Source organism: Magnolia sinica, chromosome 19 (genome assembly GCF_029962835.1).
Source record: "Magnolia sinica isolate HGM2019 chromosome 19, MsV1, whole genome shotgun sequence".
In the NCBI taxonomy this organism is placed as follows: domain Eukaryota; kingdom Viridiplantae; phylum Streptophyta; class Magnoliopsida; order Magnoliales; family Magnoliaceae; genus Magnolia; species Magnolia sinica.
The window spans coordinates 498,133-620,028 of NC_080591.1; the positions used below are offsets into that span (position 1 = coordinate 498,133).

Here is a 121,896-nt window from a genome sequence, read left to right on the forward strand (position 1 = left end):
GACATGATCTCAAAATTGAATCATATTCAAAGCTCAAGTGGATCATACCACAGTAAATTGTGTGTATACAATTTATGAGCCGAGTCAAACTGAGCTAAATCAAGCCAATCTTTAAGCCGAGCTGAGCCGATACTACCTGATTTGAGCTAGATTTGATTTTTTAAACGGTCTTCACTTTAAGCCTTGATTTGGTTTGAACTTCTATTTGAACCAATTTAAGCCAAGCTTTTTCAAACTAATCTGAACTGAGCTTTTGAGTTAGCTTGATTTGTATCGAATTCTAATTTTACTATCTATGCCTGAGTCGCATGATTCAATGCTTTCTTTTTTTTATCCGACAATACATTTTTCTCATAGGATATCCTATTGAGTAACAGTACTACCGTGATACGTGTTTTATCTACGCTGATTCATCCATTTTATGCTATCATTTTAGGAAATGAGCCAAAAATTAAAGCATATCCAAATCTCAAGTGGACGGCACCATAGGAACTGTGTGAATTGAAAGTCTACTGCTGAAAACTTCATCAGAGCCGCGGAAGTTTAGGAAATGCTTATATTTTTGATTTCCCTTCGTCCATGTCTGTAGACAAAACCTTTTATCCAGCGGTTTTTATGAAGGAATACAAACTTAAATTACCAACTTAGACTAGCACGTGCGGACAGTGAATTTGAGGACGAAACTACCCCCCCTTTTACTGCTGCGTCGTTTCCTCTCCCTCCCTTACCTGGCTCCATTTTCAAAAAAAAAAAAAAAAAAGACGAATACTCCACCACTACATCTGTTGCTTGGATCGCACCACGCTCTAGCTGGATCCCACCCTCTCTATTCATCAGCATTATCTCGTTTTTCTGAAAATGGTCCCTCCACGGAAGAAAATACGCACTACAGGTATAATGTACATTTACCTAAACGGTGTAAATTTTTTGTGGGCCATTGAACTGCTGGATGAAGCTCGCATCTTGGTTTTTGGTGGAACCAAGATGATGGATTACAAGTAAAACATCATTGTGGGGGGCATAACAGGATTTCTACGGTGGAACCACTGTTTCCTGTGGTGTGATCCACTTGATATTTCGATATGGCACCATTTTGGGCTGAAACCCTTACTTTAGATGGAAAAACGGATGAACGTCGTGGATAGTCCACATACATTCAAGGTGGGCCCAACTTAGTATTTTTTATTTTTTTATTTTTTTTATTTTACTATTAAATTTTTTATTTTTTTATTTTGGTTAAGCTTGTTAGTACACACCCATGTCAGTACACACACTCCATGTTAGCCACCCCCGCTAGGGATCGATACCAAGACCTCAAGTGTTGACACGGGGTATCTTCAATCAGTCTGCCAATTGAGCTATGGATCTAGGTGTGCCCAACTCAGTTAACTCAGCACTATAGGTGCGTACTAGGCAAACTATAAATCCAAATTGCGAGAGGTTTTGGTCCATTTGACTTACTTTTCGGTTCATGATTGGTGAAATTCCCCGAGCAGTTCATAAATTTGACGGAGATATCATAAAAATATGATGGGGAACTTCCACGGATTCATGCAAAGTAACGGAAAATTTTATGAACCGCTCGGTCAATTTCATTAATTGCTCGGTCAAATTCACCGAAGAGAATTTCATGTAAATCTCGGTCAATTTCATTAACTACTCCGTCAAATTCACCAAAGAGCTAATTGTTAGGCTAGGTCAATTGTATTTAAAGTTCATTCCAATTCATGTTAGCCTCACCCAATTTCAAACTTGCCTCGCTCAAATTCATGTTTCCCTTGCTCAATTTCTCAGTTGCCTCGTTGAATGCTCAACTCCTAGGTTCCCTCGCTCAATTTCTAGCTTCCTTCGCTCAATTTGGAAGACTTTTTTTTACTGCATAAATGTTATCTTCCAGAACCCCAGCCAAGGAATGAGGATAATTTCATTTGGCAGCTCAATCCTCGCGGTCATAACTATGCTAATTCTGCCTACAAATCTCTTCAAGTGATCAAGAGGGCCCCCTTTTCCAGTAGATGAGATTAGGATGAAAGGTATTATCTCAATGCATCTTTTTTCTGTCTTGCTCTTAAAAATCGTTGAATAATCCTAAGCCCTCGGAGAAGAGATATCTCTCTTGATAAAAAATGAGAGGGATCTCTCTTCTATATTATATCTATGAGAAAAGATATAGAGATCTTCTCTGTTCTATCCATTCCTCTATCTATGAGAGGATAGATAGTCTCTCAAAAAAGTCGTTTCATCTTTATTGATGATTTAACTAGTGCTCAATCCGTTGGTTGCCTCGCTGAATTTGTACGTTGCCTCACTGAATTTTTAGGTTCTCTTGCTCAATTTCTAGCTTCTCTCACTCAATTCGTAGGTTATCTCGCTGAATTTCCACGTTCCCTCGCCCCATTCCTAGGTTGCCTCGTTCAATTTATAGGTTGTCTCGCTAAATTCCTAAGTTCCCTCTCTCAATTTCAAGCCTCCCTCGCTTAATTTCTAGCTTCATCTAGCTTCCCTAGCTCAATTCCTAGGTTTCCTCGCTAAATTTCCACATTGCCTCGCTCAATTCCTAGGTTGCTTTGCTCAATTCATAGGTTGCCTCGCTGAATTTCTAGATTCCCTTGCTCAATTTCTAAGTTCCCTCGTTCAATTCCTAGGTTGCCTCGCTCCAATTTCTACATTGCCTCGCTTAATTTCTAACTTCCCTCGCTCAAATCCTTAATTGCCTCACTCAATTTCTATCTTCCCTCACTCAATTCTTAGAATTTCTAGCTGAATTTCTACGTTGCCTTGCTCAATTCTTAGCTTCCCTCGCTCAATCCCTACATTGCCTTACTAAATTTCTAGGTTGCCTCCCTAAAATCCTAAGTTCCCTCGCTCAATTTCTAGCTTCCCTCGCTCAATTCCTAGGATTCCTCGCTGAATTTCTATGTTGCCTTGCTCAATTCCTAGGTTCCCTCGCTCAATTCCTAGGTTCCCTCACTCAATTCCTACATTACCTCGCTCAATTTCTAGCTTCCCTCGCTCAATTTCTACCTTCCCTCACTCAATTCCTATGTTACCTCGCTCAATTTCTAGCTTCCCTCGCTCAATTCCTACGTTGCCTCGCTCAATTCCTAGGTTCCCTTGCTCAATTCCTAGGTTCCCTTGCTCAATTCCTAGGTTGTATCACTCAATTGATAGGTTGCCTCGCTCAAATTGTAGGTTCCCTCACTCAATTTCTTGCTTTCCTCACTCAATTCCTAGGTTGCCTCGCTAAATTTTTAAGTTCCCTCGCTAATTGTCTCGGTTCCGTCGCTGAATTTCTTAGTTGCCTCGCTTAATTTCTAGGTTCGCTCAATTTCACCTTGCCTCGCTCAATTTTTTAGGATGTCTCGCTCAGTTTCATCTTGCCTCGCTGAATTTTATATTTCCCTCACTCATTTTCTAATTTGTCTCGCTCAATTTTTAGTTTGCTTCGCTCGATTTCAACTATGTTTAATTTTTTTTGTTATGATTCTCTAAGTAGTGAAATTTGATTTTAATATATTTTTCATTACATGTTTGTAGGTGAAGATTCTTGTTCTCAATTCCCAAACTCATCCTCTAAGTGTTCATTGAGATGGTGGTTCGACACGGTGAAGGGTGGATTAGAGAAGCATGATACTCGGCTAAGTTTATTCAAGCAATCCCCATTTTCCTTCTTGTTGCACCTCTCATCCTTTCGATTTATAAGGGCTCTATTTCACCTTCTTCTTATAAGATATAAAGGTGATCTTATATTTGAGATACAGGGGACACGGTTGCAATTCACGAAGATGGACTTAGCCCTCATAACAGGGCTTAAGACCGAGGAGCTTACAATACCAAAAAAGTGTCCTATCAGTAGTACATTAATGGACAAATACTTCAAAAAATATTCAGTTTTTAAGAAGCATTTATTAGATGTGTTTAATAAATTAGTTGACACCAATAAGCACGAGGATGTCGTGAAGGTTGCTTTACTTATGTGCGTAAAGTGTTTTGTTAGGGGAACCGAATCGAAAACTATGTATAACATGAATTATATGTACTTGGTAGACTCCATAGAGGATTTCTATAGCTATCCTTGAGGTAATTTGGCCTACAATGCAATGTCACAAGAGGTCGCAACTGCTGTGATGGCATCAGGTGCGGTTCGCTACAATGTATATGGTTGTGTCTTTCCTTTGCAGATAAAAACTCTTTCTTTGTTCTACATGATTAGATTCAATTATTGATTTTTATCCCATGCAATTTCTTTAAAACAGATATGGGCTGTAGAGAGATTATCGGCCCTACGAGAGTGTGTTATTTCATTTGTTCCCTCGCAAATTCCACTCTTCATTCAATATCGAGGCTGGAAGGGTTGGAGGTACAACAAAATATATGCAATTTTTGAGAGTGAAGCTGTAAGTATATGTATTTCTCTGCCATTCACTTTGCTTGATTTGACACTTAAACTCTATATATTAACATCAGTCTGGGTTCTTTTGCAGACTATCTTAATAAAGAACTTGGAACCCACCCTACGAGAATGGGAAACAGACGTCGTTCGCTTGCTCCGTGATAGTTTTCAGTTGAGATATCATGAGTGTTTAATTAAAATGAAATGTTATTTAATTCACTGTTAAAAGTTTTCCGACTCTTATATGTGCATTGATACATTTTGTAGGTCATCGAAACCTAGGAATTGAGCGATGAGGGTAACGAGAATGATGACAAGGGTGAGGAGGGATCAGCGAAAAGTGATGAAAAAGGCATACAGGGAGAGGGATCGGGGGGAATATCGTGAAACCATCTCTTTTGATAGCGTCAAGAAGCGGGGTAAATCACACGTCAAGGAGATTTGGTATAGTGAACGGGTAATGCATTCATCACATAACATCAAAATAGGTAGTAATGTGTTCTTTGATAATGTTTTTTAACTGATAGCCTACTTCTTAAACATGGACAGGTTTATGTACCCGTCAACCATGATAACTATCATTGGTTCTTGATGGTCCTATATCCAAGACAACGAGAGATCATTATTATCGATAGCTTAGTATCAAATGCTCTCCAAAAGTATAAGCAGATAATAAATTTGACGACGGAGGCGCTCCTGATTCTCTTTCATGCCACCGGAGACGTCACCGCGCTTGAAGGGAAGACTTGGACCGCCAAATCTATAAAATTTATGCCGAAGCAATGCAATGGTTTTGACTGTGGCATATTTGTAATGAAATTCATCAATATACTGTGCAGCGGTCGCACCTTGGAGGGAACAGACATGCAAAAATTCACTATACATTGGAGGAAGTCGATAACGTATGATTGTTTGTTTGTAACCTGTAAATGATACTTGTCGTAGGCATGAGATGAAAAGAATAATTTTGTGGAATGTTGTATTATATATAGTGTTGTATATACCTCATACAATTTGTACTTCAGGAAATTTTATAATGAATTAAATTTCATAACGTGTAAATGTTTCTGTGGCTCAATTTTCATGCTTGTTTTGTTCAACTTTTAGTTTGCCCCGCTTAATTTCAAGTTTTCCTATCTCACCTTATACTTACCCTCGCTCAATCCCTATGTTGTCTTGCTCAATTTCTACGTTGTCTCGCTCAATTTGTAGGTTGCCTCGCTCAATTGCTAGGTTCCCTCACTCAATTTATATGTTACCTTGCTCAATTTCTTGCTTCCCTCGCTCAATTCCTAGGTTGCCTCACTCAATTCATTGGTTGCCTCGCTGAATTTCTACGTTGCCTCGCTCAATTGCTAGGTTGCCTCACTCAATTCCTAGGTTCCTTCGCTCAATTTTTAACTGCCCTCGCTCAATTCCTAGGTTGCCTCGCTCAATTTCTAGCTTCCCTTGCTCAATTCCTAAGTTCCCTTACTCAATTCCTAGGTTCTCTCGCTCAATTTTTAGGTTGCCTCGCTGAATTTCTAGCTTCCCTCGCTCAATTCCTAGGCTGTCTCGCTCAATTCATAGGTTCCCTCACTGAATTTCTAGCTTCTCTCGCTCAATTTCTAACTTCACTCGCTGAATTTCTAGCTTCTCGAGCTGAATTTCTACGTTGCCTCGCTCAATTCCTAGGTTCCTTTGCTTAATTTATATACTACCTCGCTGAATTTCTAGCTTCCCTCACTCAATTCCTAAGTTCGCTCGCTCAATTCCTAAGTTTTCTCGCTCAATTTTTAGGTTCCCTCACTGAATTTCTAGCTTCCCTCGCTCAATTTGTAGGTTGTCTTACTCAATTCATAAGTTCCCTCGCTGAATTTCTACGTTGCCTCGCTCAATTGCTAGATTGCCTCGCCCAATTCCTAAGTTCTTTTGCGCAATTTATATATTGCATCGCTGAATTTCTAGCTTCGCTCGCTCAATTCCTAGGTTGCCTCGCTCAATTTCTAGCTTCCCTCACTCAATTCCTAGCTTCCCTCACTCAAATTGTGGGTTCTCTTGCTCAATTTCTAGCTTCCCTCGCTCAATTCATAGGTTGCCTCGCTTAATTTGTAGGTTCCCTCGCTCATTTTAGAGCTTCCCTCGCTAAATTCGTAGGTTGCCTCGCTCAATCTGTAAGTTCCCTCGCTCAATTTCTAGCTTCCCTCACTCGATTCGTAGGTTGCCTCGCTTAATTTGTAGGTTCCCTCACTCAATTCCTAGCTTCCCTCACTCAATCCGTAGGTTCCCTCGCTCAATTTCTAACTTCCCTCGCTCAATTCCTAGGTTGCCTCACTTAATTTGTAAGTTCTCTCGCTCAATTCCTAGCTTCCCTTGCTCAATTCCTAGGTTGCTTCGCTCAATCTGTAGGTTCCCTCGCTCAATTTCTAACTTTTCTCGCTCAATTCGTAGGTTGCCTCACTCAATTCCTAGGTTGCCTCGCTCATTTCCTAGGAGTGTGTGGTCCCAATTTTAGATAAGATTTTAAATGCACCTTTGGCTAGGGTATGACACTTTTAGATTGTTCTAAGCTTTAAGATAAAAGTCAATGAGCCACATGGCATAGTCCAATTCGTAGCATGCTTGGAATACAATTATTTCAGTAATATTTAAAGGCTACTACAAACTAATCGAATGGGTTAAGTTGTTGTGCAAGAGAACCTATGAACGGTGACCATTAATCGCAAATCGGACTCTTGCGATAAATCCCCACATCTGTTTGACATTAAACATTTGACAGTCCCTTATCTGACCATGGGATACCCATTGGACAGTCCCTTATCTGACATTAAACATTGGACAGCTATAGCGCTCAATATTATCCAAAGTTACAATGTTGTATTCTTTTACTCCAGTAACAGGTCCCAGGATATTATCTACAATATGTCAATAATATCGATGATTGCATCTTTTGTTTAGTGTATTATATGTGATCGATTCAGTCTCCAAATTACTTGTCTTCCTTAAGACGTTCCAACAAGCACATTGCACTGAGAGGTATGTTTTCTACTTAAGACTTATTAGATGTGTTGTTGAAAGTGAGTTTAAATGCACATGCAACTGCCATAAATTTCTATCATCGTATATTTCTTAAAATTTTAGAACTTCAGTAGAAATTTGATGTAGTTTTTCCATATTGCTTCAACATGTTGAAATCTGATATTTGTCAAGGGCATGGGAGCAATTTTGTTGAAATGTTGTACTATATACATTGTTGAATATACATTGTACATTGTTGTCCCACTCATGTACATTGTATACATTGTGTTATACACATTGTTGAATATACATTGTACATTTGCTATTTTTCTATCTTCGGTAGGGTGACGTGAAATGTCACATACGGGTTGGCATCTGCAATCCCTGAAAAGGCTCAAAATTTTCTCTCCCTCATAGATTCAGTTTGCCTTGGTGAATATCATGCTTGCCCCGCTCAATTTCTAGTTTGCCCCGCTCAAATTTGCTTCACTTCACGGTCATTTCCATGCATTTCATGGTCATTCCCGGCGATTCCGTGTTGATTCACGGTCATTTCCACGCATTTCACGGTCAATTCCCTTCACTTCACGATCATTTCCATGCATTTCATGGTCATTCCCGGCGATTCCATGTTGATTCACCACATATGATTTTGCGGTAGGAGAAGCTACTTTAGCCAACCAACCTAGTTATTGTCCACTGTTTTCCATCAAGTCGATGGTCAAAAATCCATTTCATTCACTTCACGGTCAATTTCAATCAGTTCGCGATCAACTCAATTCATTTCATGGTCAATTCCCTTCACTTCACGATGAATTCCATGCATTTCACGATCAATTCCCTTCACTTCATGGTTAATTTCATGCATTTCACGATCAATTCCCTTCACTTCACGGTCAATTTCATGCATTTCATGGTCAATTCCGATGATTCTCTTTCACTTCATGGTCAATTCCATGCATTTCATAGCCAATTACAGCGATTCCCCTTCACTTCACGGTCATTTTCATGCACTTCACTGTCAATTCCCTTCACTTCACGGTCAATTCCCTGCATTTCATATAAATATATGTTAGAGAAAAATGTAGGTAGAATAAAATTCTTTGTATGCTTATATATACATATTTATATAAATATGTGTTAGTGAAAAATGTAGGTAGAATAAAAGTCTCCACGTAAAATAATAATAATAATAATAATAATAAATAAATAAATAAATAAAAAGTGCATAGGGATACGATTATAATTCGTACCCATAGATCGGGGGGTGGAATGGTGGAATCCACGATTGATCGCCGATCGGAACAGCAACTTGCGGTGGAATCGCGCGATTGATCGCCGAAGTTGCGGTTATCTATGGCTATGGATTATAACCGTAGTTATATCCGTAGCCAAACCGCACTCGGCATTCTTTTTTTCTCTGTGTTGCTTTTGTGGGTCCCATCATGAGGTCTGTGTTATATCCAAACCGTCCATCTATTTGGCGAGCTCATATTAAGGCTTGCAATGAAAAATAAGATAGATCTAGCTATCAAGTGGACCACACTGTAAAAGGCAGTGGGGAATTGAACGTCTACCATTGAAACCCTTTTAGGGGTTACAGAAGTTTTGGATCATTATGAAATTTGTTTTTCCTCTTCATCCAGGCCTTTGTGACCCTATGAATGAACTTAGACGGGGAGGATTTCTCACAAACATCACAGTGGGCCCCCTAAAGGTTTCTAATGGTTGACGCTCATTCAACACTGTTTCCTGTAATGTGGTACAATTGAGATTTGGATATACCTCATTTTTCATCTCATATCATAAAATGATGTGGAAAAATATATGGACGGCATGGATGAAAAGCATACATCATGGTGGGGCCCACAGACCACCCACGATCAGCCATTGGCTGGTGGCAGGGGGAGTACCCGATCCGTTTCCGTGAAAGGAGGGGTAGTTTCGTCCTCAAATTCACTGTCCGCACGTGCTAGTCTAAGTTGGTAACTTAAGTTTGTATTCCTTCATAAAAACCGCTGGATAAAAGGTTTTGTCTACAGTGGTCATTTTCTCCCCACTTAACAGGTTGGATTGCAAATAAACAACACTAGGCCCTAGGAAGGTTTCAACAGTGGACATCATTATCCCCTGTTTCCTCTGATGTGGTCCACTTGAGCTTTGGATATACTTTAATTTTGGGCTCAATGAGTTGATGAAACGGATGGACGAGCAAGGATCATAATAACACATACATCAATGTGGACCCTACCGAGTTTACTCAGTACGCAGTCCGCTTCCTTTCTCATAAGCATGTGCTGAAGATTTTTGGGACTGGGTATTACCAGGCCCAACTGATGAGTGGTTCAGATCTGTCATTGGTAGGCCATGAATCGCCTTGATAAAGTCTCATTCCTCGGGAGAATGAAGTTTAGCAAGTAGCATCTCTCTTGCTATAATCACAAAAAGATAAAGACAGGATGATAATATAGAAAATACGAGAGAGAGAGAGAGAGAGAGAGAGAGAGAGATGCATTTTGGTAAATTCGCGGGTCATCTCCCCTCTATAAAAGGTAGCGCTGAGAAGAGTCTGTCGATTGCAACTGAGAAATCACATCATCCCACATCTATAAAGGAAAGAGCTAGCTGAGAAGAGTTTGTTTGTGATTGCAATTGAGAAATCAAAACCAATGGCTGAGAAAAGCAAGATCTTGATCATCGGTGGGACAGGCTACATCGGCAAGTACGTCGTGGAAGCAAGCGCCAAAGCAGGAAATCCAACATTCCTCCTTGCCAGAGAGAGCACTGTCTCCGATCCCTCCAAAGCCCAACTCCTCGACACCTTCAAAAGCTTGGGCGTTTCTCTCATCTATGCACGCATTGCGGCCTCTCTTTCTTTTCTATTCCCTTTCATTACCTTCTGTTTTCTAATAATACTTTTTTTCTCTTTTTTTTTTTTGGCTATTTGAAAACAGGGAGACATGTACAATCATGAGAGCCTTGTGAAGGCCATCAAGCAGGTGGACGTCGTCATCTCTACGGTGGGCCACGAACCTACCGCCGATCAGACTAAGATCATCGACGCCATCAGAGAAGCTGGTAATATTAAGGTATTCGACTCACCCTCTCTCTCAACCACAGGCTTCTGCTCTTTAACCAATGTACTGCTTGCTCATTCGTAGAGATCCCATATATGTTTCAATGATCCAAGCCGTTAATCTGTTGGCCCTGTCTTGGATGGGGATACCCAAAAACTCTTCCACTCCACGGAAGCGGACTTGGGGTGACCCCAACATCAATGATATCCCTGGTTACCGGACTCTGTGGGGTCCACCTTGATGTATGTATTTTATCCACGCTGTCCATCCTCTTTACCAGATCATTTTAGGCAATGAGCCTAAAATTGAAACATATCCAAAACTCAAGTGGACCACACCAAGGAAACAGTAGGTATAATGATGTCCACCGTTGAAACCTTCCTAGGGCAAACAGTGATGTTTATTTGTCATCAACCCGTTCATAAGGTCAAATAGACACAAATGAAGGGAAAATATAAATATCAGTTTGATCAAGAACTTTTGTGGATGGTCCCAAAGAAGTTTTGAACGGTGGAGGTTCAATACCCATTGTTTCCTGCAGCGTGGTTCACTTGAGATTGGGATATTCTTCAATTTTGAGCTCGCAGCCAAATAGAGCTAGAAAAACAGATGAAACGGCATGGATAAAACATACACGTAAGAAGGTGTTGCAGGTGAGCATTCCTCTCTCTCTCTCCCTCCCTATGTATATATACACGCGCGCGAGAGGAAGACTCAATCCCACGCAGGAGATAACTTCCAACCTATTAAGTGCACGTGACATTCAAATTTGAGCCATTGATAAATAGCAAAATACAAGTATCATCCATTCAATAAGCTTCTATTGCTGATTTTTCAAAAAGGTAATCCTCACGATAGATCAGCCTATTGGATGGTTTGGATGTTGTACATCCATGAAAGGTTGAAAATTATCCACTGATTGGACCGTAACTTGTAATCCAACTGGTTGGACTTGAGGCCTCTCTATATGCATAGAGGTGGGCCCACCCTGATGTCCTTTCAGGCCCCACAGAGCTCGACCTCATGAGAAGCTCCCATGAGGTTGACCCCTTAGTACCATATACAAAGGCCTCAAGTCCAACCGGTTGGATTATAAGTTATGGTCCACCAAGGAAATAACTTCCAACCTTTCATGTGTGTGAAATCTAACCCGTCCAATACGTTGGCTTTATAGAGGTTCACCTTGTGAAAAAAATAAAAATATAAAAATATCTACTCATCAAGTGCACCACACTTCCTTTTTTTCTATTTATTAATGGATAGAAATTGTTTTATATAATGTGGCCCATTTGAAAAGTAAATAGGGATGATTTTTGTACTAGATCCTCATGGTAGGACCAACCTATCGGAAGGGTTGGATGTCACATGCGCTTAATACGCTTAATAGGTTGGATGTTATCCACTGGTTGGCCTGTATTTTGTGGTCCAACCGGTTGGACTTGAGACCTCTCTCTCTCCCTCTATATATATATATATATATATATATATATATAGAGAGAGAGAGAGAGAGAGAGAGAGAGAGAGAGAGAGAGAGAGTAAAGTTGGTTGATGGCATGATAATAGGCTGTTTGGGCGCCACTCAAAAATGAGTACATCTCATTTTAGTTAATATCGGTTACATATTAGAGATGATAGTTAAATAAATTTGGTTATATTTTCAATCCCTACCAAAAAATGGATGTCTGATACATCATCAAGTGGCACCCAAACAGGCCTTAAGTTTTTTTTGTTTTTAGTTTTAATAGCTAGTTTTTTGGTAAAAGTTTCAGATAGAGGTGCTTTGAATTGTACTGTTGACATGTTTGACATGTTCAAAATGCAATAACGCAGAGATTCTTACCATCGGAGTTCGGAAATGATGTGGATCGTGTCCATGCTGTTGAGCCAGCCAAGTCTCTCTATGAGATGAAAACTCAGATCAGGAGAGCCGTCCAAGCCTCGGGAATTCCCTACACCTTCATTTCCTCCAATTTCTTTGCTGGGTATTTCCTCCCCTCGTTAGCACAGCCAGGAGCCACTGCTCCTCCCAGAGATAAAGCTGTGATATTTGGAGATGGAAACCCCAAAGGTAACAGACAACTATCCTATATTTTATCAGGAAATCTTTGTATACATTCATACAAGCAAGCATCAAATAAATTCAACAAGGACATTCTAGTTCTAAATACAGCCCTTACCAATGCAAGGTCCTGCAAAAAAAAAAAAAAAACACTATATTGGATAAAGCCACAACACGACTTGTTTGATCATCGGTATTAAGATTTCTGGGAATCCCACTTTGCACTTGGGCTTGAATCACAATGCCCAAAAAAACTAGGATTTCATATGTTCATTAGCAATTACCCCTTCTTGAGAAGATGGACAGTACTGTCTAAGTCTAAGGTGAAAAACACAAGATGGGTAGAATCATGCAACCAAAGTGATTTATAACATTCCATAGCAATGTGTTTTAAAAATGCATACATGCGTACATGAATTAACTAATTGCATGCATAGAAGTAATCAGAGCTTTTGTATCCTTCAAGTCAATATATCCCCCTCACAGCATTCTTTTTTAATTAGTTATATGCTTGTAATATTTTGGAGTTGGGAGGATTTCATGCGCAGAGAGAGGCTATTATCCTAATCAATCAACATCTTGTCTTATCTCATGTTCAGCTATATTTGTCAAGGAAGAAGATATCGGCACATTCACGATCAAAGCCGTGGATGACCCAAGAACCCTGAACAAGATCCTTTATCTGAGGCCTGCTGGCAACATTTACTCCTTCAATGAGCTGGTCTCCCTTTGGGAGAGAAAGATCGGAAAGACCCTCGAAAGGATTTACGTTCCTGAAGAGCAAGTTCTCAAGAACATTGAAGGTCAGTAGTAAGCTTGCAAGTATTTGGAATTCCATGCAGTATGCCAAATCTCAACTCAGAGAATTAATCTTTTGGATCACAGGGTTTGACTTAACTGAAACGAATGCCCTCTTCTGATTGAGTGTTGTTGTCTCTTTTCTTATTGCAGAATCTCCATATCCGATTAATCGTCTCTTGTCTATCATGCACTGCGTGTTTGTGAAGGGGGATCACACCAACTTCAACATTGATCCATTATGTGGGGTCGAGGCAACCGAGCTCTATCCTGATGTAAAATACACCACTGTCGATGAATATCTTGATCGGTTTGTCTGAGGATCCAAAACCTGTCTTGAGTTTTGTTTTGTTCTGTTCTTGTTGCATTAGGTGAATAAGTGGTTTCCCATATGATTCTCCTGCGAGAGATATGAGTTCAGTTACTTTCATTTCCTTGAGTTTTGTTGCATTAGGTGAATAAGTCGGTTTCCAATATGATTCTCCTGTGAGAGATTTGAGTTCAGTTACTTTCGTTTCCTTCGGTTAGAAACTTGTTGAGGAAATACAACTGTAATCTGATCATTTTAGACATCTTTGGTAAGAGTTATGGTGTGAGAATTTCATGTAATTGCTACAAATTGCAGAGTGGATGATTTGAATTATTATGTTTCTTGATGTAGCCTTTCTTCTACGAGTGACTAGTTTAGGAGAAAGCCCCAGGCTTATGCATGCAAAATCCCACAATATAGCATGGTGAGGAGTTCATTACACACAAGATGAGAAGTTGCCACCAGCAAAGATATGCCCTGAAAATCGATCAAGGGTTTAGGCCCTGTTTGGTAGATGCCTAACTCATTTTTAGTTAACAGCTCTAATACATAATTACTATTGGCTATAATGAGATGAACTCACCTTGGTCTCTAATACATGATAACTGTTAACTAAAATGAGATGAACTCATTTTTGAAAGCGTCTACCTAACAGGGCCTTCTAGTTTGAGAGATAAGAAGATCAACAGTTTAGAATTGCATACAGATGTGGAGCATGACAATGATGATGTCGGACTAGAGAAGTAAAATTAGGGAAAAAGAAACGAAAGCGGATCAGGTGCGGACCATGGGACTCGCCTTGATGCATATATTTTATATCCACGTGTCCATTCGTTTTCCAGATCATTGTAGAGCATGAGCCCAAAAAAGATCCAATTCTCAGATGGACGATATCATAGGAGGAAACAATGGTGATTCACCATTAATGGGCCACAAGTTTTGGATCAAGATGATATTTGTTCTTCCCCTTCATCCAGGTTTATGTGACCTTATCAACATGTTGGATGGCAAATAAAAATTATGGAAACATTAGTTTTGGATCAAGATGGTAGTTTTTTCCCCATTCATCCAGGTTTATGTGACCTCATCAACAGGTTGGATGGCAAATAAACATTACGAAAACATTAGAGTGATCAGTGGACCCTAGTAAGTTTCTAATAGTAAGACATTCAATCACTACTGTTCCCTACTGTATGGTCCACCTGAGAATAGGATCTGTTTCATTTTTGGGCTCATGCTCTGCAATGATCTGGAAAAACGGATGGACAGAATGGATATAGAATATATACATCAAGATGGGACCCACAGTGAGGACCACACCGTCTTGGGTGAGGCCAGGGCCACACCTAATCCACTCCCAAAAGAAACAGGGACATGGAGGATTTATTTCTTGTGAAGAGGAAAAGGGGAAATGAAATGAATTTTACTGGAAAGTTATCCAAAGTATTCAACAACTGTCAAAGTACAACAAACACCAACATATTCCTGAGACACCATAAATTCTATAGTATCATAAAATCCACAGAGAAGGGCATTAACGTGAGCATCCAGGTCTGGAGGAGGCAATTCACTGTAAATTTTGTCTTCACTTCGGATTTCTTTCAATTTAGTTCCAGTAGAGGCCAACTCAGCAGATTGCTTGGCCAAGGAGTGGGGCGAGAGACCCTGTATGTCTGGTACTTTTTCATTGCCACAGTGGGTGGAATCTATTCAAAATTGGCATTTATCAAAGAAAATCTGGAAAGATTTTTAACCTGATATAGAACTCGTCAAACAGCAACCTTGTCTAAGTTTAAATAATCAACAAGCAAGGCAAAAGAAATGAATAATTGAAAAACCTGCTTGTTGTGGCTACTTTGTACTTCAGTGGGGAGAGATGACAAGTAGCATAACTGAGATGCAGGTCAGTCACCTATGTTCATCTTGTTTTTCTTTCCTTTCTTCGCTGATGCTTTTGCAGCCCCTTTGCCTCCTTTTTGGCCCTTGGCCAATTTCCCTTTCGCATTCTTTCCCTTCTTCAAGCCACCTTTCCCTGGCTTGCCCATTTCACAGGACCTTGCATCTTTCTTCATCTGCCTGTCAACCACCACCTTCCCTTTTCCACCCTTCACTTGGACCCCCTTCTTGGCAACCACATACTCCCTTTGAGGCTTCTTCGGAACCGCCTTCTTATAAAGCCGATCAATCATCTTCCCCTTTGACAGATCAGATATATCAGTCTGATCTGAAATGGAATTCGCCTTCTGACGAACCTTCTCAAGCTTTCTCATTGCTATCAACAGACCAAAAGGGCTAAGAGGAGATGAAATGGAATTCAAACCATTAACAATCATGGAACACTACAATTCCATTTTCTGATTAAATATTACACTTCATGTATACTGACACATCTTAAATTGTAGAATTTGAAGCACAAATAACAGGATTTGAACATTGGTAATAAGCATTGCAATCTAGAAACTATCAGCCCCTTGTTGATAAATGTTTAGCACAAAACATGAGATCTCCAGTTCAGGATTCAGCTTCATCCAGTGTAGCTGAAAGGCAGAAGCCACAAGTGCCCTTAGATCGCTCCATAGGCCTGGATGCACCTAGATGCAACTGTCTTTTTCTTGTAAGTGGGAATTTTACTTGAAAAAACGGAGAAACAACAACAAAACAGGGCTAAAAGATCACAGGTAACCAAGCTACAGCAAAAAAAAGGGGGGGGAGCGGGCGGGGGGGCGTGGGGGCTGGGAATAGAAATAAAGCAGCAAGGCAATGCAATTTTTGCCTTATCTTCTATCAAAAATAAGAAGAATACTCCTGCTTGACCTGTTCCTAGGAAGATTGTCCACGGCAGAGTTAGCCTCTATAGTAATCGCAGAGAAGGAAATAGTGTCCCCCACACAAACATCCCTTCATTCTTCAATCATGTCCACCACTCTCCAAGGGTATGAAGCTCATTTATTCCAAGAAATGATGTTTACTTGAGTCCACTCTAGGATAATCAGCCTTTCAAATAGTCCACGGCAATCTTTCAAGCTTGAGGAAGACCCACTACTTCCACATAATTAGTCTTTCTATCCAATCCGCCGTGAGAACTGCACAATTGATGTGCTAGTATTGCCACACTAAATTAAATATTTAAAGATTTTATTTTTAAATAAAAAATAAAAACAAGTCAATAGTTGAGTTGGTAGTGAAATTCTTAATTGAGAGAGAGGTTTAGGGATCGATTCTTGAAGTAGTAATAATAAAGATAAGGGAGGATGTGCTTATCCTATCTTATAATAATTTTTTTTTTAAAAGGGATACGAAAAGTTTAGGAAGCCCTAAAGTAAAAGGAAGAGGAAATTCTAAGAAAGCTCGATCAGGTAAGTTTTAATCGTTAGATCTTTTTAACTTTTTATTATGTTGTTAATTTCTTCTTTATCTATATAATGGATGGCGTGGATCATCCACACCATCATTGTATCGGTGTGTATGGGCAATTTTAATAAAGTGATGTTTTTATAATTTCGGTCTAATTAGTAATATTTTAGGAATAAATTAAATGGATGGAATCTGATTGTGCTAAGATAGATCTGTACGGATCATATGATCCTTAAGGCCAAAATATACAAGGGCCATAATTTTTAGATCAATCTAACAATCAGATAGGCCACATTAGTCAGATCTAAAAGTGTTTAATAAAAGAATCTTAGATTTTTGCGCAAGTGTTGGTATCACTTGGCGTAGAAGGTCGAGATGGGCCATCGGTGTATGTGTGGTTAGATCCACACCATCCATCTAATGTGTAGAGGCAAAACATGATAATACCTCAAGAATCTGAATGATCTGACCATCCGATGGACCACCCCGATCAAGTAATTATCATTCAATTTTATAATCTTAAAAAGGAGAAAAAAATAGAATAGAAATTTTAATTATTTGATTATTTTGGATCTGGCCACCTGGGAATAAACATTACGAAAACATTAGAGTGATCAGTGGACCCTAGTAAGTTTCTAATAGTAAGACATTCAATCACTACTGTTCCCTACTGTATGGTCCACCTGAGAATAGGATCTGTTTCATTTTTGGGCTCATGCTCTGCAATGATCTGGAAAAACGGATGGACAGAATGGATATAGAATATATACATCAAGATGGGACCCACAGTGAGGACCACACCGTCTTGGGTGAGGCCAGGGCCACACCTAATCCACTCCCAAAAGAAACAGGGACATGGAGGATTTATTTCTTGTGAAGAGGAAAAGGGGAAATGAAATGAATTTTACTGGAAAGTTATCCAAAGTATTCAACAACTGTCAAAGTACAACAAACACCAACATATTCCTGAGACACCATAAATTCTATAGTATCATAAAATCCACAGAGAAGGGCATTAACGTGAGCATCCAGGTCTGGAGGAGGCAATTCACTGTAAATTTTGTCTTCACTTCGGATTTCTTTCAATTTAGTTCCAGTAGAGGCCAACTCAGCAGATTGCTTGGCCAAGGAGTGGGGCGAGAGACCCTGTATGTCTGGTACTTTTTCATTGCCACAGTGGGTGGAATCTATTCAAAATTGGCATTTATCAAAGAAAATCTGGAAAGATTTTTAACCTGATATAGAACTCGTCAAACAGCAACCTTGTCTAAGTTTAAATAATCAACAAGCAAGGCAAAAGAAATGAATAATTGAAAAACCTGCTTGTTGTGGCTACTTTGTACTTCAGTGGGGAGAGATGACAAGTAGCATAACTGAGATGCAGGTCAGTCACCTATGTTCATCTTGTTTTTCTTTCCTTTCTTCGCTGATGCTTTTGCAGCCCCTTTGCCTCCTTTTTGGCCCTTGGCCAATTTCCCTTTCGCATTCTTTCCCTTCTTCAAGCCACCTTTCCCTGGCTTGCCCATTTCACAGGACCTTGCATCTTTCTTCATCTGCCTGTCAACCACCACCTTCCCTTTTCCACCCTTCACTTGGACCCCCTTCTTGGCAACCACATACTCCCTTTGAGGCTTCTTCGGAACCGCCTTCTTATAAAGCCGATCAATCATCTTCCCCTTTGACAGATCAGATATATCAGTCTGATCTGAAATGGAATTCGCCTTCTGACGAACCTTCTCAAGCTTTCTCATTGCTATCAACAGACCAAAAGGGCTAAGAGGAGATGAAATGGAATTCAAACCATTAACAATCATGGAACACTACAATTCCATTTTCTGATTAAATATTACACTTCATGTATACTGACACATCTTAAATTGTAGAATTTGAAGCACAAATAACAGGATTTGAACATTGGTAATAAGCATTGCAATCTAGAAACTATCAGCCCCTTGTTGATAAATGTTTAGCACAAAACATGAGATCTCCAGTTCAGGATTCAGCTTCATCCAGTGTAGCTGAAAGGCAGAAGCCACAAGTGCCCTTAGATCGCTCCATAGGCCTGGATGCACCTAGATGCAACTGTCTTTTTCTTGTAAGTGGGAATTTTACTTGAAAAAACGGAGAAACAACAACAAAACAGGGCTAAAAGATCACAGGTAACCAAGCTACAGCAAAAAAAAGGGGGGGGAGCGGGCGGGGGGGCGTGGGGGCTGGGAATAGAAATAAAGCAGCAAGGCAATGCAATTTTTGCCTTATCTTCTATCAAAAATAAGAAGAATACTCCTGCTTGACCTGTTCCTAGGAAGATTGTCCACGGCAGAGTTAGCCTCTATAGTAATCGCAGAGAAGGAAATAGTGTCCCCCACACAAACATCCCTTCATTCTTCAATCATGTCCACCACTCTCCAAGGCTATGAAGCTCATTTATTCCAAGAAATGATGTTTACTTGAGTCCACTCTAGGACAATCAGCCTTTCAAATAGTCCACGGCAATCTTTCAAGCTTGAGGAAGACCCACTACTTCCACATAATTAGTCTTTCTATCCAATCCGCCGTGAGAACTGCACAATTGATGTGCTAGTATTGCCACAAGGAATGACCCCAATACCCCTAGAGGACATCTCTCAAGCCGTGCATTCACATTGGTATGAGTAGCATGCACTTTGGGTTACCATGGATAAGGATGTGTCAGTGGTAGGTCCATTGATTCCTTTTGGTTTTCCTTATTTTCTTCCATGATTCTCGTTTATCATTTGGCCTTTCAACCAAGTATAAAGTCAGTAAAATGCCACCTGGCACCAGAAAAGAGGCCCGCTTTTTATTATCGAAATGGTTAACCCCATCAATAAACCTTTTACATCAAAATTCAAACTATTCTGTGTATTGGTACGAATTTGTGACAAATGCAATTTATTCAGTCATTATAGCCTCTGAGTTATGTTATCATGTACCTGTTTAATCACTCAAAGATGGAAAATCCCTCTCAAGAACAGTGAAGCCATTCCCAGCCAGACTAGCTTAAGAGCATCAGGTGATCTTGTCACGTCAGAGAGGTGGAGCAATCCAAGAGGCCTGATACTTCAGTCCTTTCCAGTGACTGAAGATACCATGCCAGCACCCAATAAATATTCACGAAGACAGCCCTTTAAATCAGGGAACAGGCCAGCCTGGGCTCATAATATAAGAGTTCTAAAAATCTTGGACAAGCTGCAGCACATAAAGAGCCTTACCATTGAAAATCCTTTTTTTCTTTTTTTCTTTTTCGTTCTTTCTTTTTTTCTTTTTTGAGAGAGAGAGGTCACTGTTGAAAATCTTATTGTTACTTTCTACCCACAACCCACAAAACAGCCAATGCCCCCATTTTCCACAGAAGCGTACCAATAGGGCCCCACGCAGTCATTGACTATCTTTCGAACAGCTACCGGACCGAGTCAGGCATAGTTCACATAATACCAAACTTGGAGAAATTGAAGCCCATATCTCCTTCATGAAATAGCAATACAAAAGGAGATTGTTAAAATCATCTTCATTCCCACAACAAAGCATCTATTTGCCAAACATGTCCCTCCATTCTTGAGGTGATCAATTGTGAGAATTTTGTTGATACAGGTTGTCCACACAAAGGGCCTCACTTTTAGTGGGACCAGAACAGACACAAATAAAAGACAATACCAATTATCTGGTCACTGTGGTCTCCACCAGGGATTGCTCGAGAGATCTGAGGTGAAAATCCCACTAGATTCCAATGATCCTTCTGTCAGTAAGAACTTGCAGGAAAAAAATTCCTTGAAGAAGCTCAAGCATCCTCCCCAGACTGACAATCTCTTCCCCTTGACGCAGGAAGGAATTAATTGAGTCACCTCTACAACTGGCAATGAACTAAACATCTTCAAATAACTCCAAAGGAAGGCTTCAAGCACAATACATCTTCCCAGAAACAAGGTATTCCAAAACAGTTACATAACAGTAACGATGGTAACCGTTGTGTTACAGGGTCATGACAGCCATTATGGGGAAAATGGCCCATAACGACCACCTAACGGTCCCGTGATGGCCGTAACAGCTAGGTAATGATCCATTACCACAAAGGGACTCCTGCCCACTCCCCAGCCTCCAAACCCGTTTACCTGGCATAGCCAGGTTAACTGTTCCGGTGCTTCTTAATCCAAGGTCATCACAGTTAATTTCCAAGCGCACATTATCCCACAACACCGAACAGAACTTATAAGATCCAACCCAGTCATTCTACAAGAACTGCTTGATAATAGATTCAATCGAAGTCACAAGGCACCAGGGAAATGACAGAAGATATAACGGCAGCAAGGAAAGGAACACCTTTATTGGAGACCCAAATGCCTAGTTAATTCAGCTGAAGGGCAGCCAGCCTGCAACCAATCACCCTTGCAATAGAAGATACCCCCAGTATTGAGATTGGCACTGATGATGCTGCTTTTCAAGATATTCATCCTAAGTCCATAAACCACTTCGACTCTGAGATTCTAAAATGACACCACCAACCACCTTCTTGAAACACAACCCTAAAACTCTAGCAGTGAGTTTGTAAATAAAAGGTCTAAAATCGATAACATGTTCAGCACCATCCTTCTTCAGGATGAGGCCAAAGAAAGAGGCACCCAAGGATTTGTAGAACTCTTCAAAAACTATCATGACACGCACTTTATTCACACTCCCACATTCTGGTTGAATAGTAGAGGAAATCTATCAAGACCCAAGGCCCAATAACGGCATGAGTCAGAAAGACTGACCTCAAAATCCTTGAGAAAGAAGGCATATCTGAGCTTCAGGACTTGGGAAGGATATATCATATCAAAATTAACACCTCTGAGCAGCAGCTAACAGCAAAGTCTTCAGAAAAAAAAAAAAAAGTAGCAGAGAAGAATCTGATGAAACAGTAGGAGACTACTTCCTTCTCCAAGAGAACTTGATCGTTACAGCAGAAAAATGATTTGTTCTTCTTGAGCATTTGCTAACTTGTGAAAGAAAGCTGTATTGTTGCCTCGTTGATCCATCCATCCCAAGATTTCTACCTCCAGTTAACACTTCTTCCCTCCTTAAAACATCATTCAGAGCTTCCGCCAGCATCAGCTTCTTTGTGGCAGCAAAGCAAGCAGATATCTGAACTCTTCTTCAATACATTCCAAATCATCAAGCTCTTTCATAGATATTTGCTTTGGTTGCTTTCAGGTCCACAGGAACTTCTAAATTCCATACTTTCAACTTCTCCCTCAGCATACAAAGCTTCATAGATAACCGACGAGCGTCACGAGCTGCATATCCCAAAGTATCAAAGAAGGCCCACGAGCCTTCAACTGGCGATACAAAAAAAGGAAGATTAAGCCATATACACTCGATTCTGAACGATTTGAGACCCTTGACTCTAGCTTGGAAGAAAGACACAGAGGCTTATTTGGCCACGTGAATTTGGCTCCCTAGAGAGGGAGATTGACCAGCCCCCACTTTAAATGAATTCATTGAATCATATCATACTTGATGCAATTCTTGAGACTTGACCCTCCCAGTTTTCTGTGGCTGTATCTAATGACGTTCAAGTCCCCACTCAAAAACCATGGGGCACCCAACAAGTAAGAAAACCACCGAGCTCCTTCAAAAATCCTATCTCAATCCTGGGTCATTTGGACCGCATTGGTAAGTTTAATGCTATTACATATCTTAGACCGTATGATAGACACCACTTCCAACAACCATGTGACGAGGACGTCACATCAAGTACGCCTTTGCGCACATATAAGAGGAGGGGGTGGGCCCTAGTCTCTCCATGGCTAGGTGAGTATTGAAGACCCCATAGTGCATGTACGAGCATCTAGAAAACCCCACACTAGGAAAATGCACACGGATTACTTTATAGATTGATTTGGACCGTTGGATTTGATGGACACAACGATCGGACCGTTGGATAGCATGGATTACATGATCGGGTCATTGATCGTGGACCATTTTTCATTATAGTACAAATATTTGTTTTAGGATTTAGTTTTATGTTTGATTTATGCTTTTGGACAATTTAGAAGTGGTTTTATATGCTTTTTCTTATACTATGATTATTTTGGTTAAAAGACATACAGCAGGGACTATTTTGTAATTTTCTAAAAGCTCTTCAGACTATATAGAGGGAGCATATGGAGGTATCCCTAATGGTGGATTTCTATTTTTTTTTTAAAAAAAAAAAAAAACCTTCTTTGTTACCTCTTCTTCATGCAATTTGGAATGAAAATTGATGTGATGCCAATCTTCAATCATGGGAGTGTGAGACTTCCAGTTATCCACCTTCGAATCTTCCTTCTATGTTCAAGGTATTTTGTTAAAATCTCTTTTGTTCTTCACCTAAACCATCTAAAACCTTTCCAAATATCTTCCTTCTTCATTAGTCCCTCCATCAAAACCCCATAATTACAGACCAAACCCAAGCCGACCGGACCCCACACATGTGACCATACGGTCACACGTGTGAGCCCCATGACTGGTCCAAACAGCCCAATTTTCTTTCCCCTTTGCATCTTTGTTCCTTCCTTCCAAAACCCTAACCCTACCTGATGTAAAGCAGGTCACAGACACTTTCATGTCCAAGATGGATGAGAGAAGGCCCAATCAAAGGCAAAAGTCATCAAGACCGTCAGAACCCTAAAACAAGCATATCTCATAAACCGAAATGAGTTACTCCACGTACCATATCTGATTTTGGGGTAGGACGACCTACTTTAGCCAACCAACTTGGCAATGTTGGTTTGCCTACACCGAATTTATGAGATTCCATCATATTGACGGCCGAATTCCATGTTTAATTCCGTTTTTACTATAAATAATAAGTTTTAGTTTGATTATAAGTCTTCGTCCATTCAGACTTAGGAGTTGTGCCCAACATGAAAAGTGTTTAGAAAAATTAGGAGAATAACATGGTTAAGTAACATAGAACACTTCTTATAAATAAAAAATTTACTATTTATAGTAAGTTACGAATTTTAGGAAGTTTTAGTTATAATTTAATTCATAAACTTATTCAAGTCTTAGTATCTCTATTTAAATGGGTGTAGACTCATCTATTTCATCTATCAATCAATCAACAAGTTTCTTTCATATATTTTAAAAATATTTCTATTTCCTTTCCTCATGGATTCAAGAAGTCTCTGTGAGGAGTCCAGAGAAGCTCCATGGATTTAGAGTAGTTATCCTTAAGGAAGACGGTGATCGACCTCATCACGTTCATCCCTGCATCACTACCCCAAAATCCCTAATCTCTCAATTTTCCCTAAATTCACAAACCTTAGATCTCCAAATCCTTCAAGTAACCTAAAATCCCTATTTTTCATACATCCAAAACCCTAATTCACATCTCATAATACATAAACCCTTTAATCACTCCATCCAATTCCCCAATTTAGCCCTAATCCTAATTTCACCCTTTTTTCTGAAGCTTCCCTAACCCTAGCTTGACCCACACACAAATCTAGTAAACCTTAGGTAGTATTAGACCTTCCCCTTTATAGTAGACCTAACCCTATGCTATTTGCATTAGATCCTAATTTTTCATATTTATTGATCTTGTATGACGGTGCTTGACAACTTAATCTTAAATTGTGCATGATTTCCTCTTAAAATCTTGATATTTGTGATGATGTTAGCAAAATTTGTGGTTTTGCTAACATTAGTCTACAGTGGCCCTTGGTAACAAGTGCAATCAACTGAAGAACATGAGAATAGTGTAACCACTTGGAGGAACCCATCAATGATAGAACACTATTGCATACAAACCTTAAGAACCTGATCACACATCCATGGTGCAACTCTATAGTAACTAAAACCTTCTACACTATGAAAGTGTCTTGACCCACATCCTTTTAAAAAGCATTAACTTATTGATGTGCCCGCATCCCTCCAGATAAAAATACAAAACTTTCACACCTGAAAGCATTCTCCATTAGTAATCACCAACCCAATTGTTGAGAAATAAATATAAATTTTGTAAAATTATAATAGTGTGGTAAACTAATAGTGTAAGAGTAGAAGCTTTAAGAGAGCCACATAGAAGCTTCATAGTTCAAATTCAAATGGAAAATGACATGGGTATTTGGAGTAGGAAGAATCTCGTTAAATGTAAATAAATGTGTAGAAAAGACCTCAAAAGCCTATATATACATGTAGGGGTCTTCATTGTAACACAAGAAGTAAAGAATATTCAATACAAGTGAATTTTTTTCATCCCACTTCTAGCTTGCATAAAAATCTAAGAGTGTTAGAGGCCTCTTCACATACAACACCAACGACCTTTGCTTTCTTTAAGTTAGGCAAGACTTCTCTAATATAAAAGGCTGGAGATGTGGATTTTTTGGGCCTAAAAGTAGGGAACCTTTTCCTTTTCCTTGCCTCTTTTAAATTTTTAGGCAAGCTCTTCACAACAACAACCTTATTTGTAAGTGCTGCTATGAACCGGTCCTCGTCAAAAAGATGAGAAAAGCTCTCGAATTTGGGGCCGCAGAACATGCCAAAGGATAAGTAAAAAAACAAAACATCGGACAAGGCCGATTGCTTTCTTGGATCTCTGGAATGACAAGAGTAGCATTTAGAAGACTGGATATGGTGACAAGATCACAGATCTAGAAAATGAACAAACCTGTTACAAACTCTCAACAAAAACAGCAACAAAGCAAATCTCTCCAGCCGAAAGAAACCCACAAAAGATCGTCTTCTCAAACCCACCAAATTTTTTTGGCATAGATGAAACCATCTCTGCTCGCTTGGAGATGCAGCAACCACAGCAAATAAGCTGATAAGTTACAAATTGAAATTTTAAATGAAATTTCTTAGAAAATTAAACCTAGGGAAGAGCTCAAGTGCTAAAAAATCTTAGACAATGAAAATTTAAATGAAACAAATAAAAGAATATAAACCAAAAACCAAACTGTGACAGGGTAAGAATAAAGATATACCCTTTTTTTTTTCTTTTTTTCTTTATTAATAAAGATGCACCCTTGCCACAAGAAGCAAAGGTGATTTCGAGGCATGCATTTGTGATTCTTAAGTCTTCGCCTTATAGAATTTAAGCTTGCAATTCATGTTGAAATGTACAGCATAACAGTTTCATTTATATTCTTAACAAGATCGTCATCCATCCCTATTTATAGAACTATTTCAACCCAAAAACATATACTACTTTATGCTGCAAGATTAGAAAGTGTAAAGGGGTGAAACATACTAGTTCCTTGTTAAACCTAGTTACCTACATTCCGGTCTTCCTTCTAGGTTCCTAACTCATTCCAATTTGCTCTATTGTAATTATCCTCTTAATTTGATAAATGTTTGGTCATTATCAAATCTTTACTCCTAATTAAGAACATGAACTACAATATGCACCTTTATATCTGTTTTATATCTAAATGGATATAAATTTTCGTAACCTGGAATTTACCAAAAACAGTCAAGGATCCAAAACTAAGCATTACACCTGATACTTTCCACAAGTAATATGCTAACTTACAGACTGTACTATTCCTCCAACTGTGGAGGGTAAATCAACCAACTTTGCAGAGTGACAGTCTTATCAATAGCTTGGAATTCAACAACAAATAAAGAAGGCATGGAAGAAGCCTTTAGCCACTGAATGACACTAAACGGGTCTTTTTCCATCCAAGAGGAGTGATCAACCTCCACCAGAGTTTTAAGACAGTACGCAGGGCAGCTACCCCAAACTTAACAGTGTTAGCATTTCCAATCAGACCTGCATAAGCAGAAAGTATTTCACCCATATCATTGGCAAAGGCACCATTAAGAGTGGCTCGACCAGGTTAAAGCAGTGTTATGACCAAGTCTCCTACCTCCACAAACAGTTCAAACCTAGGCAAAATTGTAATATTGCCAACAAACAAAACACAATCTGCTCAAAGAATTTTTCACAGAAATAGAAAAGTAGAAATAAAGTGAGTAGATCTAGATCTAAAAAGCAAAAGATCGGCACCAAGAGAACAAAATTCAGCAGACGTGAAGATTCGTAGATGGGAATTACAAAAGTTGAAAATAGTTTCTAATACTTGAAGAAAAAAAAAAAAAAAATCTCCATTTAGCCCTCATCTATCTCTGCCTACAACCTGCAAAATAAAATAACAAAAAGAAATTAATTAGTATTCACAATATCCTACAAGAAGTTCTACTGTATATGTAAAAATAATAATAATAAATAAATAAATCTTACCCTACATAAACTGGCAGGCCAAGCAATACTAGTTTCAACTACATCCCCAATTGTCTTATATCGTCCATAGGGTCTTATCAAAGCCTCCTGACATATCATTGCCACCTGAACGTATACTTCCCAGTAATCAGTTCCGAGTTCTTGCCCTCCTACTTTTATGAGTGGATCCTTACTCAAAACAGCTCCCTTAGCCACAGTAACCCCGGGCCTCGCGACACTGGTAAGAAGAACTTCGATCACATCCTACAAATAAAATTCACTATTTAACAAAATGCATTGTATCGAATAAACGCTCCTCTATAGCCAAATTCCAGTTTACAAACATATACCACATATAATTAAGAACACGATAATCTCAGAACATAATTATTATATATAAAAAAAAAAAAAAAATCTATCCAATTTGTATGAGGATTTACCTCAGCACTACTGCGAGTCGTGGTCTTCCCCTTCTTCGCCGAGGATCTCTGCAACTGATAAATCAATATCAATCAACATATACCAACTGAAGTATAAAGAATTCTAGGATATAGTACATATATAAATATATACATATATAATATAATTACCTGTGAGGTTGATGATGAGAACGGCTGGTTTTGGTTGGGATTAGCAGATACACCTAATACTGTGGCTAGGTTAATGTTTGGATTTGTCAGGGCGGACATCAATGTTGCCAAAGTTTCTCTCAAGGATGACATTTCAGCCACAGTTTCTTTTAGGGATGATATTTCAGCCTGCAATCCCTTATATCGTTCGTCTCTCTTCTGAGCAACGGAGGCCAACATTGGTGTTGTGCCCCGCAAATCAGAAGGAGAGGGACCTAACCCATAAGTGCGAACACGGCCATGTCGATCTTCTCCCATGACTTGGGAGAATACGTCATTCCATGTAGTGCTGCTCTGTGAGGCCTCGGAGTGCTGATTTATTCGTTCATTAAGTTGTGACTGCAATAAAAATAACACTGGTTTAGATTGTACAATGATAAAGTAATAGGCTAATCAGAGCTAGTTATATATGAGAGAAATTCAAAAAAAAACAAAAAACAAAAACAAAAACAAAACAAAACAAAAAAAAAAAAAGTAGATTCATGGGCATACCATTGCTACTGATGAAGCCTCATCCACGGGCCTCCCATCCTTGCATGTATGGGTCAATATGAACATCTCTGCCCTGGTCAAATCCTCTCCATCAGCCCTCTTCGCCCTCTATCATTATGTAAACAAGAACAATTTAATGCATCGTAATATGTGATGATCAAGTTATATATCACAGACATGGTTGATCGAGTGATTAATAAAATTTACCTCTTCCTCACGTATCCGAGCAAAGCTCTTCGAGCCTGCAGCGTGGCTGATCTTCTGTTTTCCCCGATTCTTTGTATTTGTCTTATTGCGGGCCTATAATGTGGCATACCGAAAGAGTAAATTATGTAATATCAACAAAAAATGGTTGTGTAATTCTAGAACGTGAAGCATTTAATAGCTACTTATCACATACCTTCCCCTCTTCAGAGTTCCAAAACTCAATGAGGACCTTCCACTGATCCGATTGGACCCGCTCATCAAGGTCTGCGAGCCGCTTCTCATCAGTCTCATGAGGTAAATAGTGGAGTTTCTTTAACTCGCACTTCCACTCCCTCCATTTTTTACCAATAGACATCAGCACCCAAGACTTAATGTTTGTGTCAATGTCAAACTTAGACTACATCACACGTTAAAACCAAACAATCACATAATAATAATAATAACAAAAAACAAAACAAAACAAAACATTGTCACCATTACCGTGACAAGCCCCCACATATCATCCTTACTCTCATCTGGCACCGCCCTCCAATCAGAAAATGTAAGGGGTGCAAATTCCCCATTACGTGCTATGGTCCCTAGGAAGTTTGTAAGCTTGCTAACATTATCACCAACAGGCTGCCCTAGAGTGTTGGTGGTAATAGGAATGCGTTGCCCTTCACGCATATTCCAAACTTCTAAGCATCGTGTGGGGCCTCGAGTCTTTTTTTTCGTGGATGACAAATCTGTTGAAAAAAAAAAAACCAAACAACAATAATATGCAAACCCGTATAGTTCATTAGAATAAAAAGACATGAAATTTGCAAGGATATCATAAGGGATGCTTAGCATACCACTAGGAGCCTCTATGGATCCAATTGACTGGGGCGGATCCTGAGGCTGAGGTTGGGAGGGACCCATCTTAGCCTGGGACAGTTGAGGCTGGACAGGTCCCACATCAGTCTGGGGCAACTGAGGGTGGCTCTTGCTACCAGTCATAGTGCATACCGGTCGCCTAGCCGTGCGTCGTCCAGTGCACCTCATGTCTAACACCTGTATATGTCCAGCAATATGACAGTATGATAATCAATAATTCCTCATTTTTAGTTCATAATATATCTAAACAGATATCCATAAAATGAACAGTCTAATTTGATCAAATTGGAGCCCCATATGCAATTTGCAAATAACTTCAAAGCACATGTGTATCATCTGTCACACTCTGCCAAAGTATCAAAGTTTTTTTAAGTACATGAGCTATTTAATACTCTTACAGAGTATGAAGCTAGTTACTCAGACACTTAAAAATTGTACTGGTGGCATACAATAACACAATGATATATGCAGGTCATACAAATTGTGGATTCCATTATCAATGAAACATCTCCAAAATCGTCATATCAAGCAATTCTAACCATCCATATATTGCCTATCAAATGGATGGTTAAAACAAAATAATGAGTGATCCAAATTTGTAAGGTCAAAGATCAGGCTTACCATATGAAAGGCCACACATGCAATGAAAAAATGAAATATACATGTGTATCTGAATTTTTTTTGTTGAACTTTTCAAATCAAAGTGCATTGTGTCATATCTATGTCTCCAACCTTTTGCTGATTTGGCTATTTATGGCTTGAATGAGACTGACCCAGAATATGATTAATGACTTGCACATCCATCATAAGAGTTCATGTATAATGCTACATCAGTACAATATGGTGAACTTCTCAAATCAAAGTGCAATGGTCAAAAGCTTACAACGGCTAGTCTTTCACATATTGAGTAAAATCTTTCTTTTTCATACATCGGGACAATATGGTACATAAGAAATCAATTATTGGGACCCATGACCCTATCTTTCAACTTCTCCCGTAGTAGAGAAGGCCCACCAGCCTTCAACTGGTGATACAAAACCACGATGATTAAGCTACATACATTCGATTCCGAATGATTTGGGACCCATGACCCTATCTTGGAAGAAAGACACAGAGGCTTATTTGGCCAAGTGAATTTTTGGCTCCCTAGAGAGGGAGATTGATCAGCCCCCAATTTTCAATGAAGTCATTGAATCCTATCATATTTGATGCAATTCTTGAATCTTGACCCTCCCAGTTTTCTGTGGCTGCATCTAATGATGTTCAAGTTCCCACCCAAAAAGCATGGGGCACCCGACAATTAAGAAAACCTCCAAGCTCCTCCCAGAAATCCTATCTCAATCCTAGGTCATTTGGACCACATTAGTTTTTTCAGTAGTTTTAGATCTAAAAATTAATTTAATGCAATCAAAATAGAAGTAATTTTAATGCTATTACATATCTTAGACAGTAGGATAGACACTACTTCCAAAGACCCACCCAATTAAACATTCCAATGAATCCACGAACCATCCCAATTAAACCAATCAAAATTCAGCAACATCATTCCAAAGAAAACCAACATTAAAACCTAAAGCAATTAAGAAAAAAACAAATATCTCAGTCAAGCATCTATTTATCAACCTAATAATCAGTAATCAAACATCCATCAACCAGTAATCATTAATCAAAAGCTAAAGTGCTAGGCCTCATGGATGTCGAAATAGATAATACCCTTTCTTTAAGGAATTTTTCTTAAATCAAAGCTTTGATCTTGTGAGAAGAGGTATTTTGGGTGTCAAAATGCTCAAAATTTCTTAGATTCCACTTCAAATCTAAGAATTTTGGGAGAAAAGCATTTTCCATAAATCAAAGCTTGGATCTAAAGGGTATCTCACATCATTGATGTGCCCATAATCATAAGGGTAACTCACATCCTTCTGCAGGTAGCACTCAAGGATAGCACCTTGCCTAAGACACAAGGCAAGCACCTTGCCAAAGGCCCAAGCACAGCGCCGGCAGCCCAAGCACCTCAGACCTATGCCTCAACCACGAACCTATGTCACCTTTAACTTCATTGGTTTCATCATACCTTCAATAAATCTCCACCATCCTTATTGCGGGCATTCTTTGCACGTTTCCGCTGCTTAGCACTTCCTTCTTTTCTACTCACGAGTTGTTCATAAGCTTGATCAAGGAGTTCCTCCGGTTGGTCATCATTCCTGACTAAGAGTATCAAATGCATCATTGCATATCCACAGCAAGCAGATCAACCATCATTTATTTGTACAGGAAAGACACTGCTATCATCTGCAACCATATCAACCACGTCAAAGGATTAGAGAATTACCGTCTCTGTTCGTCATCAGAGTCAATATCACTCGGTGAATCTTCCTTGTAAGAAGCTGCAGGGGTTTCTTCACCCTCACTGTCATTTAAGTCGTCATTCTCATCAATAAACTGTGTGGAATCAGCAGCCTGCAGTTCTTTCTTTCCCTGAAGTGAACATGGAAATGGCATGGAGATATCAGAGCTGCATGTCTCAAAGAAACAGGAGTGCCAAAAGGTGAACCAGAAAGGTCAAGCTGTGCAGTCTTTTTTCTTCTTTTGTCACACAAAATCCAAAGCCGAACATACCTTCCTTGAAGTAGTAACTCCATCCTCATACCTGTGGAAAAACGTAAGAAATTGCACGTGAAAGGCATTTGCAAAACAACTTCAAGACACCCAACACAAAGAGACAGTCCATACGAAAGTCGGAGATCGAGGAAGCATCACATGTACCTCTACATGCAGCCATGTGTGCAAGCACACATGTAGGAACAAGTAAGCCAAACATGTAAAACACAACAAGAGATGACCCAAAGAATTTGAAAGTTTCTACAGACCGTCAGTTGTTTTCATACATGTGTCAGTGTGACCTAGGCATATGATATGCACAGTGGGTTCCACCTGATACACAGAACAGATGTCCTACACAAATGCCCAGTATAATGCATCCTATGAATGGCTGGCACGTGCGACTGCATCAAAAGGTGCATGTTCTTTTTTTGATAAGAAGAGGTGCATGTTGAATGGTGCATGTGAGACGAGAAGCTCATATAGAATATCATCACCATCATCTAAGCCTTACACCAACTAATTGAGGTTGGTAAAATCTCATATTGAATATTTTTTAAGGGTGTGTTTGGTTGCACAAAATATCATGATACTTATTGATTAATCAGTCTAAATTGGTGCACAATATCAACGAGGTTTGGGCGAATGGTCTTCACCATAGGTTTGCTCCCTATAGGTAAGGGTTCGATTCCCCTCCTTGGCTTTACCCGATACACGTGGTTGTGGGTGATTGCATGTATCCGCAAGGATTAGTCTCACTTCAAAAAAGAGGTGGGGATACCCTGTGTCTTCAAAAAAATATATCATAAAATTTCTTGAAATTTGATTCAACCGAACACACCCTAACAGAAAAACTCACATACAATATACATAGGGTTAAATAGAAAATTTATCGAAGATAACGAAAATATAAACAGACATCACAGATCCATGTCTGCCATGGAACGTCCGTGTCCATGCCAGTACACGTTGACAGCTAAAAAAAACTAAGTGGCATATTTACCGCATCCCCTAACACGTATATGCGAAAAACCTACTAGATTCAGAAAGTGGTCTATCTAGCACATCACTAATCAAATTTATTTAAACATAAGGCCAGAAACTGAAAACAGACATCATGCTTTTGCCCACTTTGCTAACAAAACCCACCAAAAATGAGAACGCTTACCCTTCCCGGTGTCTCTTTTGTTTTCTTCCTCGAAGAACATCCAACACCTGCATCAGATGTCCAGGTAGTATGAGAACAAAACAATCTTAATTGCAGTGCGAAATAAGTGACAGACAGGTGAGATGAAAAGCATGCATCAATATCTTTGACTCAGAAAAATTATTAAAATTACCCTAGGGGGCTCTATAGCTCCCTGAAATAGATGCTTAACATCGAGAAGACGAGGATCAATCTTTGCAGGGGCCTTATATCTAAGACCCACCACATAAATTTCCGCAGATGTTGAACGACTAGCACCAGGTTTAGTCACCTCTACTTTGTTGAATAGCTGCCAGGCAAATTCCATCATCCATATGAACCACCTATAGAGATGAACAAACCAGTCCTGAGCAAAGGGAAACCTCACCTGCTTGAGACAGTAGAGAATGGCACTATAGTCCTGCGACCTGAAAACCTGTCACAAATATTAGAAAGCATTAACAAACAAAGGGGACTGGTAATATACTTGCAAATCCAGCAAAATTTGAAAACAAAAAAAAATTCAAGTATCTAACGAACAGTGCAAGGGCAATAGAAGAAAGATCTCAGAAAGGACTTCACATAAAATATAAAACTCTTTCTCTCTCTCTAGTAATAATATGAAGAAACAGACCTCTCTCTCTCTCTCTCTCTCTCTCTCTCTCTCTCTCTCTCTCTCTAGTAATAATATGAAGAAACAGACCTCTCTCTCACCTCTCTATCAAGTAATAATATGAAGAAACGAACCTCTCTCTCTCTATCTAGTAATAATATGAAGAAACAGACCTCTCTCTCACCTCTCTATCAAGTAATAATATGAAGAAACAGACCTCTCTCTCACCTCTCTATCAAGTAATAATATGAAGAAACAGGATAGAGTAATAATATGAAGAAACAGACCCCAGACCCCGCCCCCCCCCCCCCCCCCCTCTCTCTCTCTCTCTCTCCAGCAGAATGCTTTGTGTCCTAACCCCCTTCTTCTTTTCCCCCCATTCTGGGTCTAGGTCCATCCGACGTAGATTGCCTACTGATGCTACAGTAACCAATCGTTACTGACAGTGCTCTATGGGCCCCCACCATGATGTATGCATTTTATCAACGTTGTCTATCCATTTTGCAAGATCATTTTATGGCATGAGCCCAAAAATCAAGCAAATCCATATCTCAGGTGGACCACAACACAGGAAACAGTGATAATTGAACGCCCGCCATTAAAAACTTCTTGGGGCCCACAAAAGTTTTGGATCAAGCTGATATTTATGATTTCGCTTCGTAATGGTGGGGTTCAATCACCACTGTTTTCCTATGGTGTGGTCCACCTGAGATTTGGATCTTCCTCTTTTTTGGGCTTATGCATTAAAATGATCTCGAAAGATGGATTGACGATATATATAAAAACCTAGACATCATGGTCGGGTCCATAGAGCACCTACCAATAGCTACCTTGCTATGTGGGCCCCACCATGATGTATGTTTAATCCATGCCGTCCATCCATTTTGGATCCAAATTTCAGAAAATTTGGGCTAAGAAGAGCTACAATCAAGAAGTTTTTCCCCTCCAAAATACAATTCCCAACAACAACTCCTATTCTTTTCCTTTTTCTGTATGGATGTCAATTTCGATTAATGGATTCCAGAATTCCATTTGTTGATGTTGAATTTGGTTGTTGGAATCATCTTATGTTCTTTAATCATTGAGCTTAAAGGGAATCATATATTCAGGAATCTCAAGATTTGCAACAAATGTTTCATTACAATTCGAGTCAATACACATTTTGTTATGGGCTGGATTCAAGTGCATTGGCAGATTGCATTTTCATTATTGCATTTGTTGATGTTGAATTTGGTGGTTGGAATCATCTTATGTTCTTTAATCATTGAGCTTAACGGGAATCATATATTCAGGAATTTCAAGATTTGCAACAAATGTTTCATTACAATTCAAGTCAATACACAGTTTGTTATGGGCTGGATTCAAGTGCATTGGCGGATTGCATTTTTATTATTGCGTTTGTTGATGTTGAATTTGGTGGTTGGAATCATCTTATGTTCTTTAATCATTGAGCTTAGAGGGAATCATATATTCAGGAATTTCAAGATTTGCAGCAAATGTTTCATTACAATTCAAGTAAATACACATTTTGTTGTGGGCTGGATTCAAGTGCATTGGCTGATTGCTTTGTTATTATTGGACCAGATTTTTATCATTACAATTACATTACTCTTGAGTTGCAGTTGAAATGAAGGCAGTGGAAGCTTGTGTACTCATTACAAACAGTAGGAAACATCACTACAGTCCAGTTATATCTGTTTTATTGATTTTTGTAATTCAATTCAGTTGCTCATCCAAACACACACTGGACCACTCAAATGCAGATGGTGTTTGCTACAGCTTCTGTAGGATGGGTGCTAATGGCCTAGTCCTCTTCTTAACTATTTTCACACCTCCGTTTCCACATTACGGGTATATTGAATACGTGGGCCCACTTGTATGGCTCACCTGAAGATTAGTTTAGCCTAAGAATCGGCTCAACTATTCATTTAGATGGACTCAACAAAAAGACATACTTCTATCCAAGCTTGCTTATATGTCAATCTAATTTTTGAATAATTCCCTACTCCAAGCTCTAGTTGGTGTAAAGATACAGATTCTTACCTGTAACTAACTTGCAAGTTATCCAAACACCGAAACCAACTTACTTGTAAGTAATTTACAGCTTACATCCAAACAGGATTACCTGTAACTTACCTTCACCTGTAAGCAAGTTACATGGAAACTTCCTGTGGCAAGGAAATAGTGATACCTCGAAATTTTACCTTCTAAGTTGGAAGGAGGTCTGCACTTCCTTTGATGAGGGAGGGGAAAATATTAGAAATCTTGATCTGGTTAATAAAGCTCTGCTTGGGAAATGGATTTGGAGGTTTAATACTGAATCAGATAGTTTATGGAGACAGGTTGTGGCTGCTAAGTATGGTACTACCCCCCAAGGACGGAGAACCAAAGACTCCTCTTACAGAGCCTCTTATGTTTGGAAGAGTATTGCCAAGATGGGGCATGTGGTTTCTTTTGTCTTAGGGAATGGTTGCAAAATCAAATTTTGGTTGGACAACTGGTGTGGTTCCCCTATTCTAGCGGATAGCTTTCCCTCCCTGTTTTCATCTCTATTGACCTCAATTCCTCTATAGAGAATTGTTTTTCTTTCAACAATAATGGAGAGATGTGGCTGCCCCATTTTAGAAGAAACCTCTTGGGTAACGAGATAGAGGATTTTATTGGTCTTTTGTTTGTTTGCAAGAGCTGTCTCCCAATCCCCTAGTCGAAGATTCACTTTTTTGGACCTTATCAACCACTGGACAGTTCTCGGTTAAATCTCACTATCGCTCTCTAGCGCCCTAAAAAGTCCCCAAGGCACTTCTGCCATGTTGGTCTGATCTGGAAATATGGGGTGCCGCCAAAATTCGCGACTTTCAGCTGGTTGCTTGGGAGAGACCGAATTCTTATGGTTTATAACCTAAAGAAGAGAGGAATGCTTATTCCCAACGTTTGCCTGCTTTTTCTTAAGAATGAGGAGTCTGTGAATCATCTTTTCATCTGCTGCCACTACACCTGTGATGTTTGGTGGGGTGTTCTAAGATTGGTCAATGTCTCGTGGGTCATGCCATCTTCAGTCGACAACTTCTTCAGCATGTGGCATGAAGAATCAGGAGGATCTGTGGGAAAAAGGAAATGGAAGACTCTTCTTCTGGCAGTTTCTTGGGCAATTTGGGCGGAAAGAAACAATAGATGTCTCTAGAAAAAAAAAAAAAGCGTGGCTTCTGCGGGGGGGTTTTCTCTAGGGTTTTAGCTCTCTTCAGGGACTGGACTCTATAATGTATTTCTTGATGGCTGTTTCTATCCAGGAATGAGCTTATTTTTGTGTTCTCTTCCCTTTAGTCTCTTTTCTTTTTCTTTTTTGCTTTTTTGCTGCTTTTGTTTTTTCCCCCTCTTCCTTGTTGTCTTTCTCCTTGTCTTTGAGAGGACCTCCCTCTCAGCCTTGTGTTTTTTTTTTAATAATAATATTTCTTATCTTTCATAAAAAAACTTACAGGCATACAAACGTGCCTTTACTTTATAAGCTTATATGAGTAGTTTCATTCTCCATGGGAAAATCCAAAATCCGAAAGGTCCCATTTCAACCACAAAAGGAGGACAGCTGTTAACAACAGGGAAGGAGATCATGGCAATGCTTCCTAAGATAATGGAATATTTTGCAGTGTCAGGTGTAAATCACATACTCAAGTGAGCTATTTTTATTATTTTCTTACATGAAGACCATAACTGAGGAATTTAGAGACAGGCTGAGTCTAACACTGAATGCCGATTGCACTGCCTTCTTGGGGGGGAAACGGAATGGTCAACAAAAATACGGGATGTAGAAGGTATCAAGGGCTTGGATTATCTACTTTCGGATCCAATACAAGATTGAAATTTCAGTATCACTAGTATAAATAAAGGCAGTAAGGGGTCGTTTGGATGGTGGTAAATGGTTTACATTGTAAATGATTTACTAGTAAATCACTGAAAGGCTGTAAGTGATTTACAGCCCATCTGTTTGGCTTTAAGTTGTAAATGATTTACAGTGTTTGGATAGCCTGTAAATGGTAAATGAAATCTGCTTTATAGGCTTTCATTCAAAAAAATGGAGCTGGTGCCAATTGCCATCTCCTCATTTACTAGTAAATGAAATCTCAGCTTTTTGCTAGTAAATGAGAAGGGGGCTTTGCTAGTAAATCATTGAGAGCATCCAAACACAAGTACTAAATCATTTACTACTTCCCCCATTTACCACCATCCAAACGACCCCTAAGGACACTCCCAAGGATGACGAAAGAAGTGGCAATTCAAGAGGGGAGCAACAAAAAAAAAAAAAACATTTGGTAACCCTAGTATAGACCAATTTCACCCTGCTTCAAAAGAAAATGGGTGGCATTTGATATTGGCAAATGAGGAAAATGAATGCCCCCAAAAACCATAACATATACACTAATTAAAAATTATAATTTAAAAAAAAAAAAAGAGAGAGAGAGAGAGAGAGAGACAGAAGAAAACCAATAAAAAGCAGACCTTTGTGACAAAAGTCCCCTTGGGTGCCAAGAACTCAGTGGCGACCTTGACGGCATCGATGACTAAAGCAGCCTGGCTGGTGGCCTCCTGAGCCAAAGCGCCATCGACATTGGGGGAACCGTCGTGCAAGACAACATCGAAAGCACGGCAGCCGTTTTCATCCATGAGCTTCTTGATGGAGGAGCAGCAGCGTTGAGTGGTGATGTCCTCCTCGATGGAAAGAGCGCCGCGGATAGGAAGTATGGGGAAGAGGTCGACGCCGAGGACGAAGCTGCCGACGGGGACATGTCGGACGGCGACCTGCAACCAACCGCCGGGGGCGGCGCAAAGATCGAGGACGGAGCGGGATGAACGGAGGAAACGGAACTTGGCATCGAGCTGTAGGAGCTTGTAGGCAGCTCTGGAACGGTAACCTTGCTCCTCCGCTAGGTGGTGGTACTTATCCAATCGATGCTTGCCCTTGGCCTTTCCCATCTCACTTCACCACTCACCTACCCCTCTCTCTCTCTCTCTCTCTCTCTCTCTCTCGGGTTTAGGGTTTCTATAGCTCGAACAGGTCTACGGAGTATTACAGGCTCTGCAGTCCGTAGTACCGGTACAGTTGGGCACGGAGACTGGACTCGTTCACACCCAACTCGACCAATCCGAACTTAAATCTAGCCACTGGGCATCTAAACTTTGCTTGAGAGGCAGGCCAGGCTTAAAAAATCTAGCCACTGGATGAACTAAGGCCTTTAATGAATTACCAGACCTGGTCCAGTCATTATGGTGACTTGTTTAAAGACACTCACTAGCAATTCTCATTCACCTTGCAGTTACATTGAATTCCGGTCATGCTTCAAATATCCATGCCTCATTTATGATTCGACTAACAGCCAACAAGTTTCATTACTGAACTTATTTCAACCATCGATCATTGTATCCTTTGTCTTAGAGCCAGGGCTGGCCAGGACAAGGTTCAGGGCTCAAGGCACTAGCCAGGCCAGGACCAATCCTGCCTTGGCCCATTGCCTTGCCTTCCTTAGCCCACCAGTAGAAAGGAGATGCATCAATAGGGTGGCAACAATATGGGTGGCATTGGGCTGAGGTCCAACCCAATCCTTGCATTGCCCCAACAAAACAGGCCCAATGGCCCAGTTAAAAGTCTGGCCCAAGCTTACCCAGCCCAGCAGGAAAACAGATAAAATCACTCTACAACTTGAACATTCGTGATCTATTTGTTAGTAAATGAGCCACACATGTACAAAGAAATAGATGCTGAGAGTCTGCATTTAAGATAAGATATATGGTTTGCCTAAGGGAGATACTTTGATAGAAAAGTAGTACAAAAGAAGTCGGCCTGAATCAGGCCAGGCTAAAATATCTTGAGCCCAAGTCCCCCCAAAAACTAATTGGTCGGCCCAATTCAAGGCCTCAAGGTTGAAGAGGAGCACCTTCCATTGAGTTGAGCCATAGGTTTGATGATTCAAATGGTTTGGATTAACGCATTTGAATCCCACTTGTAAAAAAAGAGTTTGCTTGTATTTGATATGTAAATACTACACCATCACGTACTACACGGTTACTAAATCCGACCCATCAATTGGTGGGCCTACCATCGATAGCCAACAGGAGTAAAAGCTAATTAATAAGGCAAGGATCGTCCAAACGGTTGTCCATGGTAAGACCCACCAGGCGGACGTTCCAAAGTCCCCAATCACCCTAACAAAAACAACTGCAAACAAAAAATATATGAATGACAGTTTGTATTGAAATTCATCTATGGTGGAAACCATACAAATCATACATTCCGCAGCTATGGCCATGTAATTATGTCTTCTATCAAATCACATTGTAGATGTATATCAATCATTCTCTTTAATGTTGAGATTCATCAATCTCTTGTAATTCCCAAAGTTGTTCAAATATAAAATTTACATGTCCTCTTTTTTCACCCACTAAAATTATAGCATAAACATCTTTAATTCATCCCTTTACAATCATTCTTCTATGCCAAATATCTACTAGCTTAGCTTCCCCTCTCAGCTGCTGGCGCCGGCGCTGGTGCGGGTGCGGGTGCGGTTGCTGCACTTCGTTTACGTCCTCTCTCTAAATAGTCCATCATTCTCCTCGCCTTAAAATCACCGTTTCTTTCCACTACATAAGGAAAAAAAAAATTTATATCATGTATCAGTTAGTACTTAAAAATGTGTGGGTGGCTTAAATACAAAGATAATGGACTTGTCTTTTTTGTTACCTGTGGAATCCAAAAGGGGCTTTGCTGATGCAGACCAGAAAATAAGGGTTGGGGTGATGATGGCGAGTAGGGCCCACAAGAAAAAGATCAAAACAAAGGCTCTTCCAGGCATTTTATCTCATAAATGGAGGTGAGAGCTGAAATGGTTCTTCTCAATGCGATATATGGAAGAAGAGAGGAAGAACACCATAATGCTTAGCTGGACATGATTTGTCAATAACAATTTTTTTTTTAAAAGCAGCTCATTTCTCTACTCTCTCCCTTATGCAGATTGCAATATCATATTTTAAATATTCGTTTTTTTTTTCGGTTTTGTTAATCAGTAGTTGAAGGGTTGTTGTTCGACTACGATAGTGGTGGACGCGGATTTCGTCCCACTCCTCCCAGGTTGGACTCGGTCCAGCCAAGGGCTCTGTGGGGTCCACCGTGATGTATGTCTTTTATGCACGCCTTCCATTCATTTTAACAGATCATTTTAAGCATGGTCCTTTAAAGGAGTCAGATCAAAGGTTCAAGTGAGCGACACCATAGGAAACAGTGGGGATCGAATGCCTACCGTTGAAAACTTTTCAAGGACCACAGAAGTTTTGGTCAATATGATATTTTTGTTTCCCTTCATCCAGGTCTATACGACCTTATGAACAGGTTGGATGGCAAATAAACATAATAGTGGGCCTAGGAAAGTTTCCATGGTGGTGTCATTACCACTGTTTTTTCCTGTGGTGTGGCCCACTTGAACCTTGGATCTGATTTTTTTTTTCAGGCTTTTGTATTAAAATTATTTTTTTGAAATGGATGAACGGCATGGATAGAATACTTACGTCACAGTGGGCCCTACAGAGCCCCCGCCAGGACCGAATCGGACCTTGCAGGGGTAGGACTCCATCCGCGTCAGATAGTCTGACTTTTTTATTTTTCATTTCCTGGGTAGATTAACAATCTCTGATGCTTTGCCAGAGTGTCATGATCCATCCGCACGTGACACGTATTCAACCGCTAAATCATGGGCCTAACACATGGACTGTAAATATCATGACGAACTTGGAAGCGGGTTCTGCTGTGACCTCACACCACCAATATCTTTGGTGACCACACTTCATGAGCCCACTGTAATTAGGGGTGTACATTGAGTTGAACCGCGTTGGACTGGCCTCGGCTCGGCCACTAGCTGACATCAGCTTTAACCGAGCTTGCCTTGGTCCTCAAGCTTGACTGGCTAGCTCAGCTCTTTTCAGTCAGCAGCTCGGGCCAGTTCGAGCTAAGATCGAGCCAAGTTCGCTTGTGCAACATTTTCACAAACACTTGGGCTGCACCTTCAAAACTTCACTACATGTAAAACAGTTGCAATGGTTTTTACAAGTACTTTGTCAAACGCATTCTAAGCAACATAAAAATCAAGTAAAAAATGGTATTTGTTTCATATACATACTTTCCTTGTCACCAGCCACACTTCGTTGAGTTATTTCATCAAACACTTGGTGAGCAACATCAATATCAAAGTAACTGAGTCATCGAACTAATTTGTTCTGAGTTAGATTCGATCTGGGTTCGATCCGAGTCGAGTTGAGCTAGGGCCAGCTCAAACTCATTTTCAAACTAAAAAAATCAGCTTGACTCGGCTCGAACTCAACTTCAAGTAACCGAGTCATCGAACTAATTTGATCCGAGTTAGATTTGATCTGGGTTCGATCCGAGTCGAGTTAAGCTGGGACCAGCTCGAACTCATTTTCGATCGAAAAAAATCAGCTTGACTCGGCTCGAACTCAACTTCGAACCAAGTTGAATAGAGTTTTTTCGAGTCAAGTTGAGTGAGCTAACTAAGCTAGCTTGGTTCGTGTACACCCCCAATTGTAATATATGTGTTTTATCTAAGCTCTAGTAGTCTTGCTAGCTCATTTTAAGAGATAGGACTAAAATTGAACAATATCCAAAACTCAAATGTGCCACACAAATGGACATCATGGTATATGAATGCCTATAATTGAAAACTTGTTGAGAATCAAAGAAGATTTGGATTAAGCTGGCAATTGTGATTTACCGTCATTCATATCTGCATGACTTTGTCAACAGGTTGGTATGGTCCACTCGAGCTTTGGATATGCTTCAATTTTGGTTCATGCACTAAAGTGAGCTGAAAAAATGAATGTACTGCAACTCATATATTATGGTGGACCCTGCAAAGTCCTAATACTAGGTTCATATGTTGGGTCAAGTCACCACGCAAACCTTTCACCAAACTCCCAATCATAGTGGGTCTATTTTAAAATAGGCCATGAAAGAGAATAATTGAAGATTATATATATATATATATATATATATATATATATATATATCCGATTAGTGTCCATTAAAAACAAATGGCCAAGATGAAAAAAATGACATTCCAAAATTTCAGACAGGAAACATCCATCGAGTAGATGTTAGGATGTTCCAGCTAATTTGATATCCAGGCACATCCTAGCTGGGGCGACTGTTTGGATCGATTGACTTTATCATCTTGTATGGTGGCCATATGCATGCGTACTAACAGGTATGTTCTGCGACGGATCATTATTTCTTCTCCACAATAATTATATTGAACGCCAGACACTCGCACAAGCAGAGATTGAAGAGGCGACTCGCAGCATAACATCCCAAGTGGCACACGTGTGTGATATCTGAGCCAATCATTAGGTGTATACTACAGCAAACCTGCAAAGGCCCTTTAATCAGATCAACCAGTTAATTGGGTGGGCACTATGCCCATATATATATATATATATATATATATATATATATATATATATATATATATATATGAATTATATCAAAAGATGAACTGGACCGCACTCCAAAAATGACATTCCAAAATTTCAGACAGGAAACATCCATCGAGTAGATGTAAGGATTTTCCAGCTAATTTGATATCCAGGCACATCCTAGCTGGGGCGACTGTTTGGATCGATTGACTTTATCATCTTGTATGGTGGCCACATGCATGCGTACTAACAGGTATGTTCTGCGACGGATCATTATTTCTTCTCCACAATAATTATATTGAACGCCAGACACTCGCACAAGCAGAGATTGAAGAGGCGACTCGCAGCATAACATCCCAAGTGGCACACGTGTGTGATATCTGAGCCAATCATTAGGTGTATACTACAGCAAACCTGCAAAGGCCCTTTAATCAGATCAACCAGTTAATTGGGTGGGCCATCCCCATACGAGAAAAAACTGGACTGATTCAAATCTACACGCGTAGCAGAACCAGCTTGACTTTTGGGATGTTCCCCTTGAACCGAGAACCCAAAGCTCTGCAGTGCCCACTGAAATATCTGTTTGAAATCTACTCCGTCCATCAGTTCCTCCTGCTCATGTTATAAATGCGAGCAAAAGAACGATGCAGATAGAAGCGCATACAATGGAGATGGAAACACCCATCATTCAAGCTTCCCTCAGGCGTGCAGTAACGTTTATACGCTATCGAATTGGAAAAGGAATGGAGAACACAAATATATATTAGCCGGATCCAAGAAGGCTTCAACAGTGGGCATTCAATTCTCCATGTTCTTGTGGTGTGGCCCACTTGAGGCTTGTGATTTCACATGGACGTCACGGTGCGCCCCATAGATCTATGGTCACAGGAACTCATGGAAACAGCCAATTGCTGCGTGTATGAGATTTTATATAGTTTGTTTTACTTAGTTAATAAAACAGATAGAATAATAAATAAAATCAAAACCATATAGCGTTGGATGCGCAGCATCTTTCACATTTCTTTCAAGAAAAAGACGAAAATACATAAAATGCAAGTTATAGATTTATTTTCAGTAGGAGTCTGTCGTACAAGCAAGGGAACAAACTGAGGACGTTTCTTCTTTAGAAGGAATGCATTTCATCATCATATTGGGCGGTTTCCATGACATATTCGACGGTATTTTAGTCATTTTTTTTAATCAATCCGGTCACAATCAAAGGTAGTTACATGCGATGGGTGGTCATGATCGATGGGTAGACCTGCTCTATTTAATACTTGTAGATCGTTCATATTGCAAACCATTAATCAAATGGTTAAGAATGCCATACTACAATGATTTTCTGAAAGACGTGACTAATTCAACCCAGGGACCACACAGTGGACAATCAACATCAATGACTGCCTGACTGGTTTATTTCATGTAATCAGTCCAAACCATCCATATTCGCTTAACATTGACAGAATGGTTAGGATCAATCCAATCAATGTGACTATTTTGATCATAGATGCAGGAGATAGGAGAGGTGAGGACCACTTTGTTGTATTGGCTGAATTATATTCAATTTGGACCATCCAGATTGCTTGCCATTGATTGAGTGATCTAAATCACTCATACCATTTTATTCAGGGGTGATCCAAGATGTGACCCAAGTGATTGATGCCAAATTCAATTTATAAGACAGTTTTTGGTGTTAACCTGAGCCGCCCATTTTTCTCACCATCAACTAAATGGTTTCATCTAATCAAGTTGATTCTTGGGAGATGTGTTATGGGGGAAAAAATATATTGACCTATAAAAGCAGGTCAGGTCGAGACCCAGCACGTCTCGATGGCTAAAAGAGGCGAGAGACCTGACACCTGTCTAAGGAGAAAGGTTGGTACGAGTAAAGCCGTCCCAAAAGTTTGTACGAGTAAGGTCATCCCAAAGGTCAGTACAATCCAGAATGAATTCTTCGGGGAAGACAATGAGGAAACTCAAGGGTCACAGGAACTGGAGATCACAAGGACCTTTGATCGGTTTAATCAGTGGATGATGCCGACCTTCTTATAACTCGGTCGGCATTGTAACTTCCACCAACCGACCTAAATCGAAGCTCGGACAACTACGCCCTAGTCTATAGACCAAGACTGACCCAATTTAAAGGAATATATGTCCAATCTTTTCTCCAATGATTGCGAAAACTAACTCGCGATCAATTCAGAATTCCAAGATCTCCGTCGAGGATCCCGGGAGATCTATCATGCATTAGGAGTCCTAATGCTTCTACGACACGCACCTACTAAATAGGAAAGTTCTCTCTACGCTGCTACTTCCCTCCAACTATAAATAGATGCATCTATAATGGTGAAAGGTACACTTAGATAACCCTTTATGCTAAACCATTTCTACAAATACTCAAATTCTTGACTTTGCCATTGGAGGGTCCGCTGCACTAGTCAGGGTCTTCCTTGTTTCGTTCTTTGTGCAAGTATTTGAGGGTCCAAGGAAGATTAACCAGAAAACAGCATCAACAACATGCATCCAAGGGATAACCGCTTGATGGATGGCTTAGATGGATGATTGGACCTTTTATGTTATAATTGAAATGCACCGTCCATTTACTTGCCTTTGATTAGATGGTTAGAATCATTCGATGATAGTAGTCCTAGTGCAATTTGTATAATGGATATAATGTAATTATAGTACCAAAAACCCTTAATTGAAGACTTAGCCTTCTCAATGCAATTGATATGTGCCATCCATTTTACTCACCATTAATAAAAATGGTTAAAAATAAGCCATTCATGATATTTCTTGAGATACATGCAATCTAGGGCCAAACCCAGTGGATGAACATTATTTATTATAATCAACATGAACCATTCATTTTTTGTTCCTACATTGGTTGGATGCTAAAAATCATAATGATAAAATTGGTTATGAGCAGACATGGGTAATCTAAGGTGGGGCCCATATGCTTGATGGTTACAATTGGTTGGTTGGATCCTAAAACTTATAATAATAAAATTGATTATCAAGAGGCATGGGTAATGCAATGAGAGTTCGTTGTAATCAACTAAGGGTCCATTTGGATGGTGGGGAATGAAATGAAAAAGGAAAAGTGCAGAATGATGATTTCATAAAATTTTCCATAGGTATGGATTCTCATGAATTCTAATTTTAGTGTTCTTGTTTTAACAAATAAAAATTCAAATAAAGTTCTTACAAAAGTTATTGCATTCATATTGTTTCACATTAAAAGCTTAACTAGTGTTTGGGTACTAATTGTATTTTGAAATCTAGAGTTTCCTTTGCCATCCAAAAACAAGGAAATGTTCTACCATGATAACAATCATCCATTTTTTTATTTTATTTTTTTCTTTTCTCTTCTTTTTTCACCATCCAAATAGGTGCTAAATGTTGAATATTTTCAAATAAAAGAAAATTTGAGGAAATTTTGAATCTTTGAGAAGATTTTTTTATGATTTGAAAGATATATTTTTTTTATCAAAAAGATTTATAGATTAGTAGCTAAATCATAGTAAATTAAGTTCTATCACATCGGGTTCAAGGTACAAGCATTATAAGGACAATGGGTTGTACTTGCAGGAGTGCAACGTGGATGCGTGAGGCTGGCATTTCTCAACCCAAACCTAGCTTAAGGACCTTGGCAAACCAACCTAAACTCAAGTTAGGTCAATCCGGTTCAGGTTGACCCAGACCCAAGTTGTATCCCTAGCTACTTGTGCACCTTTTGGCACACTAAGCATGTATACATTGTTGCGAGGAGCCTTAAAGCCTTAAAGTCTCACTAGTCATAATTTTATTTTTATCAATCCTAGCCTGAACCGCAGTCTAGTCCTCGTCTCATAATGATTGGGAAAGAGGATTTGGTTAACGATCGACTCGATGCTTACCAAAATATGTTGTGGCGCCCATATGACATTTATGTGTACCAGTGAATGGCATGGTAATTCCAATGATAGTTGAAATGGCAAATTATGCAGGATGACATCAAAAGGGTGTTGGCCGGCTTAGTTATAGTTGATTGTTGTAAATAAATTATATAATGCCCTTGGTTCAAATAAAAAGACATAGAAGTATCTCTTGCCAATGAGCAGGTGCCTCTTCAAAACATTCTCTCAAACACCCTCAACAGCTACTCAAAATCTATATATATGGCATTTGAGAGAATCCTTGTACATGAGAAAATATCTTGCCTACTCTCAAATCTCTCTCCCAAACTATCTTATCTTTTATCTTTTTAGGTTATTTTTTTAGGGAAATTGGGTTATGCAATAGTATTACATTTGTTATGCAACAACAATCTGTAGACTAGGCATGGAGTATATTGGAATTAATCGAACTTCCTAGAACTCTTTGCACTATTAGTAGAAAAAATAATTTCTTTCTCTTTTGAATTCCAAATGATCTAGAACTCTTTGCAGTAGTGTGGGGGCATTTATTGTCTTAAAGACAACAAAATCCATAATTAAGTTATACATTTCTATCTTCTTCATTTCATTTTTCTAACACTATAACCATTCCATTAGTTCCCTCGCTATTATTCAAAGTGCCAAGGTGAATTCTTGATGGGCATATAATCCAAGTGACTAATTTAGAATGGTTTAGAATACTTATTGGACTTCTTTTTGTGGTAATCAGTTTTATAATTGTTCAATCAAGGTAGTTGATGAGCGAATGTGTGGCACTCATGATTACCGTCGTTGATTGATGAGTGGCTTATTGTTTATAATCAATCTAAACCATATATTTTGTGATGGCCAACTATATATTTTGCCTGACAGAGAGTTTTAGATTTATTTGTATTTGCTTGGCTTTGGTTTTTAATTATGTTATGTCAGTACATCTTTGTCAGTTGCAAGGTTAAAATGGCTTTTGCTCGCTGTGGCTATGGTATGAAGAAAACTTTTTCTTTTTCAAACAAACCCTGATAGACCAACAAACTAGTTTGTTTGTTTTGTTTGGTTTATGCTTGCAACCAGTCTTTAAACTCCTTTTATAGTCCCATTGAAGCAAAATGCTCAAATCTAATTGAATGCTTATCAAAGATTAGATAAAATAACACACACCATACTCACCACTTTGCTATTTTCCTCACTATCTTCTCTATAACATGCATGTACATCTTTCATGGGCTCCATGTTAATTATTTTGTTTAGCCATTTAAGATAGTTTATCAACAAACAAGTTACACAATGAGCAAGGGCGTGTGATTAGGAAGCACGGAAATATTTGGATGAAATTTTCCTTTAATCAAAATGTAATTTTAACTTGTTAGAAAGGACTTTTTGAGCACGAAGTTTTTCTTGAAAATTGGGATTTTCTTTAAATTAACTACAAAAAACTTCCTCACAACTGTAGTACAAATCTCATTTCAGCAACTTTTTGGTTAGAGATTTCTTGAAAGTTCTCCAAAATTTTAAGTTTTTCATAGGATAATGTTTGAGCATGTTGCCAAGAATAATATATATACTTTTAAAATAACTATTACAAAGCTAATACATAATTAAAAATTAAAAATTATACAAATATAATGGAATAACAATTTTTAAAATTTTTTTATGAATATAGTGAATGTTATAAAACAAGCTATCGGAGATTGAGGTGAATCACTTCTGGTCCGCATATGGATTTGGTGTGATGCCATATCTTAAGAAAAAATATGGTATCAAAGGTTCCACAAAGAATCCACTTAATTGAAAAGTGTAGATTAAACTTTCTTAATAAGAGGGAGCATAGTAATTTGATATATTTAATTACATTGTAACTTAAGAGATACTAAAGTTAGTCTTTAACTGAGAGTTATCTAGCTAACTTTAACTGAGGGTTATCTAGAGTGGAGGTTTTTAGATACAAGTGCATGACTTTGGTTTAATACGGTTTTATTTACCATCAAGTTGTAATCCTAAAGAAATTCATTCCCTCATACAAGCCCTAGTCTATAAAATTAAGAAACTACCTATTGTGTATAGAATTTTCTTTTCTTGTGGTTGCGAATCAATACCTCTAGTAGGCTTTCTTTTGTTTGCACATATGCTTTGGCGCACGGCAGCAAAGAACATGATCATAGCTATGCCTTTGAGTTCATTTCTTTCATGGAACTAAAATTATCTTCTTGGCAATTTCTTACCTTCAAAAATTTTCAGGAGATTTCCAAATTTTGAGATTTTTCCTATAATATAAGGAAAATATTGCCAAAAATAAAAATATTCAAAGATATTTATTTTAAATTATCAAGTACATTTAAAATTTGAATATATATATATATATATATATATATATATAACAAATTCATTTAGGTTATTTTCCAAGTTGATATAGCGACGGTATCATGACCGATAAAAATGTAAGAATTTAAAATTTTGCCTGAATTTAAAAAAATCTCTAGATGATATCACTTACAACATATTTTGAGATATTACCACAGGATTTTCAAAATCTTGATGATATTTGCCAAACTATTGCCAACTATTGAATTGGTGGAATTTCTTTTTGGATGAATAAAAAAAATAAAAAAAAATCATCCGATGGTCCTCTTACAACACATCCACTCATAGAGGTTAGGATTGTTCATCCGGTTTGACTTTTGTATCATTAACTCAGGATAGTTTGTTCCAGAATTTAGCTTAATTATTGGATTCAAACTAATGTGTTGGCCTCATATGTATATTTTGTGACCACCCTGCGTATCAAGCATTATGTGTTGCTGGAGTATTAAAACCTACCATTTTCTGCTCATGTCAGCTAGCACTGTTGGCAACGGCCGGACTATATAGGCCAAGTTGAGGCCTAATCAAGCTCAGCCCACAAATTGAAACCTCAATCCAAGACTCACCCTAGCCCAAGCACTTACATGACACCAAGGCATGGGTACATTTTAAGAATTACCACCATTTTCTAAATGGTGCAAAACTAACATTAGAAATTGAAACGTAAATATCCATTGGCATAAGAACAGCCATCACCTGATTCCCAGCAGTCCCAACTCCATGAGGCCTACTGTGATGTTGTCTCCAACATCTACTCTATCCATTATCTGACCCACCATGTACAATAAAATTGTGTCTAATACTCAAGTGGGCCACAACATGGAAAATAATGCAAAATACAAACCCATGTTTTGTGCTACCTCTTGATTCTGTTGAGTTGAGTCTTAGTTGATGAATGGATTAGATGGGATCTAAACAACATAATGGCTGCTAAGTAGGTTCCTATGGTTTGAAAGAATACAATATTAAAGATGATATTTGAATCACATTTTCACGGAGATAATTGCATTACAGTTTATAAAGATTGACGGTATATATTTATTTTCATAATGGAGAGGGCTAGATTTCTAGCCATCTATGGGCTATGCATTATCTTTATTATCTTTAAATTTACGTGTATTCTATAAAGGAAGATTATCTTGTGCTATGAGTATGATATTGCTTATTTAGGAGATGGTCTAATACGTGTCTCTATCCCCATATTCTCTATGTTGTGGCTCACCTAATTAGTAGGTACCTGTCCTAACATGAGGTTTAGTTGCAACTAATAGATGAATGGGCTGTCACATAAGCATAAATTAGCCCATGAATTTTGAGTGTCACATGATATACCTATGAGCAGAGGATTAAGAACAGTCTCTCTCATCATAAAACCAACGAAAAGAAATGAAGAGAGGGTTAAGAAATGACTGTTTAAAGTTATATGTGTGTGTGTGTGGGGGGCTCCACCGTTATGTGTGTCGGACATCCACTCTATCAATCAGACGAGCCATTCCACGGTGGCCCAGGGCCTAAAAATCAGATCAACAGCAGTTGAGAGTGGTTACCTACCCATTGAAACCTTCATGATTGTTTATAGGGCCCGCTCAAACGTGGTTCAAACATCAGCCCATCTATTGTATGTCTCGCCTGGATGAAGGGTCACACAAAGTTTCAGCCCATCTATTGTATGTCTCGCCTGGATGAAGGGTCACACAAAGTTTCATCCATATATAAATCTCATGTGGCCCACTAAGTGCTTTTAGATATTTTAGCATGTTTTCACACGATTTTAGATGGTGAGACTCACCTGAGTTCCATAGACGGCTGCTTTTTGGGATATCCCATAACTTAGAGGGTAGCCACAAAATGCACGGTGTGGTTGTCAGACACACATTACAGTGGGGGCCACACAGCTCGACATCATGAGGTTATAGTACCATTTCCCATACACGCGTATAAAAGCTTTAATTTGGTAACTATATATATATATATATATATATATATATATATATATATATATATATATATATATATATATATATAAACGCTCTCTGTAACCTTAAACAAGTTGGGCTGGGCAATGCTTGCTTTAGATGGGTAGACACTAAACGGAGTTTTATAAAAATCTAAAGCCCGGACCGACGGGCTTGACTAATAGGTGCGGGCCTGCAGCCCAAGTCCAGCCCAAACGAGCTGGGCCAGTGACAGCCCTATGAGGATTGAGGAGGCAGGAGGTAGTTGAATGCCAGGGACCGCATCGTAAATTCGTCAAAAACACAAAACCCCAAATCTCACTCTTTGGGATCTCCTGCCTTCTCTCCTTTTCTCGTTCTCTCTTACTCTCATTTCACCCCTCACTCTCCAGCTAAAAAGAAAAAGGAAAATAACAGAAATAAACAAAACCTCTCTCCCCGAGAAAAGATGGGGACGTTGGGCAAAGCGATCTACACCGTTGGATTCTGGATTCGCGAGACGGGACAGGCCATCGATCGCCTCGGCTGCCGCCTCCAAGGCAAATATTACTTCCAAGAGCAGTGTACGCTTTCTCACCTTTCTAACCCTAACTTCCCATTTTCATTTATTCTCAGAACCTCAGAAATTCGTTTCTTTCTAGAAAAATGTATTCTTGTGTTCATTCCATTATCTTATGAGATCTGACCATCAATTCCAGTAGTCTCCGAACTCGATTTTTGTTCGAGAGTTTTTACTTGTGGAATTTCTGTGTCCTTTGGCCAATGGAGGAGTGACACGTGGCATGCATGTGTACTGTCTGACGGGACGTGAATTGCCTGTGCCGGAAGTTCCTGTAGGTGGAAGCAATGTGGGGCCCACCACGATGTCTGCGTGACATCTGCTCCGTCCATCAGTTCTGGCAGCTCATGTTTATCGCATGACTCAAAAAACTCAAGTGGGGCACGCTGCAGGAAACAGTAGGGATTGAACGCTGAACATTGAAACCTATGTGGCGCCATAGAAGTTTTGGATCAGGCTGATATTTGCGTTTTCAGTTCACCCAGTGGGAATTACCTTATGAACAATTTGGATGACATAGAGACATCACGGTGGGCCCTGGGAAGGTTTCAAGGTGAATGTTTCAATTCCCATTGTTTCCTGTCATGTGGCCCACTTGAATTTTGGATCTGTCTTGTTTTGGGGCTCATGTCCTGATGTTAGCTGGCAAAACTGAGTAACGAGCTGATTTGACATGGACATCAAGGTGGGCCCCACAGGCTTCCACCTACAGCAAGTTCTAGTAGACAGGGGCACAGGAAGGTCCCAATCCTGCCCAATGTGTAAGTGAGGTGTGGATTATACGTGGCTCTCAGGAAAGAAAATGTCTAACGTTCTTGCAGGAACATGACGTGCACTTGCACCTTTTTTTGGTAAGCAGGACGATTGAGTTGGGCACTTCATGGATGGGTCATACCCGAAAGGCATGAAGATTGGACCATGGTAGCCGTCCCGTCTGTGCCCTGAATAAGGGATAATTTTTTGTCCAATATAGAACTGGTCGGAAATTGCAACAAGTGAATTGCTTGAGTGCCCAACAACTGGAAATTTGGGATATAGCTGATCTAGGTTTTTGTTATAATACATGTTTCCACATGCACATTTAGGGCAGCATGCAAAGCACTTCTGTGGGAAGCATGCCACAATAGAATTTGTCCTAATGTTATATGTGCACTTCTGTATACTGTATTTCTATACATATACATACTGTATATTAAGGGCCTGTTTGGTCCGTGGGATTAAATGGTATGGAATTGCATTAGATAGGATTAACACCATTATTGCACAATGATTGCATGTCTGGAAATACTATGGTATTTTGACCATTCAATTCCCATGTTTGGAATCAAATTCTTCGTCAGGAAAAACCACCGTGTTGTATTAAGCAAAGCCCTGTTTGGTGGACGATATATTTGTATCAATGAACCAAATTCATAGCTAATGTCAGTCACATGCACATCGTATGCAACTCAAATGTCACTTGTAAAGGATGGATATGAATGGACCTTATGGATAAAACACATGCATCAATTTGGGCCCCACAGATGTAGTGGATTTCAAAATCCACAGGAAATCCCACACGCAATTCCATTCCACATAATCCCATTCCTTCCCGTGTCTCCAAACCTTGCATGAAACCAAATGTAATTCCATCCCACTTAATCCCTCCTAAGCCCACGTACCAAACAAGCCCTAAACATTTAGGAAGTTGGTGACACTGACAGTGTTGAAGGTGTCACCAACATTTTTGCGAGAGAGAGCAAGAATTCTCTTGGAAAAGAAGAAGATAGTACATCAAAGAATTGGGGATGGAATTGCTCTACATAAAGAGGGCCGAGTAACACTGCCTTTTGGCCAAGATGTATTAAGGTAAGATTCCAATGCATGGCGTGTTGTTTGGAAGCACAATTAATGATATTCTTCCTCGATGAAGACCCAAAGATCTTAGATAAATCCATAAGAAATTCCTTTGGAAAAAAGTCCAAGCCTTACACAAGGGCCCAGGTTTCATAAACTTCATTGGAAGATTCTGTGTTGTATTGCACACATAGTGATGCTTGATGTGCTTAAGAACAGTCCAACTTGTAAAATTTCAATTTGACTGATTTTCAAAAAAAAAAAAAAAAATTAAAAAAATTCAATTTGACTGATGCACCATGGTACTTCAATTTGGTTCTATACAATCATCGCCTTTTGGCATAAAAAGATAAGGTTGGCCATTGTCATCAATCTCTTGAAGAACATTCGGTCATTTCAAAGTTGGTGATCCCTCTTTAGGTTCTTTTATACTGAGTTTCATAGCCATTAGCTGCATCTTTTTTTTTCCCTGGCTGGCAATGAATTCTATTAAAGCCCAAAGGCAGAGAGCATCACAAAAGCTAACAGGCAAATATTAAAAGCAAAACCTGAAGGCAAAAGGCACAACAAAAAAGCTATCACAATACAACAGGATCTCCAATTGATCCCTGAAGAAAACATTTCTATTTAACCCAAAAATTCCTTTAAAACCAATTGCTACAAGCTAATCAGGGGTCAACTCTCTTGCTTGCCCAATGGGGCATTTCACAATTTTCATTGGAAGTTCTCTTATTTTCCCCTTTCAAGATGACCGGATGATCACCAATAAGCATATATTCCAATGGATCTTTCCCTTGCAACCTCTAGGACTGAGATCCTATGCCTCAAAGAGTGCTTCTGTAGAGCATGGAGTTGCCTAGCATGCCCCAAATTGGCCAAGATACTAAACTTAAGCAGCACTGTCAACTTGACAATGGATAAACAAGTTATTCATACTTTCTATATTGTTTTGACATATGTAGCAATTGTTAACGATGATCATATTGATACTTCTAAGATGATTGATTGTCAACATTTTATCGCAATCCACCAGCAACCAAGGCCGACAACCTGGGAGGAAACTCTACTTCCCACATCCAAGCAACATAACTATAACAGATACCTCCAACATATATGACCAATTTTTTAAAAGGGATTTAAGTGAAAAATTGCCTAGATGGGTCCCATCTCCATAATAACTCACCATTGCATAACACACAAATAGCCACATCCTTCAAGAGCCCCTTAAGAGCAGTGAGCTCCTCCGTGCTACATAGATTCCTTCTAAAGGTAGGTACCAAACAGTTTTATGGACGACATGCTCATAGTAATCAATGATCATTAACCTTTGTCTCCTTGTGCATCTTTAGATTATAGTCTTTTGGACCTACTCCATAACAGGCATGGTATTCAAAATCGGTTACGTAACGGTAACGGTCATAACCGTTACGCGTTACGGGGTCGAAACGGCCGTTACAGAAAAATGGACCGTAACGGTCCCGTAACAGCTCGTAACAGACCAGTAACAACAATTTTCAAAAAATAAAAAATGGCCGTAACGGCCGATATGGGGCTGTAACGGCCGTTACGGCCTGTATCATAACAGTAACGGTGGTGGCCGTTACGGCCACCGTTACTGTTTTGGAACACCTTGATAATAGGATGTCCTTGCACATAACATTCTCCCAAAATCATGTTGCTAACCTATAGAAAACAATGCCTTTTAACAATGAGATTGCTATCCAAGCGTTGCGCATCTATATTTTGATAAGCTAGTGATGCGGGGGCATCTTGGTGTGATTCCAAGGATGCACCGTATCTCCACGCTGGGGTGGGGTGGCCCACGAGGTGAGGTCTGTAAGATGTAGAATGGGCATGAGGTGGGGCCTGCTGAAGGACTATGCGATTTAGGGACCCATGAGAAGTGGGAGTTGCCCATAGAGAGGTCTTGCTTGGGTTTGCTTGAGAAGGCCTTTATATAGGGATAAATCAGTCATTCCCCATCAGCTCTAGAACTTTTGGTGCGTTGGTCGATTGTCTACTATCAAATTAGTATTAGAGCGGGAGTCCAATGTTTAAGTCTCCTCACTAGTGTGGGCTGGGCTGGGGTGGCCTACGAGGTGAGGTCTATGAGATGCAAAATGGCCATAAGGTGGGGCCCACTGTGGGACCGTGCAATTCGGGGACTCGTGCGAAGCAGGGGTTGTCTACGGGGAGGACTCGCCTAGGTTTGCTTGGGAGGGCCTGTATATATGGATAATCCGGTCTTTTTCCATCAACTCTAGAGCTTTTGATGCGTTGGCTAGTTGTCTGCTATGAGCTAGGGGTCAAGGTGTTCCAAAACGGTAACGATGGCTGTAACGGCCACCACCATTACCGTTATGATATGGGCCCTAACGGCCATTACAACCCCCGTTTGGCTGGCCCTTTTGTATTTTTTTGAAAAAACTGTTACAGGACTTTACAACTATTTCAAACATGTAATGGCTATGACCGTTACCATTACATAACGGCCGTTACGTAACCAATTTTGAATACCTTGGTAGGGGTGCACCTCCCATCCTTCTGAATGCCATATTATGAAACGATGATCTCTTGCCACAAATTATCATTTCTCCTGGAAACAGCAGAACCATTTGCCCAATAATGCTTTATTCATTGCAATAAGAGTCATAATATGGACAACCTTGTAAATTGGTTGGAGACCTTCCAATCCATAAGATGAAACATGTGTTTATTATACAAACCTTGCCATAAGTAATCTCTTTGCAATCCAGCTTGCTAATGACACTTTTGGGACATCGAAAGAGCAACATAAATTACACTAGCAAAATCGCCAGGGGCGCTTTGATCAAAATGATCCAATCTCCCAGAGGTGAATCTTCCCTTTCCATACGGCTGACCTTCTGTTCATTCTTTTAACATCCGGGTCCCAAAGTCTTAGAGAGAGCACCTGCACGTAAAGGAAGCGTAGGATAGGTGGATGGGAGGAGCCTGCCTTACACGCCAAGATGGATGCCAACTCCCTCACCCATTCTCCTTCAAGATTCTTACATAACAATTTGCTCTTGGACAAATTCACTTTCAGACCCGAGATTGCTTCAAAGCCCTGTAAAATGCATTTTAGATTCGATACCTGCTACCTATTCCCGTTACAGAAGATCATGGTGTCATTTGCAAATTGAAGGTGGAACTTGGAGCTCTCAATGACCAACCCAGCCTTCAATTAAATTATTATCTGTCACTTTATTGGCATTTACTAAGCGTTTTTGCTATTGCCGTAAATAAGACTGGTGACAATATATCTTACTGTCTGATCCCGCTTGATCGCATTTGGCAAGCATTGAGTATTTTACTGGCCCTACGCACGCCTGAATCCAGCCTATCCAGCAAACTCCAAAGCTGATCCTCCACATTATATAAATTAAGAAGTTTCCGACCAACTTAATCTTACAAACCAACCCCAGCTTGGGCAGTTTCTTGAGTCAGTACACTCGTGGGCCACAAGCACTCCTTTGTCGTAAAATTTCCTTATAAAGTTCATCAGGTCATCCTTCACCACATCCAAAATACACGAAAAAGGCAACTGGGAAGCTATCTCACCCCAAGCCGTTGTCTAATCCCAATTAATCCTCAGCCAACTTCACCTTTTCCTTGTCAATTGGATGTTTGACAAAATCAGCGTCTGCTTCAATGATCTGATAAAAGGCAAATTCCCCAATCTCAGATGATTCCTCTTTCTGGAAAAAAAAAAAAAAATGTTACAATAGAGCTTCACAATTGAAGAGTAGATTTCCTGTGGATTGTCAATTTTCAACCCAATTGACCCCAAGTCTTTGAATCCGGTTAACCCAACTATGATCCTTTGTTACATGTTGGAAGAATTTAGTACTTTTGTCCCCTTAAACCACAGATCTCTAGACCTTTGCATCCACATAATTTCCTCTTGCTTTGGCTTATTTTTGAATTCCTTTTGCAACATTTTCTTGTAACAAGCTCCTCCTCCAATTGATAGCTTGCCTCTTCTGTATTCAACTCTTCTATCTTCAGCAGAATCTTAGATGTATCTTTCTCAGTTTTACCCAACTTATCTCTGTTTCACTCTCTTATTTTTTATTCGAGAAGATTTAATTTCAACCCCAGCCATGAGGCCGCTTATTGGTTCTGCCATAACTGTGGTATAACCATGCTGTGACCTGGTAACATTGATTATTTGTAAGTACTCAAATGTTTAATTTTTAAGGAAAAAGTGATTTACTTTTCAACTGCATATAAATTTCCACTGGTCTTTGAATTTTTAACATCTTAGATATGCAGCTTAATTTTAATTGTAGTTCAAACTGTTCCTCTGTCTCTTGATTTTATCACTGGTTTGTGAGGCTCTGTTTAGTTATGGTACTCGCTTGAGAGCCTTGTTATTTTCCATTTTTGAGCTTTCCTGCCTGACCCCATATTGGAATAGGATTATATATGAATGTATTTCATTCTCTTTCCAATCTTTCTATCTACTGGGTCATTGGGTCTGAGTTGTCCTTCATTTTCCGTGCAATTTCTCACTAATTTAAGCATGGTGTCTTTATGACTTCAATATAGTCATGCCTTTTGCATGTTATTTATGTGCCTGTTATCCATTATCTTGACAGTTGCAAAATTCATGCCTTTTTTTTTTTTTTCCATCTAACTTGTACTCTTATTGATATTATTTCAGTATCGAGGCACCGGACGCTTATGAATGTATTTGACAAAGCCCCTGTCGTTGATAAGGATGCTTTTGTGGCTCCAAGTGCATCTGTCATCGGAGATGTTCATGTGGGACAGGGATCATCAATTTGGTATGGATGCGTTTTGAGAGGTATATTTCACGATATTTAAGCGGACAATCACTTCTTAATGGAAAACTGTTTCCCTGCTCCGTAGATCTGTATACCTGATATAATGAAGTTTTCATCTATGGTTTAATACATTTTAGATTCTTGCAGGTCCTATTATTAAAATTTACAGAAATAAGTCTTTTTTCACTCTGGAATCCAAATTCTAGTAAAATATCCTGTAGTTACATATCCACTTCTATCTTATATTATATTGCGAAATTTTCAAAACTTGTCTGGATGTATGGGAAACCTTAAGTTTCTGCCAATATTGAAACAGTATTTGATCCCTTGACTTTCCTGGTTTTAAAATCAACAAGTGGGGGGATCACATGTTACGTAATTGATGAATGTTTGCATGTATGCTACACATTCATGTGGTGTCTTGTCGTTATTTCCTCGCTACCTCGAAGAGCTAAGATGGCAATTTGCAAGTGAATGTGATTTTCCTGTGTTGTAGGGATGGTTTGTAGGTTAATAATGCTTGCTACATCATTGTGAGTTTTCCAAGAGAAGCACTTGTTCTGTGCTGACATGGCATACGTGCATGTTGCTTCTCCATGTAAACCTTTTTACAGAGAGCAGTTTGTTTATCAAATATAAAAATCTAATTGTCTTGAATTACTGAAATTTGCAGCTCTAGTTGTTGAATGGTGACAACATGGGCCACCTCCATTCTTCGGAAGAGATAGGCCATGTGTTGCAGTCTTTACCTATAGGAGCAAAGGTTTAGAAACTAGAAACATGATCTGAACTTGTTGAGGGCCAAAGCTTGAGTTGACTCAAAATGCTTGATTTGATTTTAAAAGCAAAATGTTGTAGTCTGTTTCTTGAATTTCTTGTGTTTGAACTTGTGAGTGCTCATTTTGAGTTCCCATGGGTTTTGAGAAACCAAATTATCTCCTCGATCTGAGTCATGATTGAGTGACAGAATTTTTCGATCACTAAGTTGAGTTTTTAAACCCTGATAGTAGCCACGTATGCGCGTGGTGGGTGTCCTCTTCCTCTTTGAAAGCCAAGCCTTGGAAAGACCTTTTGGGGCCCAAGTCATTCTTATCGTTACAACAGTCTCAAGATTCTAGGCAGCATCTTAATTGACTGTCAAGGGCCAGCAAGAACCAGTTTACATTTTGACAAATGAACCCCAGTTTCATGCCTACAAGCAATCTCAGTCTCATTTTGGTAGTTCTTTTTGATAAAAGTGACAAAAATGAAAAGAGACAAGCCAAGACAAGAAGATATGGACGATTGAATTGGTAGTTTTCTCTGTCTTGAGAGAAGGGATATCTCCTTCTTATAATACAAGAGAATCCTATATTTAAGCTCTTATGGCTATGATAGAATTACAATGCTTATCTTCACATTGTGATGGTCCTCCGATACACTGATTAGAATGGTTTGCAAGTCATGTATGGTACACTTTGAGAGAATTTTCCCTTGTCACTCATTTTTCACCACTAAATTTTTTGCCTTTGCTTGGTGGATTTGAGTAGTGTCTCTTTGGACTTCTTGGATTCCTAACCTATGTGTGCAGAGTCATGTCTCTTTGGACGTATATGTCACTCTCTTTAACCTTAGTTCATTTTTTTTCCACCTCGAAACAATAACTGATATTTTGACCATGGCTTCTAATTATTTAAGTGCATCCAAACATATCTTTCTTGGTAGGTGTTTGTATCCTTGGACTAATGTCATGTCATGCATCTGTCCAGGTGATGTGAACAGCATAAGTGTGGGATCTGGAACTAATATTCAAGACAATTCCCTTGTGCATGTGGCAAAATCTAATCTAAGTGGGAAGGTCTTACCAACTATCATTGGAGACAATGTTACTGTGGGTAAGTGACTTGCTATTGATTTCATTAGAAATGATTCATGAACCAAATCATTACATGTTGGGTTCCATGTTTCTGCTCCTCCTGACACATGCAAAGAGCTAAAAAAATATTGTACTCCATCGGAGTTTGACAATGTTAATGCTCAATTCTCCATCACATTCTCTTCATATGTTGTGTGATGAAGGATACTGATAACCGTGTTTTCTACTATTATGTTTTAGTTTCTTTGGAGGCATCTGCAAATTGCGACAGCTCTAGTGGTTTTACTAGACTATTTGGGAGATATCCATTATGATTGAGATCTTGAAATGGGCAGGTCATAGTGCTGTCATACATGGATGCACCGTCGAGGATGAGGCTTTTGTGGGTATGGGCGCAACCTTGCTTGATGGAGTGGTTGTGGAGAAACATGCCATGGTTGCTGCTGGAGCCCTCGTGAGGCAGAACACGAGGATCCCATGTGGCGAGGTTTGTCTGCAAGTCATTCTTTTTGTGCATTTTATTTCTCAGTATCGATAATATCTTCATGAGTTGGACAATGTCACATGTGAGTGCCAGGCAGGAAATGGACAGAAGGTGCAAACACAGACCCTAGTGAAAGCTGATACCCCAATGTGTCTTTATTTCTCATTGATTTGATTTGATATTATATTGTTTACAAGAAAATGAATCCTTTCAAATAGAAACATTGCACAAGGCCGTATTTTAGAAGCGGAGCATCTTTGTTACATAGCTTAAAAATCTTTTTTTTTTTTTTTTTAACGGAACCCCTTGGGGTTTTCATTGTATATACTTTGTTTGACTTATAGAAAGAATAACCGGAAATAAAGTGAAATTTCTCAATTGAACACATGGAAAGGAAAATGACTCACACGATCTCTTGTCACTTTTTGAACATGTATCAAGTTAATGCATCAATAAAGAGAACCTTTGATGCAAACCACTTGCTCCAAAAGCTTGAAATGATAGAGCATTGCGAATTAATTCCTTTATCTTATAGCCCATGCCCCACATCCCCATGGGTTAGGACCTCTGCCGAATGCCCCTACATTATTTACCCCCGATGAAAAGTCTCGAGCACTAGACCTCCCGCTCTGATACCACTTTGATGCAGGACAATTAACCACTTGCTCTAAAAGCTCGAACTGATAGAGCATGACGAATTAATCCCTTTATTTTATAGCATAGGCCCCACATCCCATGAGTTAAGACCTATGCCAAACCCCCCTCGTGGGCCCCACTTCACATGGGTACCGCCTCACACAAGCCACCCGCCTCACATGAGCCGCCCACCCCAAGTGTGCCCCTGCATCCCACAGGCAACCCCACTCGAGCCCGGTGTGAAAATGCCCCTGCATTAACCAGATTGTCAAAATCTCATTTGTTAAAAAGTTAGCAAGAAATTGTTTTTTTATTCTAGTGCCAACCTGTGGTTGCAACTGCACCTCCACAAGGCATGCACCCTCTTATCTCTGCTGTTTCTATTGCATCCACATTTGTTGGTAGAAGTAGAAAACCACAAAGGGAATGGATGCATATATGAAGAAATGGTGGATGTAAGCAGTGTTCAGAGTATTGGTATTGTTACATGTATTGCTAGCTGGGGATACGAAAACATATATCGATATTATCACTTATATCTGGAAATGTATCACTGAATGAGGGAAGCATGGGGAAAATGGTGTAATTCTTCAATGAAACTTCAAGAGATGCTAAAATACACATATTTGCATATTTAGTAATCGAATAATTGTAAATAAGATGCATACCTGATAAGTTTCAATGTGGGCCTAATCATGTATATCGTTGACGCAGGGAAATATGTATCAACCCCTCATCATCATATTAAAAAATGGAGCCCCATTTACTTTAGGCAAGAAAATGGGGAAATTTTGTTTTTGTTTTTCTCCAATTTCTCCAAATTTTTGTTTCAATCTTATAATCTCTCCAATTTTTCCCCAACTCCATGTCAATGCATGAGAATCATGCATAAACATGGATTTGAAGTGAAATCCATAAGAAAAATCAAATAAAAAATCCATTATATTGCAATATTACACACCTCTTTAATTACGACCCAACGAGGTTTCAAAATGTGATTTCTCTCCTAAATGGGAGATTTGATCCACCGGGAATGAAGTTGAGATGCTGGAATCCACCACCAAACTCAAACCTGGAAAGAAAATGGGAAGTTTTTTCCATTTTTCCTTTTCTTTTTTGGATTTTTTTTATTTTATAATGCTGAATTTTCTGTCAAAATACACACGCTTGCTGTTGCAGAGAAGTTGTTGACTTGTATCGGCAATAATATCATTGATACAAAAGGTACCTGGAATTTTTATACTTGAAAATATCACGATACACTGGCAATATCTAGACCAAGTCCATACTTGGTGATATATCAGCGGCTGATAGCTGGAATTTCTGAACTTACCTGTGTTATCTGTATTGCAGAGCTGGCTATACCAATAATATTGGTGATATTATCAATAATTTGGAACACTGGGTGTGAGTGCTGTAAGTATTTTGGATTGAATGTCCTCATTGTGAGGTTCCTCTGATTATATAGAAACTCTAGGCTAATTACAAGGCTGAATTGCAGCCATTAACATCAATCTAGGCTAACAAACAAGGAAACAATAACTATACAAGATATATACAATCAGTAACTGTACAAGATTGACACAATCATGCCATAATTAGAGGACCTAATTATAGCTAAATATATGCTAATGCTGTCCTGATTATGCTGTCCCTGCTAAATATATGCTGCTGTCCTGATTATGGCTAAATGTATGTTGTCCCTGTTGTCCCGATTGACATCTATGCTATCCCTGCTGTCCTGATTGACATCCCCCCTCAAATTGATGTTGGTCGATCAATAAGCATCAATTTGCCCACAAGGAACTGATGGCGCGGTCGTGTCATGGCCTTGGTAAACACGTCAGCTATCTGAAGGTCAGTGGAAACATGAGGAAGAGAAATGATACGAGTGTCTAATGCTTCCCGAATAGAGTGACAGTTCACCTCAATGTGCTTCGTTCGTTCATGGAAAACAGGATTAGCAGCAATCTGAATGGCACTAGTATTATCAGCATGGAGAGGTGTAAGATCAGACAGGGAAAAACCAAGCTCAGTCAGAAGCCTACGAAGCCAGACAATCTCAAAACAAGCAGCAGATATGGCACAGTATTCGGATTCAATAGAAGATTTAGAAACACGAGGTTGTTACTTACTCTTCCAAAAGATCAAGGAATTACCAAGAAACATGCACCAACCTGTGACAGACCGTCGAGTATCAGGACATCTGGCCCAATCCGCATCACTATATTTAACAAGGTGAAGAGGAGAGCCCGTTGGAAAGAACAACCCATGGCTAGGGGATCCTCGAAGGTATCGGATGATACAACAAACAACAGCCAAATGTAGATGGCGTGGAGTCAGCATAAACTGGCTAACCTGCTGGACGGTGAAGGAAATATTAGGCCGAGTAATAGTCAAATAGTTCAAATTGCCTACCAGTTGTCGAAACAGAGTAAGATCATACAGGAGATCACCCTCCTCACGACGATACTTCGTGTTTTCTTCTAGAGGAGTATCCACAAAAGAAGTATCCTGAAGACCAGCTAAAACAATCAAATCTTGTGTGTACTTAGGTTGATTCAGAATAATACCAGAAGGATCTGTGTGAACTTCCAACCCCAATAAGTATGTAAGAGGACCAAGATCCTTCATATGAAACGAGGCCCGAAGATGCTGCTGTAGACAAGTGATCAAGTCTGAATCCGTCCTGGGGATAACAATATCATCAACGTAAACAAGAAGAAAAACAATACCAGCAGAGGTCTTACGAAGAAACAAAGAGGAATCATATTGACTCTGCTTAAAGGAAAACTGAAGTAAGGTAGACCGGAACTTATCAAACCATGCTCAGGGAACCTGTTTCAGCCCATACAGATATCGCTTCAATTTACATACATCAGAAGAAGAGGAGGAGGTCAAGTCAGGCGGCAGGGCCATGTAAATTTCCTCTTTGAAATCACCATGAAGAAATGCATTTTTATCGTCCATTTGATGAAGTGGCCAGCCTTGGGACGCTGCAATAGAAATAACCATCCGTACCATAGTCATCTTGGTGACTGGATCAAAGGTCTCCTCATTGTTCACCCCATATTCCTGTTTGTTACCAAGTGCAACCAACCGGGCCTTATAGCGATCCAAAGTACCATCAGAACGCAGCTTAATCGAGTAAACCCATTTACAACCAATAGCTTTAACATTCGTTGGACAAGGAATAACATCCCATGTGTGATTGTCCTGAAGAGTCCGAAGTTCTTCGGCCATCGCCTCACGCCAACATTTATGCTTAACAGCCTCGGAATAACATGATGAAATTGAAATAGAGGACAAAGTGGCATGAAGAGATGTATGAGAAAAGCCATACTAATCAAGAGGATGAGAGACTCTAGTAGACCGACGAGGAACAATGTGAGAACCCAGATTAGCCGTAGAAGGAACAGGCTGAACAGGCTCAGATGTCGGGTCAGGCTCAGGAAGGGACAAAGTCGGTCGTCGGCGTTCATACACAAATCCAAGTTTGAATCGCTCAGGAATAGGAGTCAAGTCATCAAAATGAGGAAGAACATTGATCTCGGGCAAGGATGCAACATGAGTAGAAAAGAAAGACTAATTTTCAAAGAAAACAACATGACGAGAAACACGAAATCTGTTAGAGCATGGATCATAGTACACATAACATTTGTGTAAATTACTGTAACCCATAAAAACGCACTTAACAGATTGGGCAGAAAGCTTGTGTCGTTCATGTGACGACAAATGAACAAAACAAACACAATCAAAAGTATGCATATTAAGATAGTTGGGATGCTGATGATGAAGACGATAATAGGGACTTTCAAAATGCAAGACACTTGAAGGCAATCTATTAATTAAATAAACTACTGAGGATAAGGCTTCCACCCAAAATTTAGAAGGAACTGAAGATTCAGGCAATAACGTTCGAACAACTTCTAACAGGTGGCGATTCTTGCGTTCAGTAACACCATTCTGCTTAGGTGTATAAGGACAAGAACGCTCAGAAACAATTCCTTTCAACTTGAGAAAGGCATGAAATTCATGAGACATATATTCACCACCCGAATCGGACCTTCACACTTTAATGCCCGAAGAGAATTGAGTTTCAATATAAGCCACAAATTGTTGAAACACAGAAAATACCTCAGATTTAGAATGAAGAAAATAAATGCAGGTATACCCACTATAATCATTAATGAACGTGACAAAATATTTATAATTTGCATGAGATATAATAGGAGTAATACCTATACATCACTATGGATCAAATCAACACAGCTTTCAGCACGACTACCATGAGCAGGAAAGGAAAGAGATTTACTCTTACCTAATTTACATGTTGAGCAATCAAAAGAGAGATGAGAGGAAAATTGATCTTTATTACCCAACAAACCAGATTTCAACCCAAACGTTTGTGCCATACTTTACCCTTATTGTTTACAGTAGTACAAGCCAAAGAAATGCAAGAAGGAATGGAAAAATGTAGAGGAAACAATTGTCTAACTTTAGGCCCCTTCGCGAGTATCTTCCCCGATACCTGATCCTGCACAATACAACCATCACGAGAAAACCCAACATTACAGTTGTTATCAACCAATTGTCCGACGGAAATGAGACTAGTAGAAAGCTCAGGAGATACAAAAACTTCTTTAACTAATGAATTAATATCCCCAACAACATGAATAGGTAACTGACTACCATCAGCAATCTGAATGTACGATGAGCCATGATAATGCCGAACATTGGTAAGAGTGTTGGAGGAACTAGTCATATGATTAGACGCAATAGAATCAACAAGCCAAGGTAAAGATGGTAGTGTACTGTTACCTTGAAGCCCTAAGGCTGAAAAGGCTGAAATAATCATTTGTTGAACAATTTCAGGAGTAAGAACAAAGGGATCACCAGCTGTAGAGGAATTAGCGGAAGCAGAAGTACCCACCGCAGCTTGATAGGCATTAGTTTGGCGATTCTGGGGACGAGTCGGACAGTCTTTGATAATATGTCCCGGCTTCTTGCAATAATTGCAAGATTTCTTGGCACAGTGAGCAGCAATATGCCCATATTCCTTGCAGCTGAAGCATTGGACCTTCCGCATATCCCGACCCTTGCCTTTCCCGTGAGCTGCATAAGCGACGTCATTAGAGGTCATGCGGTTCTGCTGAAAAGTAGCTTGTGTTACAAGACGCTGCTCTTCACGAAGTAATTCCCCAAAGCACACATCCAAAGAGGGAGGAGGAACACGATTCATCAAATTGGAGCGAGTTGCCTCAAATTCCAGCCGTAACTTCATTAGAAACCGATCTCTCTTGCTCTATTCATGAACCTCCTGAACAGCAACGAGAGATGCAGCTGGTATCTTAGCATAAATAATGTTAGCAAATTCACCCCACAAGTTCTGAAACCCAGAAAAATAATCTTGTATGGAGAGATCACCCTGAGTGTAATTGGCGATCTCATATTCCAACTGAAAGTGTCTAGCTGTGTGGTCCTAATTGTAAACCTTCTTTAAATACTCCCACATATCTCGTGCAGTCTTGTATGACCTCAGATTTAGGACAATCAGATGATCAACAGATCCTAAAATCCATGTCATGACTCTAGCATCTTTCACTTTCCACTGAGCCAATTTAGATAGTTCAGTAGGAGCTGGATCACTTCCATCTATGTGACCCCATAACTCTTTCCCTAGGATAAATAGGCGAAATTGAAATTCCCAGGCAGAATAATTCTTGCCCGTGAAGCGCACATCAAAAGAATCCGAGTTGCTAGTAGACATGGTGCCCGGAACACAGTAATAAAGATTGATAATACTAAATCCACCTCACCCCTAGTCCAAAAACAAGCCTACAACTAGCAAGTCCAAAATAAAAGGAGACCAAAATGAGAATTTCCAGCAAGAACTGGACACGTCGACAGCCACTAATCACCCCAAAATGAAAATTTTCAGCAAGAAAGAAACTTCCTACCCTCGACAGAAGCTGCCAAACAACAGTTTATAACCCACCAGAATTATCTACACCTCCCTTTGAAGGTATCGACAGCCAAGAAGACTAACAGATTAGTCCCAACCCAACCCAGAAATCTCAGAATAGGTAATACAAGTCTCTGATACTATGCAAGTATTTTGGATTGAATGTCCTCATTGTGAGGTTCCTCTGATTATATAGAAACTCTAGGCTAATTACAAGGCTGAATTGCAGCCATTAACATCAATCTAGGCTAACAAATAAGGAAACAATAATTGTACAAGATATATACAATCAGTAACTGTACAAGATTGACACAATCATGCCATAATTAGAGGACCTAATTATAGCTAAATATATGCTAATGCTGTCCTGATTATGTTGTCCCTGCTAAATATATGCTGTTGTCCTGATTATGGCTAAATGTATGCTGTCCCTGCTGTCCTGATTGACATTTATGCTGTCCCTGCTGTCCTGATTGACAAGTGCTATTTCCTTAGACAATGCCTTAACTATGACCATCTCGCCTTCACCTCGTGATTAAGACAATTCCTTGTTTTAAATATACTTTGTCTAAGGCAAAAATGGGCTCCATGTTCTAGAAATCACTCCTCATATTCTAAATAGTTGCTGTTTCAGACACGTGTGTTCAGAACACCTGGAAACCAGGATACCAACATGGCTGTTATGCATTTACACACACACACACACACACACACACACACACACACACACATATCTGTGTGCCTGCGTGCGTGCGTTGACTATGTTCTTGCTTTCAATGTTACACATACACCAGTCACTTTTTATAGCTTCAGTGTTTTTATTTTGTAATTGAAAAGTTCTATTTATTATATACATTTTCTTATCTCATGCTTTTATGGATTAACATTATTTTATTTGAAAGAACACGCAAATTTTTTTGGCAAGAAGAAGGTTGAAGATGAAGAATCAATATCGTGGAAACATTTATGAACTAATATTTGATATAATTACTATATATTTCAATATTGTTGTAAGACTGTATAGCCATGCTACATGGTTGGATACTGATGCATGTCTAGGGTTGTTGCAGCTATTTAATTTTAGATATTTTTGCATGCCAATATACTTGGAAATAATTGATGAATTCCGAAAGCATCTATATACACTATACAGGTATGGGGAGGTAACCCAGCGAAATTTCTTAGAAAGCTGACAGAGGAAGAGATAGCTTTCATCTCTCAATCAGCTACCAACTATACCAACTTAGCCCAGGTACATGCTGCTGAGAATGCCAAGACCTTTGATGAGATTGAATTCGAAAAGTTGCTGCGCAAGAAGTTTGCTCGCCGAGATGAGGAGTATGACTCGATGCTAGGTGTTGTTCGTGAGGTGCCTCCGCAGCTGATTCTTCCTGATAATATCCTTCCAGAGAAATCGGTGAAGGCTACTTAATGAGTCTCCTGTGGTAAAATCTTCTTTGCAAATTGGCATCATCATGGAATATTGCTGTTACAAGCAGATGGGCAAATGTTCTTTTGGTTTTTTTTTCCAATAATTTTTGGGGTCGAGCCAGTTTTAGGATCGATCATGTGTACTTTCCCAAAATTGGATTACCTTTTCCTTCTGCTCTAGTTTCTCCAAAGCTCAAATGTTCCTTTTTAGGAAAATGGTGAAACATTGCAAATGTTACTTTGATGTTCCTGTCTATTTCAGCTATGTTTATGCAACACAATCATTTGTTGAACCGTCCAAATGGGTTTTTTTTTTTTTTTAATTATTATTATTTCTTTTGAAGGATTGCAAAATGGGATATTCTTTTTCTCATAGTCGCCTAATTGGTAGTGTCAGTGATGAGCTTCAAACTGATTCATGAGGGTTGGGCAGCAATTTGCCATAAATTAGGACTCTTTGCTGTCTTCCCTTCTGCCCTTTTTAGTTTATATTTAACAAGATATCTTCTAATCTAGTGCTGTCCACTTGTGGGGTCTATGCAAAGAAAGTAATTTGACCCAACCGTTCATATAAGAATTTGGTTAGCCCACAAGCATTCTGGACATGCACCTCTACATGTCACCAAGTGGCAATGTGAAGGAAAATTACTGCAGATACGGGCGTCTGTTTCAAAATGTTAACAAGTATAAACAGGTAGCAGGATGGAGCGGGAAAGCGTTGATAACTGTTTCAGAAGTTTCTTGTAGTGGCAATCAGTAAGGAACCATCCAATCAGTATTTTTGGCCCATGGCCCATGGCCGATTTTCTGTTGAGCTCACGGAATGGAAGGGAAGAGATCAAATGCAATGTTGTCAATTGACTTTACATGCAATGATTTTTATTCCAGGACTTCAGATATTTCACTTGTGTGACCTTCCAAACCGTGCTAAAGGTGCTCCGCATGATAAAGGTCGCCTAGGTAAAAAACCTGAAGAGCACATTCATTGGGCAGCGCGTTGGCTACACCACTGAAATAAGAGGTCATTTGGCAGCAAGGAAACTGTTGTAATAGGTGGTAAAAGCAAGGTGTTTGGAATAGGGTACAGCGGCTATATGTACATATTATCTTGGATGATGTGAGCATGAAAATCAAAGTAAAATTAACTTAAAGAATTGATTGCCTCTATCACTTTGTTTAAGTGAAATCTACCCCAGAGACTAGGTGTGTCATCCCATTTTAGCTATAGGGTCAAAAATCAGCCTAATGTCTGCTCTTGATTTTTAAGGGCTCACCATGCTGATTATAAAAAGTCCACATGAACTTCGATGCAAAGTTCAAATTTAGGCTTTGGGACAAAAAATAGGCCTATCTTTGATTTAAGTGGGCCACAGGAAAGGAAATAGTTTTGAGGCTGAGTATTCTGTTTCTTTTCGTATGGCCCACCTGAATCACAAAACAAGCTGATTTTTGGGCCTTAGGGCTGAAATGGGGTGAGATTGGGTGGATTTTACATAAACATCACGGTGGGCCATATGTTATAATATTTTTGGTGAGTGAATTTGAATGAAAATGGCTAGATTTGACTTTAAGAATTGATAGGCCTATCATGATGATTAAGTGAAATCCACCTTGATCACTAGGTGCGTCACCTCATTTTACTTATAGGTCTTAAAAATCAGTCAAGTCCATGATTCAAGTGGGCCATACAAAGGCCAACAGTTGGGAGAGGGTATACTGCTCAATCACACGGTACACTAGAATCATGGATCAGGATGATTTTTAGGCTCTATGGCTAAAATAAAGTGACACACTTGGCTATGGAGGTGAATTTTACATATATCCTAATGTGTTAGGATGAAAAGTTTTTAGGTTTGCTTGTGTTAACATCCATGACTTTCACATGAAAGTAGCATGAATTTTTTAAATTAGTGGATTCCACAATGATGTTTAAGTGAAATCCACTTTGGTCATTAGGTGCATCACTCCTTTAGTCACATGGTCACACAAGTTTTGGATTACATTGCTATTTGTGTTTTCAATTCATCCAAGTTTTTGTGACCTTATCAACCGTTTGAATAACAAATAAATATTATTATAAGTCTTATGAAGTTTTTAACAATAGGTGTTAAATCACCATTGTGTTCCTCTAGTGTGGATCACCTGAGATTCAGATCAGCCTTATTTTTAGAATTACTGGAGTTTTTGATTTGCCTCATTTTTTAAACCATGCTCTAAAATGAGTCGGTTAAAGAGAGCAATGGTGTCACTATACAATACATATATCAAGGTGGTCCCAAGGTCGGGGGCTCGCAAGGCAAACGGGCTAACCCAGCCCATTGACACCCTCGTCAGGGCCACTCCCTATAGCATGGTTATAGTTTTCCAGCTTATTTTAAGGCAAGATCTGTATAATGAAGCATATATAAATTTCAAATGGACCACACCACACGAAATAATAGTCATTGACCATTAAAAACCTTTTGTGGACTAAAAAAATTATTGAATCAAGTTGATACTTGTGTTTTCCCTTGGTGGAGGTCTGTGTGACCTATTCAACAGGTTGGATGGTAAATAAATATTAGAATGGACCCTAGGAATGGTTGGAAGAGAAACTTATATCTGTTTCATTTTTGGGGACCGAAGCTCTAAAATAAGCTGGGAAAACGGGTGGATATACAATACGTACGTAGAGATGGGCCCCGCCCCATGGTCAGGTTCCCATACACTCTAGCCCATCTAGTTGAGCTTTCGAAAAAGACGATCGGGCCTACGAATCGGAAGGCTGAGATTGGACAATCCAGGAGACATTTTGGGGGCATGGATTGGTAAAAAGCGAATGGGCCCCACTCGTCTCCAAGATAAAACCGCGGTTTTCTTTTCGTTTCCCAACTTGCAAGTTATCAGAAGAAAGAAGAAGAGAACCAACTCTCTCCAGACTCACTCCAGCTAACAACAAGTGAAGAAGGAGAAGGAGAGATGTTCCGCAACCAGTATGACACGGACGTGACGACGTGGAGCCCTGCTGGCCGTCTGTTCCAGGTGGAATATGCGATGGAGGCTGTGAAACAAGGGTCAGCAGCGATCGGTCTCCGATCGAAGAGCCACGTCGTCCTTGCCAGCGTCAACAAAGCCAATTCCGAGCTCTCATCCCACCAGAAGAAGATTTTCAAGGTGGATGATCACATCGGCGTTGCCATCGCCGGCCTCACTGCCGACGGTCGTGTTCTCTCCCGTTACCTTAGATCCGAGTGCATCAACTACAGCTTCGTCTATGAATCTCCCCTCCCCGTCGGCCGACTCGTTGTTCAGCTCTCCGACAAGGCCCAGGTCTCTTCTCTTCTCTTCTCTTTCTTTTGGAATTGGAATCTTCTAATTTCAGCTGCATTTTCTTTTTTAATTTGCCGGCTACACGATACATCTTCATAACAAGGAATGTTAGGGTTTTGTTTTTGGGTTTTAGGGTTTCTTCGGATAGGATTATACATATGATGAAAAAGATGTTGCTTCCTTTTGTTATTCAATTCCATAAAATGATTCCAGAGAATCGTTAGCACTGAAACTATAACACCATCTGCCTCTATTCATGTACGTGGTCTGCCAATAATGGCGGATCAGTACTGATCATCTACTTGGCCCTACCGTGGATGTTCCATGATCAAAAGATTGCACTTATTGGATGGCCCTGACATCACTATCCTCAGCTCTTACCTGCTGAATGTTGACTATTTGAGTTTTTTTTTTTCCAACTATCCATTCACTGATTGTGTTTCGATGGAAAGGATTGTTTAACCATTTTATGGATTCTCTCTTTCAAAGTTTTCAAAAATTGAAGCAAAGAGAGCACGTGTTACAAGATTATTTAAGGAATTTTATCGTCTTTCCAGATTTAATGTATCACAAGATACATTAAATGGAGTGATGCAAGATCGACTGCTTGCTGAATACATTAAAAGTTATAGAGGAGAGGGTTGGTAGGAGGATTGAAGAGTGGAATTGAGCACTTTTAGGGAAAGTGGCGATGCAAGATCGACTGCTTGCTGAATAATTCATGTGTTTGTTCATGACTTAGATGAATCATAACTCGGCAGTTATTGGTTTTCCAAGTAGCCTGGGGGCAGATTGGTTTGGAATTTTAATTTTTGGAGGAGGATCCAATAGAGGAAGAAATCGATGATCATCAGCTATTGCTGGGTACAATTGACTCAGCTGTCATGAAGCCTATGGAGAAGTTTTTGTTGAGGTCTAATTTCCACAAGATGTCAATGTCTAATTCTTTTTACCCAGGTTTGGCAGATTTCATTGGGTGGCTGTTGAAGATAGGACAAGAGTTCAATGCATTTTGGAGACCATTATAGCATGGATGTGTTAGGTGTAGGTATCCTAGTTTTGTATGGATTAGTATCCAGAAACGTTGTTTTGGTGAAGGATTGTTATGCAACTGGATGCACCAGATTACTTCAGTGGGTATTGGATGAACCTTACCATCCTTCTAGTTGGTGACTGGAGATTGCTTTGATACCCCATCTCTTCGTTTCTTCCAAGAACTAATACAAACATTAAAATTGATGTTAACAGTCTCTGGGAAAACTTGAGTTCACACGTCCAATTGAAGCTTTTCTAGGATTTACAAGAAAAAGCAACCCAAATACTAAATGAAAGGACTAAAACACCCCCATCTGTCCTTGGTGGGTTGGATTACCTTAATCAGAGCATCCATAGCCAATTTTCCAATATACTCTCTCTCTCTCTCTCTCTCTCTCTCTCTCTCTCTCTCTCTCTCTCTCTCTCTCTACAATATTCAAGAATGTGTGCCTTGGAGATAGAGAAAATTTCAAAGAGAAATCCTTTGGGGTGGCTCATTCTATAAAAGGAAATTCTTCCATTTGATGAACTTGAGCAAAGTTCAAAAATTGAAAAATGAAGGGGGCATAGGCATCAGCCAATTACAAAGAGGAATGGAAGCCTCTTATGGAAATGGTGGTGGAGATTCGCTCTGAAAGGCAGGGCTTTGAAGAAAAGTGGTGAGAGAGAAGTATAGGTCTTCTAGTATGGACTGTGATCCAGGCCCTCCATCTAGAGCTCCTGTCTCCAAAATGGGGAAAGACATAGTATGGATTGGCAACTCATTGAATCTCCCAAAGTGAGGATATTATCTTCCTTCACTGTCCAATGGCAACCACTTTAGGGAGACAAAATTTTCTCTCTTTGGCATAGAGTCAATCATGAGGGAGGGGCTTTGGGGGCTTTTTGAGGAATTTAGCAGCTATGTGGTAGTCCTTTCAACGATAAAGGAAGGTTCATGTGGCGTTTGCTTCCTTTTGCTTTGTATTTCGAGGTTTGGAAGGAAAGAAATAACTGCATATTAAGGTAAACAAAACTAGCAGACCAAATTATTTGACAAAATCAAAGCTAACATCTGATGGGGACATCACGCGCACATGCACGCCCTCCTACACATGTACGCAAGGAGGAGGAGGGCCCCATCATCAATCTGGATCGATGACGACGTCCAAGGGGGACCCCCTAGCTAGGGGATTGTGTTTTGGTTCCTTGGAGTGGACTCGATCGTCATGTGAATCTCACCATGGGATCTCATGATCATGGCCACTATTCGAGATGATCTAGTACTTTGGGTTTTGCTTATTATTGTTATTAGGAATATCATGGACGGTTTAGATTGCTTTGATTAGTTGTTATTTTTTATTACTTCGCCTTCAAGTAATAGGGTGCGCACATGGAGCGAGTTTTGGGGTATAGGATTTTATTATAAATAGGCGCCCCTTGTAGTCTTTTTTCTCATTGAGGATTGAATAAAACTTCTGCATTTTCCTGCTCCTCTCCGAGTTGTGAAAATCCAATTGGGTGCGAAACCTTCCCTTCTTCGAAGGGCTAAGTACCGTGGTGCGAAGCCACACCCATCCCGATTCGCGCCCACCTTCTACCATCCATATTCCTCTTCTCCTACAGTCATTCCACCTGCAAATCCATTATTATTTTGCAGTCGTTCCTTCTCTACAGCAGATTTCTGGAATTTGGCCCTGCAGGAGGGCTGAAACTTCGGCGGAGCACCACGCACGGACCGTAGTCGGATCGGACCGAAACTTGGGGGGTTTGTAGTCCAACCCTAGCCGACCAGCCTCAAGGAGGGGGGTTTTGGGTTCTTGGGCCCCACGCACGTGTGGACTGCCCTCAACGCGCGTGCGTCAGGCGTGGCCTGTTGTCCACATGTGCGGGCGGTCTTCAGGTTCACTCTCTCCTCTCTTTCACTCATCTCTTACCTAATTTCCCTAACCCTAACCTTAGATTATCTTCAGCTCCCAATTTCTTTGCCCCTTTTCCAATCATAGGGTTTCCCGAATTGACACTTGTGAATCCCTTGGATTGGGAAAATTATTCCTGCGCATGTGCGGCTGAGTCTACTCTCCTTTGAGTATTGTTTAGTCTATAATTTTAATTGATCCAACCCTAGCATGTGTAGGCTTGGACCCGCATAGATTCTCCTTGACTGAGTGCTTGACTTTATATGAGATGTGGAATTTTGTGTGATTGTTTTGAACTAGTATGATCTAAAGCCTGGAATCTCGCATATCATGTTTAAAATTTCATGTCGTGCCTCAACATCTCCCATCAGGCTCTTCCTTCCTATAATGTAAATGATGTTTGGTTTCAGATTTGAGCTGCCTTACCTTTTTATGGCTCTGGTCTCTCACTTTTGGTTAGATATGTCGTTTAATCGTATGTGGTTGGGGGTCTTGGCTATCTGTATTTTGTTCTTTTGTATTTTCAGATGTAGGTGGCCATTCACTATATCATTGGGCATTCCCCCTGTTTCTGCTTCTCAAACAAACAAACAAAGAAGAAGAAGAAGAAAATTCTGAGGATTCCCTTCCAGCTCGTGAGATCAAATTGGAGGAAGGTTTCTCATTGCAGTTATGGTGCAATCTCTCCTAATGAAAAGTGGAGAGCCTCTGCTGTGTGCTTTAAATAAAACTATGATGGGAGTGTGACTGGAAACCGTGACTGCTGGGTCCCTGCAACTCTGATGTTGCTGAAGCTGCGCGTCTTCTTCGGCGGGCAAGAATTGCACTTTAATACCAGCTTATGATTGAAGGGAAAGAGTTGTAAAAACTTAAATCAATGTGGTTCAATTGTGAGTGAGCACATGCGTGTGTGTTTGTGTGTTCTGTTAGAGTTCTCATGGCTGCTGGGTCACTTCTACTCTAACGTTGCTGAAGCCATGGCTCTTCTTCAATGGGCAAGAATCGCACGTGAATACCAGCTTATCATTGAAGGAGCAAGAGTTGTGTGTGCCCCCGCATGAGCTTGCATGCGTGAAAACTAAAATTTATGGTAGTTCAAATTTTTTTTTTTTGTGTGTGTGTGTGTGTGTGTGTGGTCATGTGCGTGCGTGAAAACTAAAATCAATGGGCAGTTCAATTGTGTGCGCGTGTGTGTGCTATTGTTGTAGGGGCAGGCAATGTGGGATCATATTGCTGTTTTCTCTTACTGCATTGAAAGGTTGCAGGTATTGGAAGCATGGAGGGTTTTGTATGTGTGGATTATGGTGGCATTGAGGAATCATATTGGAGTTTTCTGCTCTTATTGTGTTGAAGGATTGTGGGCAATTTTATTGGGTTTGGAAGCACGTAGGGGAGATTAAAAGAATGCTTTGAAGTATGCTGTCTCAAGTTCTTGATCCATGGAGGTTATCTGTCATCATCAATGAGATTGAAGATTTAGTGTTGCCAGTGTTTCCTTTAGTCACAATGTTTAGAAAAATTGTTTCTATCGGTCATATCCTAAGGGAAGAGAATGACATTGCTAGTGAACTTCCTGTTAGGTGGCACTTCCCAATGGGGTATTACTTCCTCTCTCATGATGCGAACAAGTAGTTTGCTCTGTAATTTCTTTGCAGTAAAGTTTTCTGTAGTTGAAAGGAAATTAATCAACATTAGTTGGATCTGTAAGTTCGTGCACATGGGTTCATTTATAATGGTCAGGTTTTTGTTAATTCCCTATCCTAGCAATTGGTTGTGGGTGTTTCCATGTCTACCTGCACCTTATGCAATCTTGATATTTGGAATTGTTTTCTTCTCGTGTCCTTGTTTCATCAGTATATTCTGATAGTAGATAGCAACCATTCATCACCATTATTATCATTAGCACTGTCACAGCTTCTTGGGATCGACTTTAGGTACCCTGTTTTGCCAATCACAAGATTGGAAACAGGAATTCCTCAAGATTGATTGTCAAAAAGTTGGTGACCAACTTTGCAACTGGCTGCCAGGTAGAGTTTTCATAGATATCGGCCATTACATTCAAATATGAATGGTATATTTTTTCAAGAGTTCCATAGATATCAGCCATTGAAATTCAATAGAAATGGGTTGTTTGCTACAAGCCTACAACCCATTTTATTCCTTGAGAACAAAGTTCTTGTAAGAAAATGTAGAAGGTGATTTCTATAAAAAAAATTGTAGAAGGTGATTTCTATAAAAAAGAAGTTTGTAGGTGATTAAGTTCTCATTTTTCAATATTCTTAAACAGTTGATGCTTCTTTGTTTAGGTGTTGTTTGTATTTTGATAACCAACACTATAAGGGAAATGAATTGATAGCTAACGACAATCCTCTTGACTCATTCTCGCATCCTAAGGGAACACTCTTTGTTTAAAGATCTTATTTAAGCATGTGTATCAAGGGGCCGAAGATGTGGCAGATCAGCTCAGGAAGAGAAAGTGTTGTTTTGCTTTACCCTTTGCTCATGCAAGCTTTGGCCCCTGACTTGTTGGTTCTTTCCTTTGGCAACTTGTCTTTTATTTCAGTTTTTCCCTTTCAAGTAAAATTATCATTATTCACAATGAGCATGATGAATAGGCTGGAAGGGCCTGCAAGGAGGATGAGAAGTAGGCTGAGGACTTGTATCAAGGTGGTGTAAAGGATATGAAGGCTTGCCCATTTACCAGAGATAGGGCCTTACACAGGAATGGTTGGCAAAAGAGTATTCATAAAGCCAACCCCAAATAACTGGCAGTCTGTAGCTTCAAAGCCTTGCATTAAATCAAACTTGTGTTGGTCTGATCCCGAAACTGAGCCTGAGCTTCCGAACATTTGTTTCATTTTTCAATAATTAGAGGTTCCTCAATTAGAAGTCCAGGTTCTTTGCATATGAATTAGTTTTCAAGAGGAATTCTTGTGACTTATTTCTGTTCATGGCAGGTCTGCACACAGCGATCATGGAAAAGGCCTTATGGTGTGGGTCTGCTGGTTGCGGGTTTAGATGAATCTGGGGCTCACCTTTATTATAATTGCCCAAGTGGGAACTACTTTGAATACCAGGCATTTGCCATCGGATCACGTTCCCAAGCTGCAAAAACTTACTTGGAACGCAAGTTTGATAAATTTGCCAACTTTTCTAGTGAAGAACTTGTTAAAGATGCACTTTTTGCCATCAAAGAAACACTACAAGGAGAAAAGCTGACCAGCTCTATCTGCACCATCGCCGTTGTCGGGATCAATGAGCCCTTTCACATAATTGATCAGCAAACCTTACAGCAGTTGATCGAGTCACTAGAGATAAGGGATGAAGTGGCCGAACAGAGTGCCGACATGCAGGAGGACGATAGGAGTCCAGCAGTGGCTCCAATGGAAACTTGATCTGAGAAGTGTTTCCAGGCTGATGCTCACAAGGGTACCATTTTCAGCGGAAACAAGGTACAGGAAACTGGCATTCTTGATAGATATTTGGTTCCATATTCCGTTGGCAATTCAGTCTTCTCAATGTGTTTCACAGCATCTAGCCATGGTTTAAGTCTTTTTTATACTCGTGAACTGGGGAACTTTGTCATTTTCATTATTGATTATTGTCTTGGGAATTCTGAATTTGACATTATCATATTGGTTATCAGTCTCATTTTGATTACATCGTGATCTTTGGAAAAGGGAGTTAAGGCTGTATTTTGCCTGGGCCATTATAAGAGTAAGTTGCACATTGTGGGATTTCCTACACCTTGTAGAATTTCCAAAAATTATGGCAATACAACACAAAAGAGCTCTAACCCCCCTCCCCCCCTTCTCTTTTCTTCCGGAAATTCTACGAGTGGAGATCACAAAATCACAATTTATTATCTCCGCCTCTGAAATGTTGAGCCGAACTTATAGAACTTCGCATGCAGATATCTTGCTGGAGAAAGTCCGGTGCGACTGAAAGCACTGCACATTATAGTGCTCCTTGTTCCATAGGGTTATAGGGATGATCCAATTAATCGGATCAGGACTGTTGTTAGGTCTAGCTTACACTCCAATTAATCTGATGATCCCATTGGTTCGGACTTTGAAGTTGACCATCTTTTTGTTGCTTGCATTCCAAACCATGATTAGGATCTCCTATTGAAAGTAATTATTTAGAAGCATGAGCATTTCATGATGGGTCACATGAAATGGATGGTTCAAACTGTTGGACCTGATTTCCTGTAAACAATATTGGCCATCCATTCTATAGGCCATTGATTGAATGGTTAGGTTCCTCCAATTGGTGTAATTTTGTTGTCTGGCCCATTGTGGAATGGTCCTAATGGACTGCTCCGATCGATTGGATTGGATAAGAATCTTTGATAAAATTCCTAAGAAAGTAAGAGCAGTGGTAACACTAAAGACTGTTTTCCATCTCCCAGAGAAAGAAAACAGTTGAAGACATTGATGCAAAGCTTCCAACTTCACTTGGGATTCAATTGAGCACTTCTTGGAACAAATGTTGAGAATTTGGTGGAACTAAATATACAGAGTTGGTTTTGAGAACTCTTACAACTGCTTTTCTAGGTTTAGTTTGTGGTGAGCATCAGTTTGGGTTGAAACTCTGCAACAGTTGAGCCATCGCATGTCATGTGCCATGAGTTCATGGTGATGCCTGCTGATTGGTCAGTCATGATGCCCTGTGAGTGACGACGGATAACTCTTCCTTGATGAGCGAGACTATCTAAGTCTACAGATCTGGTAATCTAAAGAACTCCACGAGTTAACTGAGTGAGCCATGAGGCTGCCTATTGGCAAGGCTTGAAAAAGCCGTGAGGCTCCTTACCTCACTTAACTGATTCACACAGGTCCAAACCAGCTGGCTCATTTTACCTTTAGGAGGACCGGGTTTGTATTTTATGTCATGTCGTTCTGTTATGTGTGTCTGTGTGCGTATATATGTATGAGATTTGGATGTTCTTGTTCATGCCCAGAGAGAATGGGCGCCACCTCCCATCTCCTGTTCCACCACCTGTTGATAATAACCAATAACTATTATTGATGCCACTCATGGTTTCATACAAGTATCTGTGTGGGAGGTGGGGGCTTCCCATGAGGTCGAGCTTTGTGGGCCCCACTGTGATGTGTGATGGATATCCATCCCATTAATCGGATTCACCGTTTCATGGTGAGCCATGTGCCAAAAAATCAGGCCAATCCATGATTGGGTGGGCCACACCACAAACAACAGTTGGGACTTGATGCCTATCCATTGAAACCTTTCTGATTGTGTATAGCCCAGTTAGATGTGGTTTAAACATCCAACCCATCCATTATTTGTCCTACTTGGATGAGGGTCACACCAAAATTTAGGCCATTTCAAAACTTAGGTGGCCCCAGCAAGTGCTTTAAGATGTTTTAGGTATGATTTTCCATGATTGCATATAGGGCTCTACATTGAGCCGAGTCGAGGTGGGTCAAGCTTGGCTTATTTTGTCCATGCTCTCATTGAGTTTGAGCTCGAGCTCAAGCTCAAGTTCGGCCTTAAGCTTACCATTGGAGCTTAACTTGTTTGCCAAACCTTTTGAGCTCGAGCTTGAGCCGACCTAGTGGATCGAGTCGAGGCGAGATTACTTCGAGTCAAGTATGCTCTCAACCCGATCCAACCCAGTACCCAACCCGTACCTGACTCAATGCAGCAACCCAACCTAACTGACCCAACCCCCAAATCAAATATTCAATTATATATATATATATATATATATATATATATATATATATATATATATATATATATATATATATATATATATATATATATATATATATAGACATAGAGGGTACTTGGTTGTTAGTGCAGAGGAGCTCAAGCATGACGAGTTAGGTAAGGAAGGGAAATTATAAGAAAGGGACGGATGGGTGGGTATGGTTTAAGTTTTAATTTTTTTAATTTTTAAATATAATATAATATATATTCAAGTCAAGCTGAGCTCGAGCCGGGTTCGAGTTGAGTCAAGTTCTACTATGTTTGAACTTGGCTTGTTTTCAAAGCGAGCCGGGTCATATGAAACTTGGCTCACCTCAAGTTGTCGTTCGAGTCAAGTCGAGCTAAATCGAGAGCTTTTCGAGCTAGCTTGGCTCGTGTACAACCCTAATTGCATATAATGTGGCCCACCTGAGTTCTGGATAAAGCTGATTTTTGGCACATCTCATAACGAGGGGACTTATCAAATATACCGCGTGGATGTCTATCACACATCACGAATCCATGGTGCCAAATGACCAGCCTAATCCAAGACTCTGATAGGTTATAGCAAAGGGAGAGGCAAATCAATGGAGGAATATGTTTCCCTTTGCCATGACCCACTAGAGTTTTGGATTTCGCCAAAATTTGAAACCCGAGGCTTTCGTGATCGCCTGAACCATTTGGATTTCATGCTCATGACGTGTGCAAAGGCACGCTCCTAAAAAGGTATGTAGGTGAGTGTTTCTCTGTATATATGAGGCTGATCTCATGGGAACTTCCCATGAGCTCACGTTATGTGGGTCACAACGTGATCTATGGCAGGCATTTACACTGCATTTGATGGGTCCCTTCTAGGTTATGGGATATCCAAAAAAATCAGCTGCATGCGAACTCAAGTGGGTCACACCATCTGAAATTGAGTGAAGTCATGTCTAAAACATCTAAAATCACTTGGTGGGGCCCACCTGAGTTTCGGATACAACTATAATTTGGCAAGACCCCTCGTCCAAGTTGGGCACACACAATGGACAGGCTGGATGTCTGAAGCTCATTTCAAGGAACTATTAACGAATATGAAGGTTTCAATGAGTGGATAACTACTCTCAACTGTTGTCTCTGATGTGGCCCACCTAAGTCATGTATTGGCACGATTTTTAGGCTTGTGACCCACCATGAAATTTTGCATATGTTTGATGGGGTGGAAGTACACAAACATCACGGTGGAGCTCACCTCCCCCAACATGGGCGCACAAAGGAATGCTCTCCTGCTTGACAGTTCTCACTATAACTTGTAACAACTGTTATGTAAGTGCAAAATCTGAACGTCTATCTGATGCAGCATCCCATGAAACTCATAGGGCCCAAACTCCACACCGATCCAAAACTTTGGTGGAAAAAAGAAATAATTTCCTCCCTTGATTTTTCTCTCTTTTACCATGGCCTACAAAAGTTTTGGATTTCACATGGACCGTTTTCTGAAAAAGTTCTCGTGAATTATCGTGAGTATTGGTGAGCAGGTGAGCAATCCTCTTATCTCTATACATATATCATTTTCTTCCTGAATCAGCTCAGGAAGTAAATCATGTCTATAGTCATCCATTCACAAACTCTTAAGTTTTCAAACCTTTAACTAAGCGGTGCATTTAGACCAGGTTGATATCTGATGCCTTGGCAGGCCTAGTGATGGTTGACATGGGGTCGTTTAGGGGGCGTTTGCATCCTAAGCTACTAAAATAAGCTTCTTATGCATCAAATAACTTTATCTTGATTTCTACTTATTAAGCTGGAGTGATTAATTCACTTTAAATAAAAAAGTTACTTATAACTAATCTTAATTAAACCCAACTTACTCATCTCAAATAAGTTATTTATCTACTATTGTAAATAGAAAAATTAACTTATTTGGTGGTATCCAAACGAGCCCATAGGAGTCATACATGTTTTGGGACCCGACAGAGTATCATCATCCAAAATTAAGATCGATTTGATCTTAGCCTCCACTTAGTTGTTATTTGATTATTGAATTCTCCCAATTGACTGTTTTTTCATTTCTATCACCCACGAAACATCAACCAATCAGCCATTTGTAAAAATCAGTGTAACCTTTCCTTTAACAACCATAAGAAAACATGGCATCCATTAGTCTAGTCGAAGGGTTTAGTTTAAGTTAGTGATATGCCCCATTTGCAATTTCTTAGAGCTTATTCATCAACCCATCACAGCTTACAGGAGTATCCAAGCTTCTTCTTCTTCTTTTTTCTTTATTTCTTTCTTTTATTATTATTATTATTATTTTGTAAAGTTTTTTACGTGTGATATAATGCAGCAAACATGAGTGCATAAGGAATTTCTATGTAATTGTTTTTATGTAATAGAATGGCATCAAGTGAGGTGGCACACATGGATGGAATCAAAACCGTACAATTTCGTAATGTGACAATTTTAGCCCCATTTTAACTGTGGTATACAAATGAATAAAAGACAAAAATCAGCAGTAGCGGCATTATCCTAGCGCAAGCTCAGCCAGTGAAATCCAATCATCCCATCCATAAGCGTTCACTGTTTCAATTGTACGGTGGATGAGTCCACACAACTCTCTTTCCTGTGGTAATGATTCAGGATGTTGATATTACTTCAAAGTTACAGTGGTGCTTGTAACCATACAAGTTCTTCTTGGGTCCTTGCTCTTGCTCGGGTGGTAGATTATCAGGAGTTTCAACACCCGGTCAAGGGTTCAAGTACTCATAGATGGTGAAATTCCACTGGCGTGAGCGTGAGTGTGTGGGGGTGTGTGTGCGGGTGTAAAAATAAAATAAAATAAAAAACCATACAAGTAAGAGTATTCCACTGGAGTAAGAGTATACCAACCCGTGGATAGGATGGTCAAGATTACCTAATAGAAGTGAATATTTAGAATAATAAATAATCCATGATGGGGCTATTAAATAGGCCAATTTAATATTTGGTTACACCTACTTTACTAGTGATCTTGGTTATCAATATCTGAGGCCATTGATGGGATGGTTAATACCTTCATAACGGTGTGATATTTTCGTGGTAGTACATGCAATGCCTCATTGGACCTAATGGACAGTCCAGATCAATCGGATAGGTTGTGCGTCTCAATTCAACCAGGAGCACCCTGACTTATAGTGATCTAAGCATCCCTCACATTTTCTTTACGGTGAGAATCCAACCCGGTTATGATTCCTTTCATAATTCATCTAGATCGGATGAACTTTGCTGTGGTAGCTCTCTATAGAGCCCAACGCAAATCCTTTTAGAAATCCACTCCGTCCATTAGTTTTGCTATCTCAAGTTAGGATACAAGCCCAAACACAAGTCATATTCAAAACTCAAATGGGCCACACAATAGAAGTCACTCACAATGGAAACGCTCACCGTTCATGCCTTCTTAGAGCCCACCGTGATGTTAATATACCAACCAAACTAAACTGTTCATAAGGTTATTCTCATCTGAATGAACTGAAAATACAGCTTATATGGCCCCGTCAAGGTTTCAATGGTGAGCTTTCAATTCTCACGATTTCCTGTGAAGCACCCACTTATATATTTTGGATTGCATCATTCTTGCATTTTGCATTCATGCACTAACATGAGCTTCTGCCCATATGAACTTTCAGTACGCGAGGGCAGAGGCAATGTGTGCCCTTCCAAATTTACCTTCTACGTGGGACCTAACACTTGAACAGGGCCTAAAGACCCAACTGGAATTGTCTTACGGTTACAGATGCTTTATCTTACCTGCATTAAAACACCTAATCTATGTAGAACCTACCATGTTGTATGTGTAAATCTACTCTTATCTGTCAAGTAAGAGACCTTATTTTTATGGCTTATATAAAATATTAGCCCAATAAAAATGCAACGGGCCACACCAATGGGAATGATGTAAATTAGCTCCTAAAATCTTTATATTCAATCTGGGTTGTCCACCTATGTTTTCCATTGGAACAATATTATTATTATTATTTTCTTCTCTTCACCTTTGTGAGTTACACCAGACTATCAGGTTTGATGAAAGACGCGTGCTATGGTGATCTCCGCATAAAAGCCTAAGGTTAGCATCTCATCCATATTGTTCCCTTTGGTGTGATGGACTTGAGTTGTGGATGTAGTTGATTTATATTCCCATGGCTTAGAACTTGATAATTAGAATGGATTTTAGATATAAAATCAGTGGGCACAAGCAAACTTAGGTGTTTCACCTTACAAATGAAACGAGACATGAAACAGGTATTGGAGTGGATTCTGGTCATAAAACAACTATGTGGGCCCAAAATGTTCTATACGTAAAATCCACTCCATGGTTCATTAGGTGGGAATCCTTATGTTGATTGTAGGTATGAAATGTTAGCTCAATAACAAATTTAGGTAGTCTATGCCAATGAGAACAATGAAAATTGTACCAGAAGCTTCCATGTTCATGCCTATCCGAGTTTTGCATTAGGTCTAATGATTTTTGTATTTTCTTTTTTTCTTGTTGAGTAATGCTTGACTGACGAATTTAATGAATGATATAACACAAAGGATGAGCCTGACATCCCGATTAAGTTGAAATGACCTAAAAAAAGAAATCAGTCCATTCCAAAAACTCATGGGGGCCACACGATGGGAACAACGTACAATCATGACTGAAATCTTTAAATGCAAAACTTAGGTGGACCCCACGTAAATGGGCCCTGAAGATTAATGTTAGGCTGCCTTCACAGGTTAGTTCTCCGTACGAAGGCCCCACCTTTTTTATTTTTTCTGTGAAGATTAAAAGGACCTGAATGAATGAAAACCCGTTGATCACTCTGCTAATTTTACCGTTGAATGGATGGAATATCTTGAATAGTTTCTGGAAATTCTTACTTTTTACATTGCACTGTCGTTGGATGCATGGTCTAGGCCCGATGAGCCTGACCCAGCTTTGGGCTATGCCAGGACTTATGATCTTGGCCAAGGACTGCACTTACTCTGGCAAGCCATTTTAGCCCAATCTACCCAGCCCAGCCAGGTTTAATCCAAATTCGTATGTGTATGTCTTGTGAATGTGTGGCCCACTTGATCAAAGGATAGATTAGGAGCATTCAAGTGAAACATGTGGATTTTATCAATTTCTGATCCAGGCTAAGTCAGGCCCAGGAAAATCCAAAATTTCCAAACTGGGTTTGTTGGGTCGGGCTAGCCTAGCCTAGCTCGGCCCAAACCCAGCCATTTCCAGAGGACTACGGGATCACTTTAGTAGCCCGCAGGCTATGTAACGGGCAAAACAAAATTTAGAAAAGCCAGCTTTCGTTTTTTCATGGGAAGTAATTTGATACTCTGGTTGCCTATGATGCTTGATACGTATGCACTTAGAAATAGAACATGTGACATATACAAACTCAAATTAAACCGATTAAATTATGGAAATCACTGTCATTAAGTAACAGTCCAAAACTCAAGTTGAGTTGAATGATCCTAGCCTCTGATTCGTTGACACTAATTTGTGGAAGTAAGATCATTGTAAATTTTCATTATTAACCGTCCAATGAATGTATGATAAGATGATTAAGATGAGTGTAATTTTGGTCATAATAAACATACTTTGCATTGATTAATTTGAATTATCTGTACAAATTTTGAAGTGCGGGCGTATCATATATCACCCTCTTCAAGAGTATCAAAGTTTATTCTTTTCCTCTCTCTCCCTCCTTTTTTTGGTTTTTCCGTCTTGGTTTCTGCATTCACTGACTGCTGACAGAGAACTCACCAGCAGCTGCACGGAGGCAGAGAGAGAGAGAGGGAGAGAGAGAAAAGCCCTAGAGGCTCTATCTCTAATGGAGGATTTTCATGATAATCTTCTCAGCAAGCTCTCCTCTGCAGCTCTGTCCAAGAAAACAAGCTTCAACGGCAATGGCGTCGACGACTTGTTCGGCGGTCCCCCGAAGTTCGCTGTTCCGTCTTTCGCCGCTCTGATAGACGACTACAGTGAAATGTTCGGAAGTTTTCACGCTCTAAAGAGCTCACCTTCCGTTCCCATTCTGGATTTCCAGGTCGTCGACTGTGACGATGTTTCCGTCGACGTTCTAAGCTCCAACTTCAGTTATTCGGAGGTTTTTGGGGGTTTCGACGGTGAAGATTTCGCTGTCTATTATGAAGAAACGTTTGAAGAAAATCTCTCTGAAAACCCGCGGTATGCTTCTTCTTCTTCTTCTTCTTAATTTTCCCCTTATTTTATTTTTTTTTTTGCTATTTTTAGTTATGAGATTGTTTGGATTGAAGTCGAGGAACAGTGTCTGTTACTTTAGGCCTTGGTTATTTGATTTCTTGATGTTATTTTGTCCTTGTCTTGCCATTTTTTAAAAATAAAACAAAAATTGAAAGTAAGTTTTCAGGTTGGGTAATTTTGGGTCGTTTCATGCCTGTAAGTTTTAAGTTGTAAGTGACTTTCACCTGAAAGTGTAAGTCACTTTCGGGGAAGTGACTTCTCACCGTCAGCCCCATGAAGTTTCCTGGCAGTTTTGCCTGTAAGTGACTTACAGGTGAATTTCCTCTCCCAAACACCACATGTAAATGACTTAACTGCAAGTCACTTCCCACTTGCATAACTTACAGGCATCCAAACGACCCCGTTTGTGTACCTGGGTGAAGTTTGTATACAGAACTTACATGCACTGAGGTGTTATACAATGCTTTGGGGAAAGTTTATATCAGTACTGTTTGGGCTTTGTTTTGCACAAGTCGGCCAGTTTTCAATGATCAGAATGTTGATATTGTGAGCACCCACTGTGGATGATCCATGGACCAGAAATCTCCTGGATGGAAATATGCTAACACTTTAATGGGTAGCCTAACAAATAGATGGTTAAGAAAGAAAATGTTGTATCATTTATTTATTATTTGAAAGATAAAGTGTCACAGCAGTTCACATTCAACCAAAGAAAATTCCAAATATACATCCAAAGAAAAGGCCCTGGTTTGGTGATTTCTGGTGCCTGGGTCTTTCCAATGTGGGGACCCTTGTATTACAATTTGGATCACTGAACTGAACCATTTTTGGCCTCACTTATACAAATTGAAAATCTGAACATATACAATCTCTCAGCCTAATCATTGTTTAATACCAATGTTTGTCTGGGGTTTGCTAATTGCGCACTTGCGTATAAGCGAACCCGCTTGCATGCCTCTACACTTGTTATTTTGGAACAAATGTGGAACATTGGAGCTGTCCACTAGTTGGGTCCTACCATGTGGATGCCATATCCCAAAAATTAGGGTGGTTCACTCATCACATGGGCCACAGTGTACGAAACAGAGTGGACAGATAAACCTATTTTTAGCCCTCCATTTATTTTATAGAATGTTGCTCATTGATGAGTGAACTAAAGGAAGTATTGCGTTTGAGAATAATCAGATGATTTGGATTTCATGGATCCGTTTCTATATATAGAATGAGAAATACAACAACTATTTAGATAAACACAAGTTTGGATTTGAATCTGCTGCTACGCTATCCATCTGGAGGTAGTTTCGATGAAGATGAAGATGAAGATGAAGATGGGTTATTAACACGCCCCTGTAAGCAAAACGGGTGGTCAATGACGTGAAGCTTGTCTTGTAAGAGGCAGAACCTGGCTTCGCTCAACCCTTTAGTGAAAATGTTTGCCACCTGATCAACTGTACCAACAAATTGTATGTGAATATCCCCACGAGTAACTTTTTCACGTACAGTGATAATCAACTTCAATGTGTTTGGTGTGGGCATGATAAACTGGATTTGACACTAGAGAAATAGCTCCGATATTATCACAGTATAAAAGCGGAGGCCACTTTAAGAAGGTAGTCATATCACGCAGAACCATGCGTATACAGAATAATTCAGATGTGGGGAGGGCAAAGGAGCGATACTCCAATTCAGTGTTGGAGCACGAAATGGTAGGTTGTTTCTATATATAGAATGAGAAATGCAAGAACTATTTAGATAAACACAAGTTTGAATTTGAATATGCTGCTAAGCTAACCATCTGGAGGTAGTTTCGGTGAAGATGAAGATGGGTTGTTAACATGAGCCCACTTGATCTTTGGGCCAGAGAATCCACACAGTGGCTGGTGTGGCCTACCTGATAAGAACTCAAATGTTTCACACGTGTCAAATATGGAGGTCTATATGTGTTGGGAATCTGCGGAAGCAAATCCCAAATTTGGATCATACGAGATTAAACAAATGTAAACAAAACAATCACAAACACAATTTTTACGCAGAAAAACCCTTGTAGTAAAAAACCATGGCACAAAGCGACAACGAATCACTATGAAGGCAAAAGTAGAAGATATGGAATCACTCACAATGCTCAGAAAACCCTTGTTTTCATATCCCCGAACCCTAGAAACGTTTAGCCCTTGATTGGAACTAACCCTAATTCCGTTTACACCCATATATATAGTGTCGCACCTAGAATAGAAAACAAATCAGCACTTGGCAAAATTGCGTGCACAATTGATAGGACTTTCGATAGGATCTACAACCGTAGAGGCCTGTCAATGGGATCGAAGAATGCTAAAAAAACTGTCCAGTAAGCAAAAGTTAAAATTAATATTTTCTAGATATGATCGAGTGGTATGTTGATGGGATCGACGGACGCTCGATGGGATCGAGTGGCCTGTTGATGGCATCGACAGACCCTGTTTCAGTCAGATTGAAGACATCTGACAATAATCTCCACTATGGTGTCAATCATCATGAACCACAGCTTCAAGTTCTATCTCTAATCACCTCCATCATAGCTCCATCATCGTCGTCGCTTCTTGTGCACACTCCGTTTTCATTAATCCTTTGCCAGACCTAGAAAATCTGGACAGAATCAGAACTTCTTTGCGAGAACCACATTTGTAAGTATGTCCGCCAGATTCATGCTCGTATGGATCTTCTTAAGAGTCACACCGGCTTCCTCAAGCACCTGTCGGATAAAATGATTACGAACATCAATATGGAGGCTGTTCCAATTAGATTGAAGACATCTGACAACAATATGGAGGCTGGCTATTCACGCATAGGATTAGCAAGCATATGCTATCCATCCTGGCTAGACTCTTATGTTAGCTTCGCGCAATTTAAAAAGTGGTGGGATATTCACGTCGGTTGAATGGTTGATATAATTAAGATCATTCGAAGAAATTGTTTTTTTTGGAATGATAAGCAATCCAAGGTGGGGTACAATGAATAGATTCTTCAAGTTGATGATTAGACTTTCCGCTCGGTCTTGATTGTTAAATTTATTTATTTATTTACTTATTTCTTTTTTAATTTATATCGTTTTTGCATCCTACTAGTCAAATGGTTAGGATCCTCTAGTTAGGGCTATTCTTTCACTGTCTCTTGTCAAGAGTCAGCTGGAATCATTGGATAATGCGGATTGATGAATGTACTATACCCCATGTGTTTGAAAGCAACTAGTTATACCTTAAGCCTACCAACTAGTTGTAATAGATCCTATCCCATTTGTTATTTCATAGGTGTTGATCGAGTGCCTTTAATTTGGTGTAGTGCTGTTCGGTTGACCGGGGAATTCTTGGGTCGACCGAAGAACGCTATGATGTTCTTAATCAATCAAGATCTTCTTCATTTGACCGTGAGATTGTTGATGTCTCGGTCAAGGTGTTCCGTAACAGTAACGGTGCCCGTAACGGCCACCACCATTACCTTTACGATATGGGGCATAACGGTTGTTACGGCCTCATAACACGGCTGTTACGATCTCTTATTTATTTATTGTAAAAACCCTCGAAAAACCTGTATCTGCCCCGTAATGTTGATTAAAAAGTATGAAAAATCTCTATGTCCCGTAATAGACCATTACGGGGCTATTATGGCTTTCATAGGGGATGTAATGTGCCGTTAACGGCAATTACGGGTCATTTTTTTCCATAACGGCTGTTACGGCCGTTACGACTCCGTAACGTGTAACGGTTGCCACCGTTACCTTTACGACACACCATGGTCTTAGTCGACTGAAGGTGCGACTGAGCGGAATGCTAAGTGCTGGTTTTTGTTTCTAATTTCGTACGGAAGTGTATCAATAGGCTTCTAATTACGCAACTGGGGTAGAATGAAAGGAGCTTAGCACGTTTTCAAGGGTTTTGAGGGAGAAGCTAGGGTTTCTCATCTGTAAGTTGTTTCATCTCTTGTAACTTTCTGATTATGGTGGATTGTTTGTCGCTTGGTGCTGTGGTATTTTCTCGCAAGGGTTTTTCCACATAAAATTTGTGTGTTCTCTGTGGTTGCTTGAATTTTTCTTTCCCTATAGCATTGTGTGATTCCATTTGAGGTTGCTTCTACACTGGACAAGTCGTGTTAGGGCTTGTTGCATCCCCAACAATAGGGACATGTTTCTGCTGCTATTTTTTGCTAGTAGGACTGCATGCTTTCCAATTCTCTCTTATGTATTTATTTATTTATTTATGTTGTAGATTGTTCTCTCTTATGTTGTGCATACTTGATCATGTGTCCTGTTTATTAAAAAAAAGTATTTTTATCATGTCAACATTAAAGAACAACTTTTTATATAAACATTCCTTTCATATGAGGTTAAAATCTGATCACACAGTGTTACTTCCTTTTCTTTTGTGACCTTCTCTTTTCGCATGTGTAGGAGTCAAGCAGAAATGGGGTCCCAGCAGCAGGCACTAACAGTTATTTCCAGAGCTCCTTCTGAAGAGCTCGATGGAGATGCCTTTGTTTGTCCAGAAAAGAATAATATTTTGTCAAATGTAACCTCTTATGATATATATGATGGTACGAAGCAGTCTGATGTATCACTTAACAAGGAAAATGAAAAAACCAGACAACATTCAATACATGGGCCAGCACATACAGCCCAATCTCGGGAGGTTTCTGGATCTAATTTTGTAGTTGATACATGCTCTTCTTTACAAAAGGTCAAATATGACAAACCTCTACCCCAGGTGACTGATGGTCTCCGTCTCAACTTAGATTCTAATGGGGGAATAACCATTGGAAAATATTTTGAAACATTCTCAAATGCCCCTGTCTGTAGTAGCAGCACGAGGAATTCTGGAAATGATGTCAAGGCAGATCAGGAACAGCTTGGCTGTAAATGGAACACCTTGGAAGATACTCCTCCAAATGACCAGTGTCATTTACACCATTCTTATAACCACCTTGCATCGTATGTGTATCGATCTTATTCTGGTGGAGGATTCTTAACTGTCTCCGACATCAACCTTCAAACGCATCCCTCTCCAGTTCCACCCCCATCAAGACCACCTCCAAAATTAGTTAATAAGCAGGGTGATACCGAAAGAATGATAAATGTAGACAAAAAAGGTTATCCAGGCGAAGTACATTTATGTAAACCTTCGACAACTGACCGAGCTTGCCACATTGGGATGGCTTCTGAAACCTACACACTTGAGGAGGCTGCCAAGGATAGTTCGCCACCTTTTTTTGATGTAGAGATTGATTCAGGTTCAGCTGCTGTGGTTTCTGCAGCTGCCATGGGAGAAGCAATGGAGAAAGCTCAAGCAAGGTTAAAGAGTGCAAAAGAATCAATGGAAAGAAAACGAGACAACTTTGAAAGCCATATGAAACTGGGTTTAAATGAACAAAGAAAAGGCAAGGAGAAAAGGGAGGGTACAACTGCTCAGGAAAATCACAAATTCAAGGAAGAGGTAGCCCAGGAAACCTGCGAAAGAGAGATATGCAAAATGAAAGATTTTGTTGGAGATGAAAGGCTAACAGCAATTAGAGCAGCATGTGCAACTCCAGATTCAGAAGCGAAATGGGGATATATAGAACTAGCTAAAGAGTCTATAGTGAAAAGGCAAGTGAAGGAATATCAGCCGACGCTACAGTGCTGTAAGCAGGAAGAAAGAGCGGGAGAGTTGAAAACAGAGAAACAGTTCCATGAGCTGGTAAGAAACGAGAAGTTGAAATTGGTTCAGGATATCCCTGAGCTGGAGCAAAAACAGAAATGGAGAGCAACAGTGAAGTTGCACATGCAAGAACTAAATGAAAAGAAAGCAGCTGCTGCAGAGGCACGAAAGCTAGAAAAGAATGAGAGATCAAGTATGATTCAGGACACCTGTGGGTGGGAAGAGAATAATATGGAAATGAAAGAAGCTCTTAAGCAGGATGTAAATGTTAATAGGTCAGAAACAGCTCCTGAGGTTTGTGAGAGAGAACAAAATGAGAGGAAACTAGGAGTGGCTTACGAACATGGAGAGAAGAATTTCGAAGCAGCTAAAGAGGTCCATGGGCACGAAGAGAATGATAAGAAATTAAAAGCAGATAGAGAGGCTAATGAGATGCAGGGAAAGGAGAAGAAACTAAAAGCAGCTCAAATGGTTCTAAACAGAGCAGACTTGAACAGGACGACCTCACTTGACTATGAGAAGAAATTGAAAGCAGCTGTTCAGCATGAAGAAGAGGTGATCAAATTAAAAACGGCTGAAGAGACCTGTGAGTTTGAAGTAAATGAAAAGGAACTGAAAGCTGCTAAGGAGGCATGCAAACATGATGAAAATGAGAGGAGAATAGAAACAGCTCAAGATACCCATGAGGAAGAAGACAATGAGGAAATAAAATCAACTAAAGATGCTAATGATTGCCAAGTAAATGAGAAGAAGATGAAAGCAGCTGAAGATGCCAGTGACTGTGAAGAAAATGAGAAGGAAACAAAAGTGGCTAAAGAGGCCAATAAGTGCAACAAGGATGAAAAGAAATTGAAATCTGCTAAAATGACACGTGTGCAGTATCAAAATGAGGAAACATTAAAAAAGGCTCAAGATGTTTGTTGGTGGGATGAAAAGGAGAAGAAACTAAAAGCAGCTCATGATGCACATGGGTGCAAGAAAGATGAGGAGAGAGTTTATGAAGAGGTCCTTTTGCAGGATGGTTCTGACGAGAAATTCGAAGTAGCTCAAGAGGCACATTGGTGGGAAGATAATGCCAACAAACTAAAAGCACGTCAAGTGTCCAGTGAGTGGGTAAAAATGGAGAAACTCAAAACCGCTAAAGAGGCTCATGACGTAGTATGCAATGAGAAGAACATCAGACAAGATCCAGTGTTCCTTGAACGGTTGTCCAACAAGAATAAATTCAAAGCAGCTCAGGAGGTCTTTCGTTGGCTTGAGAGTGGGAAGAAATCCGAAGCAGCAGCTAACATAATGGAAAGGAGAGAGAATATGTTGAGAACAACTTCAAAAGTAAAGTTGTGTCAAGGCACAGAGAGTAAAGTAGAGTATGGTTGTGGAATACGTGAAATGGAAGAGCGGGAAAAGGAAGAAAGCATGCCAAAGGAAAGAGAACTGGAAAAGGGGTGGGTGAGAAAAATGGAAGAAGAAAGAGAGTGGGAACAGGAAAGAGAAAAAGACAGGATTGCTGTTGAAAGAGCAAACCATGAAGCTTGTGATGTGGCATCTGCAGAAGCCCGAGAGAGGGTGGAAAGGGTTCCCATGGAGAGAGTGACTGTGGAAGCTCAACAAAGAGCAATGGTAGATGCCCAAGCAAGTGGAGAGATGGCTTCAGCAGAAGCTCGTGAAAAATCATTAGCTCAGAAGGCTTCTACAGAAGCTAGAGTTAGGGCAGAGTGTGCAGCACTAGAGAGAGCAACTGCGGAGACTTGGGATCAGGTTGCAGATAGAGATTTGGTAGAGAAGGCTACTTCAAAAGCGAGCGGACTGATGAAGAGATCCAATGCTGAGAAGTTTACAGCTAGGGAAGATGATGGAATTGAAAGGTTTGTTGAGTTGAATGATGATGCAGATTTCGGATCGAGGCAATGCCCTTCTTCCTCTGTGAGTGACATAGTCTTTAGTTATTTATTTTCTTTCTTATTCTTGCTTGATCATACTTTTTGGATGTTCATGTTGGATGAAATATTATGGCAGGACATGCAGGATTTTGCACACGATCCAGAACTTCAAAGTGCATCCTTTTCCAGCAAATATTCTAATTCTGCAAACCATGGACGTATGTGATTTTTTGGAGCATTGTCCCATTTTATTTATAGCACTTGTTTATACCTAGCCTTCTGTCTGTCTCACCCCCCACCTAGCCTTCTGTTTTGTTAAACTTTTTGATGCACTCCCATGAGTAGTTTGCTTCTGAACTTACAATTTATCCTTTTACCATGAAGCTTCCTACTCAGATCAAAAGTTTCAAGGAGCTGATGGTGAATCAGCCAAAAGATGTAAAGCAAGGTTAGAGAGGCATCAACGAATGCTTGAACGTGTGGTAAGAGCCTTGTTTGAAACTTGCTTACTGCCAGCATTTCCTTGACAAGTCTGGTGCATGTTGATTTTCCCAAGGCATGAATCATGAAGACACACTATTTCCTTTTGGGTGCAAGATTTTCATTTCTTGATATGATCAGTGTTGTAAATAGCGAATAGCATGTAGCGTAGCACTCAACCCTCTGAAGCATGAGGCGTAAGCTACATAGCGTGTAGTTTACTAGATTTTTATTCAAGGTTGCGCTTGGTTGTACCAATTACATGATATTTTGCACCAAATTATACTGATTAATAATGAAATTTAACAAAATTGCATGATATTTGGTTCAACCAAATGCAACCCAAAGTAATAGGAAAGGACGATGATCAAGTATAAAGGTTAAGAAGAGCAACGAAACTGATTTTATATTGCTACTTATATTATTTTACTAAAAGCATTGAAAAAATTATCTAATTTTTATTGAAAATATAAAAATGTAATAAATCATAAAAGCATTAATTGATTTTAATGTTGTAGTGAAAAATAACTTGTAATATAAGCTACATGACATGTAGCGTGTAGTGTATGCAAATTATCACGTAGCGCAGGTTACATGCGACTTAAGCTATGTTCATGAGCTGCGTAGCGTTAAGGCTAAGCCATGCTATGTAGCGTTAAGGCTAAGCTACTTTACGTAGCGTAAGCTACATGCTACATAGTGTAGTTATTAAAAACATTGGATATGCTATTGTTTAGTTTAACATTGAGTTTTGTGACTGGAAGCATGATTTAGCTCGCTCATTTTTCTATTTCTTTTTCATTTTCCAGGCGAAAGCTCTTGCAGAGAAGAATTTACGTGACATTCTTGCTCAAAGAGAGCTAGCAGAGAGAAATGTATGCCTGTTCGCATGGTCTAGAAACTTTGAGAATTACTACAGGCTATGCATTTAATTCTGATTATCATCTTGGATTTAATCATGACTGCAGAGATTAGCAGAAGCTCTGGATGCTGATGTCAGAAGGTGGTCAAATGGAAAAGAAGGGAACTTACGAGCTTTGCTTTCAACACTGCAATATGTATGCATTGTCATTCTACAATTGCACATTCTTAAATCCTGTTCTGAATCCTTGGATAATTGTTGCTATGATGTTTAAGTGTTAGTTTTAAGTAAAGGACTGAAATTTCTCCAAGCTCTTCTTCGCTTGAGTCAGGGTAGTCAGTAGCAATAGAAATTCAGTTGCCACAGTTCTGTAGCAATTACGGAACAGCAACCATTTGCAGGAAGACAGTTTGGAGAGCAGAATGTTTTGAGAATTGGTACAAGACAAGAATTTTTTTAAAGGGAGCTGCCATTTAATTCTGACTGATAAATACACCCATTCTTTCCACTTCAGTGTTTCAAATAGCGAATAGCGTGTAGTATAGTGTTCACCCTTCTGAAGCATGAGGCGTAAGCTACACGCTGCTTCTAGATTTTTAATCAAGGTTGTGCTTGGTTGCACCAATTTCAAGATATTCTACACCAACTAAGACTGATTAATAGTGACATTTAACAAAATTTCATGATATTTGGTGCAACCAAACGCAACCTAAAGTAATAGGAAATGATTAAGTATAAAGGAAAAGAAAGAGCAATGAAACTGATTTAATAGTGTTACTTGTATTATTTTTCTAAAAGCATGGAAAAAATCAACTAATTTTTATCGAAAACAGAAAAATGTAACGAATCAATGAAAACATTAATTGATTTGAATGTTGTAGTGAAAAGTAACTTGTAATATGAGCTATGTAGTGTGTACCGTAGTATATGTAGCATGTAGCGTAGGCTACAGTCTACACATGACTTAGCTATTTTCATGAGCTACATAGTGCAAGGCTAAGCTACACTACAGTGTAAGCTATATGCTACATGGTGTAGCTATTTAAAACACTATTCCACTTATGGTAATTCCCCCCCCAAAAAAAAGACAGAAAAAAGAAAAAGGAAAGAAACAGAAACAAACAATTTGGATTTTGGAGACCAAAGTGTTTCGAATTTTTTTTTTTTTTTGAAGGATGATCTTTATTATAGGCAAAAGCCAAAAGAAAAACAGCGAACACAAACAGAAAACAGACAGGAACACTAAAATACAACAAACCAGCCCTTTGGTCAAGGATCCCACTCCTTAAACATCAAAGAAATTCTGGCAATAGAAAAGAAAAGGGGGTGGCTGATGTCTCTGAAGCAATGATCATTCCTTTCCCTCCAGATGCTCCAGAAAACCGCCCCCATGGCTTGCTGCCAAATCTTGCTGTCTTTCACAGAAGGACAACCCCCTAACCAAAAAGGAACCAACTCTCTTATATAGCCAGGCATAACCCAAACAACCTTGAGAAGAGAGAGGATGCAGCCCCATAGCCCCTTATCATTTGTAGAAGACGAGTCATTTTGAAGGGAGCTGCTACTAGCACCCTCTCAAACTAATAAACACAGCCATCCTTTTCGCATCTGGCTAACTTTGTAACAAATAACCTTTTTCATTACCCTAAAATGTTATTTAGGTTTTCAAATCACCTTGTTTTCTATGGAATTTTTATGGCACCACTCTATGGGCTGGGTTCACATGTCAGCCACTGTTGAACTTGCTCTCAAAATGCTTCAAGATTTTCCTCAAGTCTGTATGATTCTCAACTTCCTCTTTAATGTCTCTTACACTCAGGGCCTATTTGGTTTTAAGAATTACATGTAAATGAATATATATAAGTCATAATTACTTTTACATCATGTTTGAAAAGGGGGGAAATACCTCTCTGAAATGTGTCTCGAAAATCCCGCATACATGCATGAAATCGGATGGAAATGCATGGTGGTAAAATCTGTGGGTCCCACAATCATATATATGTCTGATCCACGCCATCCAAATGTTTTACCATCTCATTTTAGGGCATTGACCAAAAACTGAGGCAGATTGTAAGCTTAATTGGACCACACCAGAGGAAGCAAGGGGATAATGACTTGCACCATTCAAAACCGAAACCTTCCTAGGGCCCATAGGGTTGTGGGGCTGTCATCCAACCTGTTCATAACGTCACATATACATGGATGAAGGATAAACATAAATATCAGCATGGTCCAAAATTATCATGGCCCACGATAAGTTTTCAATGGTAATCGTTCGATTCCCTTTGTTTCCTCTGTGTGGTTAACTTTAGCTTCACACTTGCCTCACTCTTGGGGTCATACCATAAAATGAGCAAGTAAAATAGATGGACGGCATGGATTAGACATATACATATCAGTTGGCCCCACAAGTTTTAATGCATTCATTGTAGCTTTTTTCCTGTCTTGGAGCTACACCTTCCAAACATGAACAGCTGTCACTTCAAGGTAAAGTAAATGACGGCAACTGTCGCTTCAAAGGAAAGCAGAAGAAGGGAATTACCAATGTAAATAATAAATGCCAATTTGTAGTCTATTTACATTGTAATCCAAAAACCAAACAGGCCCTCAATGTACACATTGGGAGAAGTCAGTGGATGATACTTCAGCTAGTCACAATATTGGTTGAAGTCAAATGCACCGACTTCGTCAATTTTTACATTTTGTATGTGGCTTGGTCCTGTTTGTTGTGCCTCTTTACTTTTCATAATGGTTCACTTTTCCAGTAAAAATATATTTTCTTTAGTGGCCATCAATAGGAATATGGCTTTTCACTCATAAAAGAGTGGGTTCCAACTCTTCACTATTGTTGGTTAAATACCTGTGAGTCTGTGACAGTTGCTTGATCATTATTATTCCTTGGCAGATCCTTCGGCCTGAGAGTGGTTGGCAACCAATTCCGTTGACTGATGTTATAACAGCTGTTGCTGTAAAGAAAGCTTACAAGAAGGCTGCTCTTTATGTTCATCCTGACAAGGTGCAGCAAAGGCGTGCAAACATTCAACAAAAGTATATATGTGAGAAGGTTTTTGATCTTCTAAAGGTTTGTTGCCGGACTTTCTTGTTTCTTCTTTCATCCTAGTGCTAGAATCATCATTGTCATTGCATCGTCCCAACTATTTGCAATTGGCTTTATGGATCCTGTATCACCAATCAAGATTATGATGATTATCAGCAAAATGCTACAACCAGCTGCCCACCTGACATTGAACTTCCTCCTTCTGGGGCTTGGGATCTGTTGGCACTTTGCTTCCAGGCTGAATCTGAAGGAAAAGAGACACATAATTGACATAATCAGTTACCTAAAATAAAGTAAATAAATGAGCCGATGGATTGGATTAGCCATGATCCCATGCCAGCTCAGCAACTAGCCAATTAGCCTGTATGTCAAACTAATGCAACTCCGGAAAACAAAGCCTATGAACTTGAAAACAAAATGTAGAAAATAAATTTGTTCTTCAGCACAGCAGACTCACCAGACTTGTACTGTGCAAGAATTAAACCTATGGAACCAAGTTCTCCATGAAGGTCACCATGCATAATATAAGTTATACGATCATAATATTTAATTCTCATTTCCAACCTATCCTAGCTGGCATGGTATACTGCAAAATGTGAAGACCTGAAACCCAAATTAATGTCTGTGTTTACTTTATTGAAACCCAGTGGATGACATTAAGGATTGAAAGGTACCGTGAAATGGATATTGAGTTTTTTTTATCATCTTTTTTGTGTTTATAAGATTCCCTATTTGGTCAATTTAGTAATTACATCAGTTGTATAAATGTTCTTGGTCACACCCACAAGCGGACTAGTTAGCTCCTTCACAGTATAAATGATCATTGTATTGTTTGCTAGTTATTTTCTTTTTATATTTTTCCTCGTGTTTATTTCAACATCCCAAAAAGATTGATCCCAGGGGCAGTTCATCCCAACGGTGATTGCATTAACATTTTATATTTTCTAGAACTAATACAGTTCTACTTGTTTGAAATTGTGCGTGATTCATGATGTATAGATCATGAAAATCTAGTTTGAGTCGGTTTATGTAAACGTTTATTTAGTTAGTGACTTGACTCCCTTGAATAATTAATGAAATATGTGCATGCACACATTACCATGCATACACACCGGGAAGTGATTTGTGTCTCTGAGATTACGGATCAATTACGTTTGATTTGTATGCCAGTAATGGATGGATAATCATATTCTTTTACTTGGTTTTGATATTCCATGGTTTGTGTTTTCATGGTTCGAAAAGGAAAAGCACAGCAAAACAGTTCATAAATATAAACATGGTGGTGGCTGTTCTGAAACTCTAAATACACATGCACAGAGATCCAACTCATGAGTGAATTCACGCATCATTCATGAATTTGCATGATGCAATTAGTACCAACATTCAGCTCTGCATAGAACTTTTGGAGGTCAAATTGCCCTGCATCATCCCTTATCACTGCATATCACCTTTTATTTGGGTGTTTTGGACTGACACAGGCCAATACATCTGTTTCTTTCATGGATGAAACCGGTGTGTAATGGGTGATGTGTACCAGTTTCAGACAACACTTTAAACCTTGCTTCAAATTGAGACCTGTGCACAGCCAGTATTATTCATCTACAATTCATATCTGGGCTCAGGCTAGATCTCAATAGAAAACGTTGTCAAATCAGAGTTTGGTTGCTGCCCTTTTATTAGTTGTTGCCTCCGAGGACAGGCCCAAACCCGACCCATTTGTAGTGGTTGGGCCCCAACATCAGATGGGACAAGTTAGCCTCTTGCCAGGCTTGCAAGGCTAACCTCTTAGGATTGATCGTGCTTATTCTATCAATTTGCTCTTTCCCCACCTTCCTACATGGGTGAGATAGCTATTGTGACAGTGTCTTTGAAGAGGGACAATATGATACCTGGCCTGCATCTTTTGCTGTATGTTTGGGTTTTTGGTTCTTGCAAGTGGGACCCATGGTTCTGTAATTCAGACCATTGTGTGAGTCCCACCATGGATGGAGAATACCCCAAAAATCTCCAAGATTGGACCCATATTTGGACCATTTTCATTTGAATGTGGATAGTTGTTGTATTTCTCTTGACCGAGCCACAAATTGAAAGGTTAAGATTGTCCCGTCAAAGCCATTAACAGTGGGATGCAACACCAATTGTCTGGATTGACAAACAATGGGACCCACTGGTCAGAATTGAAAAGCTTTGCATTTTGTGAATGTACAGAAAATGCATCGCGTAATTCCTCCCCATGGGGTATCATCTGTCACATGCAAGCAAGCAAATGGAATGATTTTAACATGCTGCAATACTATTAGAGTTTGGACAAGAAAGAGTTGGTAAGTGGAGTTGTCTGCAAAGTTTTCCAGTTCATCAAGGATTGGGCTCCTTGATTCTTGTGGGCTGTGTTTGAGCTTTGAGCTCTTGTTTGTTGTTTTTCTTTGTTTGTTTGTTTTTTCTGCAATTGTCTCCTGCTGCTTTTCCTTTTCCTTACGGCTTTTTCCTTTAAATATTCATCATCTTCCAAAAAAAAGAAAAGAAAAGAAAGAAAGAAAGAGAATGAAATGCAGTTTTGACTAATACTCAACTTATACTAATATCATTTGTAGGAGGCGTGGAACATATTCAATTCAGAGGAACGCTAGAAGACACTAATGTCGTTGTTCGCCACCCTCAGAAGAACATGCTGTCGTCAAATTTAATGAAACTGGTTCTGAAAATTCCTCTCTAGCAGTGTCAGTATTGCAATCATTTTCCTTTTCACCCAGTAGACCGATGTATGCAGTGGGGCAGCGATTGTAACTAAGATGGATCTGGTTTATCAACTAAATTAGAAAAGGGGTGCAATTATTGTTGTTGTTGTTGTTATTATTATTTATGCATTACTATGATTATAATCATAACTATCATTATTACTGTTTTGTTTTGTAGCAACTATGTTTATGTGCCACAGTCTTGGCCATGCTTTTTCCCCCCTACGTTAATAGGCCAAATGTTGTCCCAATAGAGCCTAGATCCTGATCATTGATTTGGTCGTTGGCTTAGGACCATAGTTCAAAACCCCAAAAAACTCGACTCAATTGCTAACCGATTTGGATTGACTCGAAGACTCGATTTGATTTTTAGTTATGAAATCAATATTAATAGAAAAACTGACATACATTATTATAAATGAAGTGGCATTGCTTGCAAAAAAGGGCAGGGATTCGAATTTCACTCTTCAGACACAAGTGCATTCAAGGTGTACCAACGAAGAAAGCGCCAACCACAAGTGCCGTCCTTGTGGATAGGCGAATATTGAGGAGCTGAAGACCTTTCACATGTGATTGGATATATAGAAGACCCCACTTAGGGAAGACACATGTGAAGGAAGATTGGAGAAAGAAGACCGAGAGCCAAACTTTCCCATATTTATGTTATTTGCACGTTTTTGACTTAGTTAGGGGTCTTTTAGTAATCTTATATCTTTATTTGCTTATCCTAGGGGTATTTTAGTAATTTTATGTCTTTATTTGCTTATTTAAGTGGAGTAAAGCCCTAAACACGAATTTCAACTAGTGATTAATGAAAAGCAAACCCTTTGGTTGCCTCCTTCCTCTCTTCTCTCTAATGGTGCTTTTTCTCTCCCCTTGATCTTCTTCTTCTAATTTCTTCTTGTGCCCCTCCAACTTCCTCAAGGTAATAACTTTCTTTCTTCTATTTTTAGTTTTGGCTAATTCCTCTTGATCAAAATCTTGAGAACCGATCTAAACCCTAAATTCCCAAATTCTCAAATCCCTAATCAGAAACTTCTTGGTTCTTCGGACTAGTGATCTTCATTGATCGATTGGGTGTGACCATGCAAGATTGGGAGGTCTCATCCCTCGCCGGATCCAACCTAAGTAGTAATTGAATTCCATAATCCATGGTTGTAGTGATGGCCCGCTCCATTGCATGTTTCCTTTATGATTTTCTCAGTTATGATGATTACTGTTAGACTGTTAGATCATTTATTCCTTTTATTTCCGCTGTTTAATTATGTCCATGAACATGCAGCATAATTAGGGCTGTCCTGCGTCAAATTTGGTATCAAAGCCTAAGCTTGCATGGTTTTTGTCTAGATCGAGTTATCAAATTAGAGTTTTGATTTTTAGGTTTAACTTAGGAAAGTTCCAAGTTTAGAAAGTTCCTAATCTGGAAAATTTCCAGATTTGAGTTGTTTCTTGTTTCAACTTAATTGTGTCAGTTCATAGTAGTTTTGCATTCATCGCATTCATCAGTCATAACACCTAGTAGTCTAGTTAGGTAGAGTTTGGTTCAAGTCTTCATTATATGCCCACGAGAAGAGGTAGAGGTTTCGAACTTCAACCTACCATGAATAACGAGCAGTTATCTGAGCAACTTGCTCAATTGATACAAAAGATAACCGCCCTAGAAGCGGGCCAAAGGCGTGAGTTTGCCCGCCTTGAGAACCAAATTACCACTACCATGACTAAGGTGGAGCAACTAGAGGTGTCCCAAAAGGAAAACCCCGCTGTAGGGGAAGATGCGCACTCCCAAGTGGAAGGAATCATTGAAGAACGTGCTGTCACACGTGGTGGTAGTGAGGATAGAGATCGTGGTAACGGTCGTGGTGTGGTGCGAGAGGCACGAGCCACATGTGGTCATCAAGACCGTTATGATCCAGATGAGCGTGCGATGAAGAGTGTGAGAGTTGAGGCCCCAAGTTTTGATGGACGCTTGGATCCCAAGGCATTCCTTGATTGGGTTGCTGACATAGACCACTACTTTGAGTGGTATGGCATGTCGAAAAACCGTCAAATGCGATTTGCTAAGATGAAGCTTATGGGTCAAGCCAAGCTCTTCTGGACTAACACCGAGCGTAGGATAGAGAGAGTTGGTAGAGCCCCTATCACACATTGGTATGAGATGAAAGAGAAGTTGAAGGAGAAGTATCTTCCTCTCTCATATCGTCAGAAGCTCCTTGACCAATGGCAATCCTTACGCCAAGGGTCAATGCCTGCCGCTGACTACATTACTAAATTTGAAGAGTATGTGATGCGATGTGATATCCGAGAAGACCCTCTAGTAACGCTCTCGCGTTTTAAGACGGGCCTTTGTGCGGATCTTCAGCGCGAGCTTATTACTCGGCCCTTAACGGACTTAGATGAAGCATATCAAGTCGTGCAGGAGTTAGAGCAATATCTGAAGGCTCCTGTCGTTCGTCGTTTTAAGTCCCGAGACTCCAGTGCTAGATCTAGTTCCCAAGGAACTAGACCTAATATTGGTAGTCAACCTAGGGCACAGGCAACCATTCCGCCTAGGCCTAGGGAGGACAAGGGCAAAGGGGTTCTTGGTGCCGATCCTAGTAACATGAGCCAAGTGAGGTGTTATGAGTGTGGCAACCTTGGCCACATGTCTAATCAGTGTCCTACGAAGAGCCGTGAGAGAGCCTTAGTTATAGGCGAGTCCCACGAGGGTGGAGATGACCGGGGTGATTATGAAGTTGAAGAGTATCACCTTGAAGGAGGACTTACTGATGAAGAAGAAATGGATGGAGAAGCAATGCTTGCAGTAGTCAGGCGTGTGTTGGCTCAGTCTAGAAGTAGTGCTGACTGGCGTCGAAACACTATCTTCTACACTATTGCCAAGTGTGGTGAAAAGAATTGTAAGGTGATAGTGGACAGTGGAAGTTGTCAGAATGTGATTTCCACTAGCACCTTAGATCGCTTAAAACTAAAATCCACACCTCATCCAGACCCGTATAAAGTTTCTTGGGTTGACAAGACATCCCTACCTGTCACCCAGCAATGTCTAGTCCCCATCGAGTTTGGGTCATACAAAGAGTCCCTGTGGTGTGATGTTTTACCTATGGATGTGGGACATGTTATCCTAGGTAGACCGTGGCTATTCGATAATGATGTCACGATCTTTGGCCGTTCGAATGCGTGTACTTTTATGTATAATGGTAAAAAGATCAAACTTAATCCCATGCCACCTGAGAATACACTGGGGAAGAAGAAGGATGAGAAGGCAAGTGAGCCTAGAGAAATGGGAAAATCCAAACCTAAGTCTTTACATATAATCAGCGCAAGAGAGTTTGAAAAAGAGGCTAAGGAGGATTCTATGGTGTATGCCCTTGTGGCTAGAGAAATTACACCTGAGGTTCCATCAGAGTTGCCTTGTGAGGTGACCTCGGTCCTGAAGGAATACAGTGATGTATTTCCTGAAGACTTACCGAATGAGTTGCCACCTATGAGGGACATACAGCATGCCATTGATCTTGTCCCAGGGTCTACTTTACCGAACCTTCCTCATTACAGAATGAACCTCACGGAGCATGCAGAGTTGAAGAAGCAAATTGATGAGCTTCTGCAAAAGGGTTTCATCCAAGAGAGTATGAGCCCGTGTGCCGTGCCTGCATTGTTGACGCCAAAGAAAGACGGCACGTGGCGAATGTGTGTGGACAGCCGTGCCATAAACAAAATTACTGTCAAGTACAGGTTTCCTATACCTAGACTTGATGATATGCTTGACATGATGGCCAGGTCTACTATATTCTCTAAGATAGACCTCAAGAGTGGATATCATCAAATTCGTATACGCCCAGGAGATGAGTGGAAGACGGCATTTAAGACGAAAGATGGGCTATATGAGTGGTTGGTCATGCCATTCGGCTTGACTAATGCACCCAGTACTTTCATGCGGGTGATGACACAAACTTTGAGGCCGTTCATGGAAAAATTCCTAGTGGTGTACTTTGACGATATTCTTATTTATAATACCACTAAGGAATCACACCTTGAACATTTAAAGAAGGTCTGTAGTGTCCTTAGGAAGGAAAAGTTGTACGCTAATCTTAAGAAATGTGCATTCATGTCTAACCAAGTTGTGTTCTTAGGATTTATAGTGTCATCTGAAGGGATGCGCGCAGACCCTAAAGTCAGGGCCATAGTTGAGTGGCCCGAACCAAGGAACATTCATGAGGTGCGAAGTTTTCACGGCTAGCAACTTTTTATCATCGGTTCATTAGGGGTTTTAGCACGATCATGGCTCCCATTACCGAGTGTATGAAAAAGGGAGAGTTCATGTGGTCTAAAGCCGCCTTCAAGTCTTTTAAAGAAATAAAGGGCAAGAATGTGGAAGATCCTGTCACGAGTCTACCTGACTTTTCTAAAGTCATTGTAGTAGAGTTCTATGCGTCTGGTGTCGGTATAGGTGGAGTGTTGAGTCAAGAAGGACACCCAATGGCCTATTTCAGTGAGAAACTGAATGAGGCAAAACAAAAATACTCCACTTACGACAAAGAATTTTATGCGGTAGTGCAATCCCTGAGACATTGGCGACACTACCTCCTACCGCAAGAATTTGTTTTGTTTTCTGACCATGAGGCTTTGAGATATTTGCATTCTCAGAAGAAACTCAACCCAAGGCATGCCAAGTGGGTAGCGTTTCTTCAGGAATCTTCGTTTGTTTTAAAACACAAGGTCGGGGTTGAAAACAAACCAGTAGATGCCCTTAGTAGGAGAGTGGCGTTACTCAACTCCTTGAGTGTAGAGGTAGTTGGATTTGAGCAACTGAAAGATGAATACCTCATATGTCCTAATTTTGGAGGTACTTACGCGTCGCTCTCTAGTGACCAGCATATTATGGGTGAATATGTTCTTAAAGATGGTTTTCTTTTCAAGGAGACAGACTTTGTATTCCCGTATGTCCATTCGTGAATTCCTCATCTGGGAGCTTCATTCGGGAGGGATAGTGGCCATTTTGGTCGTGATAAGACCATTGCCCTCGTGGAAGATCGTTTATTGGCCAAGCCTTAAGCGAGACGTAGCCAAAGTTTTAGGGCGGTGTCGAAAGCCGGCAAAGCAAAGAAAACAAAATACCGGGCTGTACACGCCATTGCTAGTGCCACACTCCGTGGCAGGACATTAGTATGGACTTCGTGCTCGGGCTTCCCAAGACTATAAAAAGCACGATTCTGTTTTTGTCGTTGTGGACCGTTTTTCTAAAATGACGCATTTCCTCCCATGTTCGAAGGCTTCAGATGCGTCTCATGTTGCTCGTATCTTTTTGATGGTGTGGTGCATCTCCATGGATTACCTAAAACCATAGTGTCGATCGTGATGTTAGATTTACTAGCTATTTTTGGAAGACACGTGACACATTATGGGAACTCGTTTGCAATTTTCTACTGCTTACCACCCACAAACAGATGGTCAAACTGAAGTGGTAAACCGTAGCCTTGGAAATCTTCTACGTTGTCTAGTGGGTGAACATGTTAAGACTTGGGACCTAATTTTACCAACTGCTGAACTTGCTTATAATGGGTCAGTTAATAGATCTACAGGGTTGAGTCCTTTTGAAATTGTAAGTGGTTATAAACCTAGAATGCCCATAGATCTCTTACCTATGTCTGTTACCCAAAGGTCTTCTGAGTCAGCCGATGCATTCGCACGCCATATTCATGATTTGCATACGCATATTAAACAGCGGTTAAATAAGAGCAATGATGATTATAAAGTTTCAACTGATTCTCATCGTAGAGTGCAAGAATTTTAAGAAGGAGACTATGTAATGGTGCGAATAAGGCCAGAGCGATTCTCTCAAGGATCAGCAAAGAAATTACAAGCGCGTAGTACTGGACCATTCAAGATATTACAAAAGGTTGGGTCCAACGCGTATCGGGTTGACCTTCCATCTGAAATGAGCATTAATCCAACTTTTAATGTGGAAGATCTAGTCCGTGCCCATACTTCCATTGTTGATACATCGTCCCTTTCATGGGCTTTTTCTGAGTTTGCTACCCCACCCATTACCCATAAAGAAGCAATTGAGGAAATCTTGGATGACGAGATAGTATCCACGAGAGATGGGGGTTTCCAAAGGTATCTTGTCAGGTGGAAAAACAAACCATCGTCTGAATCTACGTGGCTGTCGGGCGACGCATTGCAAGGTATTGATCCAGATCTACTTGAGCGCTACAAAAGTTTCAACTCGTCGGGGTTGAGTTTTTCTCACCCGAGGGGAATTGATGCGGACACAGGTGCATTCAAGGTGTACCAACGAAGAAAGCGCCAACCAAAAGTGCTGTCCTTGTGGATAGGCGAATATTGAGGAGCTGAAGACCTTTCACATGTGATTGGACATATAGAAGACCCTACTTAGGGAAGACACATGTGAAGGAAGATTGGAGAAAGAAGACCGAGCGCCCAAACTTTCCCATACTTATGTTATTTGCACGTTTTTTTGACTTAGTTAGGGGTCTTTTAGTAATCTTATATCTTTATTTGCTTATCCTAGGGGTATTTTAGTAATTTTATGTCTTTATTTGCTTATTTAAGTGGGGTAAAGCCCTAAACACGAATGTCAACTATTGATTAATGAAAAGCAAACCCTTTGGTTGCCTCCTTCCTCTTTTCTCTCTAATGGTACTTCTTCTCTCCCCTTGATCTTCTTCTTCTAATTTCTTCTTGTGCCCCTCTAACTTCCTCAAGGTAATAACTTTCTTCCGTCTATTTTTCAGTTTTGGCTAATTCTTCTTCGATCAAAATCTTGAGAACCGATCTAAACCCTAAATCCCCAAATTCTCAAATCCCTAATCTGAGAAACTTCTTGGTTCTTCGGACTAGTGATCTTCATTGATCGATTGGGTGTGACCATGCAAGATCAGGAGGTCTCATCCCTCGCCGGATCCAACCTAAGTAGTAATTGAATTCCATACTCCATGGTTGTAGTGATGGCCCGCTCCATTGCATGTTTCCTTTTCTCAGTTATGATGATTACTGTTAGAATTTTAGATCATTTATTCCTTTTATTTCCATTATTATAAATGAAGTGGCATTGCTTGCAAAAAAGGGCAGGGATTCGAATTTCACTCTTCAATTTTATTTTTTATTCATGAAAAGAAATCACAAAGTGACATGTTTTGAGTTGTTAGGAGTCACATCAGGTCAACCGAGTCAGTGAGCCAACTTGGTGAGTCTAGATGAGTCTCATTCGAGTCAAGTTGCCAGTGAGTCTCAAGTGAATCGGCTTGAAATCTGATGTAGAGCGGGTCGCGGACAGTTACATGGCCAAGATGGATCAGAAAAGGCCCGGTCGACGACAGAAGTGATCCAGACCATCGGACCTTAAATCGGGCGTATCTCGCAATCCGGAATGAGTTATCTGACGTAAAATATATGATTTTGGGGTAGAACGAGCTACTTTAGCCAACCAACCCCGCTATGCTGGGTTGCCCAAGCCGAATTTGCAAAATACCGCCAGATCGACGGTCCTTTCCCTATTTTAATTTCGTTTTTACTATAAATAGTAAGTTTTAGTTTGATTATAACTCTTCATCCGTTGGGCTTTAGGAGTTGCGTCCAACGTGAAAAGAGCTTAGAAAAATTAGGAGAACAGCTTGGTAAAACCAAATAGGACACTATTTTTGGCCGAAAACCTTGCGCACTAGTAGACATCACAACCATTTATAAATAGTAAGTTTACTATTTATAGTAAGTCGCGAATTCTAGGAGTTTTAGTTGTAGTTTGATTCTGATTTCTTTCCCATTGCTTGGTACCTCTATTTAAAGGGTTGTGAACTCGTTTTTATTTATTCATTAATCAATTTTGGGTTTATTAGAATTTATTTCTATTTTCTGCTTTCTTTCCTTGTGAATTCAAGAAGTCTCCGTGAGGAGTCTAGAGAAGTTCCGTGGATTCGGAATAGTTATCCTCTTGAGGAAGACGGTGCTTGACCTCACGTCCTTCCCTGCATCAAAATCTCATAGACTTGACTTGGGCTGCGTTTTGAGTCGAGTCACCAAGGTTCTGAACTATGCTTAGGACCAAGTTGGCCCGAAATATGTTGGGGCTAATCAATGGCAATTCAAGCTGCCATTTACAGCCCTTGACAGTTTATAAAAGATAAATGCATACGAAGAGGCATAGAGCACCATTTACTTCCAGATATTAAATCCAGACATCTTTATTTCATCAAGCTTCTGAAAGGAGACAAACACTACAACACACATGACACAATGCTAACAATTTAAGCGGTAGCAATTGGAACATGTTTTTCGATGTCATTTAATATCTCACTGACGAATGGCTTCTCTTCTTTTTTAAGTGGTATCAGCTTTTTCTCTCGGCATGATTGGATGGCCCCATCGTACATATCCTCCATGGTATACTGGAATTTGAAGCCCAGATCAGTCAGTTTCTTCGAAGAGAATCTGACGGGCTTGATTGTGGCGTCAACACCTTTGAACCTGCACATTGGTTTTGCACTAGTAAATATCTATCGATTGCCTCTGGTATTAGACCTGAGTGTGGCCCATTACAGCCATAAACATGTTGCAGATTCCAAGCTCTGGCGAGCTTCCATTGAAATTTTGTTTCTTGAGATGGGCCAGACATTTAATTTTGAGGCCTGAAAATCAAGCACGCACCCTGCTGGATTGGCCTGAAAACGAACCGAGAACCATCTTGTGATGGGTTAGGTCAAGTACCTCGTGGGCCAGCGTGGTCCATTGACAAACCCATTTGAACTGTGTTTGAAATGTAATAAACAAGCATGTAAAAGGTAAGAGTTGATGAAGGGATACATACTGAGTAGGGATGGTGTATTCCGGGTATCTTTCCTTGAGCTTTTTTGCAAGTTCAATGATGGTGGTGTCATGAGAAGAGCAGATGTATCTGCCCTCAGCTTCTGGATGCTCCATGAGGAAGATATGAGCCATGCATAGGTCATCCAGGTGAACCAGTTGGATTTGCTTTAAAATTGAGTAATGAGATTCAGTTCCTGCCCACCACAATCATTTTCAAGAACAGAAAAAAAAAAAAAAAAACCCTTTTAAGCAGAAACTTACGGCCTGCTTGGATGCATGAAATTAGTCAGTAAAGGAATTTGGAAGTACATAAATTGGTTATCTTCATGAAATTATAAATTCATTAATTAGCAAATGTGGTGTTTGGAGTTTTTCTTCTTAAATTCATGATTTTCCAACTTTGTTATTTGGTTAGGTCCTCCATGGGGACATGGCAGTTGTACAAGATCCACACTAGTCATGCAAGCCACATCATGTAAGGTCCGAGGTCCCAAAATCAGTTCGGTTGGACAACCACTCATTTCAGGCCCTGTTCCAATCATGAAGGTTAGGATTGCCCATCTTAGTGTGGTCTGCTCAATGAGTGGCCTGGATGTTGAACATGACTGCCATGAATCTGATGATAAATGCAGTTAAGTCTTTAGCAATACTCATTGATGAAAATGACCATGGCACCCTTGAGCCTAGCAGCAATGATTTATGTACACTGCTTTTTGTAATCAAATGCAGCTGTAGTGTTCTAAGTCTGCATGGTAATGGGTTCCATCCCCAGCAAAATACCTGTGATTAATGCCAGGGCGGTGATCATGCTGGGGGGCATGCTGGGCATGATGAAGGGCCCCACCACAAGGGTCGGTATGACGCTAATGAAGTCTATGCTGTTCTCTTTGGCAAAATCCCATGCAGCTTTCTCCGCTAGTGATTTGGAGACAAAGTACATCTGAGCAGCAAAAAATGAAGTGATTACACCAGCAAGCGTAATTAATTGTAAATCAGGGAACTGGAATTCATGTTCATATACTAACCCAGCCAGTCATCTTCACTCTTCGGCAGAAATCGATGTCACTCCAGCTGCTTTCAGTGTACTCTGGCTTCTGCTGCTCTTCTACATTGACCGTCCCTGCGGAGGACGTGAAGAAGACGCGCTTAACCGATGTGGCCTCCTTGCAAGATCTCATTATGTTTAGGACTCCATTTATTGTGGGCTTTATAACTTCATTCTGAATGGATACAACAGAGATTAGAGACACTTCAACCTAAGTCTTCTACTGATGGCTAATGTGGCTATCAGTGCCAAAGGTTAGGACTGGGCCTATTCAAGCTCGAGCTGTGCCTGATTCTTTTTCGGGCCTTGAATTAGGCATGGCAAGTTCTATAGGCCCAAAATAAGGAAAAAGATTTCTAAAACCGGGATTGAGCTGGAGCCATGTGCTGAACATATCTGTAAGTTGGGTCTCTAGCCTTGCCCGACCCATGGATTTATTCTAACTTGAGTAACTGGTAAGATATGTGTGGAGATTTTGTAGGAATAGTCACCTCAGGATCGGTGGATTCGAAATCCATTGGGGTGGCGACATGGAAAACAGCGGTGCACCCGTCGATCGCTTGGTCAAAGCTTCCTTCATCATCAAGGTCCGCCTTCCAAATAGTGAGTCGAGTGGCGGCATCAGGTAAATCCAACAAATGCTTGGTCTTGCTGATATTAGCTGCAAAACTCACGTCACACAACTTTAGTACTGGAATAAATGGTCTTTTAGATATCAAGTCCAAAGAATGTAAAGCTCAGTCCCTCTAATTTACATTAGGGTGTGTTTGTTGCACCAAATTAGTCTTGTTTATCATGAAATATCATGATATTTATACTGCAACCAAACGCAACCTTTAAAAAGAATTTTTTTTTTTTTTAAAAAAAAACATAAAAAACAATTGTCGCTATTTGCAGTGGTGAGTGACTGTTAAAAAAATATGTTTTAATATCATAAAAAACATTAAAAAAAACAAAAAAAACAATACCAATATATTTTTTTTAATAGTCATTCACCACTGTTTGCAGCGGTGAATGACTATTAAAAAAAATTGTCACTATTAAAAATGTTTGTGTTATGTCCACACCGTCCACTTGAGATTTGTATTGCTTAATTTTTGGGATCTTATCCTAAAATGAGCTGGTAAAACAGATGGATCGACGTGGATATGCAAAAAAAATCAAGGTGGGCCCACATGGTAACAGCTGATCCCAACTTCCCAGCTCGAGTCCGAAGGCCAAAACTAAAAGCAAGACGATGAAAACATTGAAACTATGGTAGAGGTTGAAGTCAGGTACTAAGAAATTATAGAGATTGAAGAAAAATAACTCACATTAGACCGTCCAAATCGTGGTCCATATTTTATATGGATTGTGAACAAAAAATTACACCGTTTCTATTCTCTAACTGGACGATTGGTGCACATTTAGTGGATGTTTGTAGTAAAAAAGTAATCAACGGTCCAATTTCAACAAACAAAATGACCGTGGATCGAAGTTTGGAATCATCCAATCTATCTAAATTTCAATTAATATCCTATCGATGGTAGGTCCCAATATTTGGACAATTTATTTTTTAAGTTTTGAGTGCCTGCATATCAACCATCACAATGTGCCAGCGTATCGAATTACTTGCAACTTTGCAAGAGAAGATACTGCTCCCGTCAACGAGGGGTCGTACGCAAGCAGGCGGATGATATGGTAGAGCAGGAAGAATGGGAATATGTCAGATTTTTCTCTCTGCATTGAACTGCAGGTGGCAGGGTAATAAGTCGATCGGGACTCTCTATCTAGTGGGCCTCTTAATGGATGGACTATCTTTCAAAGATCACACTTATCAGATTATTATAGCCATCTATTTTCATCGCTCGGCCATCCCTATCTAAATACACCCAAGGTGGGAGTGGACACATGTGGCTAATAGATAGCAAATCACCATTTATTGGACAATCGTATATTGATCCCAGGAAAGTAAAACACATGGATAGAAAGTAGAAGGGCAAAAGAAAAAAAACAAGAGAAAGAGGAGGAAGAACCGAACTGGGGTCTCTTACGGTGGCCCTGACAGTGTAACCCTTCTCAAGAAGCCTCATGACCAGCCACGAACCGATGAAACCAGCTGCTCCGGTCACCACCACTGGTCCCTTCATCTCTTCTCCCATTTCTACTGGTCCCTTCATCTCTCCCATTTCCTAACTCTCTCTCTCTCTCTCTCTCTCTCTCTCTCTCTCTCTCTCTCTGATCTCTTCTTGAATGCACAGTTATGTGTCTATCTCCAATTACATGTGAAGACTATATAAAGGAACGAAGGGAGGATAGAACGTGCCCCATCTACCCAAATGCACGTGACAAGTACCTAATCATCCTCCATATCTTTTTTTCTTTTTTTTTTTTAATTGCTTTCTACTACTTTTGTAAGCATGTGTGCATTTGTGAACGTCATTTTCTTCACCTATCAAATCTTTTTGGAATTTTAACCGCTGCATGGGCTTATTTTCCAAATGAGGCACCCTTAATTACTTGCGCCAACTGATAGCTACGTGTAACAAAGATGCATCGGATCCATCACCTCCATCATCAAGTGCTCGGTCGCATTTTCACGGTGATTTCTAGAAATCTGTCAAATCCATGACTTTGATGTGCCACACTGTAGGGAAATGTTTGAACTCATGCCTATAACTCTAAAGGCCTGTTTGATTTTCCATGGTAAATTTCCGGTGAATAAGTAATTATTACTTTTTCATTTGTTTGGAGACGAGTAACTCCACATAAAACCGGTCAAAAATGTTTGACTTATGTCCGTGGCCCCACCGTGATGTAAATGATATACCGGTGTCATTCATCTCTTTTATTAGAATATTTTAGGTATGAGCTGAAAAACTATGAAGATTCAATGCTCAATTGACCCACATGAAAGGGAACAATGAACTTAATTTGTCCACATTTGAAAGTTGATTCTTTTACTAGGCCCACATTGAGGTTTATTCACTAACCTGATCACAGGGCCATATAGACATGGATGAGTGAAAAATAAATATAAGCTTGATCTAAAACTTCTAAGGCCCCAAGAAGTTTTTAATGATAGGCATTCGATTCTCACATTTTCGTGTGGTGTAGTTCACTTGAGCTAATAAGGAATAGAGGGTTTGGATAAGCCACACACATTATTTGGATCCCATATTTAATTTGCAGATTTCCTGATTCAAGTATTTAAAAAGTAACTGGCCAAGTCAGCATCGGAATAAATATAGTAATTACTCTAGTAAATAATGATTACTCATTTACAAGGTAATTAAAGCTGAGGTAGAAAATCAAACGAGCCCTAAATTCATGTAGTGTGGACCACATGAGCCTTGGTATGTTCTGATTTTATTTTATTTTTCATCCTGGTGGGTCTCTTCGGATAAGTTGATTGGATGTTATATAAATATGATGATGGACCTATAGGCAGTTTGGTCGATTTTAAAGGTGGGACTTCCGACCTCAACTGTTTTCCATGATGTAGCGCATCTGACTGTTGAATCAGCCTGATTTTAACCCCTTGTCTAAACATAGGGTGACCTGCCTGATGGACGGGGTGGATCTCATCCACATCATTCCGTTCCGTCCATGTCTGTGAAGTAACGCCCCTTGTGTCCGTAGAAAATTAATTAGCGCAAGCTCTCCCGGGACCCATTTCTGGCAGAAGCCTTTGCAGTGGCAGTGACTCCCCCAAGCCATAAATACGGTGGATTGGCTAGTGTACCACACACCACCGATCTAGTTGGTGTGGGTACATGTCTTGCGAAGACATGTAAGGGACAAGACTAACATAACATGTGGAGGAGAGCATACCATAAGAAACGGTTATGATTGAACGCCCACAATTAAAAACTTCTCCGGGCCAATGGAATGTTCATTTGCATCTAACTTGTTGATAAGGTAATTCAGACCCTTTGCTACGAATATGTTTTTTCTGTTTTGCTATACTGTATTTGGTACACATCATAATGGTTGTTGCAGTGTATGATGATCTGACCCAATCACATTGCATCAAACATGCTTTTCCAGGAAAACCCGGAAGAGGGACCACACAAATATCAACTAGATCCAAAACTTTTGTAGCCCATAATAAATATTTAATAGTTAATCACTATTGTCTCCCATGGTGTGGTCCACCTGATAATTGGATCTGTTAAAATAGATGGAAGGCATGAATGTAAGGAACATACATCACCTTTAAAAAACTACTTATCTTCAAAAAGTGACGTTTTAGTATCTCTTTTTTGTCCCATCTGTATGTTTCAAAGAAGTAGGAGAACCTATTTTTCTGAGGTAAGATTTTTTACCACATATTGTAGTCGCTGTGGGAGTTTTTGCGTAAGAGAGCAGTTGAAAAGCACGTCACTAGATAGTAGTTGGATGGCATGAGAGTTCGCGAACGTGCATAGAAAATTAAAAAGGTGTCTAAGGACATTTTCATCTAAAAAATACAAATATTATTATAAGTATAAAAATAATAATTTGAAAAGTGGTGCTATATCTGCACTGTCACAAAACCTTGCATGTATTTAATGCTTCTAACCGTTGATTCATGTACAATTGTCTGTTGAAACAAGACACCAATTTAATTAGTATGTTTTTTCTTTGCGTGACATTTAATATGGGGCCACAAGTTGGACCATTTAATTTGAATTAATTATACTTCACGTACTTAATTTTTAAGTACTCAGCAATCATCCATCACACTGCCCGCGCAAGTAAAGTTTTTCTCTTATTTGATCTTTTGTGGGGTTTTAATGAGTTAGTCCGTAGAGTATGATATAAGGTAGATATGCATATGATTCCGTAAGTGATTCCCTGTACAAAAAGTAGGGGAGTGGATTACGTGTTTCTACGGTAACCGTTTGTGGGTGTTTGTCTTACCACGGGGTCACCCAAATGATGTGATGTATATTCATGCCATCCATCCCTTTTTTCAGCCTAGTTCTTCTAGGTCAGTTTAGGATATGTTTTAAAAAATTAAGTAGATCCAAATATCAAGTGGACCAAACCTAGGAAACAATGGTGATAACCTTCCCAAGGACTACATTAATGCTTAGTGTAATATTTATTTTCCATCCAACCCATTGATAAGGTCAACCAGACCTGGATAAGGGAAAATGGAGAGAGTGGCTTGATCCCAAACTTTTGTGGCAAAAAAGAAGAAGAAGAAAAAGTTTTTAATGGTCATTCACCACTATTTCCAGTGTCATGGTCCACCTAAGGTTTGGATTTTCTTAATTTTTGTAGTCACATTTTAAATTGATAAGGGAACATGTATGGATGGTGTGGATATACAAAAAATTCATCAAAGTGGGCCCCACACAGTAAGTGTATCACAAACTAAGGTGTTACCGTGTAACACCTAATCAGCTGCCAAGGAAGCAGATTGGGTGGCGTGCACACATCATTAATCTCAGTGGTGTGTTGATGGGACCAAATTCTACAGGCCTCGGTAGCATGTATGCCTCGTCACCATTCCGGGAGATCATTTAAAATTAAGGGTATGGGACAAAAATAAGGCAGATAGAAAGCTCGAGTGGACCACACCAAATAAAGCAGTAGAGCTTGAACACTTACCATTGATGCATGCATCATGGTATGGCCTACAAAGCTTGGTGACATCAATAAACCACTGGGGTGGGTGGTGTGTGGCGCACGACGTAACTTGGGGGACGCATATTTCCTGCGGAAGCCTTTTGTGGAAAGTTTAGGTAGGTGTGCCTAATATCTTTGAAAAGTGTATTTGCCCATCCGTTTTGGGAAATCCTTTTAAGGGCTTGAGATAAAAAAAAAAAATTAATTACATTCAAAACTCAAGTAGGCACGGCGGAAAATAGTGGACAGGGAAATGCCTATAATTGAAACCTCCTTGAGTTAAACCTGTTGTTTATATTATATGCAATCTATACCGTTTATAAGGTCATTTATACTGAGATGAACTGAAAATACAAATTACCATTTCCTGCTTTGCAGCCTACTTAAGTTTTGGATCCAACTAAATTTAGTCTTATGTCCTGAAATGGTCTTGCAAAATGTGTGTGTGTGTGTGTGTATATATAAAAGGTAGTTTCTCACAAATGTCACTGTGGGCCCCATCTAGCTCCGAACTTCCTGCGATGCAGTGACAGTTACCTTCCTGATTAGAAGAATTTGTGGAAATATCGGTAGGACATCAGGTGTTACGTACCCTAACCATGTGGGACCACCTTGATGTATTTGTTGTATATCCACACCGTCTATCTATTTTTCCATGTTATTTTAGGATGCGATCCCAAACCTTAAGCCGATCTAAACCTCAGTGGACCACGCAATTGGAAACAATGGTGAATGACTATTAAAAGCTTTTTATGAGCCACAAAAGTTTTGGATCAAGCTGATCTTTGTATTTTCTATTCATCCAGGTTTACTTGACATTATCAAAGGTTAGATTGCAAATAAACTTTACAAAAACCTTACGATGGGACATAGGAATTTTTAATGGTGGAGCTTTTAATCACCACTATTTCCTGTGGTGTTGTCCACCTGAGATTTGGATATGTTTAAGTTTTGGGATCACATTCTAAAATGGGTTGGAAAAACAGATGGACGGTGTGGATAAACAACACATCATCAAAGTAGGCCCACGGTAAGGGTAATAACACCTACTCTGCTCTCGGAAATATCATGCACCACAGACAGAGCCAGCTGATCTGCTCTCGGAAATATCATGGACCGCCCCCATGATGAGATGATCCGTTCATGGTTTGGATTCAACGATACCCGGGCCATGGTAAGGAACAGTAATCATTTGGGAACTTTATCTGATACTCGTGAGGCGCTTGATACACAGGCGCCCATGACTTGTACACATGGCACCCATCAATTCAAAGTAAACCGACTAGATTATGGAACCCACGGTCTTATGTCACATTCCAAAGGACGCGGATTGAGTACTTCCCCGCCTAACCCTAGCTAGGAACGGACAGAGGCTTTGAGGGGCACTTTCATGTATGGGTTTTATCCACACCGTCCATCTATTTTTCTATATCATTTTAGAGGAAAGATCTAAAAATGAGGCAGTTCCAAGGCGCAATTGGACTACATGGTGGGATTAAACACTTACCATTGATAAGTTTTGAAGGGTTGCAGAAGTTTTGGATCAAGCTTATATTTGTGTTTTCCCTACAACCGGGTCTATGTGACCTTATGAAAAGGTTAGATGGCTATTGACCATCGCAGTGGCCCTTGGAGGTTTCAATGTGTTGAGTCATTACCACCGCTACTTCCTATGGTGTGGTCCACTTGAGCCTGGCATCTGCCTCATTTTTGGAATCGTACCCTAAAATGATATTAAAAAATTGGATGGACATTGTAAATTAAACCCATACATCACCCTGGCCCCACAGATCCCTGTCCTTTCCTACATACAGAAGTAGTACTCAAATCACAACCCATTCCAAAAAATTAGATTGGTTTAATGTTTCTAACCTCTAAGTTGTGGACAGTTGCTTGTTGAAACAAGAGGTACAGAAAATGTCAATGGATTTGGTAGTGTGTTAATTAATTACCATACCTTTTTCATTATACATTTAAATTGCGGTCCACAAGTTACACTATTTAAATTGAATTATTTGTATTCCACATTCCTAATTTCTAATAATTCATCACACTGCACGAGAATCAAAGGTTCTCTTATTATGTCTTTTGTGGGGGGTTTTAATGAGTTACTCTGGTTCAGTATGATGATTCATACACAGGCACCCAGTAACTATACACATAATTAATAGGTATACTTCAATCCAAATATTCAAAATCATGGGTCCCATTGTTGATAAGCTAGCCTAAAAATCAGAGTGACTTGACCATACTAACTTCAAAAGAGGCACATGTCTGCTAGATATGGTCCTAGTCCCAGGTGGGGCTCTAATCATCCATTTTCCACGTACAAGTACCAGTGTGGCCCACCTGTCTGACTGTAGCATGGGCTCAGACTAGCACTATTCATTGCATGATGCATGATCTCGTACGTTACTGATCAGGAGTTTTCCAGCTAATTCCATGCTGAACAAGGCACGATACGTTCTCACTCTACAGTACATCCCGATGTATGGTCAGTAACATGATACGTTCTCACTCTACAGTACATCCCGATGTATGGTCAGTAAATCTCTTCGGTCCAACTACTTGAAGTATATGGATGGTCAGTGGTACAAAGACCACTCAGATGGAATATGGTTTATTAATAATACTGATTCACACGGCGTGTTTTAAAGCCATAAGATTAAAAATAAAAAATCGATCAACAGCTAGGATTGCGCCTCCATCCCGTGCTAACAGCGTGCAGTGTACAGATACCAAAAGAGCGGTCCAGAATCAAAGAGCCACAAACATACCAGTCAAGAGTCTGGTGAGAGCGAATAGTGTTAGGCCGAGCATGGTGTGAATGTTAGGTCGGTCAAACCATACATATGAACCAGATTAGCAGTAGGCAAAGAGTAGATAGCAAGTATGATAAATGGTCCACGCTCAACAAACAAACTTGGAAGGTAAGGTTATGGCAAATGGACATCTACTTATCTGATGAACCAACACATCACCCTACCACGTGTATTGTGACCCCAGGGATCGGATTCGTTCAGGTCTGGGTTGTTGGTAACAACCAGCTCGGTCAGACCGCCGTGGGCCCACCTTGATGTGTTGTATAGTCACGATGATCATCTGTTTTTTCTAGATCATTTTAGAAAATGAGCTAAAAAAATAAACAAATCAAAATCTCAGGTGAACTACATCCAAAGAGTAAACTTAAAGTTTAAGGATTTTCTCGGTCGAATTGACGGAGTAGTTGATTGAATCGAAAATCTAATTTCAACAACAGATTAAAAGCATTATTGATCAATAATCTCCATCATGGCTTTAATCTTCCGACTCAACTGTTCTAAGCTGCTATTACCATCTATAATCTTCTTCTTAGTAGTGCAATTATCATTGCTTCTCATGCAAACTCCTCCATCTTCATTTCTTTGTTAAGTCTAAAGAAGTTGAGCAAAACATGAACTTCTTTATAGGAACCACCTTAATAAGTATATTGAATGAATTTTTATTATTGTAAAACTTCTCAAGAGTAACACTGTCTTTCTCTAGTATTTGTCTGATAAAATGATAATGCACATCAATGTATTTAGTTTGGCAATGGTACATCGAGTTCTTCACCAAATTGATCGCGCTTTCGCTGTCACAATGCACAAACATGACTTTTTGTTAAAACCCTAACTCATTTATCATCGATTTCATTCAAACAACTTCTTTGAATGCTTTCATCACTGTCATATATTCCTCTTTGGTTGTGAAAAGAACAACTATAGACAAAGCTTCAACATCCAACCGATCGCTCCACCCGCTAACACAAACGACTAAACGGAAGTTGACATTTTATTGTACATATTACCAGCATAATCCACATTCACATAGCCTATAAGTCACTCCTTAAAAAAATTTGAATGTCAAGATGTACTCTGTCGTACTTCCTATATAACGAAGTAACTATTTCAATAATTTTAAGTGTTGCTTGCTGGGGTTTGATATGTATCTTCTTACAACACCCACAATATGTAAAATGTTTGATCTAGTGCAGACCATGACATACATAAGACTATCAATAACGCTCGAATAAGACACATGAGACATATATGATTTTCTTTATCTGACGTAGGATATTGTTTCGAAGAAAGTTGAAAGTGAGTAACATGGGGTGTGCTAACTAGTTTGGTCTTTTCTAGTCTAAATTTGACCAAGACCTTCTTAAGGAACTTTTTCCAAGACAATCATAGTCTACTCATTTTGTTATCTCTGTGTAAATCGATGTCGATAATTCTTTTTGCAGCTCATAGATCTTTCATATCGAATGTCCTGGATAATTGAACCTTCAATATGTTGATTTCAAACATATTATAACTAGCGATAAGCATATCATTAACATATGATATTAGCTAGAATAATAAATTCCCTATTATACTTAGTGATCTAAAGTAGACGTAATGATTGAACTCATTTTTGATAAACCACCGACTTGAGTTGGCTTAATCCAAGACTTCTACCATTGTGACCGCACCATCACCGCGGTTCCAATGTCACGACTTGCGCACCGATCCGA

At 39.8% G+C, this 121,896-nt stretch overlaps 8 protein-coding genes and 1 long non-coding RNA gene across 11 annotated transcripts; 4 read left to right on the forward strand and 5 right to left on the reverse strand.

Moving 5' to 3' along the window:
- Positions 1 to 9,853: 9,853 nt before the first annotated feature.
- On the forward strand, positions 9,854 to 13,933 carry LOC131235332 (phenylcoumaran benzylic ether reductase Pyrc5-like). 2 transcript variants are annotated; one of them, XM_058232468.1, is made up of 6 exons: positions 9,854 to 10,242; positions 10,345 to 10,479; positions 12,298 to 12,535; positions 13,126 to 13,329; positions 13,478 to 13,679; positions 13,779 to 13,933. In XM_058232468.1, exons 1-5 carry the CDS (start codon positions 10,060 to 10,062, stop codon positions 13,642 to 13,644), a joined length of 927 nt encoding a protein of 308 aa, XP_058088451.1. In that variant the 5' UTR covers positions 9,854 to 10,059; the 3' UTR covers positions 13,645 to 13,679; positions 13,779 to 13,933. The 2 variants fall into 2 exon arrangements, with proteins under 2 accessions (XP_058088451.1, XP_058088450.1); XM_058232467.1 differs by having other exon boundaries at positions 13,478 to 13,933.
- A 1,108-nt stretch (positions 13,934 to 15,041) lies between these two features.
- LOC131235583 (uncharacterized) lies at positions 15,042 to 16,317 on the reverse strand. The gene has a single exon (XM_058232796.1). It carries the CDS (start codon positions 15,965 to 15,967, stop codon positions 15,539 to 15,541), a length of 429 nt encoding a protein of 142 aa, XP_058088779.1. The 5' UTR covers positions 15,968 to 16,317; the 3' UTR covers positions 15,042 to 15,538.
- Positions 16,318 to 26,449: 10,132 nt separating this feature from the next.
- Positions 26,450 to 38,847, reverse strand: LOC131235582 (uncharacterized). The gene is made up of 16 exons (XM_058232795.1): positions 38,264 to 38,847; positions 33,548 to 33,595; positions 33,314 to 33,469; positions 33,142 to 33,188; positions 31,992 to 32,022; positions 31,705 to 31,850; positions 31,447 to 31,576; positions 29,354 to 29,552; positions 29,001 to 29,245; positions 28,714 to 28,917; positions 28,521 to 28,613; positions 28,314 to 28,421; positions 27,783 to 28,160; positions 27,633 to 27,680; positions 27,214 to 27,456; positions 26,450 to 27,109 (listed from the first exon to the last, which is right to left on the reverse strand). Exons 1-16 carry the CDS (start codon positions 38,735 to 38,737, stop codon positions 27,089 to 27,091), a joined length of 2,571 nt encoding a protein of 856 aa, XP_058088778.1. The 5' UTR covers positions 38,738 to 38,847; the 3' UTR covers positions 26,450 to 27,088.
- Positions 38,848 to 39,991: 1,144 nt separating this feature from the next.
- On the reverse strand, positions 39,992 to 40,960 carry LOC131234917 (uncharacterized). The gene is made up of 2 exons (XR_009165838.1): positions 40,500 to 40,960; positions 39,992 to 40,399 (listed from the first exon to the last, which is right to left on the reverse strand). It is a non-coding gene; the product is annotated as an uncharacterized LOC131234917 (long non-coding RNA).
- Positions 40,961 to 51,799: 10,839 nt separating this feature from the next.
- Positions 51,800 to 69,319, forward strand: LOC131234854 (gamma carbonic anhydrase 1, mitochondrial). Of its 2 annotated transcripts, none has more exons than XM_058231837.1 (5): positions 51,800 to 52,030; positions 58,550 to 58,693; positions 60,422 to 60,547; positions 60,864 to 61,015; positions 68,767 to 69,319. In XM_058231837.1, the coding sequence occupies exons 1-5, from the start codon at positions 51,916 to 51,918 to the stop codon at positions 69,043 to 69,045; spliced, it is 816 nt and encodes a 271-aa protein (XP_058087820.1). In that variant the 5' UTR covers positions 51,800 to 51,915; the 3' UTR covers positions 69,046 to 69,319. The 2 variants fall into 2 exon arrangements, with proteins under 2 accessions (XP_058087820.1, XP_058087821.1); XM_058231838.1 differs by lacking the exon at positions 51,800 to 52,030 and adding an exon at positions 53,857 to 53,874.
- LOC131234855 (uncharacterized) lies at positions 66,061 to 66,914 on the reverse strand. Its single transcript, XM_058231839.1, has 2 exons — positions 66,470 to 66,914; positions 66,061 to 66,185 (listed from the first exon to the last, which is right to left on the reverse strand). The coding sequence occupies exons 1-2, from the start codon at positions 66,888 to 66,890 to the stop codon at positions 66,148 to 66,150; spliced, it is 459 nt and encodes a 152-aa protein (XP_058087822.1). The 5' UTR covers positions 66,891 to 66,914; the 3' UTR covers positions 66,061 to 66,147.
- Positions 69,320 to 71,886: 2,567 nt separating the features above from the next.
- On the forward strand, positions 71,887 to 78,937 carry LOC131234827 (proteasome subunit alpha type-1-B-like). Its single transcript, XM_058231807.1, has 2 exons — positions 71,887 to 72,353; positions 78,244 to 78,937. Exons 1-2 carry the CDS (start codon positions 72,003 to 72,005, stop codon positions 78,679 to 78,681), a joined length of 789 nt encoding a protein of 262 aa, XP_058087790.1. The 5' UTR covers positions 71,887 to 72,002; the 3' UTR covers positions 78,682 to 78,937.
- A 7,797-nt stretch (positions 78,938 to 86,734) lies between these two features.
- Positions 86,735 to 102,067, forward strand: LOC131234491 (auxilin-related protein 2-like). The gene is made up of 8 exons (XM_058231414.1): positions 86,735 to 87,185; positions 91,642 to 94,807; positions 94,901 to 94,982; positions 95,149 to 95,246; positions 96,054 to 96,119; positions 96,213 to 96,302; positions 99,012 to 99,188; positions 101,756 to 102,067. Exons 1-8 carry the CDS (start codon positions 86,830 to 86,832, stop codon positions 101,789 to 101,791), a joined length of 4,071 nt encoding a protein of 1,356 aa, XP_058087397.1. The 5' UTR covers positions 86,735 to 86,829; the 3' UTR covers positions 101,792 to 102,067.
- Positions 102,068 to 110,079: 8,012 nt separating this feature from the next.
- LOC131235256 (dihydroflavonol 4-reductase-like) lies at positions 110,080 to 113,954 on the reverse strand. Its single transcript, XM_058232397.1, has 6 exons — positions 113,785 to 113,954; positions 112,256 to 112,425; positions 111,745 to 111,939; positions 111,500 to 111,659; positions 110,721 to 110,913; positions 110,080 to 110,380 (listed from the first exon to the last, which is right to left on the reverse strand). The coding sequence occupies exons 1-6, from the start codon at positions 113,930 to 113,932 to the stop codon at positions 110,161 to 110,163; spliced, it is 1,086 nt and encodes a 361-aa protein (XP_058088380.1). The 5' UTR covers positions 113,933 to 113,954; the 3' UTR covers positions 110,080 to 110,160.
- Positions 113,955 to 121,896: the final 7,942 nt, after the last annotated feature.

Bases quoted from the DNA above. Each gene is read 5' to 3' on its own strand.
- LOC131235332 (XM_058232467.1), top strand. From the start codon at position 10,060: ATGGCTGAGAAAAGCAAGATCTTGATCATCGGTGGGACAGGCTACATC. The intron at 10,480-12,297 runs GTATTCGACTCA...GCAATAACGCAG, and splicing joins GAGAAGCTGGTAATATTAAG to AGATTCTTACCATCGGAGTT. The intron at 13,330-13,477 runs GTCAGTAGTAAG...TTCTTATTGCAG, and splicing joins AGTTCTCAAGAACATTGAAG to AATCTCCATATCCGATTAAT.
- LOC131235583 (XM_058232796.1), bottom strand. From the start codon at position 15,967: ATGATTGTTAATGGTTTGAATTCCATTTCATCTCCTCTTAGCCCTTTT.
- LOC131235582 (XM_058232795.1), bottom strand. From the start codon at position 38,737: ATGGGAAAGGCCAAGGGCAAGCATCGATTGGATAAGTACCACCACCTA. The intron at 33,470-33,547 runs GTGAGGTTTCCC...TTTGCCTGGCAG, and splicing joins TTCTCTACTGTCTCAAGCAG to CTATTCAACAAAGTAGAGGT. The intron at 27,110-27,213 runs GTAAGATTTATT...TTTATTTTGCAG, and splicing joins GGCCTGCCAGTTTATGTAGG to GTTGTAGGCAGAGATAGATG.
- LOC131234854 (XM_058231837.1), top strand. From the start codon at position 51,916: ATGGGGACGTTGGGCAAAGCGATCTACACCGTTGGATTCTGGATTCGC. The intron at 60,548-60,863 runs GTAAGTGACTTG...TGAAATGGGCAG, and splicing joins TGGAGACAATGTTACTGTGG to GTCATAGTGCTGTCATACAT. The intron at 61,016-68,766 runs GTTTGTCTGCAA...TACACTATACAG, and splicing joins CGAGGATCCCATGTGGCGAG to GTATGGGGAGGTAACCCAGC.
- LOC131234855 (XM_058231839.1), bottom strand. From the start codon at position 66,890: ATGAATCGTGTTCCTCCTCCCTCTTTGGATGTGTGCTTTGGGGAATTA. The intron at 66,186-66,469 runs GTAACAGTACAC...TGTATTGTGCAG, and splicing joins TTCAGCCTTAGGGCTTCAAG to GATCAGGTATCGGGGAAGAT.
- LOC131234827 (XM_058231807.1), top strand. From the start codon at position 72,003: ATGTTCCGCAACCAGTATGACACGGACGTGACGACGTGGAGCCCTGCT. The intron at 72,354-78,243 runs GTCTCTTCTCTT...TGTTCATGGCAG, and splicing joins AGCTCTCCGACAAGGCCCAG to GTCTGCACACAGCGATCATG.
- LOC131234491 (XM_058231414.1), top strand. From the start codon at position 86,830: ATGGAGGATTTTCATGATAATCTTCTCAGCAAGCTCTCCTCTGCAGCT. The intron at 87,186-91,641 runs GTATGCTTCTTC...TCGCATGTGTAG, and splicing joins AATCTCTCTGAAAACCCGCG to GAGTCAAGCAGAAATGGGGT. The intron at 99,189-101,755 runs GTTTGTTGCCGG...TATCATTTGTAG, and splicing joins AGGTTTTTGATCTTCTAAAG to GAGGCGTGGAACATATTCAA.
- LOC131235256 (XM_058232397.1), bottom strand. From the start codon at position 113,932: ATGGGAGAGATGAAGGGACCAGTAGAAATGGGAGAAGAGATGAAGGGA. The intron at 112,426-113,784 runs GTTCGGTTCTTC...TGAGTTTTGCAG, and splicing joins GGCCACCGTAAGAGACCCCA to CTAATATCAGCAAGACCAAG. The intron at 111,940-112,255 runs GTGACTATTCCT...GTATCCATTCAG, and splicing joins TCGAATCCACCGATCCTGAG to AATGAAGTTATAAAGCCCAC.